This window comes from Salarias fasciatus, chromosome 22 (assembly GCF_902148845.1).
Source record: "Salarias fasciatus chromosome 22, fSalaFa1.1, whole genome shotgun sequence".
Taxonomy (NCBI): Eukaryota; Metazoa; Chordata; class Actinopteri; order Blenniiformes; family Blenniidae; genus Salarias; species Salarias fasciatus.
The window spans coordinates 14,464,293-14,565,712 of NC_043765.1; the positions used below are offsets into that span (position 1 = coordinate 14,464,293).

At 43.0% G+C, this 101,420-nt stretch overlaps 5 protein-coding genes across 10 annotated transcripts; 2 read left to right on the top strand and 3 right to left on the bottom strand.

Moving 5' to 3' along the window:
* Window positions 1-845: 845 nt before the first annotated feature.
* Window positions 846-4,124, bottom strand: dazl (deleted in azoospermia-like). Its single transcript, XM_030082352.1, has 9 exons — window positions 4,039-4,124; window positions 3,193-3,315; window positions 2,819-2,910; window positions 2,629-2,680; window positions 2,461-2,527; window positions 2,217-2,365; window positions 1,667-1,747; window positions 1,384-1,434; window positions 846-890 (listed from the first exon to the last, which is right to left on the bottom strand). The coding sequence occupies exons 1-9, from the start codon at window positions 4,039-4,041 to the stop codon at window positions 846-848; spliced, it is 663 nt and encodes a 220-aa protein (XP_029938212.1). The 5' UTR covers window positions 4,042-4,124.
* A 1,389-nt stretch (window positions 4,125-5,513) lies between these two features.
* dnah3 (dynein axonemal heavy chain 3) lies at window positions 5,514-28,382 on the top strand. Its single transcript, XM_030121054.1, has 61 exons — window positions 5,514-5,531; window positions 6,314-6,415; window positions 6,542-6,739; window positions 7,688-7,816; window positions 7,912-8,104; window positions 8,218-8,413; window positions 8,749-8,874; window positions 9,537-9,708; window positions 9,846-10,025; window positions 10,130-10,260; window positions 10,344-10,449; window positions 10,545-10,723; window positions 10,810-10,994; window positions 11,135-11,258; window positions 11,461-11,614; window positions 11,787-11,931; window positions 12,091-12,302; window positions 12,414-12,505; window positions 12,621-12,735; window positions 13,206-13,322; window positions 13,623-13,802; window positions 13,891-14,027; window positions 14,277-14,478; window positions 14,641-14,733; window positions 14,900-15,010; window positions 15,111-15,225; window positions 15,338-15,536; window positions 15,638-15,746; window positions 15,826-15,939; window positions 16,060-16,236; window positions 16,342-16,433; window positions 16,529-16,748; window positions 16,832-16,966; window positions 17,052-17,163; window positions 17,582-17,823; window positions 17,931-18,031; window positions 18,121-18,226; window positions 18,307-18,436; window positions 18,518-18,745; window positions 18,841-18,944; window positions 19,039-19,333; window positions 19,420-19,599; window positions 19,676-19,799; window positions 20,510-20,666; window positions 20,758-20,901; window positions 21,033-21,699; window positions 21,777-21,942; window positions 22,046-22,262; window positions 22,339-22,521; window positions 22,728-22,926; window positions 23,026-23,539; window positions 23,630-25,257; window positions 25,352-25,577; window positions 25,662-25,906; window positions 26,059-26,175; window positions 26,401-26,558; window positions 26,895-27,062; window positions 27,201-27,343; window positions 27,480-27,684; window positions 27,798-27,935; window positions 28,029-28,382. Exons 1-61 carry the CDS (start codon window positions 5,514-5,516, stop codon window positions 28,380-28,382), a joined length of 12,009 nt encoding a protein of 4,002 aa, XP_029976914.1.
* Window positions 28,383-32,402: 4,020 nt separating this feature from the next.
* Window positions 32,403-56,301, top strand: LOC115380946 (inactive phospholipase C-like protein 2). The gene is made up of 12 exons (XM_030082262.1): window positions 32,403-32,893; window positions 43,000-43,101; window positions 43,315-43,464; window positions 43,637-43,797; window positions 44,660-45,128; window positions 45,255-46,472; window positions 46,547-46,796; window positions 46,914-47,200; window positions 48,087-48,290; window positions 50,267-50,342; window positions 54,498-54,607; window positions 54,780-56,301. Exons 1-12 carry the CDS (start codon window positions 32,663-32,665, stop codon window positions 54,960-54,962), a joined length of 3,441 nt encoding a protein of 1,146 aa, XP_029938122.1. The 5' UTR covers window positions 32,403-32,662; the 3' UTR covers window positions 54,963-56,301.
* On the bottom strand, window positions 56,295-77,773 carry tbc1d5 (TBC1 domain family, member 5). 6 transcript variants are annotated; one of them, XM_030082269.1, is made up of 24 exons: window positions 77,694-77,773; window positions 71,284-71,335; window positions 70,889-71,013; window positions 69,441-69,492; window positions 69,184-69,292; window positions 68,859-68,948; window positions 68,623-68,697; window positions 67,887-67,954; window positions 67,696-67,798; window positions 67,207-67,295; window positions 67,025-67,075; window positions 66,873-66,942; window positions 65,520-65,692; window positions 65,287-65,429; window positions 64,523-64,629; window positions 62,670-62,755; window positions 61,221-61,464; window positions 61,130-61,184; window positions 60,878-60,940; window positions 59,640-59,851; window positions 59,343-59,445; window positions 58,186-58,265; window positions 57,825-58,082; window positions 56,295-57,551 (listed from the first exon to the last, which is right to left on the bottom strand). In XM_030082269.1, exons 3-24 carry the CDS (start codon window positions 70,992-70,994, stop codon window positions 57,255-57,257), a joined length of 2,634 nt encoding a protein of 877 aa, XP_029938129.1. In that variant the 5' UTR covers window positions 70,995-71,013; window positions 71,284-71,335; window positions 77,694-77,773; the 3' UTR covers window positions 56,295-57,254. The 6 variants fall into 6 exon arrangements, with proteins under 6 accessions (XP_029938129.1, XP_029938131.1, XP_029938128.1 ...); XM_030082271.1 differs by lacking the exon at window positions 60,878-60,940; XM_030082268.1 differs by having other exon boundaries at window positions 59,343-59,442; window positions 61,130-61,464.
* A 4,530-nt stretch (window positions 77,774-82,303) lies between these two features.
* satb1a (SATB homeobox 1a) lies at window positions 82,304-94,561 on the bottom strand. Its single transcript, XM_030082266.1, has 11 exons — window positions 94,108-94,561; window positions 92,642-92,853; window positions 92,127-92,303; window positions 91,921-92,047; window positions 90,829-90,952; window positions 89,547-89,658; window positions 88,848-89,383; window positions 87,460-87,657; window positions 86,193-86,348; window positions 84,732-84,935; window positions 82,304-83,895 (listed from the first exon to the last, which is right to left on the bottom strand). The coding sequence occupies exons 2-11, from the start codon at window positions 92,838-92,840 to the stop codon at window positions 83,053-83,055; spliced, it is 2,676 nt and encodes an 891-aa protein (XP_029938126.1). The 5' UTR covers window positions 92,841-92,853; window positions 94,108-94,561; the 3' UTR covers window positions 82,304-83,052.
* Between the last annotated feature and the right edge of the window lie 6,859 nt (window positions 94,562-101,420).

Genomic DNA, 101,420 nt, shown 5'->3' on the forward strand with positions numbered 1-101,420 from the left:
GATTGATGAATCATGGAAAACAAAGCTGAAGTCGTGTTTGGCCTGGATCAAACTTCAAACTAATGACCGAGACGCAAGTACTGAAAAATACTGCCACAACTGATGCCCTAACAAGAAAACAGAAAACACTATAAATGTGCTTGAAATTAATAGAATAACCAATTTTCCTAATTTTGTTCTAGAAAAGTTAGCGAAGATTCCTAATCAGAGGAGCACTGAAACCTGAGCCAAGTTAACCAAGTGTTCTCTCAATATTAATCTACAGAAAGCCTCTGCGGAGGCTACGAATCCCAGCCAAACTATGAAAATAACATATAAATATAGGAGAAGAGTGATTTTAAAAGTCTTTTGTATCGTTTGGTCGGTACCACGGAAAACACAATAAGTAGGACGAGCGTGATCCCTCGAATCAACTGGTGCGGTGAGGGTGCTCCGCTGTTTCTGTGCAACTAATCACCGTGATCCGTGTGGGTTAAAAGCAGCTGACCACACGTCAGCCCTACCAATCAAGTCTAGAGTGGCTGGGATTAAATTAGTACAGTTAAGGTGGAAAGCTCATGCAGGTTGGTGTTAAAATGCCTCTCAGGGACGGAAGCAAAGGAGACGATGCCGGGGCATTCGGGATAAATGCTCTGAGGTGGTGCTGAGCCTCCAGACATCCAGAACATCACGATGGCATCTTGTTGGGCCGCTGTGGCCTGTCTGTGAAGAAAATATCCCACACAAATACTTTCTTTAAAGTTCAGTTGCACCCAAAGAAAGATTACAAAACCAATTGTGGAGGGACACAGACAGAGAAAGGCAAGCTTTCCTGATTACCTGGAAAGGGTCTCAGTTGCGGTGCATTACAGGACGGTCAACATGGTCTGGACGCCACAATCCACAAAGTTCTGGAAACACAATATCAACTTGGTGAGAACACTGCTATGTAACTCATGACATGAGAGCGTATGAGACGGAAATTTGTGAGGCGACATTAAAAAAACAGGCTTGTTGAAATGGGGAGCATTGATTTCTGTCACATTTCATGCAGATATCAATAGCAGTGACGGAGGTTTTGTGTGGGATTTGATTAATTTTACATTTAATTGGACACGTACACAGACAGACAGCTCTGTCCATAGTCATTGTGCTTGGCCACAATTTCATCCTCTGTTAGAAAAGGTGAGTTTTTAGGAAGTCAAAATGATTGTCTGCTCTGTCAATACAGACCACACAGCACCATCTAGTGGTAAATATGATCATTGCAGCGTGAGAACAATGCAGGGCATGATAAAAGTTTCTTTAAGCTAAAAGGGGAAAAAAATTCCAGCTCTCAAAATTTCTGTATTTTGATTTTTATTCTTGCTTGAAAATAATTTTGCTCTCATCTACTCTGGTCACCTCATCGACAGGCCGTGTCCTCTGGTCCGCCGTCCATGGACGTGGAGCATACTGTGTGTGGAGGGGAGATGGGTAAGCTGTTAAACAAGGCAGCATAAAACAAACCCAAGCTTGCTTCTACAGCAGAGGTGGGGGGTTGTGGAATGGTTTGTGGGAGAAGCAGGGACAGGTGGACGTAAACCAGGCTGAACCCTACATCTTGTATGCATGTGGGAGCATGTGTGTGTGTGTGTCTAGAGAGACCGTGCGTGGAATGATTTAAAGTGTCTAAGTGGATACGTACCTGGTAAGTGTAGGGATTCTGTGTGTAGTTCATTGGCATCTGCGGCATCATGACACCTCCAAAGTTGTTGTAGAAATACGGCTGCAAACAGAGCAGATACATATAGAACAGAGCACAGACTTCAGTCAAATGTATGCTGGGAAAACCATTAAGCATTTTCACTGATATGGTTAAATATGCCTTTTGCGAATGCTGCATTGCATCAGATAAGGTTTTTGAAGGCTGACATGACCTGAAAATATCAGCAATTTAGACATTAATAATGACCTTCTCACAATATGGCTGCATGAGTGTTGGTCTGACATTTCTAATATGAATTCATGTTATTCTCCACCTTATGACTTTACTCCTGACTCTGATGATGAGCGTCAGTCAAGTGCCTCTGAGATAATAAGGCTCTTTCATGTGTTGTGTGTTGAACGGATCGCTATATCCTAAAAAAACATGTTTAACTGCTTTGAAATCCTTTTTAGTCTCTTTCAGGCCATATGAGACCATTCCTAATAGCTTATCTGCATGTCTGTTTGCCTCAGAGCAGAATGTGACCGACCTGACTGTACGGGCCGCTTCCATTCATGATGGGCGAAGGCTGTGATGGCGCCAGTCCGCCACCCATGGGTGAACAGCAAGCACAGAAGAAGTACTGGGGGGGGGCTGGCCATGGACTTGGACCAACCATACGGGAGGGGAAGGTTCCCCCTGAAGAAAACCCAAAAGCAAACATAAAAAATCAAGGTGATTTAATAACAGCGCATTGTTAATGAAAACGAAAGACGACCCAGGATGATACATACGAGAGCCCCTGTCTTTCATGATGGCGGGGCCCAGCTTCAGTTTCCGGCCCTTAAAACTAATCTGTTGCTGTAGTGCAAGAAAAAATTTAATTAAAAACAAATGACAAATACACTTCATCATAAAAATACACACTGGAACAACACTTTCACTGAGGACTATCCACTCACCTCTATGATTGCCTGGATGTTGACTTCTTCACTGAAGTACACAAATCCATAACTATAGACAAACAGAAAAAACACTTTTTTTATAAAGGAAGTATACTGTAGATTTGAATGTAAGTAACAGTTAATTTTTCTAAAAAAAAGTGACTTTATTCACTTGAACACAGCTATTTTTCCAAACAGCTCCACTCACCCTTTGCAGATTCCACCCCGGTATGTGATAATCTTCACTTCCTTAACAGAACCATATCTTGCAAAAAAGTCCCGGATTTCATTTTCATCCACCTGAGGAGTAATTTAAAAAGAAATGGGGGGGGGGGGGGGGGGGGGGGGGGGGGGGGGTCACTGTTTTGAGACTTAGTCCGTGGTTAACCCATCCACCGTCCAGGAAAGGAACAACAGTGTCTGTAGTTCATTTTCACTATCCACTGCTTGGCAGGTACTGTGGATGTAATGGAGTCTGTTCACTTGCTACTTTATAGAGCAGAAATGCACACTGCAATGACACAAATACTTTGGCAGAATAATGGGTGCTGGTAATAGCAAACAAGTTAGTTTCAGACGTACCTTCAAGTCGATCCCACCCACAAAGAGGGTATTGGGTGTGACTTTGCCCTCAGGTAGGATGTATCCATTTGACAACTTCAGGGTGGGGAAGGTCTGGTTGGTGCTCCTGGACTTATTGATATCCTGGAAAAACAAAGTGATGTTTAAATAATCTAGTTGTACAATTTAAAAAAAACTCAACCAAACTTCGATCTATTTCCTGTGGGGTTAAGTTGAAATATAAAATTAACCTGTCCCTGCTATGAACTTAAGTAATGAGTCATTTATGGTGCTGCCGCCATGTGAGCAATGTCATTAAAAGGGTTTAACCCATGAATTTGGTAATTAAGGTGGAGATAAAAGTTTTCATAACAGTGACTGCTGAATTTCTACGCTAAAAATATATCAAAGCTATACTGTAAATCAATCCAGATAAACTAAATTGTTGCTGTTTGAAAGCAATAAGTTCAACTTTGCACAGTTGTAATCCCGCCACAGGCTAATCGGCCATCCCCCCCCCCCCCCCCCCCCCCCAAAAAAAAAAGAAAGAAATCAAAAGAAACAAAGAAATTAAGTAAATATTACGCATGCTAGAAAAAATAACTTGGATTAGAAATTATCTTTGTCGTATAATATGTTTTAAACAGTGCAATTAGTTAAGTTATTTTTCCCAGACAAGGGCGATTACTGCGCCATTTTCTTCGATAGCATACACGAGCTCCCTCCAGTTAGCATGACATACACTTGACGGGTATCGTAGTAGTTTTTTTTTTTTAAACAAATAGTCTTCTCACTCGCATGTACCGTTAATAGCGATGATTGTGGCAGAACAATACTGCGTGAAGATAAAATGACACAAAAACGTACCATATCTTAAAATATTTAAAACGATCCCGAACTGTCGACGTCCGCGATAACAACAACCTCACCTCCGCCGAGACCACGCCCACGTGACCCACGTGACCCCGGCAGCGATTGCGAAGTTCGATAAAGTTTTAATAAAGTTTCTCCCCGTGTGCGATAGGCCTGTTTTTATGAAGGACGTTGATGTAAAGTTTAAGATTGCTAATTTTTCCCCAAAACAATTTCATTTTTATACAGCTACAGTTTATGTGATATAAATCACAATGTTGCAGCTTTATGTTCAATGATATAAACACAAATAAACAACAAACTTGCTCCTTGTTACAATGAATGACAATTTAGAATAAATAAAATAGTGATTCATGATTTTTAGGGGGTTTCTCTATATTTTGTTATATATTATTTTCATCTCAATCACTCCATCACTGCAATAACAAGTGTGTGTTTGTCATATTGATTGGGGTTACAGTCTATGCTAGGGGTGTCAAACAGATTTTAGTTCAGTTGGTACATCCAAATTTTCATTCTGAGTGGACCTGAGTTGTAAAATAGTGCCAGAAGACTTTTTAAATTTAAAATTTCAGTTTTTTTTAAAGAGTGCACGAGTGTGCAGGATTAAAATGTCTATATTTTCACAAAACCAAACAATTACTACAGAAAATGTCTACAATCTCGACATAAAGCCAATTGTAATGATACCTTCTGGTGCAAAATACCGTGACCCCCCCCAAAAAAAAGAAAAAAAAAAACGTTTTTAAAAACTCACCAGCTTTAGACTCATTTGCAATTTCTCAACGTGGTAGCTTTCTCATGGGGGAGCATCATTGAGATCTAGGTTCGGATCTCAGTGTTGCACTTCTTAAGAACTTTTTTTTATCATCAATTTCTTACTTTTTTTCCGTTTATCGTGTACCGTTTGCTTGGTGATTTGGCGACCGGATACGAGCCTCTTACTGGTCGGTTCACGCACACAAGTACACTTTTTTTAAAAACCAGGATTTATAACCCCCTGATATTATCCCCGCTACATTCGCTACATTACATACAGCCTCCATCTGCGCACGTGGTTCACTCCGAAACAGACGTGTTACCATGGAGACCTTCGCGGATAAGATCAACAGTGTTCAGTTTTTCCTGCGTCGGAGCGTTGACAGGGACACTGCAAACATCTTAAACATTTAATTTGTGAGTGCTCCAGGTGCTTCGCGGACGGTGCTGCTGCGGGCACTTTTACCTGATACGCTCACAACGGTGTCACCCCGAAACCCGTCCCACATAACGCTGCAGCCACCGACAAGGTAAATAATATTAACGTGACGGTCGTGTTATCGTTGCATTTTTGTAATTATGTAAATTTCGCACTGTGGTTTTTCTGGAGAAAAAAGAGAGCGATTGTAACAATACAACAACTGTCTCCCTTCAGATAGTGATGCTGCTGTCAAGTGTTTATCTCTTCAGTGTCCCATAAAGTCAGCAGCATGGAGCGGCTGAAGCAGGTGAGCGTCTGTCTCGATCTGTCCCGTGAGCCCCTGTCAAGCTCTCAGACCTAAATATTTAAGCAGAGTCTAAAAAAACTGTGTGGACACGACTCCGTTCCGGTGGAAGAGACTATTGTAAGAAGTTTGTCGTCTTTGTAATGATATCTATTGGTTTTCACATATCAGTTTGATGTTATGGCGAGTTCTGTACGACTACCTATCCGTTTCCCACGTAGAAATGGGTGTAACTGAAAACAAAAACATTACACAGACTTAATAATGACTAAAGTAGACCTAACTGAACTGTGTAAATGCAACAGTGTCAAGTTTTAAACTCTGAAATTTGTGAATTTGCTGTTTTGCACTTTTTGAGTTGTCAGTATTTGCATTCTTGTTTTATTATTAAAGCCATTTGGAATTGTTGGATCAAATCAAGCAGTTTAAAGTGTTTGTACTTGCAAACAGTAGGCCTATAGGTTGCACATATCAGCAGATGTTTTTTTTTTTTTTTTTAACATGTGCTCTGGCAACTCCAAATACCTGGCAAAAGTGCACCCCTGTTATTTAATGTAACTGCAGACACTGGGATCATCTGTCAGGGATACAGCACTACACACAACTGTTCCTATCACTGCTAGCTTTTTGGATTTATTGACTATTGTCAAATACTTGTTTTTTTCAACCATATCTGCTGTTTTCAAATGGGATTTATATTTGCAAGAGGTCACATAAATGGTTATTTATGCATGTTTGTGTAATCATGCTTTTGTTTTCTCATGCCTCTCTTATATGCACTGCAGATGGAAGATGACTCCATTTATAATATGAGTCAGAGGAGAGGTCATTCTTTTCCTCCACCTTTGCCCTCGACGTGTGATGCTGAACCTTCTGCACTGTATCAAGTAAGAATATCGATCTCTGCAGCACACATATAAACAACACTCAAGGAAAGCAAACCTGTTAAATATTTACCTACAGTTGAACACAACAATACCTCTGCCACAATCCAATCTGTTTTGTTACTTCAGGTTGTCTTGAGGCACAGTCATTACCCACCCATTCTCCAGAGCAACTCATGGACTCTGGCAGTTCCATTTAAGGAGCAACACCTCCACCGAACTCCTAGTGAGTTGGTTGGAAATAACTATAGCCCCCAGGCGCAGGGCCTTAAAATGAAACAGCTCCAGCGCAGAAAACAAGCTCCCCGTCAAGCATCAGCAAAGCCAGCAAGATCCTGTATCCTTCCAAAACTGTTATTCCTGATCACTTCTTGAGGTCAAGAATACCTCAGAAATTTAAAGGGATACTTCAACATTTTGGCAAATTGGCCCATTTAGCACAATTCCTTAGTCATTTTGAACAGCATACTTACTTTTTTGTGAGGGCGAGCTATTGTTTATTCAGCAGTGAGTCGGGGAAGGTTTTCGGGCAGACACAATGGAAGTGAATGGTATTTTTGGTTCCCCTCGTCAAACTCATCAAATACAAAATCCAACAACCCCCAAACACTTTGGTGGACACGTTATAATCCGCACATTCACTACGCTGTGGAACACCAACAAATAATATTGTAGCGCTACGACACTGAAGCAAATACTGGGAACTACTTTTTCTTTGGAAATCACGACGCCCAGACGCCATATTTCGTAAGTAGTTCCGTCTTAGAAATCTTCGCATAAACAATTCAATCTGGTAATTGATATTTCACAGCCTAGTGAATGTGCGAATTATAATGTGTCCACCAAAGTGTTTTGGGGTTGTTGGATTTTGTATTTGATGAGTTTGACGAGGGGAACCAAAAACACCATTCACTTCCATTGTGTCCATCCCGAAAACCTTCCCCGACTCACCTCTGAAATAAACAATAGCTCACCCTCACAAAAAAAGTAAGTATGCTGTTCGAAATGACTAAGGAATTGTGCTAAATGGGTCAATTTGCCAAAATGTTGGAAGTATCCCTTTAAGACTGTCGTTTTGACCTTAATAATGTTTTTAGCATCCTCGTCTCCTGGAAAGAGACGAACAACTACACCTCGGAGAAAGTACTGCAACATATTTCAGCTGCTTCACTCTTTTGGATTTCTTTTTTTTTTTTGTGAACTGTTTGATCTAATGTTGCTGTGGGTTTTCACAGGAATGCGTCAATTTATGTGTTAGGGTCATCTCATGCACAGCCTAGACATAGAAATGTCAGTGGTCCCAGTAGTCGGCCTATGAGTCCTGAAGAGCAGCTTGACATAATGCACAAGCAGGAGGAGGAGAAGAAGGCCACTGCGGCAGAATCTAACGACAGAGATCTAGAGGTAAGTGTCAGGGAATCGAGATATAATTACATCAGCTGAATTTTCAAATCTGTTTAGTCTCTTTTTTTAAACATTGATTATCTTCATTTATACAGAGGTATATGTACTACATCAGCACTGGTGTCCACAGCTCTATGCTGACCCCCCTGCCTCATCAGCACATGATCAACATCAGGCACCTGCTACCTCCTGACCCTGAGGACATCAGCAAACGCCTGCAAATTTTGAGGGCTGACTTGGAAGAAGAGGTCAAAACTGATTATTACTTCAGCCTCAAAAAGAGCATAGGTATGACATACTGCTTTTTTTCTTCGTGGTTACTCAGACAGATCACTTTTGTATATTTGATATTGTTTTTAAACTAATTTCAAAGAAAATGACCTCTTTGTGTTTGTTGCCAGTTGACTACATTTTGATGGACACATCTGAGCGTCAGCGACTGTCCATACGCAGCATCCCCTGTCCTTCTCCCAGGAGGGTGATACGTGCCCCAGTGCCCTGGGCTGCCAGCTACAAGGCCGCCCACATCTGGCAAAGTCAACATCTGCATACTGTCAGTCCCATGATGCTCCTGCTGCAAGATGTCTGGCTGAAGAGGTAGTATGTTGTGTTCGTTTAGTCACGTTACGATTTCACTTGTTAAAAGTCAAACTTAATCTTGTTGATTGGTGTACACTGAATGAAGAAAACAACTTGTAAATTGCTGTCATGAATATGCAGAAAAGACATCTCCTGCCAGCTAAATCTGATCTGATTCCAAGATGTGAAAATTATTCAGTCTCTAAACTGAAAGACTCAGCATGGGCACAGTCACATAAAGAGAGCTTCTGTTCCAGTTTTGCAGTATTTGAGCAACAAAACTAATTAATAGTCTAGCATTTAAAAACTGAAAACTTGTCAAATTACAGTCCTCACCTTTTATCCCGTTTCAGCTTCTCATCGCTGAGATTTGTCAAATTGGAGGAACTTTTGTCCACCAACCTCCCCCTCCAGCCATCTGAATTTGAAGAGTTTGTTCAGAGGCAGTGCCAGGCTACAAGAGACGAACTCATTCAAAAGTGAGTTGTGCCAGCTCATCAAACTGTCTCACAAAGACAGCCTGTTCCTCAAAATATAAGTTGATCTTGGAATTAATTATCATAGTGTTTCTTCACATTGGCATGCGTGATGCACCTCACAGTGCCCATGTAATCAAGCAGACAAATCCCATTTGTCGGAGCAGGCTTATGTTTCCGGCTTGTCCACTTTGTTAGACACATGTCAGGGTGACTTACACGGGATTGCCCACACACAGCCTTTTTAGGATTGTGTTACATCCTTTGTTGTGTGCCTGTTGTGTTTCCTGTTGGAACAAGTAGCAGCTCTCTAGGATGCCTCTCTACACAACAGAAACACAAGCCTCTGTCACTTGCTGGAAGTAGCTGCTGCGTGTTTTCTTCTTTGTTCTTTCTACTTGCTTGGATACCTTTATTCTGCTGTGACTACGTCTAATTCAAATCACAGTCAGAATGAATCAGAATTCTTTCTGCAAATTTTTTGTTAAGCTTCATTAAAATTAGTAATTTTTGTAACATGAGCATCTTTAAAGCATGTGTGAAGTAACATTTTAGTGGAAATACAAAAAATGAAGCACAGTATAAAATTTTTACATGACTTACAGATTTTTAATGGAAAAGTGATATTAATTAAACCGGGTTCTTTGTGAAACATCTCCTGTCAGGTGGCTGCCTCATTGTGCATCACTCTTTGTCACCTCTGATGAGAGAGAGCAGGTGACGCCAGTCGGTGACCAGGAGTTCTTCAACTGCGTGGCTGCACTCATGTCGCTGCAGCTTCGAAGTCTGGTCATACACTCATTGCAGGACCTGTTGCAGTTCTTCATGCTGCATGAGGTTCGAAGAACTATTTCAGTTACTTTATTCAAAATACCTGACCTTCAGTCCTGCAAAGACAGCATACAGATATACAGTCACTCTTATGAATTCAAACTGTAAGTGATCTGCCATTATTATCTTTTTTTTTTTTTCAGGAGGGCAATGACTTTGGAGACTTGTATGATGAGACAAAATATGTACAGGCTCAAGTGTTGCTGGTCAAACTACAAGTGGAAAAGTCCTGTGTTGCCTTTCTTCCAAGCTTCAATGAATGTTGGGAGATCGTTCACAGGGCTTTCATGGAAATCATAAAGAGTGCTGAGAAGCTTCCAAGGGTATAAACTGTGTGTTTAAAATCTGTTGATTTTGTTTTGTGCAGTGTATGTTCACTGTGTTAAATTGCTGTATAACATGCTTGATATGTGACATGTATGACCAGGTGGAATGCAGCCTCTTTCCTGATATCAAGAACTGGTATCTTCGCACTGTAAAGCCAGATGAATCCCTGGTCACAGATCTACTCTACAAAGCCAGTGAGGTTTTCCAGAAGAACACAGTGGGAGCACAAAAGTAATATACATGAATTTTGTTCACCAATATACTAGCAAGTGTAAAGGAAATACTAATGCCTCCAATAATCTATAATTCTTCAGGTATTTGGCAACATATCAGAAATACAGTAACCTAATGGACAACACAGCACAGCAGGACATGTCCGCTTTCCTCAAGACAAAGCACTCACTAACAGAATTTGCAAAGGTACAAAAAGAAAATCACACTTTCCCACAAAATATTTTCTTTTCAATCTGTTGTCCATTTGGTTCTCCAAACTTTATCCTCTTTTCGAATGCCAGGAAATTGAGCGGCTGAGTGATTTGGGGAAGGAGATCGCCTCACTGCGTGTCACAGTCCCCCTCTCAATGTTTCGCCTGGATGCTGGCAAAATGAATGAAGACCTGTGTGAGCGTACTGGAAGACTTAAAGAGAAAGTCATCATGTTTGAAGTGGAGGAGAACCGTGAGCTTAACAAGGGGTAAAGGGAGACTGTAATATGGTAGATTATTCATGTTCTCGCAAGTTAAAGATGCAAAGTTAATTACTTAATTTTCATTTTTTCAGGATTTGCCAAAAGTATGAAGAAATTACAAAAACCGTCAGACGCATCCCGGAAACAACAGAAGAGTTGGTTTGTCTCAACCAGTTCATTATCAACACCAGCAATGTGACCGTTCACAAGCTGATTGATGAGATTGAGGAAGCAACCTGTCGCCTCAGCTTTCTGCTGGACTATGCCTTTCTGCCTTGTATGTCAACTGAAATTTCTCAGTGGTATTAGCATTGATTTTCCATGACATAGCACCATAGACAGATGTCATTGTAACTTAATTCAGACTGGTGATGTATAATACTTTACTTTCTTTCTTTTGTTTGTCTTTCCTTCCAGCTGATGACATGAGGCTGAACTCCCATGTTTTCCAGTGGCCGAATCAGATCCTGATTGAGCTTGAAGACAGCAAAACTCGTTTGACCGTCATGAGAGTAGAAGTTGAGGACAAGCTTCAGACAAGGTCGCAAGATCACACACAATTGGCAACCATCACATATGAACATTTCACTTAATGTTAGAATTTAGGGGTTTAAATCCAGATTTTCAATTCAGCAAATGTTTTCTATGTGGATGAAGTCTTACAACCTTCATCTTAGATACAGATTATTTCTTTCCTCTATTAAGAGACTTAAAAACTTGAAACTGACAATTTCCTTTGACAGGCTTGTAGAATTTGAGCAGAAACTGCAGGAGATGGACAGGGACATACAAGCTTTTGAGAGAAAGGACTCAAGGAACGTGGAAGAGATGAAAAACAATGTAGAAATTCTTGCAAGGATCACTGCTGACCTGGAGGCCGCTGTCACCGAACTAGAAGTAAGAGATACTGTTCCACCATGATACAATATTAATGCGCAGAGTTTCAGTGTACAGTACAGTAACAGCATAGATAAGTATTTATATGCAAAAGACAACCTATTTAAAAAAAACAGCCATTTTTGAGAGTTGTGCTGCAGATGGTAGCTGCTGATTTTGTCATTTTTTAAAGGATATAAATAAAGAGCAAGCCTTGCTGGAGAGGGAGCAGAGCCAATTTCCATTACTGCAAACTCTGATATCTGATAAACAGCCATATGATCAGCTGTGGAACACAGCGCTGAACTTTGAGAACATGTCAGAGGTGTGGATGAATGGTAGGTAAATGACACTGGAAAAAGCTATTCTCATTTCTATTTATTCACATCTATAGAGAGACTGAATTTTACAAGTTGTATAATAGCAAAGATTCTGACCAGTGGTGCTTGTTCACTTATCTTTACATTGTTATTCTTACTGAATGATTTAAATACTAGGTCCGTTCCTGCACTTGGACGCTGAAAACATTTCAGATGAACTAGACAGTATGTGGAGGACCGCTCATAAACTGACAAAGACATTTTCAAACCTCCTTGGACCCTGTCGCATGGCCAGAAACTTGAAAAGCAAGATAGATCAGTTCAAGCAGCACTTGCCCGTTCTGACCACCATCTGCAACCCCGGCATTAAAGATCGCCACTGGAAGAAGGTCAGCTGGGTTAAATTTATTTCCTCCATTAGATCAGCTGAGATTCTTAGAAATTCAATGATCCCTGTAGTTGATGTGAATTATTTATGGCAATATTTTCTGTGCCTGCAGATTGGCAGCATTGTTGGGATTGATGTCAAACCAGATGTGAACAGCTCACTGCAGAAGATGTTGGACCTCGGTCTTTCAACATTCTCCGATAAGTATGACATTTATTTGCAATAGCATACTGTATGCACAATGACTGAAAGGATCTGGCTTGTAAAAAAAATAAATAAATAAAAAAGAGGTAGCATTTTCACTTTGTCTTTGATTTAGATTGGAAGAAATTGGAGCTTCTGCCAGTAAGGAGTATTCTCTGGAAAAATCAATGGAGAAGATGAAAAATGAATGGGCTGAACTACGGTTCTCTTTCACTGAATACAAAGATACAGTAAGACAAACAAACAATTGTTATTTCATTTCAATTTTTTTTTTCTTATTCATAGTCTTTTAATGGCTTTTTCAGATTACAAACACAGTTTCAAACATACATAAAAATGAAACATTTTCTGAGGGAGTGGTACACAACCTCCCTACACACTCAAACAAAACCAAACCCCAACCCCAGCTCACACTACACACTTGTCCGTGCAGGAAATTAAACAATGGCGATATATTAAAATGTATGTATGTGCGTGTAAAAGAAAGAATCATTTCAACAATGTAGATTCATAGTCAGTTAAGGGATCACCTGTGATACAAAATAGAAATGATCCCACTCTGTCCAATTGACTGAGAAGTGGTTGCCATGTGGAGTAGAAATTCTGTGCACAGCCTCCTGCCTCACTGGCTTTAAAGGCTATTCACAAATTTACATGAACTTTAAAACTGATTTTTTTTTTTTTTATCCCACTCTTGTAGGGTGTCAAAATAGTTTCAGCTGTGGATGACATCCAAGTCCTTCTGGATGACCACATTATTAAGGCACAGACCATGAGAGGTTCACCTTTCATTAAGCCAATAGAGACCGAATGTAAGGTGAGACAATACATGTTTACTTGGTCTGCTTGAAAAACTGCTATCTTTGTTGTACCTGTCATTGGTATTAATAGTAGATATAGCTTCACTGTCATGATCAGATTTTGATATGTTTCTAAGTAATGACACTATTAAACTTTTATGTTTTTGCCCCAAATATATTTCTGTTTTTGTTAAGTATATTGTTCATTGTCTTACCTTGGTGGATTTTTATGCACTCTGTAGACGTGTTGAACAGTTACTTGTTTTTACGTAGCCTGATGTTTACTGTATTTGTGCTGCCGTCACATTTATTTGTAGCAATGGGAGGAAAAGCTGCTGGGTATGCAAGACATCCTCGATGCCATGCTGAAGTGTCAGGCTACATGGCTCTACCTGGAGCCCATCTTCAGCTCGGAGGACATTATTGCACAGATGCCTGAGGAGGGCCGCAAGTTCGCCATCGTGGACAGCCACTGGAAGGATGTCGTCACTGGAGCGGTAAAATCCTCACGGCCCAGAGCTTTCTGTTTGCATTTTTACTGTTGAATCTCTTTCTTTTGACTTCTTTATATTTACAATGGTCCAGGCCAGGGACACCCACGTGCTGGTGGCTACAGGGCAGGCCAACATGCTGAAGCGGTTACAGGAGTCCAATAAATTGCTGGATGACATCCAAAGAGGCCTCAACAACTACCTAGAAAAGAAGAGGCTCTACTTCCCAAGGTTTTCACAGCTTGTACTCATCTAAATAGCATGTTATAGTTGATTTAAACTGAGATATTTCATATTTATTTGTTGAAAAAGAAAAAGCTGAAGACACCTGTAGCAAAATCTGTTTTCAGCAAATGTTGTGTATAAATCCTAACTGATATAAAACATTTTTTGAAAGTGGTGCTTCATTTTCCTAAAACGCTGTGCATTTCAACTGCACAGGAAATGGGCTATGTTATATAATTATCTTGACATTTCTAGATTTTTCTTTCTGTCCAACGACGAGCTGCTGGAGATCTTGTCTCAGACCAAAGACCCTCTATGTGTGCAACCTCACCTGAAAAAGTGCTTTGAAGGCATTGCAAAGCTGGAATTTACTAAAGACATGGCGATTACTGGCATGATCAGCTCTGAAAAGGAGACCGTACCCTTCACAGAAAAGATTTATCCAGCACATGCTAAGGTATAAATCAGATTGTTTTCATTGATCAGTGATTGTTTTATATATTTTTGTCATGAATTGGAGCTTGAATCATATGTATATCTTTTATATGTTCACATTTTTGCTTTTCCAATTATGAACTCACTGCACATGTTATATAATGTGCAAACTGGAACATTTTAGGGTATGGTGGAGAAATGGCTCCTCCAGGTGGAAAAGATGATGCTGAAGAGTGTTCAGCATGTCATTCATCAAGGAGTGATTCAGTACGCCGAGGTATTTGGGAATATTATTGAGATTTTTATATCTGAGCTCATGATTTTTAGTAAAAGCACACAACTCTTGTCTATTACTTTTATGAACTAGCTAGTTTTATTTTCGGAAGATTTATCTTGTGTCTTGTGCTCATCATGATGTGATGAACATTTTCTTTTCCCCATAGGTGCCTCGCAAGAAGTGGGTGTTGCAGTGGCCTGGTCAAGTTGTTATTTGTGCCTCTTCTATCTTTTGGACCAGTGAAGTGTCTGAAGCAATACAGACCAGATCTCTGCCTGTCAGTCTTTTAAATACACTTGCTAACCTCTACTGGAAAAAAAAATCTACTGTGTTACATTGCTATATTGTACTTAAATATCACTGATTTTATCCCAAAGGCCTATTTAGAAAAGAGTAATGCCCAGATTGCTGATATTGTGGAGCTAGTGCGTGGGAAGCTGCCAAGTGGGGCAAGGATGACCCTTGGTGCTCTGACCGTAATTGACGTTCACGGTACTATCTAAATACAGAACCTCTTGAATTTTTTGAAATGGCTTACGCTCTTCTGAAGAGCAATGAATATACAATCCAGCTTACAATAGCTATGTTATGTTCTCCTTCCCAGCTCGAGATGTCGTGGCAAAATTGGCAGAGGAACGTATTTCCTCACTGAATGACTTTGCATGGATTTCCCAGCTGCGTTACTTCTGGGAGGATGGAGAAGTGATGCTGCGCATGATTACGACCTGCTTGAAATATGGATATGAGTATCTTGGCAATTCTCCCCGCCTGGTCATCACACCCCTTACTGATCGCTGTTACATGTAATTCTTTATGAATGTGTTTTTGGCTTGTAGATATTACCAGAGATGTAAAAATCAGACCTTTTTAACCTTATTTTGTCAAATTCCTTTGTTTTATTGAGGACCCTGATGGGAGCTTTGAAGTTGAACTTGGGTGGAGCTCCTGAGGGTCCAGCAGGAACTGGCAAGACTGAGACCACCAAAGATCTGGCCAAAGCTTTGGCAAAGCAGGTCGTGAACTCAAACTGTCATCATGTCTCTGTTTGTGGTATTCATTGTTACTGATGTTAAAGCTGCACTTTTCTTCTAGTGCGTGGTGTTTAACTGCTCTGATGGGCTGGACTATAAAGCCATGAGTAAGTTCTTTAAAGGACTGGCTCAGTCTGGAGCTTGGGCCTGCTTTGATGAGTTCAATCGTATCGAGGTGAGCTTGATTGTGAACTGTGTCAGCCTAAACCAACTGTTATTTTCTTAAGGGTTTCCTGAATTTTGACTTAACAGAGACATTCCTTGAGGTTATTGTGAGTGTATTTGTGTGGCACAGGTGGAGGTACTCTCTGTGGTGGCTCAGCAGATCCTCTGCATACAGCAGGCGGTTGCCAAGAACCTGAAAACATTCATATTTGAGGGCACAGAGCTTTCCCTCAACCCAACCTGTTCTGTCTTCATCACTATGAACCCTGGTTATGCCGGCAGGGCTGAGCTGCCTGACAATCTGAAGGTACGTCACGGGACTGTAGAATATTTGCAGATGTACTTCTTAACCTGTAGCAGTTTAACTAGTGATCTATGTCAACATGTACTGTATGTCAATCTGGTTTTACAGGCTCTCTTCCGTACAGTGGCTATGATGGTGCCAGACTATGGTCTCATTGGTGAGATCTCACTGTACTCCATGGGCTTCATTGAATCTCGCAGGTTTGAATGAACCATGATGTCTAAAATATTTGAGTGAGTGTTTTGTTGTTAAGAATTTGTTGGTTCAACCCTCTGGCTTTAATATATACCAACAGTCTTGCTGAGAAGATTGTCGCCACCTACCGACTGTGCTCTGAGCAGCTGTCCTCCCAGCACCACTACGACTATGGTATGCGAGCTGTGAAGTCTGTGCTGACTGCAGCAGGGAATCTGAAGCTGAAGTATCCCAAAGAGAACGAGAGTGTGCTGTTGCTTAGGGCACTGATGGACGTCAACATGGCCAAATTTCTTGCGCAGGATGTGCCGCTCTTTCAGGTATAAGTTTGTGTATCGCATCAACTCAGCTTGTCAATGCATGTCAAGGCTCATCACCTTGATTGCTCTGTGGCTGCTTCCAGGGTATCATCTCGGATTTATTTCCTGGAGTTGTTCTTCCAAAACCAGACTATGAGTTGCTCCTGCAGGCACTGAATGAAAACATTGCCAAGCTTAATCTTCAGCCTGTCCCATGGTTTGTTGGGAAAGTCATCCAGGTAATGATCTTAAATATTTAAGACTAATGACAGTTGTAGCGCCTAAAGACATTGTTCAGAATTTGACTTGTACCTTTCTTTATAGGTATATGAGATGATGTTGGTACGTCATGGCTTTATGATAGTAGGAGAGCCCCTTGGAGGAAAGACTTCAGCCTATAAAGTCCTGGCTGCTGCCCTTGGAGATATTCACAAAGGTAGGATTTGTATCTATTGACCCAGTGTGTATACCACTATATTTACCCTCAAATATTTGCTCTAAGCTGACCCTCAAGCTTTAAACCACTCAGAGTGGAAGTATTGCATGACTGCTGCATTGCTGATGTGCTGCAGCTTGCCTGAGCAATGCCTAAAGGCTCCTTCACACTGTGCAACACGCATGTCATGCATTCAGTATAGCTCCTCTATCCCTGTCTGATAAAGGCCTCGAAATGAACCCTGGGATATTTAAAATCAGTCACGCATCAGCTCTACACTGAGTGTGAACAAGAAGCAAGAAAAGTGCCAACAAACATGGAATTCAGCAGTTGTGTTTCAGAGACATGAATTAAATTTAGCTATTTTAGTTTCATGGTTTTGGTTAAGTTTTAAAGATTTCACGTTTTCTTCATGCAGAAAAGCTAATGGATGAGTTTGCAGTGAATTATTGCATCATCAACCCCAAGGCCATCACCATGGGCCAGTTATATGGCTGTTTCGATCCGGTCAGCCATGAGTGGTCTGATGGTGTCCTGGCCACATCCTACAGAGATCAGGCCAACTCCACTTCAGAGGATCGACAGTGGATTATCTTTGATGGGCCGATAGACGCTGTCTGGATTGAGAATATGAACACTGTGCTGGACGACAACAAGAAGGTAGAACTTTTTTGGTGGCTATATTTAATGTTTTGTTTTGTTATAAAATAATGCAATCAACAATCTTCACCTGATGACATTACATTCATAAATATGCTCTTTGCAAGCTCTGTCTTATGAGTGGTGAGATAATACAGATGAGTCCCAAGATGAGTCTGATCTTCGAAACAGCTGACCTGGAACAAGCTTCTCCAGCTACAGTCAGTAGGTAAAAGAGAAATAACCAGTAAACATTCAATATGCAAGAAGAGTATAGAAATTTACTGTGGTTTTAAAAAACAATATTTTCATTCAAAGATGTGGTATGATCTACATGGAACCTCAGCAACTCGGCTGGTCTCCTCTGAGAGATTCATACATGAACACTCTGCCTGGAAGTCTGAGTACTGAACATAGAGAGATGGTGAGAGTGTAACATGACTGCGTCTTCATCTTTGTGTGTGTGCGTGTGTGTGTAAAGCTCATTTAACTTTGTCTCTGTAGGTCAGGGACCTGTTTGATTGGTTGGTTCAGCCCTGTCTGGATTTTATTGACAAGGAATGTCGATTTGTGGTGTCAACATCTCCCATCCACTTGGTCTGTAGTCTAATGAAGCTGCTTACCTGCCTGATGGGTTAGTGAGAATGACATTTAATGTATAATTTCCTGATCTGTATGTGTAGTATGTGTATTTGAATATTTCTGTCTGTCACAGATGAGATTTCAGCATCGGAAGCCACACAGAAGATGTCGAGCCAGCAGATAACTATGTGGCTTCAGGGGCTTTTCCTTTTTGCTACTGTGTGGTCTGTGGGTGGGACCATCACTGGAGAAAGTCGGAAAAAGTTTGACGTCTTCTTCCGCACGCTGATCACAGGCATGGATGATGATCACCCTCGACCCAAGAGCGTTCAGCTGAAAAAGAGCATCTTTCCTGAGAGAGGTTAGAAAATTCCAGAAAATCATAAGGATTTCACTTGCAGCTTGATTACAATAGCAAGTGATCCAACGATTTTTAACATGAATTTATGTATGCAGGCACAGTCTATGACTACTACTTTCATAAGGAGGGACAAGGACAGTGGAATGTCTGGACTGATTTAATTACAAATGAAGAAAACACCATACCAGCTGAAGCCAATGTTAGTTTTTGTTTTATGGCACACAATTTAGTGCTGCTCTAAAAATATCCTTCAGGGTTAGCATGCACACTAAAACTGTGTTATTTTCTATTAGGTGGCTGATCTAATCATCCCCACCATGGAGACCGCACGTCAGCTTTTTTTCCTGCGTACTTACCTGCAACATGAAATACCCATGCTGTTTGTCGGCCCCACTGGCACTGGGAAATCTGTCATCAACACCAACTTCCTGGTAAAGCTCCCTAAAGAGCAATACACACCGAACTGCATCAACTTCTCTGCCCGCACCTCTGCAAATCAGACTCAAGACATAATTATGGCAAAACTGGACAGAAGACGAAAGGGAGTGTTTGGGCCTCCTGTGGGGAAGAAGTGTGTCGTCTACGTTGGTATGGATGAGACCCACAAATAGTGCCAGCTCATGTTGCCAAACAGGAATGATTCAGTGAGAGCTGTAATTTACTGTTCCTTGCAGATGACCTGAACATGCCAGCAAAGGAAATATATGGTGCCCAACCTCCAATCGAGCTGTTGAGACAGTGGATTGACCACCATCACTGGTATGACAAGAAGGACACCTCCAGACTGAACATAGTTGATGTGCTGTTCATGTCTGCAATGGGGCCTCCTGGTGGTGGGAAGAATAACATTACAGGTTTGTTGAAAGATTTTGTGTGTGTGTACTGTATTGAAGAAAATGACTGCAGTTAATAAACGGTTTGTAATTCTAGGTCGTTTCACACGTCACTTGAATATCATTTCAATTGATTCCTTTGATGACACAACGCTGACCAAGATATTCAGCTCCATTGTTGACTGGCACTTCAGCAAGGGATTTGATGCATCTTTCTTCAGGTAAGAAACACCCCGTGAAGAATAATCAAGCTAAAATGTATTGATTTTTTTGTAAATTTTAAAACAGAACATTTTAGGATGTACAGTAAAACACATCTACCCCAGAGTACAGTCCATTCAGAGCTCCATTTATATGTTGATATATACAGTACACCCATACAAAAAAATTTCCAGTCATGAAATTAATATTTCAAAAATCAAATGCAATCATCTAATCCTTTTACTTGACTGAGTAGTACTTCAGAAACAGATGCTGAAAAGAAACTATAAAACTTACAAAAAAATGAAAAGATAAATCAAAGGTGTTCAGAGCTTTCTGGTTTTGTGTGTTACCATTTTTGTTCTTGTGTCAAATTTTCTAGGTTTCAGTTATAAATATTTCAGTCAATATATATACCTGTTTCGCTCTGGTCCATTGCACGATGCTTAGAGTTTTAGGCTTCAGCCAAGATGTTATCACCTTTGTTGTTTTCCAAAGCAGGACTCCTACCAAGTGGATACAGTTTCTGTCGATTAGATTGTGTCAGATGATATCCAGAAATGTGTATGCAACTGAGTCAAGGTGTAAATCAATATCAAAAGTTTTCCTTTCTTTCTTTTACACAAAATCTGGGTCTTCAACTGATTTTGTGGATTTGATCACAGAAGAAAAGAATTTTGTCTTTTGTATTTCTGACTATCTAAAAATGAAATGCTAATGTTTGTCCTAGGCTTGGCAAGATTATGGTCCAAGCCACCATGGAGGTATACAAGGAGACCATAAAGAGCTTTCTCCCAACTCCTTCTAAGTCACACTACATCTTCAACCTGCGAGACTTTGCTCGAGTGATTCGAGGTGTACTCCTGGTTCCACACACACACGTGCAAGTAAGAAATGAAACAGTAATGAACTGTTCTATTGTGTTTGAATTGCTCTTGCATCTTTCCTTTATCTATATTTTTGTATGTATCATGTTAGGATGGAGACAAATTGATTCGTCTGTGGATCCATGAGCTCTACCGTGTATTTTATGACCGGCTCATTGACTCCAGAGACAATGAAACCTTTTTTGACATCGTCAAAGAGAAAACGTCCCACTTCTTTAAGCAGAGTTTGGAAAAGGTACACGTCAAACAGAAACCTTTGGTGTAGTTTCATCTGCCGCATTATCAGCAAGCGATAATTCAGCTACAAAACAACTTGGAACTGTAGTTTCTATTTGTTATTTCTAAATCTCTCCTCTTTTTGCCTAGCTCCTGAGTCACCTCTGTCTGAATGGCAAGGTAGCAGATGAGAACATCCGCAACTTGTTCTTTGGGGACTATGCCCATCCCGATTCTGACACTAGAGCATATGATGAAATCTCAGACATGCAATCATTGCAAGAAGTGATGGAGTTCCACCTGGATGAGTACAATAACTGCAGCAAGGCGCCCATGTCCCTCGTAATGTTCAAGTTTGCTATTGAACACATTTCTCGCATCTGCCGTGTCCTGAAGCAAGATAATGGCCACCTTCTACTTGTTGGCATCGGAGGATCTGGGCGGCAAAGCGCCACGAAACTCGCCACTTTCATTAGTGATTACGTCCTGTTCCAGATCGAGCTTACCAAGAACTACAGCTTAGCAGAATGGCGAGAAGACCTGAAGCGGATGATGCTAAAGGCAGGCAGTGAGGGGAAGAAACTTGTGTTTTTGTTCAACGACAGTCAAATTAAGGATGAAGCCATGCTGGAAGACATCAGCATGCTTCTTAACATGGGTGATGTACCAAACATCTTTGCTGCTGATGAACGTGCTGACATTATTGAGAAAGTGCAGGGTATTGCCAGGATGGAAGGCAAAAAGATTGATGCAACGCCGCTGTCAATGTATAACTTCTTCATTGACCGTGTGAAATCCAACCTTCACATTGTGCTTGGTAGGCTCCTTCTCATGCCTTTTTTGAATTTGTGTTTGTCTCACTTATTTTACTAAAAAAAATGTTATTTTCAACAGCCATGAGTCCCATTGGGGATGCATTTAGAAACCGCCTCAGAATGTTCCCTTCTCTCATCAACTGCTGCACCATTGACTGGTTTCATGCATGGCCAGATGATGCTCTGGAGATGGTGGCCCATAAGTTTTTGGAGGACATAGAAATGGACAGTGATACCAGAGAAGAGTAAGAAAATGAAAACATATCCACTAACTGTGCTTGGATTTAGTTTGTATTGCATTGTCTTGTTCTTCTGACATTTTGTTTTTGTTCTTGCTTTTGTTCAAAGGGTGGTGGAAATGTGTAAGACCTTCCAAACAAGTGTCAGGGAGATGTCTCAAAAATATTTCTCCAGATTAAGGAGACACAACTATGTCACACCCACTTCTTACCTTGAACTCATTCTCACATTCAAGACTTTGCTTGAAATTAAGAGGAATGAAGTGAATACTGCAAAGAACCGCTACATTACTGGCCTCCAGAAACTGGAGTTTGCCTCTTCTCAGGTGATGCACCCTGTCAATCATTTGAAGTGTGAACAAATGAAATCCTGTTTTTCTTACTTCATATTGTATGTCACAGGTATCAGTGATGCAACAAGAGCTGACAGCTTTGCAGCCAGAACTCATCCAGACCTCAGCTGAGACAGATAAGATGATGGTTAAGATAGAGAAGGAAACCGTGGAAGTAGATGCCAAGAAAGAACTTGTATCTGCTGATGAAAAAGTGGCAAATGAAGCTGCAGCTGCAGCACAAGCAATCAAGGTAGCCATGTCTTTTAAGGGCAATAGCCTATATTTTGCAAATGCTGAATTTAAAATACTTAATGTAATTTTTAGTTTTTTTTTTTTTTTTTTTTTTTTTTTATCAAGTAATTTTTTTATGATATTATTGCAGAATTGTTTGTTTATTCACTGTCATTTAAATATAGGATTCATGCCCTGGTTGGTGTTGATACATGTGTTTCGCAGGATGAGTGTGAGGGCGATCTGGCAGAAGCAATGCCTGCATTAGAGGCTGCTCTGTCAGCCCTGGACACGTTGAAACCTGCAGACATAACTGTAGTTAAGTCGATGCAGAATCCACCTGGCCCAGTGAAACTGGTGATGGAGTCCATCTGCATCATGAAAGGCATTAAGCCTGAAAGAAAACCTGATCCGAGCGGTTCAGGTAAGATCAGCACTTTGAAAAAAAACTGTCCTTTTCAATGAACTACTAGCAAAAGTTCAATGTAATTTTGAAAATGTTTTTAAAAATTATATTTTGCAGGTAAAATGGTTGAGGACTTTTGGGGCCCCTCTAAAAAACTTCTAGGAGATCTAAAATTTTTGGAAGGCCTCAAAGCCTACGACAAAGACAATATTCCTGCCTCGTACATCAAGAAAATCAGAGATAAGTTTATTGACAACCCAGACTTTCAGCCCTCTGTGATTAAAAATGTGTCCTCTGCATGTGAAGGCCTCTGTAAATGGGTGCGTGCAATGGAGGTCTACGAGCGTGTCGCCAAAGTGGTAGCTCCTAAAAAGCAGAAACTGAAGCTGGCCGAGGATGAGCTGTCTGTGCAGATGGACATGTTGGCAGTGAAAAGAGCTGAGCTGAAAGAAGTTGAGGACAGACTCCAGAGTCTCAATGATGATTTGGCGGCCATGATAAATAAGAAGAAAGACTTGGAGGAGAACATTGAACTGTGTTCCCAGAAGCTCATCAGAGCAGAGAAGTTAATAGGAGGTCTGGGTGGGGAGAAGGATAGATGGACAGACGCTGCAGGACAACTAGATATGAGGTACTTGAAAATATAACTTAAAAAAATGTTATTGTTTTGAATTATGGTGTGATATTTGTAATATTAAATTGTAATATTTCCCTTCTACAGATACACAAATCTGACAGGTGACATACTCCTCTCCTCTGGAATTGTGTCGTATCTTGGAGCTTTCACAGTGGAATACCGTGTAGAGTGCCAGAAGCAGTGGCACATCCTTTGCCAGGAAAAGAAAATCCCATGTTCTGAGGACTTTTCTCTCAGTAACACTCTGGGAAACCAGGTGGCCATAAGAGCGTGGCAGATTGCAGGACTGCCAGTGGACTCCTTCTCCACAGACAATGGCATCATTGTGTTTAATTCCCGACGGTGGCCCCTCATGATTGATCCTCAAGGTCAGGCCAACAAATGGATCAAAAACATGGAAAAAGCCAACAAGCTTGCTGTCATCAAGTTATCAGATGGAAACTACGTGAGAATCTTAGAGAACTGCATCCAGATGGGGACCCCGGTTCTTTTAGAAAATGTTGGGGAAGAGCTTGACCCAGTACTTGAGCCGGTGTTGCTAAAGCAAACGTTCAAACAGCAGGGCGTAGAGTACATGAAAATAGGAGAGAATGTTGTAGAGTATTCTAAAGACTTTTTGTTCTACATGACCACTGGACTGAGGAACCCACATTATCTTCCTGAAGTGGCTGTGAAAGTCTGCCTGCTGAATTTTATGATCACTCCACAAGGCCTGCAGGACCAACTATTGGGGCTTGTGGCTGCCAAAGAGAAACCTGAGCTGGAGGAAAAAAAGAATAAGCTCATTCTGGAGAGTGCTGCCAACAACAAGCAGCTGAAGGAAATTGAGGATAAGATCTTAGAAGTGCTCTCATCTTCTGAAGGGAACATCCTTGAAGATGAGTCTGCAATAAAAATCTTGTCATCTTCTAAAATACTGTCGGAGGAGATCTCTGAAAAGCAAAAAATTGCTAGTGTTACTGAGAAGGAGATTGATGATACTCGTATGGGCTACCGTCCTGTTGCTGAGCACTCTTCAATCTTGTTTTTCTGTATCTCGGACCTGGCTAACATTGAGCCTATGTACCAGTATTCCCTGACCTGGTTTATCAACCTCTACCTCAATTCCATCGCTAAGAGCCTGAAGAGTGACGATGTGACCAAAAGAATCAGCAACATCGTCGACCACTTTACTCTCAGCATCTACAATAATGTCTGTCGCTCACTGTTTGAGAAAGATAAGCTGCTCTTCTCTCTTCTGCTGACTGTTGGCATCATGCAGGGGAAGGGCCTGATTGATGATCAGGTCTGGAGATTCTTTTTGACCGGTGGCATTGCTTTGGATAATCCCTATCCTAACCCTGCGCCAGAGTGGTTGTCTGAAAAATCCTGGTCTGAAATCGTCAGGGCTTCCAGCCTTCCACATCTGAAAGGTTTCTTCGAGCATGTTCAAGACAATGTCTCCAAATGGAAGAACCTGTATGATTCAGCAAAGCCCCACAAGGACCAGCTCCCTGGCTTGTGGAGTGAGCTGCTTGGACTGGATCGATTGGTAGTCATCAGGTGCTTCAGACCAGACAAATTGGTTTCGGCAGTGCAGGACTTCATAGTTGACAACATGGGACAAGCATACGTTGAGCCACCTACCTTTGACCTGGCAGGGAGCTACAAAGACTCAAACTGCTGCTCTCCTCTTATCTTTGTGCTTTCACCAGGATCAGATCCAACTGCAGGTAAAATATCAATAAAATATACGCCCAAACTGATGATAAACAGCTGTGTCGAGAAAGAGAAGCAATAACTTGCTATTTGATTTTATGATTTCAGGTCTGCTGAAATTTGCTGATGATCTTAAAATGAGTGGCAGTAAGACCCAAACCATCTCACTTGGTCAGGGACAGGGACCCATAGCTGCTGAGATGATTAACAGAGCAATCAAGAAGGGCACCTGGGTGGTTCTGCAGAACTGCCACTTGGCTACCAGCTGGATGCCAACTTTGGAAAGGATATGTGAGGAAACCATCACCCCAGAGAACACACACCCCAGCTTTAGGTACCCTTTTCTACATTTGTAAAAAAGCTGTTTTTTGTAAGAATCATACAATGAAAACATAACACTGTGTTCTTTTCTCATTAGGTTGTGGTTAACCAGTTATCCATCTGACAAGTTCCCTGTTAGTATCCTGCAGAATGGGCTCAAGATGACCAATGAGCCTCCCAAAGGAATTAGAGCCAACCTTCTGCGCTCCTACCTGAGTCACCCCATTTGTGACCCTGACTTCTTTGGCAGCTCCAGAAAACAGGTCATCTGGCAGAAGCTGTTGTTTGGTCTCACTTTCTTTCATGCGCTCGTGCAGGAGAGGAGGAACTTTGGACCTCTGGGTGAGACGCAGAACGAACTGTGCTTCTTTTGCTGTTTGATCTTTGTGTTTTCATTCAATGTTAGGTTGTGCAAATTGTTCATGAGATCACTCCAGTGACATTTGCATTTTGTAAAATTACTGTTGCTCTTGTTTTCATTGGCCTTCTTTCAGGTTGGAATATTCCCTATGAGTTTAATGAGTCTGACCTGAAAATTAGTCTCAGGCAAATCCAGATGTTCCTGGATGAATATGATGAAGTTCCTCTGGAGGCCCTCACCTATCTCACAGGTAATCATTTTATTGGAAACTGTCTCTGCCTCTCAAGTATCTTGCTGCTGCTTTACGTTACATTTTTGATCTGGGTGTTTTTTTGTTTTTTTTAATTTTCTTTGTAACATTGATCGCACATAATTTGTCCTGTACATTTTAAACTTACTTGACATGACCTTCACACTCATATGCTATTGTATTTAGGTTTTATATTTGCGTTTTATTGATCCCTTTTCCTCTTAGGCGAGTGTAACTATGGTGGCAGGGTTACAGATGACAAAGACAGACGTCTGCTGCTGTCGCTGCTGTCCATCTTCTACAGCTGGGAGCTTATAGAGCAGGAGTGTTACCACCTGTGTGAGGGAGACCTGTATCATGTTCCTGCTCATGGGCCCTATCAGGTACCGTCAATACCTAATGGTACACTGCGTGAAATGAGAGTGTCTTTCAAGGCCACACTGGGTTTTCATGTCAGTGTTGATTAGCAACAATAGAGATAATTTTGTAATTATCTATACATTTATTTAGAAAAATATTTGATGGCACAGATTGGCGGCCTCACTTCCGTCAGTCTACAGCTGTGCAGCTGTGGCTGCAATAGTAGCTTACCACCTCCCAGTATGGAGAGAATGAATAATGCAATGTAAAGCGTCTTTGAGTGTCCAATAAAGCGCTATATAAAACCAATGCATTAATATTATTTGTATTTAAAATGATATTTACTTTCCTTTTCTCAGGAATATGTGAACTACATTCGCAGTCTCCCAATAAGTGCAGACCCTTGTGTGTTTGGGCTTCATAGCAATGCTGATATCACAAAGGATAATCAGGAAACCAATCAGCTCCTAGACGGAGTTCTGCTGACTCTGCCCCGGCAGTCGGCTGGTGGGGCCAAGTCTCCTCAGGTTTGATCGTCTGACTCACTCACTGTTTCAATTTACTTGTTATTCTTACCACACCCCCGAGGAAGGCACTCATGGAACTTGTCTTTCTATTCTTGTATGTTGCTTCAAGCTTTGTGTCGGCGTGATCTTGTGTTGCAGGAAGTGGTGGATGAGCTTGCAGATGACATCTTGGCAAAGTTGCCAGCAAACTTTGACATAGAAATGGTGATGGATAAATATCCAGTTGTGTACGAAGAGTCTATGAATACTGTTTTGAGACAGGAAGTCATCCGTTTTAACAGGTAATGGCAGCTTTTTGCACTGTGCAGTGACAGTAAACGTTCGGCGAAAGGCTGCATTTGAGTCATGTTCTTTCATCTGCTGATTGAAAGATTTTAGAACTGGCCCCTAGTCACTCTTTTCTCTCTTTTATGTCAGACTTACAGATGTGGTGCGCCTCAGCTTGGTCAACATCCGCAAAGCTTTGAAGGGCCAGATCGTTATGTCTTCTGAACTTGAGAACGTTTTCAACAGCATGTTGGTGGGCAAGGTACCCGCTATGTGGGCAGCCAAGTCATACCCTTCCCTTAAGCCCTTGGGAAGCTACGTGACTGATCTCTTAGCCAGGCTGCAGTTCTTGCAAGTAAGAATTAGCCTTGTTTGGGTCCGTGCGTAACATCGCTATGAATTAATTGCATGTCTCACATTTCACTTGCTCACACTAATAGCTATGTATATGCTTGAATTTCTTTGCAGAGTTGGATCGATAACGGGCCGCCTACAGTCTTCTGGCTCTCTGGATTTTATTTCACTCAGTCATTTCTAACTGGAGTGTCTCAGAATTTCGCCAGGAAGTACACCATCCCCATTGACTACATCGGCTTTGAATATGAGGCGTGTTTTCATATTTCTATCCTGTTAAGCACTTCTGGTTATTTCAAATCACAACTATTCAAGGACCTATGCTCAAACTTCGCTGTGTTCCAGGTAACCAAAGAGGAAAGCGACATTGAGGAGAAGCCAGAAGATGGAGCTTATGTTCGAGGGCTGTTCATGGAGGGGGCACGCTGGGACAGGCAGGACATGGTGATCGGAGAATCCCTCCCGAAGATTCTCTTTGACTTGTTGCCCATCATCAAGCTGAAACCGGGAGAAATGGCCAAATTCAAGCATGAAAACATCTACACTTGTCCCGTTTACAAAACCAGTGCTCGCCGAGGGACCTTGTCCACTACTGGTCACTCTACTAACTACGTCCTGTCCATTGAGCTTCCCTCTGACAAACCGCAGAAGCACTGGATTAACCGTGGAGTGGCATGCCTCTGCCAGCTGGATGACTAACAGTTTAAGGGTTTTTTAAAGATAAATTCAGAACTTAGTTTTCTTACAGACTTTAGGAGTATTGCTTCATTAGCATAAATGAAATAGAAAATTGCCACAAATGCAATATGTTCTTGTTTTACATCAGTATATGTCAGCCTAATCAAACTAAATCACATTTAACAAGATTTACTTATTAATGCACTATAAACTCTTAGTGTTGGTTAAAGCATTTACTAACAATGACTGTCCAATAAGTCTGTTGTGTTTTCACTTTTCAAAATAAACACTGTATGCAAATACGCTCATATCTTTGCGCTATATGTCAAATTTAGTATGCAGAGAATAGAGGTGAAACTGGGAAATATTTTACTTCATGATGCGACTGACCGATAAACTATCTGTCCCACAGGGCTCGACTCATTTAGAATGGTTGGTGGTTTCAGATTTTATTGCGTGCTTCAAATATAACTGTATTAAGTAATTTAGAATGACAGAACTCCTACTAAATTTCAAATTTTATTTTGTTTTGTCAGACCACAAATTCAACATTATATCAATTTTATTTTGGTCTCAGTAGTTTACAGTTCAAACCTGGGCTGTTCGGGAAATTAGTGGTTAGCGCTTTTGTATCTCAGCAAACATCTTCCCAGTTCACTTCCAGGCTTGGCTGTGTTTTTGTGTGAAGTTTGCATGTTTTTTTTTTTTCAGTGAGTGAGACTTCCTTGGCACCCTGTTATCCTCCCACAGTAGAAGTTCTTATGTATTCAGGTGAACTGTTATCTCTTCCATCCAGGGTGCAAAATGCCCTTAGCCCAATGTAAGCTGGGATTGGTTCAAGTGCTTAATCTTGAATGTAGGCAGCACGGAATGCTGCAGGGAGCAGTGATATTCTAGACTCCAACACAAGATGGCAGCAGATGCAAACCAGCAGTCTGGTGTCTCATTTCTTATCAAACTAGGCTCTACCCTGCCGGAAGCTGGTCCATATTACATCCTGACAGAAATATATAGACCTTTCCTCTGCGGTTTCTATGGAAGTACTATAAACAAATATATATTGGTGCAGTGAAACAGTTTTCAAATTCAAAAGGAAGCACTAATATAGTTCTATCTGGCCTTAAACCTGAAATCCAAGACTAAAGAACTCGATGTGACTCTGACAACAGATTATCCATCTACTTGTGGGCCGTAAGAGGCCAAATGTGGGTTTCACCACACTTGATTAAGTTCTGGCCCAGAGCATGACATCGATTTCCTGTCCTGACAAGAGGATTCATAGCTTAATTGTAAACTAGTGACATTCATTATAGGATTATTGTTGTTCTTTCCATGAGGCCATGCATCAAAACACAAGATGTCACAAATCACCTCTAAATGTTTTCTGAAAAAAAATCCTATTTTTTTTCTAATGGGATTGTGCTCCTAACGGGACGGTCTGACTCACCCAATAAGTTTAGATCTTCTGGGTAGTGAGTGGCACTGCCTGGCTGTATTTATGTCAGCATTGCTCCATTTTTCCTGGAGTCAGCACTTGTGGGTTTGAACGTAATTCTTTCAGCATCAGAATTCAGCTGCTGCACCATTACCCACTTTGTCACGGAGCATGAAATATTGCAGCCCTAAATCTATACATCATAAAACGCGGCTGATGGAGGTTCCTGTTATAAATGCTCCCAACTTAAGTGGTGATGTGTGTTCAGTGATAGTCGGAGTCACTCTCCGTCTCCATCTCTTCACCTCCCACAGCTTTGGGAGTTCGATCCAACTCGAGCATCAACCTGTGGGAAATGTTTGGAAGTCATTAGGCAAGGCAAAAGATGCACTGTTCCAGCTTCATGTTAAACTATCTTCTCACCTCAGACCTACGAGAAAGTATCTTCAGAAGAATCCATGAATGCAAGAAAATAACTTTTACCTCATTAAAATAATCAAAGCTTCCAGACCATCTCTGCTTGTGTTAAATGAAAGAATGATTTCATTATTTAATGGCAGATACTCTGCCCAACTTTTATTAATCTTCAGCCTTTACTCAAGACCACATTTGTTCAGGGTTGATAATGAAATGAGGAATTACCTGTCTTTTCAGGTAAGATTCCACTAAATGATTAACCCTATGACGGTGTGTTTTATTACAGGAAACGGAACAGACTTCCAGCACATAAATCAAACAACGCGGTGGTTTTGTGTGAATGCTGCACTGACCTTGATTTGTACAAATAATGGAGTCAACAGTCCCAAGTCATTTAGGCTATTTGGAGCATGTTGTTTGTCCTGCTGAGTCACAGAAACACTGCAGCCCAGGGGATGTGGCCACTTGTCTATTTGCATGACCTCAACACACCTTTATGGGTGCTTTCACTCTGGGAAATTGATTTAAAAAAAAAAAAGTCCTTTAATTGTATTTCAGGGGATGAGTAAAGTGAAGTCTCTCATCTTGTGGCAGTCCCTCTAAAGGAAGTCATTTTTGCACTTAACCTTGAGTTTTGCAGCACAATAATTCACAAAAACATTTTCAGTCAAAATCCATAATCCTGAATTGTGTAAGATTTTCCACTCTACTGATAATGTCTCAAATTTGCAAATGTTATATGTAAAAATGCCCTCAGCTATTCATCATATTCACTGAAAAATCCAGCTTGATTTCAGCATTTCTAGATGGGATCAAATAGAAGCATGACTTGGTGGTGTTGTTGAATCACTTTAGTGTCAATCTGTCCTTGCAAATTGACAGAGACGAGCTGTTTTACATTATATCTTGTTTTAAACTTGCACATTTCTTTCTTTAATGAAACATTATTCTTTATTTTATCTCACTACAATGCTTTAGTATTCATGAGGTCGTCAGGAATGAGTGCCTTCACCAAGTGTGTGTTTTTCTTTAGTGGTTAATCTTGTGCCATGTTGGTGCATCAGTGGCATAAGTCTGCTTGTTACAACAACTATACTGTGTAATAGCAAAAGCAGAACGTGTGAATCTGTACTGAAGTTGATCAGAGTTAATCAAAGCACAATACCTGGTACAAAGTGATGGCAGATGTGTCTGGTAACCATCAGATCTTCATCAACGTGTCTCTGTACGGAGTTACTGTACTTCTTTAGCTCATTGGTTTACAAAAATTTCAATAAAGAGGCCAAATGATTCCATACTTTGTGTTTTAGACCATCATGAGCCCTCGGGAGCTTGGTTCAGAAGTGTGTAAATCAAAAGGAAAATGATAAAAACCTGAAAGTGTTTGGAATTTGGAGCTATCATCTTTAAATTTTCAAAAGCTATCATCCAGTACTAAGTCTAGTGATGAATTTCTTTGCACAAATCTGTCAACAACCAATGATATATGGGACTAAAGATCTGGCATTTTGTCAGATCTTGAAATTGGATCAACTTGAAATGCATGCACAGAGTAAAGTATGTCAGACCACAGGAAACTACAGGAACTCCTCTCAGCTGACATGTCTCATCTTGTGATAGAAACATTGCGAAAAGTAGAGGCCTCTGCCTATCTTGCAGAAGTTTTTTTTTTTTAATCTAACATGTAGATTTCTAAATGCATAAACAATCATTTGAAAGCCATTACCGAAGGGTTTAATTATACTACTACATGCAAATCAAATACTGCTCAGAAGTAGGGTCATCACAGCCTGGCAATGGAGTTTTAGCTCAGGAAATAATTAAGTCAACGCACTTGGCTGATTAATTAATCACTGATCGAGTGATGAGTTAGAACTCCTTACTTGAAGATAAAGAGGTTATGGAAATACAGAGAAGCAAACCCACCCACTTATTCGGCCAACTCAAATGAGAAGAGACAGATGATGGATTCATCATTTGCTGCTGCGTTGTGGGGCCAGTCCAAAGTATATATTTGATTTTACATAATATTGTGAAGCTATGTGATGAGGATTTAGTCCGCTGAGGAGGAGGAGGAGGAGGAGGAGGAGGAGGATATGGGGGTGTAGAAGGAGGAGCACTGTTCCAGCAAAAATTTTCTGAACGCGAGCACACACACACACACACACACCCAGCTGACGCGGAGATGTGAGGGAAGGAGTGGAAGGTGTGTCGCTCACAGCTGTCTCTCCCCCCGACTGTGAGTGTGTGTGTGTGTGAGAGAGAAAGCGAGAGCGAGAGAGAGAGAGAGAGAGAGAGAAGTTTCCTCTCTGCGCGCGACGTTAATCGCTCACTTCACGCAATGGCACGTCCGCGTCCGTGCGCGGCGCGTTTGCTTATTGAGCTCCGCTGCTTTTACCAGAAGTGAGATTATTCCTAAAGGTTGGTGGGGGGGAAAAAAAGTGTCTCCATGGCTGAATTTGGACCCAACAAGAACGCCGTCGGTCCACCGGTTGCTGGCTGGAAACCCGCGTCGGGAGGAGCCGGGATGAGCCTGGAGGCGCACCGAGAGGAGCCCGTGTCCAACGGCAACTGTGGCGCGCCAGACACCGTCAGGAGGGTCCAGACCGAGTCCGGCAGCGAGTCCCCGACGTGGGAGAGCACGGGTCCAGCGATTCCCCGCCGCAGCAGTCTGATTAAGGTAGGCCATTATTTCCATCGTTGCAACACCGCCGGGCTGATGTTAAAGAACGAAGACCTGGATTGATTAAAAAAAAAACAAAAAACATGTAAACTGTTGCAAGTCCAGACCAGACTATGAAGCCATGTAGTGATGCCACGAGCAAAGCACCATGTGGTTATAAATCACCTGAATATTATATGTGAATACACCTCAGCAAACTGGAAATGTTACTACTGCTGAGAAATCACACTCCAGGAAATATGTTGAAGAGTCTTCTGTTGTGCCATCCATGTAGATGTCATGCTCCTGCGTCTCCATCTCAAACACAGCTGGATCAAACCAACCTGCAACCCTGGAAAAAAAAACTGTTTGTACACTGTGGCACTGCCTTCTGTCAGCTTCCTCTCCCCATCTGTGTCAAACCGGCAGAGGAATCAGTCACCTCATCTTACCTCATGTGGAGGAAATCTGGAGAGTAGAAGGGCTTCATGCATCAGGCCAGACGGTGTCACATTGGAGATGACAGAGAGTTTGTCATACAGATGGCAAGTTTTGTCTTCCAGGAATCACGAGAACAACCCTAGTCTGCTGAAGGTTTCAGACATTTTTGACTTATGTGCAAATTAGATTTCCTTTCTCCCAGACTCCAGCAGGCAGTGTCACTTAGTAGCTGTCTGGTCTTCAGAGAGGAGGAGGAGGAGGAGGGGGAGGAGGAGGAGGGGAGGAACTAATAAGTGAAGCCACCTACCATGGTCTTTGATTAGAAGGAGAAATTAGATCCAGTCCACGGTGGACGGCTCATAGTTGAATACCCCTGTCCAATTAACCCCTCTGCCGGCTCTCATCTGTGCTTACATGAGCTCAGAGTTCATTTGAATAAAGCTCCCCACATAGATATCTCACTTACTCACACTTTCTGTCGCATTCGTTTGACTGAAACAGTGTTTGAAGCGCTGCCTTATCAATAACACCGAATCATTAACTCATCCCCTGACTTGCTCCTTTTATGGTTTCAGCCTCTCGGCATGTAGGAGGTCTCGTATTGATCTTTAGTTTCTGCTTGTCTCCAGAGCTCCAGCATGCAAAGGCACGAATATTTAAACCTGTCGTCATCTGTGTGTGATTGCTTTCCAACTCGGCGAGGGAGAGGAAGACGGCCCGTTGGCCAATTTCCTCACACAGTTCATGTTGCAATATTGCTCTTAAGTCATGAGCAGTTGGTGATTACGAGTCGCTTTCTCCCTCGCTGAGGCACACGCACGCAAACAGACAAATGTTTCTCACCTCTGTGCCCACACACAGGCCGCTCTCTCGTCTTTCAGCCGTTGTTCTCAACAGTGCAGCCGGCTTGAAACAGAGGATTTTAAAACCTTTGTTTTGCTTGAAGTTTGGCGGCTCGGCCCGGGTGGGAAATGGTGTTAAATAACTCCTGGTGAGGGTGGCGCCTTGAACGCCACGCCGTGTTTTTGATGCACGACATTTAACGGTCCCAGAACATCACTCCCCCCCCCGCTGCGGCGCTCACTTTAAAGAGTGCTGATGCAGGACAGCGTGGGAAAACACACTGTACGCTTCACATGCTTCCCCTGTGCTGAAGCAGAAATTAGCATGCCTCGGTGATGTTGTGTTTGATTTATTGTTCAGTGGGCACATTTAGCCAGGAATGCTCAGCGTCCAATGAGCGGTCCCGCACAGCAGTGCTCCGACATTTGTGCTTTCACCGTAAAGTCGCCTGTGCTTTGAATCATAAACAGGACTTTAAATGGATGGGCGCTCGGTCTGAAAAACAAGGAGTTGTAAATCCATCTGTCAACACAGCACTAAGTTTTTCTATTTGCCGGCCTGTCCCTCTTTGCTGAAGTCAGGATTCCACACAATAGGAGTCTGCTGGTATGGAGGTGGATAAACAGGAAACATGGCATTCCACACTGATTTCAGCAGGAGTCAGGATTCATGCCCCCGTATTTGTGCGCGTGTCCTTGTTGGGTTCAGCGAAGGTAATCACAATCGTCATGATTGTATTTCATCAGTGGGCACTTCATGCTGCCCTCTCATTCGTTCCACCCTGCACTTGTCTGCATGATTAAGAGACAAAATTAGGTGGCAGCTCACTTTAGGCCTCCTCGAAGTCTAATGTGGATAGCCTTCAGTTTCTTGCAAGCACTCATGCATGTGACGGCGCATACACACACGCACACACATACACACGCACTTGCACAGACCTGCCCTCTAGTAGAATTCAGCTAGGCACAACAAAAATCTGCTTTTCAGTTCTCTCACTGCTGATGTCAAGAAAAAGTCAGTCTGTCTGCATATTATTGGAAACTACACGTTTCCAAAAATAATAGCTTTATATTTATAGCAACTGTTTTTTTTTTTTTTTAGTTTAGGCTTCAGGTTCAGTGACTGTTTGTGCAGAGCAATGACGCTTACATGAATCCGTAGGACACAGTAAACCTATTCCATGAAAATGATCTGAAATTGAATGATTGCATATGTGTTTAACGAATTCAGTGGTACACTAGAGCCCTGACATGGTTTACCCAATTACCTTAGATTAGCATCAACACTGGAGTAGAGGGAAGCTCGTCTTCTCGCACTGACAGGTATGAGAGCGGTTTTTATCTTCTCATCTTACTCTTCACGAAACAACCAACCATCTTTCTGAAAACCTTAAGCCAGTCCGTCTGCAGTGTGTACCCCCATGAAAACATATGAGCGATGGGGTCTTCATTCTGCCTTGTGTTGTCTGTGTGTGTGAGTGTGTGTATGTGTGTGTGTGTGTTAAGCTGACTGAGCAGCATCAGCCAGAGGCGTTAGCACACAGCTGGGGAGGATAGTTGTTGAGGCAGAGCAGCCCCTCAGCCCTCACCTCCCGCAGTTCGAATCAGCATCCGTAGTCTGCTTTAAAGCACTTTTGCCCCTCGCAGCCCAGGGAAGGGATCAACATTCTCCCCGGCTGTGATGGAGCTGCTGCTCAGAGCTCCGAGCTCAGCTGGTGATCCAGCAGCTCTGCGTCTATGTTCTGTGTTTGTTCTCAGCGCATACCCGTGTGTGTGTGTGTGTGTTGTAATGTGTGTGTGGATGTCTGAACTGTCGCCGAGTTGGTGAGCCACAGCAAAAGTTTCCACGGGGGCAGGTGAGCTCTGAGCACCGCGTTCGTCCTCGCAGCTGATGATCGATTCGAGTCTCTCCATTGGTCTTACTGACACCAAGATCTTCGGTAAACGCTTCGTCGGCTGAAATCGCGGTTAGCTCTGTGACAAGATGACCTTTTCAAGTCAACCTCTTACGTGCTTCAATTTGTGTGGTGTGTGGTGTGTGTGTGTGTTTGACTCTGTGTCTATCTGTGTGTGTGTGTGTGTGTGTGCTTGCATGCACATGGGACTTCAAAGGTCTGAAAGCGCAAAAGAGCATCTGCTGCTCTTCTTGCCACAAGGGCAGGAGTTTATAGTCAGAGAGAGCAGTGGAGGTACTGTGAATGCTCGCCACGTTTTCTGCTGAACTCTCTTCCTGTAGAGTCAGCTACAGCGCCCTCGCTTCTGCAGTGCAAGTCAGACGCATGTGTGAAACCCACCCAAGCAACGTGGACAGTTTTCTGTGATCGCGGCGTACTTTATACACATACATGACCATAATAATAACTCTGTGCTCTGAGACTGCCACAGGTTAAAATGTGGTTCTCTTTGGCAGTTTCTTTAAGCTGCTCATGTGTTTGGAAATTCTGTCACATGACCACCGTTACAACCGTAGCCGTCGTCCAGTAGAAATTTGACCTTAAAAAAGAGACCCACCCGTCACCTATTGATTATTATAATCTTAACACAGGCACAGACATCAACTATAGAGGAGTCATTATGCACCTGTAGTGCTCCGTCAGTTTAACAAAAAATCAATAAGTTATTTTTTTTTTTTGCGGGTGAGGGAAGGGTGAAAGGGGAGTGCTCGGGGAATAGTGGTGAGAACACTTTCCTTATAGCAGCAGTATCTCTGGTTTGAGTCTGGGTGAAGCCAGGGAGCCTTGCTGTGTGGCGCTGACGTGTGCTTGCTGTGTGTGGGTACATTTCCTCCCACTGCATTGCATTTTAGGCTAATCAATAGCTCTCGATTTCCCTTTGGTGGGGACGGGAGTGTGTGACTGCTGTGTGGACTCATCGCTATGGTGGTCCACCCCCCTTTTCACCCACAGTCAGCTGAGATTGGCTCCAGCCTCCCACACATATACAGCAACAGTGGAGAAGACGAGTGGATGGTAGGATCGTAGTTTTAAGCAAACATTAGAGTGAGGTTTCAATTAAAAATGATGACTGTAATTGTCTGTTTCTTTCAGGTTAATTATGTCAAATGTAATGCAGGATGATAAAAATTACTGACATACAATTAGTCTTTTTTTTTTTAGAAATTAGCTGCCATAATTGTGGTAGATATACTAGGTCATAATTTTGCCCTCTGGTAGGGAGGATGACATTATTTGCAATCCTCACCTTGGTGTGGCCAGTGTGTGATCAGAAGCTGGTAATTTTTACTTCTCATTGAAATAATGCCCATCATCTCATAATTTTGAGGCAACATAATTTTGAGGCAATTGAAATAAGGAGACCTGAAGTTGTTTTTCATGGAAGGTAGACAGGTCATGAGCAGACTTTATGGTGTGGGTGGGGCGGCTCCAGCAATGCTAACCCTGGGGGCTTTAATGCCAGGCAGCTTCAGACGATTGGACATGCTTCATCACCTCTTTATTACAGACCCGCCCACAACCTCATAAAAACTGAAAACGGTTAGCTATCACATTTTAGAGCTTTGCATTGCATTTTACCTGCACAAAAAACAGAAACTCTGAATTTTCTTCATGCCCACAAACAGAAAATTGTAAAAAAACAGTCTTTGCAATTTTCAGTTAATGTCTTCAAACTGTGTTTTTCTAAGTCAGATGTGTGCAGAAAGTTTAATTTTCAGGTCCAATTTTGTTAATTCTTTCTCAGTAAGAGATAGAGATAGCTTGCAGGTGTATTTGTATTTTGAAACCAAATCAGTTTTATTGTATTTATTATTTTGGTGCTTTTGCAGGAAAAAGAATGACTGATGATGTGAAGGTGGAGAAAAGCATTAAGCGTGCGAGTGTTGTGCTGTCAGAAAGAATTATTGTCTGAAGCATCATTATTGTTGCTATGGTTACCCCACAGTATAATAGCCTATGCTTTGAGCGGAGGTTCAGATTGATGAATACATATTTGGCTGAAACTACGCTGCTGTTGTGTGTGTGTGTCTCTGATTGAAGCCCCTCAGATTTTTCAAAGATTTTTTTTTTTCCCACAGACTTTCAGAGTAAACTATGGTAGATGGTTCTTTGCACATAACATACATCATCTCACATTTGACTTTAAGCCACCCTCCAAACCCCCCGGCGGGGCTGTGCTCTGGGGTGAAAGGCTCCTGGAATAAAGTCTGCCATTAAGCATCCATCATGTGCAGTCACACACTCAAGGCCACCGGCGCGGCTGTTCACCGCACCTACCAGTTTTCGCTCCCTCGTCCTTTATTTTCACCGAACAACCTTCTGTGTTTCTCTTCTGATCTTAATGAATAGATCAAAGGCAGAACCTACTAATGACCTATATGTGGTTATTCTGCTGACTTTAGCAAACTGTAATTAGCAATACAAGCTTGTTGCAGCTTTTGAAACATATGCCGTCATATATTGCAGCATGCATGCATATAAGCTCACTAATGAAAGCCCATGGTGGTGCCCTACAGGGAAGTATATGCAAAAACAAGCAGTTCCCACTGTCTGCTCTAAAGATAGACAGCTATCGCCCAAAAGCATCTGTCTTTATTTTTCTTCGCATTTCCTCTACTTAACTTATCTAATTATTCAGTTTTGTTTACGTCCGTCCTCTCCCAAGTCCCCAGTGTCTCTCTCTGTCAATTTGTGTGTCCTCTGATAAGTGCATCGAATGTGTTCAGCCACCAAGTCTCTCTCATTCCTCTCACACTCCGTCCATTTGTCCATCTGTTCAATCAGTGTTGATGTTCTAACAGGGACACCAGTAATCTCACAGCCACACCATCCAGATTTGTTCACAGTAATCTTTGGTTCGTTTCCAGTAAACCAAAAACTTTCTGATTAAAAATGTCAAATCAAAAAGACAATTTTTCTAACTATTGTTTAGTTGTGACACACAGTGTTCATCTTACTTGTGATGCTTGACATTTGAAGACACACTGATATTGTTTGCTTCTTGAAAAGATCAGAAAGTTTGCAGAATTGTTGACGGTGAAAAATGGAAACATTTCAAAGTTGTGACTTTTCAAAAGTTCAATCTTTTTTTCCTTTAAAGGAAATCACATTGTTGTGCGGTATCTCCATCACAGGAGGCGGGTAGGGACACGTCTCTGGAAAGTATATAGCAGCTGTTCCAAGGGTAATAATGGCTGATGAAATCTTTGGTTCTCTACCAGGTTTTGTTGTGTTAAAACCTGAACACTTTCCCCTCCTCTCATAGTCCTGAAAGAATATAGTGTGCCAAAAAAACAACAAAGAAAAAAACTGTATATGAATTGGCATGCTGCCACTTACTACTCTGATGGTCTTATTTCAGTTTTTACAGAGACGCACAGCGAACAGATAAATGTGATTTCAGCTCATTGACTAAAAAAATCACATTGGATTTATGTTGAAATTACAATATTTGCTGATTGTGCTCTGTGCATTCCTGATGTTCAAACCAATTTGATCTCTTCAGCAGTGAAAATCTCACCTATAGCTCTTTGACCCTTTCTGAATTCTAAGGTTAAAAAGTGTAAGTCGTTTAAAAGGTGCCGAAAGGGTCACTCTTCATTTTACAGTTAGAAAATATGAGAGCGCATACACTCCACCACCAGCAGCTCTCCTGGTAGAAGGAGCTCTAAAGCTCAAGGACACAATGTGAAAAATCTCATCAATGCAGCTTTTCAGCTGCAGCCTTCAGTCCTGGTCCACATGCTGATGCTTTCAGTCACTCAGCCTATTATCCTGATGCTAATAATAATAATAATAATAATAATAATGACTCCACAACATGTCTTTTGAAAGTATTTTGTCCTCAAAAAGCTTTCTTTTGTCAGGTAGCACAATCAACTCACTGAGTGCTTTCAGTTCACAACCAAAGGCAAAGTTTTGAACATAATGAAACTTGAAGAAGGTGCAAAGCCAAATATTTCAGACTAAAAACACAACTGTAGGTGTGTAAATAGAATTTCATCAGGTGGTATTAGTTTTGCACTGGTCTCGTGATCAAATCCTTAAAATAACCCATTGTAAAGTCTTGTGAAGAGGGTTTCACACATTTTTTTTTTTTTTGCCTTTCTGCTCTGTTGTCATTTAACGGACTCTCTGCGGAGTTACAGGAAACTCTGTGTGACGAGGTGACAGGCTGCTTCCTGTTTTGAAGCGTGGCTGTGGCGGTTTTTTGGAGCCTCATCTTGTTTCATGTGAGAAAACCAAAGCGACGTCTTTGTGACAGAGACGTACAGTATAGAGATTAGGTGAAAATGGAATTGGAGTCTTATCAGGGGATGGAGGCCGAACTTGTTTTCGAATTCCTGCGTGTGTGCAATTCTAATCTGTTTCCCCAGCCTTTTTTTTTCTTTTTTTTTTTTTCTGTGCATAGAAAAATCAGCACATTTTTTCCCCCCTTTTCCTGCAGGTTAATGTGTGCCCTCCAGTTTTATCTTGTCAGGGTAATTTATTCAGAGCCCACAGTGACGTAGCTGTTGTTTGGTTGTGTGTTTGAACTCTGTCTCTTTTTCTAGCTGTAATTTATGTCGCTGGCGATCGGAGGTGAGCGCGCAGGGCAGCCTCCACACACGAGATAATTGAATGTCAACTGCAGAGCATGCCTCAAGAAGGATCCTCTGGTTTCTCTGCTTACAGACACAGCTTCTGACAGATTTTTCGGGGTATAAAGCTTTCCCCCCCGCGCTTCAGAATGATTTTAACCTATGGCTTATCTATTAATCAGGAGAGTGTTTCTTTCTTGTCAAATAGTTCACCAATGTCACGGGAGATTACGTTATTTATGTGGGCTTTCTAAACTGAATAGCATGAGCACAACGATTGGTGCCGATACAGCCGCAGAGGGACTATTACTGCTAATGTCACACACACACACACACACACACACACACACACACACACACACACACACACACACACACACACACACACACACACTCACACACATACACACAGGAAGAGATATAGATTGAGGCCAGCATTAATCTCTTGAGGCTGCCATTGGCCTGCATGAAAGAAAACGGAAAGTGTGAAATGATAGAGTGGAATCCACTGTAACACTGTGAAGGTGTCTGTGTTTGTGTTTGCTGCGCCTGTATTATCCCAGGAGCTTATAAGAGGTTTTTTTATTGCTTATTTAAAAGAAATTACTTATTTTAATGAGAAGCCTGATTTGTTTTTTTACTGCTGGTGCATTGGCGCCGCACCTGACTCTTTCTATTTGAGGTGGAGTTAATTTTAGAGGTGTCGGTGCAGCACTCCAAAGGGGGCAGGTTTCTAGTAAGGAGACAAAATCAATTAGCTCAATTACAAGTCGCAGCTTTTTCGTTGTAATAAATTGTTGCCTGTTGTGCAAAAACCCTTTTTTTATGGTGCGTGATCGACGCACAGTTTTGGTTTTTCCTTCGCCTCCTGCAAAGTGAGCTTGCAAAGGGGTCCTGCCCAGGCATCCTCTCACTCCCTCCGTCATACCCCAAGGCAGCCGCGGTATTTTTAGAGCACTCCCTCATCACAGGGCTGATAAAAAAAAGAAGAAATTGTTGCGATTGAAAACACTTCTGTATCCCAATGAGGTGATTGATTCTTTGAGGATTTGTGACAAGTAGCCAGACTCCTTCTGTCTGAGGGAAACATTTCCATCCTCTGTGAATTATGCTACTTCTCTCTCGTGTGTTCATTCATATTCTTTAGATGAAACGCAGCTTTTTCTCCCTCTCTCTCTTTTTCTCTCTTATCGCTTCTTGCCTTTCATATCCATCACATTTCTTTCAGAGGAAGGCCTCTCTCCTCTCTTCTCTCATAAAAGACAAGTGCTCTTGAGGTTCATTTTATGTCTTATTTGGATGAAATCAGAGTTATGCTGATGTGAGTGCAGCTTTTTCAACCACAAATCGGTATTCATGAATGTCTACTGTAAATATGAAATTATTTATAATCTTATTGCTGATTAATTTGACTTCTTTGATGCTTCTGAAGCATTTTATAGAAAACATGACATTTGCTTATTTGTGAGCTACAAATCAACAGGATAAAGTAGCAGGTTTCCCAATGGAACTTTTCATTGAAAACGTGTAGATAAAGGACATATTGTAATGGACTTACTGGTTTAGTCTGCGATTTTTTTTTCTTGTGTATTTTCATTCAGTTTTTTTTCTCATTGAAGTTGATTGTGTGAGCTGTCATTTACATTTTCAGTCACTCCGCTGGGATTGACTCAGCTGTAATTATGTTACCCTGCTTATCCTACATCCGATTTGCTTTAATGAAGTCTCTTATTTGATTTGACGAGGACTAATATATCCCTAATTGAATAACTTTGCCCACATATATGCTCTTATCTGTTAGTTTAGGGTTCTTTGTGGGGGTGACATCTGATTGGTCAATAAATCAGATGGATCGGCTGTGATGGCGGTGCTCAGATAAACTGATTGGGACCGCCAGCATCGTTGCGGAGCGGCAGAATTAGGATGCTGCAGCCCGCCGCCTCTGTCTAGTCAGGTATGATTAATGGTGTAATGGTGTAATGGTGAAGGGCAAGGGCAAGCAAAGGCTTTTAGCATGGTATCAGGAAAAACAATAACAGATTGGGAGGAGGAGGCTCTCCGTGGTAGACCAAATAATCTGTGTTTATGTATGCTTATATAAGCTGATATGGCTTTTAATCCTTTGAGATCCATTCTGGTCTGGACACATTTTTGTCATGCCGGAGCAAAGAATACTCTTCAGACGGATCATTGTCTGTCTGTCTCTGTTTCTCTCCTTCCACTCATTCCTCCTTGTCCTAATACACCCCCTCCTCCTTCTGCCTTTGTCTGTCCCATCCTTTTACCCTTCCCTCCCTCCTTCTTAGGATGGATCACGTGCTGGTCGGGACAGGAAGAAGACGGTGTCCTTCAGCAGCAGCCTGTCCGAGAAGAAGATCAGCAGTGCTGCTGACTGCATCCACTCAATGGTGGGTCAGCCTCTGTGTGACCTTTGGCATGGGATATAAACTTCCTGTGCTCGGACATTAAATGTGTAATGTGCCTTTAATGCATCAAGAGTTTCTGCTCGATTAAAGGTTTTTGTTTTTTTTAGCCTATTGAGGATTGAGCAGAGCTTGTTCATGAGCTGAAGTGGACTGTGCTCTGCATGGGTAAAACTCCATCCATGTCTTCATTTTCAGGTTGAAGGGAGCGAGCTGAAAAAAATCCGACCCAACTCACGCGTTTACCAGCGTTACTACCTTCTGGATGCAGGCCTTCAGGCTCTGTGCTGGGAGCCGTCCAAGAAGGAGTCAGATAAAGCTCGAATTTCTCTCGACTCGATACGTGAGGTCAGTGACCAGAATGAAATCCATACCGACTTCATGGACACCCTCACTGAATCTTTCACGTGTAAACTTGTGGAAATTTTTGCCACTCTGACCCATAAGAGAGGAAACAGTTTGTGTTTCATTGTATTTGATGTTAGATTTATTTTGCATCTCTCCTGCTCTCACGCTTTAGGTCCGGACGGGTCGTAACACAGAAACCTTCCGCACCAGTGGAGTTTATGAACAGATTTCAGAAGATTGTGCATTTTCCATCATCTATGGAGAGATCTATGAAAGCTTAGACCTGGTGGCGAACTCTGCTGAAGTGGCTAACATTTGGGTAACTGGCCTGAGGTACGATACGACAGTGAAATCATGCACCTAAAACTGTTTTTTATGGGTTGTTATCAATGTGTTTGTGGCACACGATGGACAGAACACTAATGCTGAAACATATGAGAGCAATTTCTAAGCACATCCAGAGGTCTGGTCGAGCAGATTGACTCGAGAATAGCTAGAACATGTAGTTTTTATTATCATCATGTAGAAAGAAAATTTTCACATTTAAACATTTAGCTTCTGTATGATGTTAATTACTGCTAACTTTAACAATGACTGAACATAAATACGCCTGATCAGCTTCAACACACAGGATTGTGATGTTATCTTGCACATGATGAGGATGTTGATGAGGAATCAAGAATTAAATTAAGGGACTGGTTCCTCTCAGGTTTCCTGTGACCCGAAACCAGGGGACACTGAAGAGGTCAAACCCTTTACTGTCTTTCTTTGCTGATCTTCTAACCCATACAATAGAATAAGAACCTTATTCACAGGTGTTATCTGTGGTTGAGTTTGATGGTGAAGGGAAGACTGATTAAAATTCAACTCAGCTGGGTTCGTGTTTCATGTCTGCATGACCATTTTTTGGGTGTTTTGTGCTCTGCTTTTTCCTCAGCATCAGTATTTCACAGATGAACAATGAGACTTCGGTGGGCTGATTTCTTTGTACAGTCCTCTGAGTTTCTTTTGTTGTGAAGGGCTGTGCCAGTAAACGTGATTGGACTCTTAAGTGATTGTGCTGCTGAAGCTATTGTACTTTATATTTCAGGCACTGTGCAAAAATGACTGAAAAGAAAATTGGAATTTTTGTGATGCAGAATTATAACAGTAGCGTTCTGTTCAGCTGAAATGGCCTCTCTCTGTCTGCCTTCAGGTACCTGATGCAGTATGGGAAACATGCACTGGACATGCTAGCCAGCAGTCAGGACAGCCTCCGTCTTGGCTGGCTGGAACATTTGTTCTCTTCTGCCGTTGATTTGGACGAACAGGAAGACGTCGAGGAAGGGATTCGCCTGCAGTCAGCTGTAAAGTTGATTCAACGTGTGAACCCCGGAGTAAACAGTGGCAAGCTGGAGCACAGGTTTAAAGAACTTCAAAGAGTGCGGGACAGGATGTGTGGCCTCAGCCTAGATAACGGATCTGCATTCAAAGACCACAGCGAAAACAAAAAAATAACAGGAAGAAATGAACGAGTCACCAAGCAGGAGTTCATCGAGGTCTTCCATGACTTTTGCACACGTCCAGAGATCTACTTCCTGCTAGTGCAGTTCTCGAGCAACAAGGAGTTCTTGAACACCAAAGACCTGATGAGGTTCATCGAGGCTGAGCAGGGCATGGCCCAAGTGGGTAAAACTAATTATTGCTTATATTCATTTATTAAACATCTCTGTGGTTCTCAGATAAATATCAAGTATTACTGTTGTTTCTCATTTAAATATATATATATATTTTTTTCACTTGACCTTCAGGTGAGTGAAGACACCAGCATGAAACTTATTCTGTCCCATGAGCCATCGGAGGAAGGGCGCCAGCAGGGATTCCTGTCATTGGATGGCTTCACCAGCTACCTCACCTCTGCAGAGTGCCACCTCTTCGACCGAGAGCACGACATCGTGTGCCAGGACATGTGCCAGCCTTTGTCCCACTACTACATCAACTCCTCCCACAACACCTACCTCATTGAAGACCAGTTCCGAGGTCCCTCCGACATCTCCGGTTATATCCGCGCCCTGAAGATGGGCTGTCGATTTGTGGAGGTGGATGTGTGGGACGGCCCCGACGACGAACCGGTGGTGTGCACTGGACACTCCCTCTCTCCACCACTGATTCTGCGATGTGTTTTAGAAGCGATCGGACGGTTTGCATTCGTGGCATCGGAGTATCCGTTAATTCTGAGTATTGAAAACCACTGTTCGCTGCCACAGCAGAAAGTCTTGTTACATCATCTTGTGAGGATATTCGGGGAGAAGCTGTACACAAACTTCCCGGAAGAGGCGGCCTTGTACCTCCCGTCGCCAAATGCCCTAAGGCATCGAATCCTACTGAAGGGTAAAAAACTGGGGCCTGGTTTGTGTGGTGAGGACGGAGAGGTAAGTGAGGAGGATGAAGGGGCGGAGATGTGTCAGAGAATGAAAGCCGCCAGTAGTGGAGGGATGACTCCTGGAGGGAGTGACAAGGACCTAGGGTCCAAAACTGTGTCCTTAACCGCTCAGCCTAATCCTGCTCCTCTTCCTCCCAAACGTCTCCAACTGTTAAAGGAACTCTCCGACTTAGTGAGTCTTTGCCGCTCTGTCCACTTCATCGACTTTCCAACATCATCTAAAAGCCAAAAGCCTTGGGAACTGTGTTCCTTTCACGAGTCGTTGGCTGTGCGTCTCGCCAGCGAGAGCCCCGGCGACTTTGTCAACCACAACAAGCATTTCCTAACACGAGTGTATCCCAGTCCCATGCGTATTGACTCGAGCAACATGAACCCCCAGGACCTGTGGAAGTGTGGTTGCCAGATTGTGTCAATGAATTTCCAGACTGCGGGACTGATGATGGACCTGAACACGGCCTGGTTTAGGCAGAATGGGAACTGCGGATACGTTCTGCGGCCTGCTATCATGCGGCAGGAGGTGTCGTATTTCAGCGCGGACACCAGGGACACGGTGCCTGGTGTGTCTCCACAGCTGCTCCATGTGAAGGTGTGGTAGAATTATGCATAGATCGTGAGAAAGGTGTTCTCTTGCAATTAACAGCTTCATCTTAATCCTCCCAGGTGATTAGCGGTCAGAACTTGCCGAAGCCACGCGGCTCCGGGGCCAAAGGGGATGTGGTGGACCCATACGTGTATGTGGAAATCCACGGCATCCCAGCAGACTGTGCTGAGCGCCGAACCAGGACTGTAATGCAGAACGGCGACAACCCCGTCTTCGATGAGAGCTTTGAGTTCCAGATCAACCTGCCTGAGCTCGCCATGGTCCGCTTTGTGGTGCTGGACGACGACTTCATTGGAGATGAATTCATTGGTCAGTAAAGGAGCTACAGTCAACAGAATAACAACAATCTACTATTTTCTAGTTTAATTTTACACAAGAGCGGTATGTAGAAATTCTCCAAACTGAAATGTGACGGTCTTCCTGCAGGTCAGTACACGATACCACTGGAGTGTGTCCAGCCGGGCTACCGACACGTTCCCCTGCAGTCGCTCACAGGAGAGGACCTTCCACATGCCAAGCTCTTCGTCCACGTGGCCCTCACCAACCGTAGAGGAGGGGGGAAGCCCCACAAGAGGGGCCTCTCAGTGCGGAAGGCTCGGAAGGGAAGGGACTACACAGCTCTGAGGGATTTAGGAGTGCGGGTTGTGGATGAGGTTTTCAAGTCAGCTGCTCCTCTGCTGAGAGAAGCCACTGACCTGAGGGGAAACATGCAGGTGAGGAAAAGCTGAAGCTCATCTGGGACGAGTATTTTCCACTGGCATAGCATGTGTGGTCCTCTGACACTGTGTGAAATTACACAGAGTTGTGTTTGATTGCTAATATTTAGCAATGATTATATGATTGAACAATACATAATGGGAGCTGCGGTCATGGATCAGTCAGTCAAAACACTTCTCCCATTCCAATAACTGCCTAAAAGTTATGTTAGACATCTATGAAATGTACTTTCTCTAGCTTGTTGAAGTAAAATGACGTGAGTGTGTAAATCTTTCAAGAGTTTATGTCAACAGGTTCACTATTGACAAAACACTGGAATTCATCCACCGGTTAACTTTGTCCCATTTAGATTTTCATGAGTGAGTTGATGACAGTTTCATACATCTGGAAAAGACTAACCTGTAAAGTCCCAGTAGAGGTAGATTTTTTTTTTTCATTGTCTTGTTTTGTTAACAGCTGAAGTCACCTAGGTAGCAATTTGGTCTGTGGTTGCGTGTGTCAGCCTGCTGCAATAAAACAGTAATTATATGCTTTATCTGCGTGGTTACACTGTTGTTTTCCACCTCTCTGGATTTCTTCCATTTCACTCGAAGGTCTTCCAAAAGCACAGCTGCAGAGGAGCGGTTAATAGTCCAAAGAAAAGACAAATAGCCGTGATGCGGGAGGTTGTCTGTATTATCTGAGTTCATTTGAGAGTGTGTGTGACACTGATTGAACCTGGTGGCAGAGAAAATGGAAGTCTTCTCTTTTTTTTTTTTTGAAAATTATATGTTTGACTTGTTGAGGGTGTTTTTATTCGGCAAAAGACATTTTGATCAAGAAGAGCAAAGGCGTCGTCATGTGTGAGTCTGCATATTAAAAGTGCCTTATCTTTCCAAACAGAACTCAGTGGCAGTGTTCAGGGAGCTGTGTGGGGTGTCGGCGGTGGCGAACCTCATGCAGTGCGTGCTGGCTCTCGGCTCCAGAGTGTCAGGACCAGAGGGGACGCCTTTGCTTCTGTTTGACCTTCGGGACCACTACCCCATCCTGGAGCCTCAGGGGCCCCTGCCTGACGTCCTCCGCCGAGTCGTCTCGACCTATGAAATGGTGAGGAAGAAAAAAAGACGCGACAGGTCACGCTCGCCGTGCACTTTGGAGTCTATAAAGCTGCGGCTCATAAATCTGAAATTCATCAGAAGGAAGGAAAAACCCAAACAAAAGCAGCGAATGAGCTCGTCATTTCCCCTCCCCTGATGGCTGAGCCGCACAATGAGTGTCCCTCTCCCAAACAAAAGTTTCCTTTTTGGCCAATATGTTCTGAAAAACACAGCCAGCTCTCATTGTTATGTATCGGACAACATCCCTGTTTGTTCTGGCCTCAGCAAGTCTTGTAAACACATCAGTGACATCCTCGCCTTGACCTAAATCCACGGTGCGTTCCCACCCAAATGAGCCGCAGACTCTCATTGAGTTATTTAACAGACTTCATTTATGTAATGATATCTAAAAATAAACCCAGCCATCGAGAAAAAAAAAAAGGCCCCACAGAAACAAGCAGAGAGAAAGAGGGCGAGAGAGGTCAATTGGTCTGTTAGTTAACTCTCAACCGGCCAATAAAGCAAAGTGAATCATACTGTTTTGGTGGGTTTTTTTTTTTTTTTTTGGTTACTCAGCATGTGTCACAACTGCCGGGACGCAATATCGGTCCTTTCTCTCTCTTCACTCAGTTCTCATCATCTCTGACTTCCAATATATTTCCCTGTGGTCTCTGTCTCTCAGTGTCCATTCCTTCTTTCCCTCATTAATCTCTTTCAGTCACTGCCTCCTCTTTTCCCTCTGGGTCTGCTTGGAATGTGGCTGTCCAGTAATGCTGGGTTTTGTACAGCTGTGGACCAGCACTCAGTGAACTGGTATCTGATCGAGAAAAATTACAGATTTGCTGTGGCGAAGGACATTATGCCCTTTTTTTGGGGCATCTGTCTGGCAGCTGCAACATTTTCTAAATTGATATTTGCCTAAAGTGCTCTTGCTCATGTTTTATTTTACAGATTTTCCAGAAATCTCTCGGGCAGGATGACGGACAGTCAGGACGAATTGGCAATTTAGACCCTCTATCCAGAGCGCATATGTGATGTGATCGTACGTGCGTTCTGAATGAGGGAAGGAGACGCTCGTTTTTTTTCAGCTGTAAACCGGCTGCAGCGGGGATAAATATGTCTATCTCCAGTCTTATTAAGTTATGATTAAGGTTTCGGTGTATAATCCGTGACACTTTAATTTAACTACAGCTGTTCGTCACTGCTATGCGTCAAGCGTTTGCACAGACCTGTGACCGTTTGTGCCTCAGTGTGCATCTGAGAGTGTGCACGTGTGTTTGTTGTTTCCATCCATGCAGATCCGAGTTGAAAAGCTCATGTTGGAGCTGAATACTATTAGCATATATTTGAATGTTGTTCAGCTAAATGGATTCCACACCTCAGTTCTGACGCCCAGAGGAAGAGGCAAAGGACGAGTGACAGGAAACGGGACTGCGTGTGTGCATGTGTGTGCATGTGTGTGTGTACGCTGTGTTGAACTGGATATGGTCATAGAAGACTTCTGTAGTTAATCCCTTATTTGTTGAACAGCAGTTCTTTCACACCGAGGGGTCAAGTCCCAGCAGGGTTTGTGAGAGGAGGTGCAGAATTAATCAGGCAGAAGCTACTCGTATCATCTGTGTGTGTGTTTGTGTGTGTGTGTGTGTGTGTGTGTGTCGTGTGCATGAATACACGAGTGCCTGGTCATCACTTCAGAAAAAGCTTTCACATTAGGTTTTTTTTTTTGGACCCTCAAGTGTGTGTGCATGTATTTTCTTGCAATTTCAACTCCAATTGGCAATTTCCACAGTTTTTCAACAAACATATGCTGCTTATCGGGAACATCGAGCTGAGATTGATTTACACTCGTCTGTTTTCAAGACTGTGTGCATCCTTAACGGTGTGATTTACTGTAAGCAGGAGTGCAGAGTAAGTTCAGGTTGCATGGTGCGCTGCAGCCATGTGTGTATTTGTGTTTCGTGCTAATGGATGTTTCCCTGACTGCAGATGGTCCAGGCGAGCAGAGCTGTGATGGAGCTCTCCACTGGAATCTACGACAGGATCCTGCACATACAGACAACGGGTGCGTAGGCAGTGTGTCTGCACTGGTGTGGCTGCATTAGATACTGCTATGTGGAGCATGTCTTATGGTTTGTGTGTATGTGTGTGTGTGTGTGTGTAATCAAACAGACCCCGGGCTAGGCCCATGTTCCTCGTTTACTCGTGACAACTCCTACACAGGCTCTTCAGCTTTGCTTCGTATACTCTCTAAAAACATGCCTTTGTCGTCAGCTGCCTTCCTTGCCTTTCCTTTCTCCTCTCATCTCGCGCAGGCATCTGTCTAATTGCTGTTAGATTAGTTGAGACAAGAATTTTAACTGTTTCATCTGTGTGTCTTGGACGGACGGGGTTCAAACTGGCAAAACTCCCATCTTCAATCATCCTCCTGCGTCTTCAGGGAAGGGCACGAAAATCTGACCTGCTGATATCGGTTCTGTGATCTCTGGCAGAGGTTTGTTTACTCCAGCGGGGCCCCTTGGGTCATGTGACATTAGTCAGACACACTGTTGGCATAGTGGCAATAAACAACGCCTTAAACACACCGCTGCGCTCACATTACCCATGTCACGTTCCTCACTCTGATTCAGGCTGGCTGACACCCAGGAGACAGCCTGATTGATGTTTGCAGTGTTAAGCGGCGGCTTGGTGCAACCAATTTAAAACCTCCATGGTATAGTTTGTGTCTTAAGTGGTTAACTTTGAAATCTGCAGGCATGAATTTAATATTATCGAGTTTTAAAAGCAAAAAGGGTAATGTGAGTGTTTAATAAGAGTTCAAATGTCTGCATGTTTCTTTTTCATTGGCACGATAAGGGGGAGAGGTATAACTAGAAAGAACAAAAGGAAAAAACAATAGAAAACTTGAGATAAACCTGGAGTGAAATTATATTTTCACAGAAGGACCACGGTTCAGCTGAGGCCACTGTGGATTCCGTGAGGATATTTGATGGAGATAAATGCTGTTTACAGATCTGCTCCAGACTCACTGTATCCTGCGCTGGACTGTATTCTCGCCTGTGTTTGTCTGCAGTGGTCCAGCAGAAAGTCACATATCGACTCGCTTCACGGGGCAAAACCGCAGCGAAGGCCAGTTACTGTGTCACATCCTTACACTCGAGCTCTAATGTGTGAGCACAACGTTAAGAAAAAGAGGGATTTGAATGTGGGATTGTCAGCCCTGTGCTGTCGGCCCGGTGCCAGTACCTTCATCTAATGAGAGCGGCCGCAGAGCCCGGGGTCTGATCTGGCGAACAAAGCTCTTCCTGTGTGCGTGGAGTAAAAGACGGTGATCAGGTGATCCCGAGGCAGAGGCCCTCCTCTCCGCCTGGGAAGAGTGGGTGGGCAGTGGGAAAGACATAAACAGGTCAGTTGGAGGGAGCTGTGGGACTGTTGGTGGCAGAGATGGATGTCTGGAATTTACATCAGAGCAGACACGTGGAACACGGAGGGAGACAGAAGCCGTGGGAAGATGAGTGGCAGAGATAGATAGCTGGAGGCAACAGCACCGAGGGTGAAGGCAGGATGAATTCACATCAATATCAGGATTTATCAGGTGGTACAGCAACACCGAAAAACACTGAACTCTGGTTTACAGCACATCTGTGAAAATCTCACATTAAAGCCACATAAAGAAGCTTCAGTCTATTGTTGAAAGAGTCTAGTTTGCTTCTGGGTGAGACCTCTGTGCACTTAGAGCAAGGAGGGAAATTGGATCACCAGGGATCACCAAAAATAGAATATTCACAAGGGATTGTGTTAATCTATACATATTTTCTGAGAGATGTCTTTCCAGGAACAATGTTGTTGTACAGGAACAGCATGTACAGAATACGATTCAACAGTTTTCATTTAATCTCAGACGATTTAAACCAGCTGTGTCTGAAAGACCTTCTCTGAGGTGAGGGATAAAAGCCTGTTTCTGTGAGGCCAAAGCAGTAGTTAATGACATCTGTTGACCTGCAGCACTTCAGGAAATACTTGACAACAGACATTTGTAATAATGGTGCTTGCTGTGAGGCACTACTCAGCCATCTATAAAATTAAAAACTAAAGCATGAGAGATGGTGGATTATGTTCCCGTGCTTCCATACACACCGTCTAAAGTGATGAGTGGTAGAAGTAGGACTGTGACATGACCCTCCTCTCCCCCACCTTCAACCCTGCTGTTCGACCTTAAACTGTGTCAAAGTCTGTACACTTGGGAAAATCGAGCCTTGTGGCTTCCCCGATACGCTCGCTTGTGTTTTGGGTGAACTAACCCTTTATGAACCTCAGCTGATCAGCTGCTTCCCACCCCAGTCGGTCTCCTGATCTGTATCATGCTGTGGCATGCATCTGGAAGTACAGATTTTTTACACTCACGGCTTATAGCGTGGTTGTATCCTAATGACTTGATCAGACTTGAAGTCTGATCTTTTCCATCCTGACTGCTCACGGTTCAGTCAGAGGACAGGAAGTGAAAGGGACACATGCCAGCTACGTCCTGATTCGCTCGCCCTTCAGGTTATTTTGGCCTCCTGGTGAGGACCCTGTTCCTCTATGTGTGTGTGTGTGTGTGTGTGGGTGTGTGTGCGCACACTTGTCCTACTATTGGCTTGGAAATATTGTTCCCTCCCTTGGCTTCGCTTGGTTTCACAGGGAAATAGACACACGCACACACATACACACACACGCTCACGGTATACTGGCACGTAGGCTTTGAGTTGCCTAGCAACCCTGCGGTAAAGGTTATTATTCAGGCAACTTATGTAGGTGTGTGTGTGTGTGTGTGTGTGTGTGTGTGTGTGTGTGGAGCAGCGACGTCGTATGTGTGTGCAGGTGTGTGTCCACGCTTCCAGAGGTTTTGTGGCGGGGAGAAATTATGTGTTTGGAATTAGTAAATTACACTCGTGCCCAATGTGTGTGTGTGTGTGTGTGTGTGTGTGTGTGTGTGTGTGTGTGTGGTCCGAGACTTGGCATGTTCAACGTCTGGGCTCTCGTTGATGGCTCACATTGATGTGTGCCCTATGTTAACCCACTTCCGGGTTACCATGGTAACAGTGGGACAGTGGCCCGGGGCGACCAGAGGAAGCCACACACGCGCGCACACACACAAACACACACATAGCACAAGTAATTGCACACACTCCAAACTGGCCGCTGGCCTGACTTCCATGACGGCGTCTCTGTGTCTTTGACAATCTTCCTCTCTGGTTTTCTTTTCACACCTCATATCATTCCTTTACATTTTTGATTGTCACTTCGTGTTTGACAAAAATAACTAAAAAAGTCAAACAATTATGAGAGTTTTGACTTATTTTCTCCTTCCGAGTGCCTTTGAGCCTCGACTTCAGTCTCAATACGATGGACTGAAAGTCCAAAGCCGTAATACTCAACAAACACAAGACTGATTTACCAATTAAACCCCATCAATCTGGGACATCTTCCTTTAAGTGTCGGCTGTTCGTAACAGTGTTTACCCATCACACACACACAAAGCAGTCATAGCAGGAGTCTGGCGAGCAACACGGTGGTTCACCTTCAAATCCCTCTCTGGCGCGTGCACACCGTCCTCAGCCATGGCGTTCTGTCGCTCTTTGTTGGGTTTTGTTGAGGCACTTTGTTTTGAGCTTGACTGAAATTATCCTCTGTTGTGTTTGCGCCGTTCAGAGGAGTTAAACCGTGCAGTATGTGGACTCTAATACTCAGAGCAGCGTTTGTAGCTCAGTCATTCCAGCCTGGTTCTCTGTCACTGCTTTAAGTCATTGGTGCTGTGATGTGGCTGCGTTATTTTCTTTTAATTGAGAAAAAAGAGCCTGTCAGAGCTTTAGAACTAAATTACATGTTGTCACATCTCAGTGAAAAATCACATCGACGTAACATGATATGTGGCGTTTGACAGATCGCATTTGAAAAAAATACTGCGGAGCAGGAAATCTTTCAAATGTTAAATAGCTCGCTAGTCAACAGCCTGCAAAGTGAACAGATATGACAAATGGAGTCAATATTCTGGTTTTGTAACTGCAGTGTTATTGCGCAGTCTGCTTGAATCATTTAGGCAGTTTGATGACTTACTATCATCATTTTATGTTTGCATGGCGATATTTGAAAAATCATCTTCGAAACAAGCTCACCAAACAATCTTTTCCCCAGAAAGTCAATATGATCAGTAATGATTAGATTTGTTTTTTTGTTGTAGCCATGGAGTTCCACGAAAAGCTGCAAAGCCTGGCGACGAAGGAGGGGCTGAAGGGCTGTAAGATCAGTCGAGCGCTGGAGAGTTTCAGCTGGAACATCACCATCCTGAAGGTCAGCAGCACTCTCACGACAAAAACCAGAATCTGACCCAGAGAGCCAAAAAAAAAAAACAAAACAAAACAAAAAAAAAAACAGCCTGAGGCGTGGGTCAGTTCAGCAGCCGCCGGCTTCCAAACAGTTGCTCCTTTCTGCTGCTCTCCTGACCTCTGACCTGCCTCCGCAGGGCCAGGCGGACCTGCTGAAACACGCCAAGGCCGAAGTCCAGGAGAATATGAAGCAGGTGCACGACGCCGCCCTGACGGGAAACCTCACCAAGGAGGGCGCGGGACTGAGGAGGGTCCGCTCGCAGACGAGACGAGGCCCGGAGGACCAAGCGCCCGCCAACGCCCGAGGACCCTCGGCGTAGCGAGCCGACGACCAACCCGCCGTGGCAAAGCGTCTCGGCGTCATTCCATTTACTCCACCGTCTTAATCTGCCGCGGTGGGAAACCTTTTTAGTACTTTGGGAGTATTATGGCAAAGAACCGGACTCTGCGGACAGAAGAGTCACCGAATGTAAACGCCTGAGAGGAGACGCAGGAACTGCAGCGCTGAGAGATGAATGTAGTCAGATTTAAAGCCAAGGTTCAGCTATTTGTCTTAAAACTGTAAATACATCAAATGTTTATTATTCCCTTCTTATGTGCAATGTTCCTGAGGCTCCAGACGTGTCATGAAGAGAGGCAAAATATATTGCAGCGTTTCTAGACACCAGCCTGGGACGAGTGCCAGCTCGGACTTCACCGCAAGTTTCTATCAACTCAACCCTTCAAATCAGATTTCAGAACGTTTCGACTGCAGCTTAAAGATGGGAAACTTTACGGGTGAATCCGTGGACGTTTCAGGTTTTTCCTCTTCTATTTAAACGGATCAGTTCAGTCTAAATTATTCCAGTTAGATCTATTTTGATCCCGATTTGCTGCTTTTCATCCAGTCACCTCGAGGTTTGTGTCCCGCCACAAAATCCACCTCACCCTCTAAATATCATCTCATGAAATCTTCTGTATTTTTGTATTCCCTTGAAAATATTGTGCTAATTGGACCAGTTACATTTCAGATCGTTTCCTCCCCTGAGCCATTTTACACCTGTGATCGAAGTGCTCACTTTATGTGGAAAACACTGTACAGTATTTTTAGTATGTAATTCTATCCTTTTGCCGTAAAGTATATTTTACATAAGTTATTGATCCCAGATTGAAAACATTCCAGACGCATTACTGGTGCAGTAGATTCAGCTCGACCCGTTCTGTAACTCACCACTTCCTTCCTAAAGAGTCGGGATGGAAATAAACTAGTTTTTAAGCGATTGATGTCCGCTGCTGTTTTTCTGGGAGACGTTCACTTTGATGTGCGCTTATTGGCGGCGACACATGGAACACGGCGTCTGCAGAGACGACAGCTGGGACGCTCACCTGACGCGCACGGGAAACAGACCCCTGCTGCTGCTCTCATGTAGCAGGTAAAAAGGATTTTATCACTTTTCACTTGTAGTTTCCGGACTCAAAGGTTAAAAAAAATGAATAAATAAGGTAAAAAAAATTAATGTTTTGAAGAAATACTAGAAATTTAACAGCATCAAACAGAGCTATATCATACACAGCAGCGGTGTGGACCCTCTGTACACAAACGCATTAAAGTTTACCTCGGTATCATAAAAGCAAGCAAAGTATCCCCAAGCAAACACAGTGGCTTCAGTCTGTAGCAAGAGCAAATGTAGTTTTTATTGGTCTATACGGTTAAATTTGCTGAATGGGCAGCTAGAGGGACATTCTTTTGTGTGCTGCTTTACATCATTTCACCAAAACACAAAACCTGCTCACGTGTGATGTGAGAAATGAAAACTGACACAATAAAAACGTCCACACTTGGAATCCATTTTAAAAACAAAACGCAAAAAAAACAAAACAGGCCTACTCCATAATTTAATCATTTTATAAGGGAAATTAAACTTCTAAATGGTTAAAAAAAGAGAAGATTTTCTATCAAATAAAAAAAGCTAACTAACAAAAGAGAATAAGATCACAGAGTTAGGTTTTGTTTGGCTGAGAGAAGAGTAATGGTCAGAGGCACTGGTTCAGGAGGGGAGGGCAGCTTCGCCCTCGACGAGCGACACGAGGACGTCATCCTTTTCCTTTGAACGTTACAGAAAAAGAAAAAAAAAAACAAAAAAAAAACAAAACAAGAAGCTTCCTCTGTGGGACGTAGACAGACAGACAGACGCAGCACAGGCAGAGGTATGGCCGGATCTCCACACTTAGAGGAGTTTCACACTCAGACGGTCGTCCCTTGAGGTTAAAATGCAGTTTGAGGTTCAGACAGTGAGCTTGTAGTGACTGGGGGGGTCAGCAGTTCGATGGCGCCCTCTCTCTGCGGAGCGGGGAATTACAGTTACACGTCATGAAGTGACAGGTGAGGGTGGATGGGACTGGGCGAGACGACGAGACAGGCAGACGGTGGATGAGACCGCAGACAGCATCAGCTCAGGTGGCACAGATGACAGTTTAAGAGACAGAGAATAATATGTGACTCAATGCGTCACAGTCCAAATGTGCAATCTTCTTCTTTTCTCCGCCACCAGGGACTCCGGGTCCCCGTCGCCGACCGGCACTCGGTTCCTCGGGGCGGGTCAGAGAGACGGAGGGCGGGGCCGGTCCGCCGTTCACAGGTCGTTGGGGTTCACGATGGTAAAGTCAGAGTCCTTGCTGTGGGTGGAGCCCTCGTCTGGGCTGGAGGAGCCCGAGGTGGCGGCGGCCATCAGGGGGTCGTGGAAAGTCCCGGCCGCGCCCTCCGGTTCCACCCGCACCATGCCGCGCCCCCGCCTGGCTGGAGGGGTGTGCTGCGGTACGGGCCGTCCTCCCACTGCGACGCCGCCTCCTTCAGCATGCAGATCTCCATCCTGAGACACGAGGATGTAATCGTCCCAGTTTTTACCCTCTGAGCCCAGAGAGGACGCCACCTGCGAGGGGAGATTCAGACAGTTGTTTGTGAACGGCGGCGGCGGCTGCAGGAGACACGTGAACTGAGTATTTTCATGTTCTCTGATTCATTTCTAGCGCGACAGATTTTTCTGTCACGTGGTCTAATCCTGCGAGAATAGACAGGACGCAATCTGTGGACCTGAAAACGATCAGATTTAAATCCTGGATTAAAGGTCAAACAAGCAGACCACACGATGGGGGACCGGCGGGGTCTAAAGCTGAGCAGCAGAGCAGCAGCTCTGATCGCTGACCTGCTGCTCAGGTGGGGTCGCGGCCTGCTCCTCCTCCTTCTCGTCCGCGCTCCCGCTGCCGTCCAGGTCGGAGTCCCGGCTCGGCCTGCCGGCCGCTCCTCGCTGGTGGAGCTGGCCGAGGTGGCTGCTGCTGGTCAGGGCGGTCTCGGCGGCCGCGGTGGAGGTGTAGTGGTCGTCAGCGATGGTGATTTCTTCGTTCTCCTCAGCCTCCAGCTGGCTCTGGTTGAAGCGCAGCGCCCCCTTGAGGATGTCTTTGATCTGACAGGAACGGAAAATAAAGATGACAGACGAGGTGATTCACAGGCGGATTTCACAGACGGTCGTGCGTGTTTTGTATCTGAAGTATCAGTGGAGAATCAACCTGTTTGAGCCCAGCCAGCGACACCAAGACTTCATCCTCCTTCTCCAGGTGTTCTTGAAGAATAACGTCTTGGATTTTACCTGTTGGCAAATGTACTCGTCACTCACAACTGTCTACAGCAGCAGCATTTTTCCCAGCCTCTTTTCTCTGTAGCCCCCCCCACCAGATAGCTTTTGGAAAGGCTGTGGACCCCCTCACCGATTTCCAATTAGAGTGAAACGGCAGGCCTGAGGGCACGCTCACTGTCAGGAACATTCCATAAGATGAACGGAGGCAGTTTCCCAGGTCTAAAGACTTCGATATTAGCCCCTAACCTTCTGCATTCTCAGTGCCAGACTTCAGCTTAAGAGCCACATGGGAGTCTGCAACCTTTATGACTAAAAGAGCTGCTTCAGCCGTCTTTATACCAAAAGAAACTCGTCTGGAGATGCAATATTTAACCTTTAGATTAAGGATGGCATGTCTGGTGCTCCATAACTACAATTTGGAACAATGAACATTGTTTTTGTAGCCCTTTGAGCAATTTTAATTTGTTTTTTCAAACCATTGTTATCCAGAAGAATCCTTAATTTGTACAATGTACAAAAAAAAAAATTTAATCTAGAGCTGCAGGTTGCAGACACCTGGTTCATTATCATTTAGCAAATAAACTCATTTGGAATCAGCTGGCGCAGCTTATTGTCTTAAACTACAATACTGTCTCTGTTTTCTGTCTTTAGCCATTTTGTCCACTTCTTCTTTTATACCGACAAGGCTCTGCAGGTGAAGGCAGAGAGCCTCCTCTCAGAAACCAGCACTCCAACCACTACTCCACCGTGCAGTAGCAATCAAAATACAACTAAAATATCCAGACTGCACTTTCATATTAACTGTGCCCACTTGGACCTACGTACAAAAATTAAGATAATAGACAAGGGAGATTACACCAGTAATTCACGTGCAATAAAGTTAACACAGCACAGTTAACAAGAACCATCCTAGTTAAATTAATATCAGAGCTGTAATTTAAGCTCAATACAGTATTTGGATGAAAATTCTGGATGAATTTACTACAGAAAAGTCCAAATCTTGCCTAAACGGAGCAGCACTTTACTTTATTTTCCGTATATGTCAGTCTAATGCCTGGGATGGTTAGAATGATCTGCAGCCGCACTCACAGATGTGTGTGTTCATCATCTTGGCACAGTACTTGCTCATGGCCTCCAGGTCGTTGATCTGGCCCTGCAGGAAGGATACCTGCGCTTCCAGGTCCTCGTCCTGCTGACACAGCACACGCATGCACATGAATCAGGGGATGATTTGAAAGAGAAGGGGACCGGGAAAGATCGAGGCCGGAGCTGTGAGGAACGAGGGACGTGAGACAAACTGACAGGCGAGACGGGCGGCGCGCATCAACCCGGCAGGGTGAAAATAACAAAGGTCACCGGAACAGACGTTGGGGTCGAACAGCTCACCGTCTCTTTCTTGCCCATGGTCTTGCTGTGGGAGCGGGAGCGAGTGATGTTGAAGAAAGACTCTTTCTTGGTGGCGGACAGAGGCGGGGAGGAGGCGCTGACGTCACTCCCTCTGGAGAGGGGAAGAGGCGGGGAGGCGGCGGCGGACTGACCTCGCCCGCCAGGGAGACTTTCGATGCTCGGGGACGAGCTGACTGTCCGGGAGCTTTGGCCTGAGAGACGCAGAAAGAAGGCAAGGAGGAGAAAGGACAGAGGACAAACCATTGGTGACATTATGAAGCCAGAAAAGTCTCTGCACTCTGACCGTGTTAGTATTTTCAGCAATAAATGCGAAACCAAAATTACTTAACAGAGTGCAAATTATAAGATGTAGTAATATCAGGACTGCAGAACAGCAACCAGAATCTCATCATTAACTGTCAATCATGCACATATATTAGCATTTCAATAATTCACTGATCTGAAGTCCACTGAATTTGCCAGGTAATTTACTCTCTGCCTAATTTGTCTGAAAATACCAAATTAATGACAAAATATCCTAAGTGAATTAACATTTTCTGTAAAACTTTCAATTTTCCACACATCAATTAGCCTGTCTTTCCTTTTTTTTTTTTTTCATCCCTGAATTTAGCCACTCTACCCACAATCTGTTTAAAGTAATGTCAAGATGTGCAGCAGTCTGCAGCCCAGAGAGCTGCAGCAGGAGCTCTGACCGGCCAGCTGTTAAGTGTTGGCAGCAGTCGGGAGGAAAGTCAGACTGAGGGCTCCTGCTGCTGCTGCTGCACGGTGAAGGATGTTCATTAATGCATCGTTTAAATGCAAATGTGATTAATCGGTTCATAAAAGGTTTTTTTTTTTTTTTTTTTTTGCGTTCATCAACCGGCCGTAAATCTGTTGATCAATAGATCTGTTAGGAACACACAAGACGGATCAACATCTACAGAGGCGAATAAAAGCACCACAAGCTCTCTCCTCTACAAGAAGCAGGACTGACAGCAGAGGTCAAAAAACATCTATACGTTCATGCCATCATGTCTGATGCGGCGGGCTGTCATCTCCCCCTGCTGGCCATTTGCGGGTATGACACGCTTCAGATACTCCCGACGAGCATGAACAGATGTACACACACCGGACGACACGCTTGGCGCCCCGACATGCAGCGGCAGGGACAGAAGTAAGGTCGGACGGGGTTGTGAGGGGGCGCATGTCACACAAGCGGTTGCCATGACAGCAGTTACCTTGTGTGTCAGTGTGAGTCTGGGCTGGGAGAGAGACCTGAGACGCGCCACCTGAAACTCCATCTGACAGACAGGAGAGTCAAAGCTGACGCCGCCACGTCCAAACACAACCAGGGAAGTGACATCAACGTGAAACTGGACGTGCGGGTGATTCCTCAACTCAAATGAACATTAGAAGCTGGTGGTTCTGCAATAAATTTGGTGCACGTTTGTTGCTGGGTTTTATTTTTTTCCCCCCTCCCACGCACTCACCTTTGCTGAGCTGAACAGGCATGCTTTCAGACTTCAGTAGACGGTAGTGCTGAGTCTGGGCCTGGACCTGGACCTGAGCCTGGGCCTGAGCCTGGGTCTGGGTCTGCGCCGGGGCGGGGGGGTCGGCCAGCGGGTGCTGCAGGACGGGCGCCGGTGCCGAAGCAGGGGACGTGGACGAGGAGGATGAGGAGGAGGAGTGGACCTCGCTGTTGATGGGCGAGATGCCGCTGGACGCCCCCGACATGGCCGGAGCGATCAGCTTCCTGCCGAAGTTCAGCAGGCTGCTGGAGACCTTGTTGATGTTCAGAGGAGCTGCTTTTGTACTCGAAGGGGTTCTGCAGGAAGGGAAAGAGAAGTAGCTGAGAAAACATGTCAGATGTATGGTTTTTGTAAAACAGCACTACACTTGACTTACTCAGCAGCTTCTTTGATATATATAAAATATATGTTAAGCTTTTCTGAAATATTCCAAAACATGCATTTTTTTGTTACTTTCTTTAACAGATTAGAAATTGAAATTAGTCACTTGGAATAATCTCAACATTTTCAATTTGTAAAGAAATAATGACATTTTGAAGTCTATATTTAGGATCCAGTGTTACGAATCTGAAGCAAGTAAAGACTTTAATATTAACATTAATGAGTCTAAACAACCAATGATTGGATGATAAAGTGAGGTTTGATAGCTGGGTGAGGCTTTTTAATGGTAATAATCATCATATGATGTTTATTCTTGGCATTCGACTTAATTAAAAACCAGAACAGATAATAACCACATGGGTTTTTTTCTCGGTATAATAAGACATTCACAATAATAATAATAAAAAAAAATCCTTTCACTGTTGAGGGCAGCAAATCTCAAGTGAGTTCTACTTTTGTTTATTTAAAGGTTCTCAGTGGTGTTTTCAGATCTATTTGTACAAAGACGCTGTCTTTTTATGGGCGAGTCCTAAATCCACACTTCCGCACAGCCTCTGTCAAAGTTTTGATCCGGTCTGATTAATCTACAGGTGGCTGTGTGTGCAGAGATGCGCAGCACTGTGCTAACAGATATAGAAGAGGAACGTCTTCAGAGGCGGCAGACGAGGAAACAATCTGAGCCCGCCGCTCGGCGGGGAAGCAAATCAAAGTCAGTTTTAATGTTGAGGAGGAGGCGCTTCAAGAATGCCTGCGAGTGTGTGGGGAAAAATATGTTTTGGAGTGACATACCTGCAAGACACTGAAAACTGAACCGATAATTGTGTCTGTCAAACCAGCTGTGGGTCGCTTCGTCAGACTCGTCAAGGCATGCAAAGCAACACCGTATGAAATGTATTCTATGCTTCAAGAATTCTGAGCATCACCTGTATTTTCAGTTTACATAATTTCCAGTACTTTTTTTTTTTTACGAAACTTTTTGTTCTTCTTCCTGAAGGGATTTATTTTATATTCAAATTAAATCATCACCTAAACAATGTTAGGAAAAGCATAATTCACTCATGGTCATTGGTGTTCTTTGGTGAAGATGCACTGTATCAGTGATTATCGTATCGATTCGTACCGTGTCTTGTTCATGAGGTCAGCTCCCCTTGTTTTGTAATAATCCAGGTTCTGCTGGAACTGGTAGTTCACAGGGCGAGGATTGTTCTGCAAGAGAAAGAACACACACACACACACACACACCTTAAAAAAAAAAAAAAAAAAAGACTTGTGCATGACAAATAACAAGAAAGTAAACAAATCAAGCGACCATCTGTGCCCATGCATGAATATGTAGACAAACAAGTGCATTTATGAATCAGAACTTATGATCGAGCCTCCATCCCGCCTCCTCTCTCTCCCCCAGTGATTTGGGACGACGCCCCCTCAGGTGTAAATATGAAGGGGAAGCGGTGTGACATGGCCGTTCACCGGGGGGCAGCGCTGTCACGTCGGATCAGCGCTCTCCTGGATTTTGATCCCAGGAGAGCGGCGGACAGGAGAGCGGTGAGTCGCTGTGTTTGGGCGTACAGGTCAGTGAGTTTGGACGACGTGACTCGGGATTATTTGTACCAGGACGGTGAGGTGTTCGCCAACGTCAAAGAAGAACCAGGCTGAACTTAAACTCACAAAGAGACGGCACTTCTGTTTAAAGACAGGGAGCATACGAACCCTCTACAAGTGGAATAATAAGGCCTCCTACAGAGTGATTGCAAAAGATGAAGTAGTACGGGAAATTTATGCTGATTGCTCGCAATTCATAGCAATTATTCACATCTAGAACAATATTTGTGCACAAAAAGATACTTTTACATTAAAAACACGCTTATAACGTTTCATCTTGTTCTGGTTTCACTCTCACTGCCCTAAAAACAGCAACATCAGTACAGGAGGAAGCAGCTTCAACTGTCACAAAGTGTTTAGGAAGTCAGTGTTTAATTTTCATAATCAAAAAGAATTTTTCCACATGGGACTATTTTCAAATTTTCAAACAGGAAGCAAAAAGTCAGAAATACAGACACTTGCCCAACTTTTATGTAACATTAAGAAAAAAAAGTTTGAAGTTAAGGCCATAAATTAAAACACAAAGCGTTATTGTTTTCATGCTTTCAATCGGTTTTAGAGTCACACCATGTAAATAAATTTAGGCAGACACGCTACAGTCGTTGAGCACATAAGCAGAAGCACTCTTCGGTACAGTTAAAAAGAAACTAATGGAGCTGATTGGATTTATTGGGCCACAGATCACAGGAGAAGCTGTTTCAGCAAGCAAATGGATGTAGTGACCGACTGGTCAACCATCGTTTTTTAAAATTAACATCAAACTGGTCCAAATACCTTATAATTAACAACTACGGAGTGTCTATATCCCATTTTTCCTCCACTCCTCTTGAAATATATTTTTCATTTATAATTTTTGAGAAGAAATCATGATAGAAAAAAATGTAAAAAAAATGCAATTGAAACCATTTCATATGATGAAATAGGATTCGATTCAAAATCATACGTGGAGCAATGGTGTCGATTGTTGCAGGAAACTAATGCTCACACACTTGGAAAAACCCTCGTCAATGCTTCAAGGCTCAAATTCAAATACTGCAGCCCAGAGGCGACTGTGTGTTTCACTTCTGCAAATCGACTTCCTGCGCAAGAAAATGACACATTTTCTGAGTGTTGGTCCTTTGTAGTATTTACTACGTGAATTAGTTAATGAAACTCCAGTCAGTCATTTTTTTCCCCCTCTCATTTTCATTTCTTCCTTTCTCTTCTCTATTTCCTTGTGACTCCATTAACTTGTGACCAGTTACAGATAATGAAAGTGCAAACTAAAACTACGCGACAGCAGCAACACTCGCTTCACTCTATAACACAACAGGACATGGAATCCACACCCTGTTTAGCCCAATTAATTAGGTTGGTATAATTGTAGCTTACTTTGGGATCTCGGAGGAATAGAGCCTTCTGCAGCAGAGCGTTAATGTCTCCAATCGGAGGGTAGTGCATTAGCAGGCCCAGGCAGGTCTGGAAGTTACTAGCAATGACTGGAAAGAAAACAAAAAACAGACAAAATGAATCAATTTTCGAGGATCAAACTGGCTTCATGCTGGAATCAGACTCTAAAGACTTCTCTCTGTTGAACACTTTCAGACACAGTTCTGAATATTGAAAATATTAATAAAAATCATGGCCGAGTCTAGCACAGTGCGTGTTCAGCTCTGACATTCAGCTTCTTCTGAAGACAAATTCCTTCAACTGCAGCAACCAAATGCAATCGTTTTTTTTGTTTTAGTGCCTAACTTCATTATTTAATCTTATCTGAAAAATGTGTTTCTGGAGGGACTGACTTTTCCAGCCCTACCAGTTGGGTACAATCCTGATCTTGGATGATCAGTGTCCTTCGTGTTTTTGACATCTGAATCTAACGAGTGATCTTCAAAAAGCGTAGCTCGGGGAGCTTTCTGAAACATACAGGATTGTGGCACCGCGGTTTCAGGCAACCAAGTTTTACCCACAATTCAACTCATCAGCACGGCAGAAACGATGAACTGTAGTTTAATCAAAACAATAAGGCTCCATCAGATTAAATGAAGCATAAAGTAAATCACATTCTTCCAGTTAAGCGTCTGTCTTATCAGATTACATGCAACAAAGACAACGCATGGTATTATTGGGATATTTAAGTGATCAATGGAGCGTACGAGCGTCTCGGATGTAGAGCAGCATGGCCACAAAGATGTAGTCCACCAGATCCAGGGTGATGCTGTCTGCAAACAAAGCGTCCCACACCACCAGCAGGTCTTGGAGGGGGAATTCGCGGCCGAACAGCAGGCGGACCCACCGGCTGAAGAGGGAAACAAACAAGGTGAAGCTGGATTCGAGCGCGGCTGCAGGTCAGATAAACGTCAGACCGACAGAGGGAGTCAACACTGACATGCCGTAGATTTGCGGGGCAATCTCGAGCCGGTTGAGGTGCATATGTAGCTCGATGTCGTGCTTCTTCACCAGCTGGTCCTGGATACGGTTGACTTTGGTAACTATGGCAACAGAGGGACCCGAGTCCTGGGGCCGAGCAAACGGGATGCTGGTCAACATTTCTTCTTTACCCTGGGGGGGGCGGGGGGAGATTATTGCATAAGCAGCCTGTCATTATGTAAATATCAATGTGCAGCATCTGTGTCCCCCTCGCTGATAAAACGTTCCCCACTAATGTTGACAAAGAATGATTTGAGGGAATTATTTCTGGGAACGCGTGTGGTTATCTGAGTCCGAACTAAATTTCCTCTCAAAATCTGCAGGTTTACGCAGTTTAGATAACAAGCATTTGATGACAAACCATTTCTCGGTGCGGTCTTGAAAAGGTAGCGCTGAGTAATTACCTTTCTATACTGTTGTCTTTATTGCGAGTGGCAGACTTTAACTTTCACGCCGGGTTTAAATTGCCTACAGGAGACCAAGGGGGATTCATAAGAAACAATGCGGCATGTAATCCAATTTTATTTCCTTGCCTCACTGTTTACTGTCCTACTGCTGCAGCCATGGCAGTGCTGAATTAAGTTACTGCTGGCACAAACACTTCCCGCTGCTGCTCGTTCACGTTAAAAACACCTAATAGTCAGGACACGAGGCGGCTTTTCACCGAGTGGTGATGCAGTCACAAGAAAAACGTTGGGACTCGTATGGCTCTGCGTCATGAGGGTCTGGAGGGTTTTAAAGTCTCCCAGTTTGAAGACAAAACCAGGAGTCTAATAGAAAAATGAGTGGCTTCTAACTGCTGATCATAACAGCAGTAGTAGGCCCGAATGTGACAGTTCAAAAAACTCTAGACCATCTTGTTATCGGTGCTTCCATCACGGGCATCAGCAAGATATATAAGCACTTTGCATGGCATCTGTCATCACCGATGTGTGACTGTAAATGGAAAATCTGTGCATGAGTAAGTAAAACACCCCTAGATTGCCAAAAGTGTGTTATAAATGTGTAGTGACGGGCTGCTTGCAGCTAACATTCAGTCATATAGATAAATGTTGCAATCATTTTTCACAGAATGCTCCTCTGTTGGGTTTCCGAGAGAAGTTGCACAATGTGTGTTTGCTATAGTATTAAAATGCACGGGCTGTTGCCATGGCAACCAATCCTGCTATCAAATACAGCTGGAGTGAAGGCTTCAAGATTGCAACGGAGTGTTAATATATCATGGCTTTGTGACAGCACAATGGGCCAATATTCTGGCAAAACGGCGCTATCAATTTCGAGGTTAAAGCCGCTTTTTATTCATCCGACTGACCTTCCTCACTTCCCTCTCGTAGCTGGAGAACCACGGCTCTGCTGTCTCCATCAGCTGCGAGAACATGGCACTGCAGACAGAGGTGAGAAAAGGAAACACTCAGAGAGGCACGAGGTGTTTGATAGAATTTCTTTAAATAGTAGCGTACTCACTAGGCATCGTGCTCAAGGTACACTGGGTTCAACAGACATTTCATCTCCTCACTGTTGAGCGAATAAAACCAAACAGATGTGAGGATAAAGGCAGAACGGCACTGAAGCAGGTGCAGGTCGACAGGTTGTTAATGGCGTCTAAAAGGTTAACCAAACGGGTTTCTTTGTACGGACAAACAGACCTGGGGCTGGCCGTCTCGCTGGCGTGCTGGAAGGCTTGATGGTCACAGTGCAGCACAAACACGATCGGAGCCAGCAGCTCATGCATCCCCTGCAGACAGACAGGACCGGACCGGGGTGGCAGGAGCGGAAGACGTTTAAGGGCAGGAAGGAGTGAGAGAAAATATGGTTCATTTGTGGTCAGTCTCCACTTAATAGTGATGCACGAGATGCATAATCGACGATGACAGGTTTAATTTAGATATTGTTAGCTACTGCTCGACCATGTGTCACTTCCAGTTTGCAAAATAGATGCTGCACTGGCCATCTTTTCATTCACTGGCACCTGTTACAGACACCCACAGCGACGAGGTTACAAAGGCATTTTGTTGTTCTGTCAACACCATCGGGTAATGTGACATCCCCTCACACAAATTCACACACATCAACACCTGGATTACAGAGGGAACGTGTGTTTTTTTTCTTGATTTATGAAGCGGCTGCAATCATACCTGCTTGTATAGTAGCTGTTCATTTTCTCTGGCATAACAGAAGAGGATGTCGGTCAGCTTGGTCCTCACGTCCTCGTCCTGGAAGTAACGGATCTCAGGGAATCTGATGGGGGGGGGGGAAGAGAAAGAGCACATGGAGCATGCACGATGTGGATGAAAGGGAGGATGAACAGAGTGACGGAGATACGCACGTTCTCAATACGTCCTGCTTGATCATCCCCTTCAGCTCTTTATCCTGGAAAAATTTGTTCCACAGGCTCTGGACAGAGAGAGAGAAAATAAAAGCAGTGAGAACATTTGGGTGGAAAGGATGACTGTGATACAACATCAACAAACACAACCTGGAGTACAAACTCCAAATCCTCAGTGTCATGGTATATCTAAAAGCACTGGGGAGATAAATGGACTCACTTGAGTCTGCCTCTCATTTGAAAGGTTACATCAGCCTTTAACTGATTAGTGGAAATCTTTTCATAAAACTTGATTCACGGCTCATCTGCAGACAGACTTTTATGAATCCACGCTCCGCCGACCAGCTGTTTGACGACTGCGAGGCCTGACTAAAAAGTCTATTAACTCGGTTTTATTAACAAGAAGGGCATTAGCTGAACACAGAATCTGTCTCCCTTTGTAATTAGCAGGAAATTAAAAATCCAATTCTGGAATCACACCTGGATCATTTAAAAAAAAAAAAAAAAACAAAGCATACAAGCTAAACAAACAAAAAACTAGAAAACTATTGTGCAATGAAAAAACTACATGAAATAAGTTCCTGAATATTGTCTCTATGTACTATTATTTCAACACATTTGAAAAACTCCAGCTTACCTGAAAACTGAGCCCAATTATTAACAATAATTATCGATTATCAATGTCTTCTCTTCCAGAAATACCCCTCCATCAGCTCATGAGCAGCTCCACACTCACCCCCTCATCCTGAGACAGCGGGTTATTGACCACCAGGTCCTGCTGGCCTGCAGCCTTACGGGGGTTCGTGATGTGCTGCAAACAAAAAAAGAACACCGCCATCAGTGAGAGCTGCAAATCTCTCATTAAAGAGAAGCGAACACAATTAGCTTCTGATCACAATATATAGGAGAAATAAGCTGCTCGATCACTTCCCCGTCACAATGCAGACGGCGGCCACAGAGGGGCGCTCTCACCGTCTCTTTGATTTTCTCATACTGGGCCCGGAGCTCCTTGGTCTTGTTGATCCACTGGTTCTTATCCTCTGGAAGAGCCTCCAGATACAGCTGCAGACACACGGAGCGCAGGTCACTTCATGATACTGCAACAGGAATTCGTCCTTTTTCTTCATTTTCAATTTGTTTTGAATAGATACCACAAACACACAAATAACTCTGAGCTGCATTTCCACCCGAAAAGGCGGAGCGAGCTGCCAGTGATGCACTCTTGTCTGCGGCAGGGAATTGGCCAAAGCCCCTTTAATCAAACTGGATAGAGGAGCCTGATCCATTTGGCAGGTACCTTCCAGCATACGCTCCGAAAGCGGCTGCTCCTCAGCCGACCGCTGATGCCCGCCTGCCGGATCCTGGCCAGGTAATTACTGTTGAGGAACAAGTCGTCCCATTCTTTCCTGCGCAGGAGAGGGGGGAGGCAGAGGGCGAGAAGATTTATGAGCTTCTCCACCCCAAATTGGGTAGGGTGCTCCATCTGATGTGTCATCCAGAGGTAACGCTGGAGCACAATCAGTTTATGATGTACAAAACGCAGGAGGAGCTCACCTGTACGAGAGGAAGGTTGACTGGGCGTACGCGCTGCTGTCAAGCGATCCCCCTGACAAGACACACAACCACGAGGTGGAGACGCACACCACGGGAAAGAGAGTCAGCTTGGATGCGAATAAAACTTCACAGCTTGCGAATGTGAGCCCATAACCAAAAGTATACCTTTACTGTCGACCATAAAAAGAAACTGATTGTTTTACAGAGTCCAAATGACCCATCGGTTATTTGTTTTTATTAAACAGGCGACGCAGCCAAGCAGAAGAGGACTAGGAGCAGTGAAAGTGATGACAGAAAGTAAAGCATCGTACTCCTCTTCCTCCTTATTGACAGTAATAAGTCTAATTTGGCCTGCAGGTGAACGCGCGCTGCAGTCGGAGAGCTGTCTATCAACATTAGCAGCAGGAGAGGATCACTCCACAGGGACGCTCAGGATGAATATTCATCAGTTCCACAACATGCCATCCCCCAACATTTCCCCTCTCTCATGCGCATATGTAAACATAAAAACGCCCTGAGCCCTCGGGGGCCGCGGCTCGCCAAGTTTGTGACTCAATGAAATGTGCGTTTATTACCTCTTTCATGAACTTCTGCTTTTCATGACCGACTAACTCTGGGCCTGTATCTATCTGGCTTCTGTCAGTATGCCCATCACTGTACACAGATTTTTACCTTCATATATCTAAAACTAATCTAAAACTATATTAGACAGAAGTACATGAACTAAATTTTGTCAAGTTGTTAAACCCTGTCCTGATGAGATGCTTTATGTTACTTTTAAAATGAATTCATATATTTTTAACCATCCCTCTTCACCTGCAACAATATCTATGAATTTTTGGATGTCTTAAAGATTAAAGAATCAGTTTGATACATGCAGTCCAGAGAGAGTTTCTGTGTAATGTTTTTTATAACAGTGTGAGCATCTCCTCAACACACCACACTAAAGAAACTGGTGAACGGTGCCCAAGAGAGGCTTGCAGATGTTAAAGCATTCCAGACATCTTAAAAAACACTGATGGCTCGGACCCTTTTGAGTAACGTCCATTTTTCAATTTTAGGATTATTTTGTTGTCTAGTTTCACTAAAAATTACAGAAAACCTGTTTAGTTGTTCTCAAGCTTCCCTTTGTGAAGAACACAACTTTGAAAGGAGTATATTTAAAGCGCCATTTCCTGGTATGATTGAACATATATAAAACATCACAGCCAGACGTTATGCTGAAATCGTCTCAGATCACACTTATTCTGCATCTCACACAACTGTAGTTCATCACTATATATGCTGCAGCAGTGTTGCTGTTGTTGTTGCTTAAAAGAGCTGTTCTTGTTCTGTCATATGAATAACTGACATTTTAACCGCCGATTCTATTCTGCTGAAAACAGCCCGACGACTGAATGTTTAAATTAGTCCACATGTTGAAACTTGTCACGGGAGAGATGACGTACTGCTGCGGTTCTTGTTGAAGTTGTGCAGCGGGTCGAAGCCCGTCTCCTGCTGCTGCTGCTCGTCGGCCTGGAGCGGGTGACGAGTCTCAAAATTGGGGTGCTGCATGACCACGACCCAGCTGGCCCTGGAGGGCGTGACAGAAAAGACGACATGACACGGTAAATAACTCAGAGAGACTTTCAATCACGAGATTCAGATGAAGCAGAACATTTTCTGGTTCTATGAGCTCCCAGGTATTCATAGATGCATTGAAGTTTATTGGTGCACTTTCTTGAAGAGGGGTTTCACTTCCCAGCGGACACTTGACCTCTGACCTTCACTGTGTGACAGTGTTTGCAGAGAAACGGGACAAACACACGGGACACTCCCAGACCAGTTAAATCACTGCACTTACCGTCACAGCCGCGCGACTCTCCTCAGTCAAAACTCAGAAGCAAAGGGTGTTTCTGCCAGAGGAAAGGAGAATAAAATTTTAACACCTCTTCCATAAAAACAAGGCTGTTTAAGGGTCAAAAAATATTGGCGCAATAAACGTCAGCAGACACAGGACAGAGAAGTAAAAAAGGTCATTACTGAAACATGGAGCACTTAAATGGCGTCAAACACAAGCAGCAAAACACACCAAACTACATTATTCAAACTATACCATGTACATTCTGCCTTTATAAGACAAAAAACAAAGGAACAATTTACAAATATGAATCGTTTTTGACGACATAAGTATCACCATACATCGTCAATTTATAAAGAAATATCCTGCAAAGTTTTCTAATATTGACCAAAATACTTCACATTTTTACATTTCTGATTAAAAATAACCTCTAATAATCTTCCTCAGGAGTCCTTCAGGATTATTTACATTGTTGTAAACTACTATAACAATTAATAATGGCCAATGATGTAAGTTTTGCCTTTTTCAACATAGTAACTTGCCAATAACGTAATCGGATATGTGAGCCATTATTATAACATTTTATCAATAAATATTATGTTGGCTTTAAAAAATACTTTCAAAATCTTCTAACTTCAGTCAGTAATGCACTAATACATACATATACCGTTTTTTGTGGGTTTTGTGCAGTTTAAAATATGTGCCATTGACCTCCTGAACTACTGACTGCCTCATCATCAGACCGCAGTGTGAGAAGTTTCACATCTGGGATGAGGAGGTTCGCAGCACAGGAGTCCCTCAGGGTGTCCGTTCTCTCTCTACACATCGGACTTCGGCCACAGCTCAGACAGCTGCCACACCTCCAGGAGTCCTCTGATGACAAAGCCAATCGCTGGACGTGTTTCAGAAGGGAACAGTATGGAAACCACCGCCTCCTTTGGAGAGGCTGCAGCCTCCATCCAGGACTGAGCTGCCGCAGCTCATTCATAACATTCAAAATAAAACCGGGTAACACTGCAACAGAATCCACTGTCAATTATTCTAAATGTGTACTTTTATTGTAAAGTTTTATTGCCATTTTCTTGTTAGCAATTCATAATCCTTTCATATAATATTTAACACTTAGATATTGGAAAAGATTTTATATTTAATATCTATCATTTTTTAATTTCTTTATATCTCTGTGCAATGTGGAGCTTCTGTCATAAGCGAGTTTCCCCTTTGCGGGACGAATAAAGCGTTATCTTGTTCAAGAACAGTATTTTCAAATTAGAAGCTCTTTAGATACTATGGTGTTCTGTTAATAGCTCATAAAATTGTATATAACAGATAATTCTACATCCCAGAATCCCATTTTTTTGTCTTTATTTTAATACTACTTTCAAATTGCTCATCAGTAGAGAAGACGACATTTTCCAATAATGATCTAAACGTCTGATTCATTCAACAAAACAGTCAGAATCATCTGTAGAAATGACTTCAAAAACAAAACATAAGCAACAGTCTGGGTTAAAAAGGTTTTTTTTTTTCCTGCAGTGATCAAACGGTGGGCTACGGTGCAGGATATTCTCCTGTTGCCTTTATCACAACTTCGCAGCATAACATAAAACACTGACAGCGATTATATTTAGTGAAGAATGGCTGAAATTAACCAGAGGCACTTGAGCTGCCTGATGTTCCTCGGTGCTCCCCGTGATATATTGAACATAACTAGCAAAGCTAATGAGGTCATTAAGTAGGCAAATTATTGCATTAATTAAATATTCTGATGGCAACAGACTCCTCTTCACACAGGCCACAGTTTGTGAGGACGATTAAAGAAGTACAGTTCAGAGGAATAAATAAGACAGAGCCATTCCTCTTAGATGCGAATATATGTGGCCATCAGATATGTATGGTAATGAGATCATCAAACTGCGTGGGAAAGCGACAATGTGGGGTAAATGGATGAGTAATATGTGCTCGTGCACAGATATTATTCTGCATGGCGGCGATGGGCAATTACATCAGAGACTCAACTACAAGACAAACTCAGCAATCAATATCAAGAGAAGGGAAAAAAAAGCAATATAAAGTCAATGATTGTCACAGCTGAAAGAGTCAAATCTAATCACGTTAAACCATCAAATCAGAGCAACGCGGCTGCTTCATCGAATCAATAATATAATCAAATGGAGGGTCAGTGCTTCCACACAGGAACAGAGGGATCACCAGGCCACCTTTCATTTTTAGTTTAGGACTAAATATGATTTCATTTAGGAAATTTTTGGTTTAACTGACCGGAGGTTGCCATTGTTCTATTTTGAGAGCAGTTTTTTTTTTTTTTTAATGTGTTTTCAATGGCTTTGAACACAGTTGTGTAAACTGACCTGCAAAATGCACCAAGACTTTTTAGTTTTCACCTGAAAACACTGTGGTGTAAAGAGGGACTGATGCTCAGTTTCAGGAGACTAACCAGCCAGTCAAACATGACCGCAAGAATATTAAGCTCGGGATTGGGGAAGTTTTTATGTAGAGTTTGCATGTTCTTCCTGTGTGTCGTGAGGGTTTCTACAGGCACTGCTGTTACCTTCTACAGCCAAACATCTCAATAGTGCAAAGTGACGAAAATTTAACGCCTCAACAGATTGATCACTTCATAAAAAAACTGCATTTATACGTTTACAGCCAGAAATATCATGAAGATCCCGACCAGGTAAACCAAGAGCCAACTCCTCTCTGCCAAGCTGCGTGAAAAGCTCCAACTTTTCGCGTGAGACAATCTAGGTTAGCCAACGCTGCCTCCATTCTCTCTCTGGCTCGGGATTATTCCCCGCTTATGAATATGGTTAGCCACAGGCCAACAGAACGGCGCACGCCGGCACCGCATTACATTTTCTTCCACTTTATTAATTGTGGAAATAACACAACAAAGGCATCTCTTAAACCTATTAACCATATGAATGGAACACGGCTCCATAAATTAGCTACACACGCCGTGAAAATAGAAATTATTTCATATGCATTATGTATATGCCTGTTTTCTTGGGAAACATCTGTTCTTCTCAGAGACTAATGCTCTGCTTAAATCAGTTGGGGGTTTTCTCCCTTCTCTCATAAAAAGGACATTATCCCATTAAACAATCGGAACTAATCCACAACTATAGGGGAAAACTGAGGAATACTGTGATTAAGTGTCTCCAATAATAGTTGGATTTAGAAATAGTTAAATTCCAAGCATTACTTGAAAAGATTGGCTTGAAAGATTTAAAGTCTCCTGAGTGAGTACAAATATAAACTGTAATGATCTTGCACAGAGTGTTAATTCACATTAAAAAATTTCCCTTTCACAACGTGTCGAAAGATATTTTGAGGAGGCTTTTTTTTCCCTGCAGGCTATCAGTCACATCCAGTCCTTTGTCCCATCTTTCCCAAAATAAAATGACAGCCTAAACTTTCCAGAGAGGCCCCTTTGGAGATCTCTCACAGCTCCTTGTTCTTTGAAGAGACATGCCTTGTGTTGTGAGCGAGTGAAAGATGATGCGGTTAAAAGACTCCAGGCCTTGCCCTGTTGGAGAGGGCTGGCCTGAAGTCGGCCTCCTCCTGGCCTTTCGCTGCTCTCATTACTTCCTCCTGCAGTGGAACGCAGAGCGACACCTTAACTTTACCACATAATAATCAAGGCAAATTAGCTTCTGCATAATTTAATCCGCAGCACCTGGAGACACCTCAATAATTCAAAACACGAATCTTTCATGAAATAATCAAATCAATACATAATGAAATGCATAAATAAATCAACAGACAAATAACAGCGAGTCCATCTGTTCCGAGGCAGAAGAAGTGTTGCTGGGATTTAATAGGAAAAGACCAAGAAGTCAAAACTGCAGCCACTGAAAAACAGTTTTAAAGAGTTTTTAACTGTTTTCTCTCTCAAAGTTGGCGTGTGGGATGACACAGCTTCATGTGAGCATACGACACATGAATCCTGTTGAGTATTGCGATAAAAGAATGATTCTAGATGAAAACAAACACTTATGTTGTTAAAGTTAATTTCTTTGTGCATTGACAATACTCGTTCTCTTGCCCCTTAATTTCCACCGGTTGTATATGGGTCACATATTTGTTTTTTTGTGAACTCAGACAAACATGATGACAGATTCTCTCCTTAGTCTTCCTTGAACTTATTGTGCAGTCACACTTCAAGCTATAATTAGTCACCATAACATGCGCAACGCAGCATTTTAACTCTCACTTCCCTTCACACACACAAACAGAAGTAGTCTGGGAACAAACATCATTTAATTATGAAATTTCTCTCCTTCTCTTTTCACACCGGGCGTCATTACATTCTCCATTGTGATGAAACTATTTCTCAGCACAGACTTTCACCTCAACAAATCTAAAGAACAGATTTTAGTCAAATGCTGAGAGGAAAAACATACCACTGAAAGTAGAACAGTAGATACAAATCTAGGAGAAGCTACAATCAAATTGTTGTAGAGCACAACGGTTAAACTATTCTCCTACTGAAAGCATGTGTCTCTTAATATTACACTGATGACCACCACAGATTTTATATTTTGGGACAATACAGCAAGTGTAACCTGGTGTTTTTTTCCCTTCAATCAGTGATGTTGAAAGAGTGTGTCGGGCCTATCCTGGAGGACTCTGGGACGGTGTAGACAATCCTTGCTGACTATGGACGAAGGCAGGATATACACAGGAAAGGTTAAAAGTCCAACACAGGGACGCAATTCCCCCCCCCCCAATCTATTATTTTCTTTTTAGAGCTTGAAAACACATTTCATAACTGAATTCATTGCAAGGGCAAATGGATATAATCAACTAAGTTTAAGTGGGAAACCACTACACCAGAAGAACAGCTTGGACAATGACAGAATATTTATAAAAAACAGATTTTGATTAAAAGCATCTAATTCAGACAGTTTTGACTGCATACGATTAAAAAACATTTCTAAAAATCCAGGTCAAGCTCTACGAGGGGAGGGTCATCTTCTCACACTTAAAATTTCTGCTATATTTCATTCCTCATAGTCAAGGTTTTAAAGAATCAATCGAGTCTCCACATCCAATGTCCAATTGTAACGTATTCATGTAAATCAAACACAAAACAATCCACTTTTACGCTGTTTAAAAGGGTGAATATTCATAAAGGAGCAGTCGCTGACTCGCTGTGATCCGAGAAGTACACAGTGATTTGGTGAGTTAAACAGCCTCACACGGCTCTGCTTCAGCACACAGAGAGCTCAGCAGTCCTCACAGTCACATGCTCCGCAAGATCCTGAGAACACGCTCCAAACCTTAACCTCGGCAAAAATACCATGAACTTGCTGGGTCCTGCCTGATTCAATTACCAAAGATGAAATCTGACAGACATCTGTCTGTATGAAAGTAGAGCAGCGGTGGGTGTCCTGACAATCACAGACTTCAAGAAGTCACAAGATTATTCTGAAAGGAGGCAGTTCTTCCTCTGACCTTTACTTGGTCATTTCAGAAAGACTAATAATCACTGTTAAAAAAAAAAAAAAAAATAAAACATGTATGAAGAGCTCACAGCTGGTTGAAAAAAGACCAACTGCACATTCAGGAAGATTTTGATTTACAGACCTGAAACCAACCTCACTTTTCTGCAATAGATGCAAATATCAACACTTACATAGCAGCTGGTTTCCCCAAAATCAGTTTTGCATAAACAGGAACAAAACCAAACAGGTTTAAATCCAGGAAACATATTTTGTAGTCGAGACTCTGTACCTATCACGAAACAGTGTGTGTGTGTGTGTGTGTGTGTGTGTGTGTGTGTGTGTGTGTGTGTGTGTGTGTGTGTGTGTGTGTGTGTGTGTGTGTGTGTGTGAGTTTTAGTTTTTCCTGAATCTCTGCATGGCCCTGAACTCATCACTAACTGCTGCAGGATGGCCCAGCTTCGACTCAAACGTTTAAAGAATAAATAAAAATACCTCTCTATAGATTTGACAGCATGACAAAATCACCCAGCGGTGACAATAAAATCAATACTCACACTGCTTTTTGCAGTAAAGTGCAGAGGAGCAGCGGGATTAACAAGGAAGCGAGACGTCAACCAGCAGCAGCAGCAGCAGCAGCTAGCGCGCGTGCTAAGCTATGGCAGCTAACGAGGCTAACCACACTGAAGCAGCGAAACTAGTTGTGTGTGTGGCGTGTTGAAGACGTTAAGATATGACCCCCGAGCAGAACAACGAGCCCGGCATGTCAGCAGTAACCGAGTGGAGACACGGGCCTGTCGTTTACTTCCGACACAGCAGCTCTCGACACAAAGTTGGAGCTCAGCCGCTCACACACACGCACACACACACGTACACACACAAGGACACCAGCCCGGCCCGGCCAGCCGCAGCCAGCAGCCCCGGACCCTCGTTTTCCCGGTGAGGTACCTGTTCAGTTCACGCAGGGATCCTCATCCTGCCGTGTCGGACTCTGTGCTGGTTTGTAAACAGTAGCGGGTCAGGCGGATGTGCTGAAGACCAGCTGACTGGTCATGTGACCGAGGCTCATGATGCGGCTGTGCTGCAGTCTGCAGGTGTGCGCCCTGATCGCCCCTGGAAACATGCAGGTAAGGAGGTTCAGAACATCCAGGTAATACATTATTTGAACCATGCACTGATGGTGTAATCTGAAGCATAATAACATTAAAAAAAATCATCATAGTTGACTCATGCCCTCTTTAGAGTTTAAACCATAATTGTGCTTTTTCAGCTTTCATGGATCAACTATCCGTTGCACATCAGACAGGAACCTTCTTTGTCTCATTTTAAATCAAGTCTTAATACCTATTTCTCGTCCTTGAGCTGCTTTTTTCACACAAACCGCACATAATTTATAGCTATAATGGTACTCATAAAGACATCAAGGCCTTCACAAAGCCAGAGGTGGCTTCAGTCGACTCGATACCATCTGGAATTCTAAACAATACAGCATCAAAACTAAGATCAGGCTTTACAACAGCAATGTTAAGGTTGTTCTTTTATATGGCTCTGAGTGGTGGAGAATAACTGAAGGCTGATGCCTTTCATAACAGCTGCTGGATTAAAGATTCCAAATGTGGAAATAATGAGAAGATGTGAGATGGATATACGGTGATGGCTTGGTCATGCCCTATGGATGTCTATGGAAAAGATCCTCAAAGTTGCTGTGAGACAGACTCTAACTGAAAGGAGAAAAATAAGCCATAACCCACCAGACAAAGGACCGTGAAGAGCTGGAAGAGATGGGTGGCCATGGTGTTAAGTGAAAACCAAAGCTCAGGACAGCGTTGGGTGGCAAAATATTATTCTTGTCTTAAGTCTTTGATGCAGGAATGAAGAGGTTGAGTGATTGAGAGTGCTTATTTCATGTGTTATTTGTTGTTGTTTTTTTATGTATTTTCTAAATTACTTTAAAGAGTTGTATGCTCTTATTCTGCGTGTAGTTTGGATTGGATATATTCAGGGCAGATGTGCTTTAAAAATATCTCCTTAACATCTGTCCTTTAAGTTTGAATTACTTTAAATTAACTCATTCTAAATCATTGTAAACTTAATTATGGGACAGTCTTTAAAAGACCGTGTGGGGATGTAGTGCCAGTGAGCACTGTCTCATAGTACAATTCCAAATATTTCTGCAATTTTCTCCCACACTCTAGATACGTGTGTATTAAGTGAGTTGGTGTGTCAGACTGGCGAGCTGTATAGAGTGTACGGTACCTTGCTTTTCATCATGGCAGTCGGGATCATTTCTAGCCTCTTGTGACCTTAAGTATGATGAAGAAGTTACAGAAAATGGATGGATATTTTAGAGAGAAGAAGAAGGGGTTTTCTGATCACAACTAGTACAGTAAGTTTGTTGTCTGCTTTCAATCCATCCCTCAGGAGCAGTGAGGAGCCACTGTGAGTGAAAGGCCTTGCTCACTGACAGGAGGATTCAAACCTCTGAACGTAAAGTTGCTCCTCTAAACTCTAGGCCATAACTGCACCTTTTTAGTCTTGTACAGTACAAAATGCACCCTCCAGCAGACTGACCTACCTCTGTAACACCTCTTTTTTTGCCATGTGCAAGCAGGTTCTACCCAGTGCCCCCATGTAGGTCTGTTCCTCTCTGCAACCGCTTCTCCCTTCATGCCGTAAAGGTCCTAAACTCCGTCAGGGCTCTGCGTCCGGTAATTTGCATCACTCACAATTTATTGGAATTTACTGAAATTGGAGGCATGCATACACGTTACAGAATGACAAAAATGTGAATTGTTTAATCTTTTTAACTGTATTTGTAGCTATTGCTGCTGTAGTTTTCAGGGGTTTTTTTTATTGAATTCATGGAAAAGCATTGAAACCTAATCACTTAAGCAAGATCCCCCTGATCCCTGTTATCCCTGTGTCATCAAAGATTCATGAAAAATATGAGTGTTTTCCCTGTGTTTTTTCTTTTTCACTCTCTGTCAAATGCCAGTCATACTAGGAAGGTTTAGGGTTAAGATTACCCACATGTCATGCTACTTGAAAATCAATATTTGCACAGGAAATTGTCAATTCACTCAGACATTGTTTGCGTGCATGTGTGTGTGCATGCACACACAGGTGTGTGTGCCTGTGTTCATAGCAGTTTCATTTTTTTCTGAACATGGCCCTGAATTCATCTCTAACTGTGGCCCAGCATTGACAAAAACATTTTTTACAAGATAACTGTATGTGGTAGATTTGTGAAAAAAACAAAGAAATTAAGAAACCATGATAGAATGAGTGATGGTGCTGTCCTCATTGTTAAAAGACAAGGTTGTGGCACCAAGGGGGAATAAAATACATAATGAATAATCAAGAACACCAAACAGGCTGTATAAAATGAAGGTTAATTAAAACAGTTTTACGTAGACTTAATCACAGCAATTTGTGGGGTCAGATAAGTCAAGTTTATCTGCAGAGAGCGTTTTTTTTTAAAAAAACACCTCCATCAGAAAGTGCTTTCAGCAGACAAAGGAGAAGCCAACGTGCGCGCACACACACACACACACACACACACGCCCAGTCTTGTATTTCTATCCTTGTGGGGACCTTCCATTGACTCCCATTCATGTCTAGCCCCTAACCCTGACCCTTACCCTAACCCTAACCCACACCACAACAAAGCCTAACCCTAAAGAAATGTTTTTGCACTTTTACTTTTTTCAGTAACAACAACATGGTCAAGAAAACACTGTTTCTCCTACTTAGGACCAGAAAAAGGTCCCCACAAGGCACGTCGTTCCACGTTTTGCTATCCTTGTGGGGACATTTGGCCCCAACAAGGATAGAAATACGAGAACACACACACACACACACACACACACACACACACACACACACACCAATAACTAAATCAGAGCAGCAAAATGGTCTGTGTGATAATATCTACGTAGGGGAAAACATTAAATAACATTGCAGATGGAAATGTGTGCACTGGTGTGTGTGTGTGTGTGTGTGTGTGTGTGTGTGTGTGTGTGTGTGTGTGTGTGTGTGTGTGTGTGTGTGTGTCTCTGATGTTGGGGAGGGTTAACACAAAGCGGGAATAATGACCGTCATTGCTATTACCATCATCATCACAGGCATGGCATTTCAAGAGCGCCATTATCATCATTATTACAGCTAATATTACTGATGATGAGGCTTTCATGGCCTCTCGTTGGCCCTGACTTAGGTATTGTCATGGAAACAGATGACAGAAAAGAGCATAGCTTTATTAAATTACTCTATGAAGCTATTTTGACCAAATAGGGCTTGATTGTTGCACGGTCTTAGTGGAGCACAGGAGCTGCAATGTGGAAAGTCCTGAGGTGAGACATATGAGAGTCAGGGGCAGAGAGGAAGAAGCAGAAACAGATGAAAATAGCAGTTTATAGAAGAAAAAGAGACGGAGGAGAGAGAAAACACTGGCAGCACTGAGAGACATGTGATCGTAGAGAGTCATGGATCCACTGGTACAGAGAGTCCTGCTGATCAGCACAGAGGAATACTGTGTAATGGTCAGAAACAATGACATTAATTCATCAACAGACACAATAATATCAGAGAAAGTCGTGCTAAGTCTTTAACACCAGTGCAGGCAGTGTGCGTCAGAACCATTGATCAAATCTTTAATAGATCTTTTACAGCATGCCCAAAATAGTTCGTTGATAAATGAACTTCATCGCTTTTTTTTTTTTCGCTTGTCTGCTTTTTTCCAGGGTTTTCTGATATGCTGAATTGAACAAAAATCTGAATCAATTTCTCTACATAGCTAACCCATTTAAATAGTAAAAGTCATTCTGCTTTATGCTACTTAAGATAAAGAGAATCATCTTTTAAGTAGTTAGATCACAGAGAAAGCCTCCAGCTGTCTCGGGCCACATGCTCACACAGATGTTGTCATATGGGATAATTCACCGGTTTATACTCTTGATTTATTTAATGAAGAAGTAATAAAAATCAACACAACGCACTCTTAGCTGCTCTGGTGCAGCAGCGGGAACTCTTGCCTCACAACGGGTATATATGGTTCAAGTCCAGGCTTGAAAACCTTTCTGTGTAGAGTTTACATGTTCTCCCTGTGCAGATGTAGATTTTTTTTTAAATACTGTGGTTTTCTCCCACAGTACAAAAAGAAACATTTGAGGCCAACTGGTGACTCTCCTTTTGCTTATAGTCCGATGGGATCGGCTCCAGCTACCTATGGTTGGATGAAGTCGTATGGAAGATAAATGGACTGACAGATAAAAATAATAATAAAATGATAATTAAGTGTAAAGTCAAAGCTTTGTGAGAAACTTTTAAAGTTTTTTTATTGTTATTATTAGCTCCATTGTGATTTGAGATATTAAAAAATCCATGCAGTAGCAACACTGTATATAAAATACAGCATGTTACGAAGCAAATTTGTATTATAATGACCATGGTAAAACTTGTTAGAGCGGAAAAAAAAAAACTTTAAAAGTAGAAGCAGGCATTAAGCCATATTCATTGGGAACATTTTAGATGTCTTTTCATTTCATAACTCCTTCATTGTTTCACTTATTAACCCATTAAGCACAATATGCTTTGTATTAATAATCATTGTATTCTAATTATTATACTAAATGCTCAAAAGAATCTACTGAAAAGTGTCATCATGTTCATGTTGTGTGTTATGTATATAAATTCACTTCCTAATAAACATTTAATTTAAGCCAAGGACAAGAATATTCCATATGAAGAGACAGACAAACATCAACAGTGAGATTCATGAGAGAGAGCATCAAACCACTAAGAACTGTTGAACATAGAAAAAGGTCAAAATAATTGTGATGTAGATCAATTAAAAAAAAAAAAAATCAGACTGGCAGTGCCACTTTCTACAAGGCAATTCTGGTATGAACATCTCCCAATAATGTCCATCAGTCAACCAACAATTGATATCAACAGGTAATTTGAGGCCCATTGTATTGATTCCCATTCTTCCGGACGTAGTTTGAGACACTGTGTACAAATGGTGTGTGAACACAGTAGAGTCTGTCTCAAGTGCATTTTGGACCCTCATTTCACAGGTTAACTACCTAAACTAAATAAATATCCTGCAAGCTGAGGCCTAAAGAGTGTCACTTCCTCTTATCACAGTGTCAAATGGCACACATGTAATAACAGAGCAGTTCCACCTTACGGATTCGTACTGGAACAACATTTAACTGTCACTGATATGCATTTGGAGCAGTTTTGCGGCATGTAACAGGATAAAATATATTATGCGGGTCGTCCATATACACTGGGTGCATGTGGGCTAGATGTAGCTCTCCTGTTCTTCCTTCATAGGAAGAAAGGTTTGAGTACCGACATTTACTTCTTTCAAAACTGTTATCTCACTGGCTTCATTCCTCCCGGTTGGCTCCTCTCTTCGCTCGGTTTCAGTTTTTCCATCGCCTTCCTCTTTCATTTCCGCCGTCATGTCTGCCTGCGAGGGCTTCGTGCAGCCAAGCTGGTTGCGGCAGCGTTTTGGGCTCTGGCTGTACTCTTGGCTTCGTCCGTGGTGCTGGCTGTTGAAGAAGCTGCGGATGGTGTGTTTGGGCAGGCCCAGCTGAGCGGAGAGGGTGTGGACTGCCTCCTCGTCTGGGTTGAGGCCTACGTCTTGGATGAAGCTCTGCAGGATTACCAGGGCGTCGCTGGACACGCTGAGCCCTTCAGCTTGGCCCTCATCCTGACTTCCTGTGTCGTTAATATCCGCCTTTGAACAAACTCCGCTCCTACCAAAGTCCTCGTTTTTCATGGTGGGCCACTTCACAGGCAGCTTCTCCTTGACCTTGCCCTTCTTGCTGTCTCCATTAATGTCACCCGCGCCTTCATTGCCCATGTTTCCATCCCAGACCTGCTCGGTGCCGTTATCTCTCATTCCCTCAGTGGAAACCCAGTCTGCTCTTCCACCTTCTACCCACTCCCTGCTATCCTCTTTCTCGCTGCTTCTGCCCTGCAGACGTACTCTCAAATGCCCCCAGTTGCCCCCGGCGTCTGACTCGGCTGGCGATGCAGCGCAGGGTTGCCGTGGAGACAGGTGAGGGCCTTTCTCGGGCTGCAGGGGTTGGTGGGGTTGAAGATGGTGTTGCTGTGGCACCGGGGAGTTGCGCTGGTACTGATGAGAGAAATTATACATTAGTGTTAAAAAAAAAAAAAACAAAAAAAAAAAACATGCCTCTGAATTTTTCATTTTCAACACAAGCTCATTTCCATAATGTTAACATGCATGTGATTGTGTTTCATTTTAATGGTTTCCCATTTTGTAAGTCAGCCTGTGCTGAAACATTTTAAATGACTTGTTTCCTTGTTTGTTTGCATGATGTCCCTTTTTCACTGTTCCCTTATTCTAAATGCATACACTGGAGGCAGGATAAGCTATATAATGGTTTGTAAACGACAGCATCCAAGGTTATTGTTCACAGAGCAGATCAGGGTTTGAGCTCGCTTATGTGGTCTTTCATCTTTTCTTGTAAAGTAATGCAGCGATGTGCCAGAGTACACTGTACACACAAATGATGATATACACACTTTCCCATATTAACTGTGAGTTTGTACAATTATCCACCCATTAATCAATGCACAAGCAATGAAAGTGAAAGAAAAATAACTAATCAGCTTCATGGATCACTGCTTAATGTGGTAATCATCTTTTTTCTGACATATTTGGCATTTTACTGTCATTACTCTGCTGCTCTTCCACTGAATGCCTCAGAGATTTATTGACATTTAGTGTGAATTCATTTCTGTTACATTTTCAGTCATGTTTGGATTAGGTTTCATACACTGCTTTATTTTTAAGGTCTCCTTAAGTCCCTATAATTTTTTGATGTCTATAGCTTTCAACAAAGACAGAAAATCTCTGTCCTCCAGATTCTTTTCTCTGAACCGCGCTCAGCGGGGTTCAAAACAGAGTCTGATAATCTTGTGTTTGTCTTCTTTTTGCATCCTCACCAGTGAATTGTCATTGCTGAGCAGCGTGAGCCTGTCCACGCAGTGCTGCTGCGAAGTCATGCTGCTGCTCTCCTGCTCGTAGATGGCGTCGCGTTCGGCCTGCGACAGGCTGAGGAAGCGGCGGATCATGCAAAGGTTCTCCCACAGGGTCCGGTTTTCTGGACTGGGGTCCTCCTTCCAGCGCAGCAGCTCACAGAGCCAGCCCTGCAGCAGGTACGCACACACAAGGCAAAGTTGTTCATGAAACGTTTTTAAAAAATTGGAGAAAGAGACAATACTTACACCATTGATTTATTCTTATTTATGTTTTTTTTTTTCTTTTTTTTCGGGGAGTTATCTATGAATTCTAGGCACATTTAAAGAACCTCTAAACTGGTCGCTGTTTCACTGTCAGCATATAAACGTTTTACTGGCTAATCCGAAGCTCATCGTCAGATTTTGTTATTAGTTTGCGCTGTTCGTGCGTCATGAGGGAGAAAACTTCTGAGAGGCAGATAGAGAGGAAGCCAAGCTAGTTTCAAATTTATGAACTGGAGCATGATTGCGTTTTCAAGCAGGGCGATACGCTCACACACAAACACACACGTATGCGGCTCGTGCACACCTGGCTGTAGCCCAACTCCAGCACACAATGCCATCCAGATGCACAGTGCAGATAGAAGGGAAAGATCCAACATGGTTCTGCCTGCCAAACACCCGGGTAATACAGGGGGGGGTGTGGGGGAGTGGAGAGCGAGCGAGCGAGCGAAAGAGAGAGAAGGGATGGAAAGGCATGGGTAAAGAGCGGCTGGAGGAAGTAAAGTAACAGCGGAGGCCAGTGAAGAGATAGAAAAAGGACCTCAGGGGTGTTGGACCACCTGTCTGTACTGGCATGACCGTTGAATGACCTCTAAACATCTTGATAATGAGGAGAGAGAAAGAGAGAGACAGAGAAAGAGAGAGAGAGAGAGATGTTGCAAGTGGAAACAAAAAGAAAGAAGGTAAAAATTGGAGCAATGCTAAAGAGGGAGAGAAAATGAGACAGCTAAAATCCCTCCATTCCATGAAGGGAAATTATCCTCAAAACAAAAGGCAATAACAAGCTTATGGGGCCGCCATAAAAATGAGAACAATAAACACTCAAATCATGCTTGTGTGTGTATTTGTGTTGGTGCCACTGTGTGTCTATGCGCGCCTGTGCTCGTACAGTATGTCTGTGTGCACAAGTTCACTGTGCATGTGCGCATGTGTGTATGGCAACTATTAAAGCGATAATTTAGGACACAATAGCAGTCTGATGCACTGATGATAGTTCTCTGCAGAGTACAGCTGCTGGTTGATTATCTGGGCTTTCCTCCACACACTAACCATCCCCGCTTCAAACGAGGAGGTGGAATTATCATGAATGCTAAATTTGAGCATCTGATGAAGCAATAGACATGACCGGGTTGCAGTGTGTGTGTATGTGTGTGTGCAAAGTACCTGACTTTTTGAGGCTGCAACTTTTGCAAACAGAGCTTGAGACACCTTGGCTCTCTTCATTTCATGCTGAATCTCCTCATAGATGGAAGCGCTGACATTGAGAACACAGCTCTCAGTCTTGAAGGCTCTGTCTGCTGTAACCGGGGACAGCCTTGCCTAAAGAGACACAAGATGATAAAAGGAGGTTTGACTTCAGTGTAAACAAGATTACTGGGAAATGGATGAATTTACAAATGACTGCAGGGACGACAAAAGTGTCCAGACTTTGTGAAGCCAGTGATGGATTGTTATATTTCACATTAAGACAGCCTGCATTTCAAAACTCTATGAAATGGAAAATACCCATTCCCGGTTTTTATCTTGTGTCGATGGGCCATTTGCACATTTATCTTTTGATCTGAGCCAAATAATTATCAGAAATAATAATATTTGAGTATTTTCACATGAAATTCTCTCCTTTTGTTTCCTTGTAAAACAGTGTCAGATGTCTGATGGCTCAATCAGCTCTCCAGGGCATTTCCCTAATTCTCCATTAAATAGAAATGCATACACAGCTTCACAGCTGTCTTCTTTTCACCCACAACAGAACCAGCTTCCAGTATAAGTTTGAACTAGCGTGTGTGCAGCACAGAGTGTGATTACTTTCCAAAATATTGTCAATTCAATGCTGGACACACCCTATTTATTTAAGTCTTTTTTGAAATTAAAAATACAGGAATATTCACCATCCATCAGCATGAAGACATTGTTTCACAGTTGCACACTGTTTATGTCGGTGGATGGATGAAATATTACAGCCACAAAATGAAAATATTGATTCTGAGGTGCAGGTTCTAAACTGTACTAAAATACAGAACTGAAATTGAAATGTTTGTCTTTGTTGCTACGTGATGCGATTTTTTGAGGCATGTGACAACTGTTCTGAGATGTGGATACACATTAAAGCCATGTTAGTTTGCATGGATACACCAGCTTAATCATGAGTTATAACACAGTCCATGATTCAAACCAGAATCTCTAGCTAACTCTATTTTGGAAGAAACTTTATTTTTGAAACAATACGCTGGCACTCAACCATTGTATTAATCACATTCTGCACCTTCAGCTTTGAAGCTGTCAAATTTAATTAAACATCAGGAAAAATAAATACTTCGGGGAAGTACAGAACCTGAAATTTCTATTTAAGCTCAATAACCTGATAGATAAACTGCTTGTACAGTGAAATCATTTCGAACATTCAGACGTTTTGCGTCTTTCCCTGACTGACCTGTGTGGATCTCGGTGGTGTGTTGTTGCAGCTCGGTGTGAAGCCAGTCAGACTCCTCTCCTTCTCCTCCTGGTAGATGCGCTCCCGCTCGGCCTCGGGGAGCTGCAGGAAGCTGTGCATGGCCCGCAAGTTGACGAGCAGTGATTGAGAAGCGTGCTTCGGATCCTCCTCCTTCCTCAGGATCTCTGAGAGCAAACCCTGGTTGCCGCGCACAAACATGCAAAATCTCATGATCACAGGTAAGTCTAAATAAGCATCATGCAGTTTTAAATAAGGTGAAATAATAAATAATTATTTACGGAAACATACAGTCTCTCAAGAGTCAGAAACATACAAAGAATGGATCCGACATTGAATTTTGTATTTTTCTGTAATCCCTGACTGAAGATCATATGAATCAAATGCAGTTTTTGAGGGAATTTGAAGAAAGTCCTAAATATCAAACTGGATCCTGTTCTGAAAGGCATCAAGGAGGAGTTAAGCTTGCCTATAGAGCTAGAATTATTCTGGGTGTATCTCTCTAGATAGAGGAAAGCCTTCAAACACCACATGCAAATTACTGGGCTTATTCCCTATAAAGAAATCAGATTTTATGCATGCAGAAAAATGGCATACAAGGCAACAGTGTTCTTATTCAAATCATGGACCATTGTTGGATCCACCCAGTAACAACGCCTTCCAAATAGATGGAGGCTTTATGCGAGCCGTCAAATGACAAATGTTTCCCTCACTTCTAGATGACGCTTTGGCATTTTGCCCAACTTTGTATGGCGGAGCACCAGAGCACCTTAGCCTTAGCAGCGGGGGAAACATGGGGGTGGATAATAACTAACTCTGCTTATTGTGATGAAAATGATTATGATGGTAATAATAATAATAACAACGGGCTTAGCCTGTCCTTTGAGCCCCATTTCTGTGGGAGCAGTAGTGAATGTGAGATGATGGACACAGATAAAGTTGCGTTTTAGTGTCAGTAAGAGATGCTGGTATGGAGATACGAACGTAAAATGAGGGGGAACCCATAGACGAAGGCAGATGAGAATAAGATGGATACGAGTTTGAGACTGAGTTATAATGTAGGAGCCGCCAGAGTGAAAGGTGGCAAGATGGAAGGACAGTGAGGAACAGCAAGAGGTAGAGAGGGAGACAGCATTTCTCCAAGGGGTTGTGATTAGTTGGCCCAGCAGCTGCTTTAGTGCTGGCACCAGTTTGGTGGTGCAGAGAGCTGGCACAAACACACACATACACATACATACACACGTGTGCGGGGGGGAAGGGGGGGGGGGGCACTGCGGCAAAGGCCATGCTAATGTGCCAACCTCCAAATACGCACGTTTACAGGCAGTTTCAAACACCTTGTTTCGCCCCGGTCCGTCTTGCAGTCGTACCTGGGTCCTGTTGAAGGCCACCCGTGCGAAGATGGCTTGGGAGATGCCCGCCCGCTTCAGCTCCTCCCTCACGCAGTGGTAGATGTCGTTCGGCACGTCCGTTTGTCCCACAGACGAGACGGCGGATGCGGGACTCTGCAGCCCGGCCGCAGAGCCTCCCCCCGGGCCGCACTGCGCCTGCTGCGGGGCTTGGGATTCAGACGCTTTAGGGAAGACCTTGGCAGGAGATCTCCCTGCAGGGGGGTGGTTGAGATACTGCTGTGGGGACGACGGGAGACCCTGCCCAGCTAGCATGCGGCTAACAGCATATTGCTGGTTGAGGAACTGTGCCATGACGAGCTGCTGGTTGACCATCTGGGAGCTGAGAGGCTGTGTCACCAGGCCAGGGGGGCGCAGGCCGATGGGTGGGCGACTACATAAGTTAGCTACGGCTCCATGCGGGAACAGCAGGGCCGAGCTTTGATCAGCCGAGCTCGCTGTGACGGGCTGCTGGGTGACGGGAATATGTGTGGACTGGTTGGAAAAGTTGTCAATCTCTGAAAGAGAAGGACAGCAAAGACAATTATGAAGACCTGAAATTCTAAAGACTTATCATGTTATCATGTTGAATCATCCAGTTTCCATCCGTGCGATGGGAAAAACGGCACAAAACCTCTGATTGTACAGTCGATGTTCTCATATGCGATTGTAATCTCTTACCTTTGAAGCATTTGGACTTTTTGAAGTGTTTGTACCATCGACCAAACTCGTGACACTTGGCAGCTGAGACATTTGCATAGTAAGTGCTATTTACAATAGACGATATCATACTCTGAAACAGAGGGGAAAAGACAATAGAAATTCATTACATTTTCCAAGCTGCTGCTATGGGCGGCCTGGGTGTCTCAGCTGTTCACACATCTGATATTAATGAACTCAGATCTGTGTTATTAAAAAGACCCCCAGGTAAATAGGATAATAAAGACAGATGAGTGTGTCAGTGTGTGTGTGTGTGTGTGTCCGTGTGTGTAGTCAAACAAAACACTAGAGGTCAACAGAGATTCTCTCTCTCTCGCTCTCTCTCTCTCTCTCTCTCTCTCTCTCTCTCTCTCTCTTGCTCTCTCTCTCTCCCTCCCTCTCTCTCGCACACACACACACAGACACACGTTTTTTCCCTGAAGACCATCCTGTGCAATCTTTACATCTGATTACACCTTTCATCTTCTCGTATTTATTTTAATCTGCTACTCACAAACAAGAGAGGGGGGTTAAGGGAGTGATAGGAAAGAGAGAGAGGTGGGGGAGGAACGATTGGTTTGTATCAGATCTTAACACTGCAAAGAAGGAAGGAATTTTAAGTAAAGAGATAGTGAGAAGCTTCTTTTTTTTATCAAACTGTAGATGTCCTATGTACCCTCCAGCTAAATAACAGATAGACTAAGTTGATAATTATGAATATTCATAAAGAGGCCTTCCCCAAACACTGCATGATTAATGTAAATTATTTCTGCAGTTGTGTCTATATTTGCTTAATTAAGCACACAAGAATTGAGGACGATCTTAAATCCAGATTTGGGTGTTATTGCTGAATCAGTCCGGAGTGCAGAAAAAAAAAAAGAAAACTAAATAGCAAAGAGTGAGAGTGATGGACAGATAACGTGAGTGAGGGTGAGACGGCTTGCGAAGCAGGCAGACAGGCTGCCAGTCGACGGAATCAAGATAGGCAGCGGCCCAGGCAGTGTGCCTTTTTAAGAGATAGGCATCTCTCTTTATCTGTTCCTCTCTCCCGCGCTCTGCCCCCGCACCTTATCTACTTCTGCATCTGGACTTCCTGCTTCACTATTGGACCACACGCTTGCTTTTTATCACGCGTCAAAGTAGACGCAGGCACACACACACACATAAAGGACACGCAAGGGCAAAGATGGAACAAAAATTCTGAATCCAATTTGTCCTCTCTTTTTGTTGGTGTTCAGTATGGCTGTGTGTGTTTGTGAAATACCTGAGACAGTGGACACTCCTTGGCCAGAGAGCTCTGGTTCATGTCCTTGAGCAGCTCCTTCAGAGCGTTTCTCACTGTGGAGTGGCTCCACTGCTCAGCTGGTAGGTCTTCTAGTTTGGGACAGCTGGACAATGAGGAAAATGAGCAAATTTGAACTGGAATCTTATAATACATGGTTATTTCTGTGGTTTCAAAAGCTTGAATGGCTTTGTATGATATTATGAAAGCTACATTTTCTGCAACTTCCTCTACAACACCAGTAAATTGTGATCAAAGGTCCAGTCGTGCTTTATGTATAGAATGAACTGAATTTTATGTGTAAAAGAAGATACAAACATTCTCCTATGTTCCAACTCAAATCAAGCCTGTTAAGACAAACCAGCTGTTAATATTAATAGTCATCCCGCAACTCAGAGTCCCTCCTGCCATAATCCAAAGCTTTGCCTAATTTAACATAAGCCACAAATAATGCATCTGTCCTTAAAAATTCAAGGTTCATGCATTTTGTACCCCACAACTGAGGTGGGGTCTACAACTGTAGTCTTCTTCCACATTACAGGCGACACAAAGAGAGAAATACAAAAATATATACACAAGTGATGTTCCTGTGCCTTACCAGGACAATGCTCTGACAGATAATCATTCCCTGCAGACTTACTGTAAACTCAGCCGTAACGAGATGTGAGAGGAAACTTGAAAGACTTCAAAGAATGTTATGATTATCTCAGGTCTATCTCTCTTTAAAACAATAAATAGTTTTAACACGGAAATCATTTTGAAATGTCACATGAGCAGTTAATTGAGTAAACTGTGGTAGGATTTAACTCAACCACTAACTTTGGGGGTCCTGGGTGTTTGCATGCTGTTTCATTATCACACATTTGTGACTCACGGGGACATTTGAACAGACTGGAGCTATGATTAGCGCTCACAATAACACCTGTGTTTCTATAAATCCGACTGTTGTCTGAAAAGAGTCGTTCATTAAATTTCCCCGCCTTCAGTTCAAGAGTGTTTACTCTTTTGACTTCACTCAGGAAGCTAGAGAACGGGCTATCAGGGTTACTGATCGCGGGAGCACTTTCTCTCTACCTGTGCAGCTGTATTTTAAGAGTGATGACATGGTGAACATCCTGCAGCATGTCAGCCACTGTTGCGTCCGGAGCATCCGTTACGCAGGAAAGAGGCACCGGGTTCCACCTGCCCACCTGAATCAGGCCTGGAAAAGATGAGCGTAAGTGAAGACGGGGGGGATGCTTAAAGATGTACCTGTGTGCTCAGATGCGTGAGGAATGTACCTTTAGCTTGTGCAGCAGAGCTGTGTGAGTACCCCAGCGTCAGCAGGGCCATCTCTATTAGCTGGTTAAACAGCAGGTCTCTCTTTACCAAAACAAACTCAGCATGCTCTTCCCTCCTCTCTCCCTCCAGAGGGATTTCCTTGTGCTCCACAACACAGAACACTGGCAGCAGGCTCCCTGCAGACACAAATAATTCATACAGTGTGAGACTGTTGTGAGACCTGGGAATGGAGTCACAGGTGGCTCCCCATCCTAGAAAGTGATGATTATTTCATTATCATGTCATATGCGATGTTGCTGTTGCACTGAATGAAGCTTGCAGTTGTCATAACTATATAGTCATATCTGACCCGAGTCTAATCAGAAGCGCAAGTGTGTGCTTTATCTGATTTATTGTGCTGGAAACATAAGCACTCGATCTGATCGAGGATATCTAGACTGCAACTGAAGCGATCTTTCAGAAATCAAAATAACATTTGAGTTTTTCTCCATATTCTTTTATCAAAGCCACGTACCTCTGCCGTGCCTCACTACAGTGGGTTTCTGAGCCAGGCAGGGGGTTTTACCCACAGGACTCCCCTGCCTGCTCCGCTCCTGGTTCGAAGGTCCCATCTCGAGTTGCTCCAGCCGAGCCAGCTTGGCGGGAGGCGGCCGAGGGTCTACAACAAGGTCACCGCCCTCAGCATTCTTGATTCCATTACACAGCAGATCCATCTGGGGTCTCACACTGAGCCACACAGAGAAAGTTTATTAAGCATTTAAAAAAGTGCATGGAGTAATCGAACAGAAATAATTTATATCATCTTGATTAAGCAGGCATCACTTCATAAGTATATCAAACAAACAAAGATATCTATTATTAAGAGTTATCTGTGTGGTGTCCCCCTAGTGATCTGATAGTGTGGTAAAGTAATGAAAACAGAAAGGGAATGTTTTCAGGGTTTTGGTTAGATGCAAACCATTTTTGTCCCATAAAAACTCTAAATATCAAAACTAATGTCTTTAATGTATAATACAGGGTATTATTTACGGAGTCTGAATAGAGAAGGATACCAATACTGGCACTGTCAAAGTACTGGCACCAGTCAATAAATGTCAGTTACATGTAGGTGTGTATGATTTATGGGCTCCACAAATTATGGAAGATTGTTATATTAATACTGGTTAAACTCATTTTATATTCATGGTTGTTTACCAGACCTTTAAAAAAAGTTGCCTTCAATACATTTGCATTGTTTGGTTTTAAAATGTGTTTCTCAATAAAACACATATTCGTTATACTTCTATATAGTATATTATCCCTTTTTTCATGGTTCATCTATTAAGGGTCTCTCAGCTCACTGTGGGCGAAAGAGTTCAGAGTCAAGTCTAACATGAAGCAAATGTTTTTTGGGGTACAGGAGGAAACGGGAGAACATCCAAACTGCACAGAAAGCCACTTCAGCCTAGGAACGCAAAGATTCTCCTTAAATCGCACCCTGCCGCAAGTAAAGAGATAATAATCCAGCTTGTAATGTGAAGATAAGGAAAGTCAGGCATTCCACCAAATTATTGCCTTACTTAGACATTAAAATACATTCATTTTTCATAGTTTGTCTGATTTGCTTGTGAAACCGCATTGGTCAATATGAGAGGACACATTTGATCCTCTCCCTATATAAGCGTAAGAGGGTTATGTGCACCAGAGGAAGGGGATATCCCCCATCCCCCAGCTAATAGCACCCCGCATGTTGTTTTTCTGTCTACTCTATTTTGTTTCTGAAGAATATGACAATTTAAAAGTAACTTCTGCAGTGTTGCCTCCAGACTGCATTAAGCTCATTAATGTATTAACCGAACAGAGTGATATAACCCAATGCCTGGTGTGTGGCAGGAGACTGTGGAACACATTTACTTGTCTGTTGAGTATAGAGTCAACTGTGACAAAAAGCTACAAATGCACTCAGATCTGCAGGAGATCCGTATCAGTGTTGGGAATGACCTTCACGCAGACGCAGACATTCGGATAACCCTGTAAATCCAGCGAAAAGTCCGGTGCGCGTCACAGTGCTGCTCCCCATAATAAAGCTGCCATCCTCTCCGTGCGCGCGCCGCTGCCAGCCACAGCCGTTCACTTCATCCCCAGCCTGTAAACGAGCGCTAATTGTCCCACGTCCGATCCCGCTGAAGTTTGATCGAGGTGAAATCAACCTGTTCCAGTCGGCACGGCGAGCATGCCCCGACCCCGCTCCCTCATTCACCGGCAGCCCGGTCCTGCAGACGGCGGCTGCATCCCCGCGTCTCTCCCATGGATCTCCAGGAATCAGATCCGTGTCTCCCCGGCTCGTGTTTCCAGCTGCACGCTCCGATGCGCCCCTCTCACTCAGAGTAATCGCTCCTTTGTACCATCGAGATCTTCTCGTGTTTACTGTCCGGGTAGTTTGATCGCTGTCCTCTCCTCTCCTCTCCTCTTCTCCGACACTGCCGCGTTTCTCCGTGCAGCGGCGGCGGCGGGGAGGGGGGGTGAAAAAAAATTGGCCCTAGCACAAGTTGAGAGCGACCTCCCATCCAGAAGAGCACCGGCACGCGCGCTGTTTGTGTGGATCAGACTGTTCAGAGAACAATGCACAGCGTGCAGCTCCGAGAGTGCATTTCCGATCATGCATCAGGCTCCAGCGCTGACTCCGGGATAGCAGTTGTTGGTTACACTTCAAAGCTCAGAGCGCACGAGGAGAGAGGGAGAGAGAGGGGAGAGAGAGAGAGACCCCCGCACACACACACACACACACACACACACACACACACACACACACACACACACCGTCTGAAAAATACACGCACCCAGCTGCATTAACATATGGTGTAATAATGAATTCACTAGCGCGCTCCGTAAATGTATTAAATGTGACAATTGCGCATAAATCTATTTATTATGTTCTCCCGCATGCTGTGCACGCACTTATTATTGTCTTTAGGGTCTTGGAGCTCTCCATGGTAACAAAGTGGAGCAGGAGAAGGTGGAAGTGGCTGACTGATATTAACTTTTGAACGATGATGCTGTATTGTGACATTGTAGACTCATTAATATGGATGCAATCGCAGTTTTTTTTTTTTTTTTTACTCTGTGCAGCCAAAATGTGCTGCAGGTCATATTAAATAAAAAAGCATATAGTGCTAGAATATGGTAGAAAAGCAATAATATAATACTGACTGCACAATATGATGCAGAAGCACTATACACTGCACTCTAATATAACACACTTTTAGTGACAAAACCTTGTAGAGAATAAAGTAACATTGCATAGTTGTCGAGAAAACTATAGTTTGTTTATATACAGCAATCCCATAGTACTATACATTTACATGCGGTCAAATATTTAAAGACATATTGATCCTGGAAATGATCTTTTGACTTTTAAAGCAGGATCACCGAAGACACATAAACTTTTAAAAATAAAAAAAGACATCAGGTGGAAACTGTCCCATTGTACCTCATAATGTAGAAAGAGCTGAGTCCGATCCAACTTGTCCTCTGTCCTGTTCGCAGAAGCCCTCAGCGGCAGCAGACCTTCTCCCACGCGGCCCACTGCGGACAAGATGCTCCTCACTCCTGAGGCGGAGATCCCTAAATGATGCCTGGAACCTCTGTGAAGGTATCACACAGCAGCCCGTGGTGTGTGTGTGTGTGTGTGTGTGTGTGTGTGTGTGTGTGCGTGTGTGTATGCGCGCTGCTTTTTTGCATGAGAGATGGAGAGGAAGAGTCAGAATCCCTCCAGTCTAGCAGATAAGATTCAAAGACTTGCCCTGTGAAATGTGACACCGGACTGGTTCCAGGTCTGACTTTAACACAGACATGCGGCCGATGTGGACGGGTGGAGGTTGTGCGAAAGAAATGTGTACGTTTGGGTGGAGGGAGTATGCTGTACTACTTTTGACTAATTAAACAAAGTGAATTAGCTATCTCCCCAGCCAGAACGAGTCATGGCTGGTTACACATCATTCATCGTGACTAATTCAGAGAGAGAGATGTCACTCAGCTGGGTGGAAATGTGTGTGTGCACCTGTGTGTTGCAACTTTACTGTTTAATGTGTAGATTTTTTTTTTTTTTTTTTAGTGTGATCTGGCACCATGTTGTATGTGTATGTATCTTTACGTTTCTACATGATCCCATTCCTCTCCCTCTGCCACCCTCGGCTCTATTTTATCACTGCCTTGGTATGTCGTCAATGGGGCTGGCATGCTAAATGATAATTAAGACCATTACACGCTCACAGAGCATGCTACCAGTGCAGCACACGGCTCCCTCAATCGGAGCCTCATCTCAGGGGACACCCTACTACTCACACAGTCGTGTATCTCTCCAAATTAGGTTAGATTTTCATTCCACCTCATTCGCCATGGATGTGATGTGGTTATTATAAACTCATGATATGGTTAGTGAACCTGCTGCCGTTAGATGGGTGGAGGCATGATGGTGGCATGCTAAAGGGGAAATGAATTGCCAACGCTCAGCACTGCACGTTTCTCCCCGATCTGATGTTTTGCACACAAGCGTCCGTGGACTGATACACGCCAGGCAATAGTCGCAGAGTGACTGACAACTGCATGCATGTGAGCATTTGTGCAGAGTGACATGCACAGCGGGGTTTAAGACACATATAGTACTCCTAACCTTTTGCCTGTACACACCTCCACTTTCCTTTTTGGTAACTGAGAGATCTGAAAATAGTTTACATTTAAATACACATTAGAGACACAGGTAGATTACTTTCTCACTCTGAAATTGCAGGATTGGATGGATGGATGGATGGATCTGCTTCACTTCTTACCAGTTTTTTCCACAAATACACATAAGGACTTTTCACAATTATCATATCAAGTTAGAGCCTCTTCCTGTTTTTCAGATGAAAGTGGTTTGTTACAGCAGCCAATCACTCTAGTATCAATTACTGAGCTACAGCAATGAAAGACTGCATTATGGAGCATCCGTGAATTGTTTTTTTTTTCCAAGCTGATAATCCATGCGTCCTCTACACTGCTTATAATCCAACTTTGCATCATGTGTGGCTGCAGCCAGCCTCAGCATGAGTGAGTGAAGGAAGGGTGTGTCGTAGACTGGTCGCCAATCCATCATGGTTTAACTGTCAGACAGCCACAGATTCACATTTACACCAAACACTAATATTGAGTCTCTAGTCACACCTTAGATGAAACGAGAGGTCCTTTGGAGAAAAACATTCAGAAAAACCCTAAAGTGTGGACTACAACCAGAGACAGAGGGCAAACCACACACCACTGTGGCCCACATCCTGATAATGTCATATAGAATTACACATAGACTGCAGCATGTTGGAACTTCTACCTAAATTTCCTTCCACCGCCGTCTTTGTCATGTCTCTAATCTAAAACATCTTAACCCAGAAACCCCGCTCTGCAATCATATTACATGTCCACACAGTAATCTTATCGCTTGACATTGTGCCTTAGTTTAGCTTGAAGGCAGCTGTCTTCTCCTCCTCCCTGATCTCCTCGGGTTTCTCTTGATCTGGGGCGTGGACGTGCTCCTCACCCTGATAACCCACCAGCACGGATATCGAATGCTGGTTGAGAAAAACATTGCCTCAGGTTAAGGTGGTTATGATGTATGTATACAAATCAACAAATCTCCGACAGAAGGGGGTTTGAATTCAGGGGCAGATGAGATTGTGAGCTCCAGATCAGATGCGAGATGCTGCCCTCTTTACCTACTTGATTGAAAAATTGATGGTTCAAGTTTTGTGTGAATAATGGAAAAGATTGAGATTTTGAGCTTTTGTTTGCGATAAGGACAACAAGAGTAGAAAACACTCGGGCCATGAATTTTCAAAAGGGCATCTGGGGTTCGTGTGTCTTGTGATATTCCTATAATTAGCTGTAATAGGAGGTCTTGTGAACGATATCCACAGAATGACCGTGTGTGAATGTCCCATTGTATACATTACACATAGAAAGAAAAACAGCTACTGTAAAAGTATGTGTGCAAAATGAGCTCAGAGCTGCATCTCTAAAAAGCAGCGCTCACTCAGCGGATAGCACCCGGGGGCATCGTAAAAGGCATGAAGTTAAAATGTTGCCATAGTGCTGCCTTTGCAATGCAGCATGGGAGTGTTAAGCATTAATGCATCAGACTATATTGAAGAAGGACAAGGCCAGATCCGATTAGAATTTAACCAAAAAACACGGACTGACTGAGAGGTTCAGATAAAATGAGCAACTGCGGTTCAATATTAATGTGAGTGGTGAACTCTGTTAAGACTTGTACATATTAATACTTACTGATCTAATGTTTTATTCTTTCTTTTGGGGTATTTTATTTTTCTATTAATATTCTATTCTGTGTGGAGCAACGTTGTAAGAGACTGATAAGATATTTTCCAGCTGTTTGCAGGGTTTGAAACAGTAGAATTTGGCACCCTCTAGTGGTGAAGTTTAAAAATAACATCTGATGAAGTGGCGGAAAGGAGCGTGCAGCGATATTGAGCTGTCCTGCACTATATTGACATTTTCTGGTCAATCCGTACAGAAAAGGGTTGAGATTTTTAAAAGAACCTCAACAACACTGCAAAATTGAACTTCAAGCAAAAAGAATGTTTTGTAGAGCTCAGGCCACACATGCTTTCAGTTGAATGACATACATCCAAATGTTTTCACATCATGAGATGTTATAATAATATCTGTTGGCATCCACAGGTGATAAAAAATTTTAACTTTTATCACACCTGTTTGTTCTTAACTGGAAAAAAAAACATACAAGTCTTACAGTCTGAAATTAGTGGTTTTGCACATAGCCTATTTTATTATTGATTTAAACGCCACGCTTTAAATTCAGCAGTAAAATAAATGTTTTATTGAAGTAAGAATATTTTCCTGTGGAAATTAAAAACAGTTAAAGTCAGCCACTTCAATTCTGTTTATTTTCTCTCCATTAATCCAAAACTTTCCTCCCGTGCCTTAAAATCAGTCAGACATTTGTTTTCAAGAATATAAAATACTCGTTGCGTTTTACTCACTGCCACAGTGATGGATTGATAAATGGATGACTACTTAGCCTTAACTGTGATAATGAGAGTCTAATCTGTGGAAGTTTAATAAACTACCTTACCAAGTCAAAAAAAAAAAAATGACTCGCTTTGATTCAACAGCCACTTTGCTATGAAGTTAACTGCCTCACATACACACAAACACCCTGACAGGAGCATCAGATGTGTGTGTGTGTGAAGCAGTAATCAGGATTAAATGATGCATTAAGTATTTAATTACTCAGGTGAAGCATCACTGTGCGTTGGCTGTCTGTTTTAATTTTATTAGCTGACATGTTTATGGAAGTATCTCCCTTTGCTCAACTGCTTCACAGTGCCTCACCTCCAGGACATGAATCACACACGCGCGTGTCTGTGTGTGTGTGTGTGTGTGTGTGTGTACGTGCACTGTTCGTTCTCCTGTCTGAAGCGGAGGTGATGTATGATTCAGAGCAGGTGACTCCACTTTGTCCGGAGAACGTGAGCTCTGTGAAACCTGCTCCTCGTGTGGAGGATTTGAGTAGGAGGCAGTGTGCTTGACTTTCAGTGTTTGGTCCCGAGCTTTAGCTCTGCCGGTAATGGGATTGACCTAGAACTGTGTCGTGTTGAGTCTTTTATGGTTTACATATAAAAGTGTGTTTTTCCATGAAGGTTCTTGGTTTATCTTCAGGTGCAAAATAAAACTTGGTATTCACAGACCAGGGGAATCTTTTTTATCAATAAAATTGTGGATTTAAAATTTGCAATTGTGTGTTTATATAACATTTGACCAACAAGTCAAGAAAAGACGTGTATTAGAATAAACGCACAACTAGACTTATTTGAGACTCTTTTCAGGCTAATAAAACAAAACAAGGAACAATTGGTGCTATGAGAGTCCAAATGAAGTTTTCTTTCCTGTGGAGAACCTTAGGATCATAATGTAGTCTGGTGAATAAAATGGATCTCGTCTTTACAGTTTCTACTTCTGAAAAGACACCAAATTTCGAATTCAAGCTATTGATGATGTGATGTGAATGAAAGTTACATATTAATGAAGAAAATGCCTTTCTTACGTGAGAACAGAAGTTTCCCTTTCTTAGAATAAAGTCAGTCAACATGGTCACATGAATCAACTACAACTTTTAATCAAAAACAATGGATTACTTGTGTTGTCAAGTAGTAACAATTCACATTCAAGCATCTCAAAGAGCAAATTTCTGCAATATATGCTCTTCAAAAGGTGATCCTATAAGATCCTCTGAAGAGGACGTTTGATGTCAATGTCTGCAGCTGCTATTCCAGAAATGCAGCAGCTTCAGCTTTCTGAAACGCGACAGAACTACTCTAAAAATCAGTAAACCTTATGCAAAGACTTTGCTGTAGGTTTCATTCTTTCTATTCTCTTACTCTGTTTTGAAAACCATGTTTGATTGATGTTTCAACTGGGATTTTGAGGAATCCAAGACAGTTAAGTGATATAAAGCACCAGAAAAAAGAGAACAAGGCGAACACCTCCTGGACAAAAAGATGGACCTATTTCAGTCCATGAGGAGCAAAGCCTGGAATCACACAAGATGTATGAAATCTAATGTTATATGAACCTATAAAACAAGTGTTTGTTGTTCGTCACCCACATTTTCTGTGTCCATATTGAACCTCTTCTCTTTGATGGTCTTTAAACAATCCAAAACCATATACAAGTTGAAAGAACATGCCAAATAAACCTTTATTGGCCAAACTGCTGTGGTAGGAGCTTTCCAACATTAATCGTGAAAAATGCAGAGCTGAACACTGGAGCATCTGCATTGTGACTTTGTGAACGTCCTCTCCTTCAGTGTGGTCATAGAGTAGGATCAGGCCCAGTAAATCTTCACAGAATTCTCTTTTTAATTGGCTGAAACATCTTACAAAGACACATAGCTGAGATTTGTCAGTTATTTCTTGATTTGTTGAACAGCAAGTGAAATGTACCCTGCGTTCTTCATGACATCAGTCCACGGCGTTAGAAAGTCATCAGCAAGTGACTCTTGTTCTCAGTTGGATAAAGGTATTTAAGTTTCTTCAAAATCTCCTGTTTCTAATTTCCTTCAAACATGGGCTCAACTATCTCTTTCAAACACTTTAACTATCTCATTGACGCGTCAGAGAAGCAGCACCCAGGCTGCTTGTAAAGAGGCTTCAGTTCTTTTCTCTTGTTGGGTCTCTGATCTGTCTGCTTGGTAAGAACACTTCAGATGTTGAAGTGTTGTGGTCCTCAACTGTGTGTTCGGTGAA

Coding starts and splice junctions, on each gene's coding strand:
- dazl (XM_030082352.1), bottom strand. Junction 2,528..2,628: donor ACATCCAGGCAATCATAGAG/GTGAGTGGATAG, acceptor CTTGCACTACAG/CAACAGATTAGTTTTAAGGG. Junction 2,366..2,460: donor CATGAAAGACAGGGGCTCTC/GTATGTATCATC, acceptor GGTTTTCTTCAG/GGGGAACCTTCCCCTCCCGT.
- tbc1d5 (XM_030082267.1), bottom strand. CDS start 70,994: ATGCAGCACCCCAATTTTGAGACTCGTCACCCGCTCCAGGCCGACGAG. Junction 68,949..69,183: donor TTCGGAGCGTATGCTGGAAG/GTACCTGCCAAA, acceptor GTGTGTCTGCAG/CTGTATCTGGAGGCTCTTCC. Junction 67,076..67,206: donor AGCGAGACGGCCAGCCCCAG/GTCTGTTTGTCC, acceptor TTCGCTCAACAG/TGAGGAGATGAAATGTCTGT.
- LOC115380946 (XM_030082262.1), top strand. CDS start 32,663: ATGGCTGAATTTGGACCCAACAAGAACGCCGTCGGTCCACCGGTTGCT. Junction 46,473..46,546: donor CACAGCTGCTCCATGTGAAG/GTGTGGTAGAAT, acceptor TAATCCTCCCAG/GTGATTAGCGGTCAGAACTT. Junction 48,291..50,266: donor TCGTCTCGACCTATGAAATG/GTGAGGAAGAAA, acceptor CCCTGACTGCAG/ATGGTCCAGGCGAGCAGAGC.
- dnah3 (XM_030121054.1), top strand. Junction 22,263..22,338: donor TGGAGTTTGCCTCTTCTCAG/GTGATGCACCCT, acceptor TGTATGTCACAG/GTATCAGTGATGCAACAAGA. Junction 23,540..23,629: donor GCAGGACAACTAGATATGAG/GTACTTGAAAAT, acceptor TCCCTTCTACAG/ATACACAAATCTGACAGGTG.
- satb1a (XM_030082266.1), bottom strand. CDS start 92,840: ATGGATCTGCTGTGTAATGGAATCAAGAATGCTGAGGGCGGTGACCTT. Junction 92,304..92,641: donor TGTAGTGAGGCACGGCAGAG/GTACGTGGCTTT, acceptor TTGTGTCTGCAG/GGAGCCTGCTGCCAGTGTTC. Junction 86,349..87,459: donor CACCACCGAGATCCACACAG/GTCAGTCAGGGA, acceptor GTGTCTCTTTAG/GCAAGGCTGTCCCCGGTTAC.